At 37.6% G+C, this 133,065-nt stretch overlaps 11 protein-coding genes across 16 annotated transcripts in view; 5 read left to right on the top strand and 6 right to left on the bottom strand.

Annotated features, from left to right (window-relative positions):
• The window catches only part of htr2aa (5-hydroxytryptamine (serotonin) receptor 2A, genome duplicate a), a 9,940-nt gene extending 4,830 nt beyond the window's left edge, over positions 1-5,110 (top strand). The window contains exons 2-3 of the mRNA XM_087804119.1: positions 2,856-3,056; positions 4,029-5,110. Coding sequence (XP_087660245.1) covers positions 2,856-3,056; positions 4,029-4,825 — 998 coding nt within the window. The 3' untranslated portion in view covers positions 4,826-5,110. The remainder of the gene's footprint in view (positions 1-2,855; positions 3,057-4,028) is intronic.
• A 6,839-nt stretch (positions 5,111-11,949) lies between these two features.
• On the bottom strand, positions 11,950-21,858 carry sucla2 (succinate-CoA ligase ADP-forming subunit beta). The gene is made up of 11 exons (XM_087804419.1): positions 21,773-21,858; positions 19,451-19,646; positions 18,196-18,295; positions 17,896-18,058; positions 17,537-17,665; positions 15,793-15,931; positions 15,536-15,697; positions 14,792-14,934; positions 14,511-14,631; positions 13,498-13,586; positions 11,950-12,658 (listed from the first exon to the last, which is right to left on the bottom strand). The coding sequence occupies exons 1-11, from the start codon at positions 21,854-21,856 to the stop codon at positions 12,584-12,586; spliced, it is 1,401 nt and encodes a 466-aa protein (XP_087660545.1). The 5' UTR covers positions 21,857-21,858; the 3' UTR covers positions 11,950-12,583.
• A 1,120-nt stretch (positions 21,859-22,978) lies between these two features.
• On the bottom strand, positions 22,979-26,260 carry med4 (mediator complex subunit 4). 2 transcript variants are annotated; one of them, XR_015713175.1, is made up of 8 exons: positions 26,136-26,260; positions 26,000-26,066; positions 25,766-25,936; positions 25,077-25,134; positions 24,913-24,999; positions 24,710-24,841; positions 23,699-23,928; positions 22,979-23,419 (listed from the first exon to the last, which is right to left on the bottom strand). XR_015713175.1 is itself a non-coding variant. In XM_087803951.1 (7 exons), exons 1-7 carry the CDS (start codon positions 26,198-26,200, stop codon positions 23,756-23,758), a joined length of 753 nt encoding a protein of 250 aa, XP_087660077.1. In that variant the 5' UTR covers positions 26,201-26,260; the 3' UTR covers positions 22,979-23,755. The 2 variants fall into 2 exon arrangements, 1 of the variants encoding a protein (XP_087660077.1); XM_087803951.1 differs by having other exon boundaries at positions 22,979-23,928.
• Positions 26,261-27,137: 877 nt separating this feature from the next.
• Positions 27,138-36,674, top strand: LOC148068571 (integral membrane protein 2B-like). The gene is made up of 7 exons (XM_087803917.1): positions 27,138-27,332; positions 33,215-33,352; positions 34,125-34,193; positions 34,888-35,025; positions 35,096-35,206; positions 35,281-35,431; positions 36,225-36,674. Exons 1-7 carry the CDS (start codon positions 27,255-27,257, stop codon positions 36,311-36,313), a joined length of 774 nt encoding a protein of 257 aa, XP_087660043.1. The 5' UTR covers positions 27,138-27,254; the 3' UTR covers positions 36,314-36,674.
• Positions 36,675-37,651: 977 nt separating this feature from the next.
• On the top strand, positions 37,652-50,321 carry nek5 (NIMA related kinase 5). The gene is made up of 24 exons (XM_087804642.1): positions 37,652-37,669; positions 38,871-38,990; positions 39,065-39,161; positions 39,441-39,535; positions 39,597-39,680; positions 40,194-40,264; positions 40,730-40,816; positions 41,617-41,671; positions 41,739-41,852; positions 42,695-42,781; positions 42,862-42,916; positions 43,838-43,917; positions 44,162-44,232; positions 44,557-44,664; positions 45,322-45,400; positions 45,999-46,109; positions 46,219-46,339; positions 46,883-46,998; positions 48,184-48,267; positions 48,337-48,378; positions 48,436-48,556; positions 48,631-48,732; positions 49,703-49,802; positions 49,868-50,321. The coding sequence occupies exons 2-24, from the start codon at positions 38,874-38,876 to the stop codon at positions 50,001-50,003; spliced, it is 2,133 nt and encodes a 710-aa protein (XP_087660768.1). The 5' UTR covers positions 37,652-37,669; positions 38,871-38,873; the 3' UTR covers positions 50,004-50,321.
• Positions 50,322-51,056: 735 nt separating this feature from the next.
• lcp1 (lymphocyte cytosolic protein 1 (L-plastin)) lies at positions 51,057-63,688 on the top strand. 4 transcript variants are annotated; one of them, XM_087803871.1, is made up of 16 exons: positions 51,057-51,197; positions 53,651-53,725; positions 56,399-56,547; positions 56,618-56,741; positions 56,800-56,932; positions 57,006-57,087; positions 57,154-57,319; positions 59,352-59,494; positions 59,570-59,665; positions 60,156-60,351; positions 61,162-61,240; positions 61,324-61,438; positions 61,875-62,008; positions 62,908-63,028; positions 63,095-63,219; positions 63,292-63,688. In XM_087803871.1, the coding sequence occupies exons 2-16, from the start codon at positions 53,659-53,661 to the stop codon at positions 63,422-63,424; spliced, it is 1,863 nt and encodes a 620-aa protein (XP_087659997.1). In that variant the 5' UTR covers positions 51,057-51,197; positions 53,651-53,658; the 3' UTR covers positions 63,425-63,688. The 4 variants fall into 4 exon arrangements, with proteins under 4 accessions (XP_087659997.1, XP_087659994.1, XP_087659998.1 ...); XM_087803872.1 differs by having other exon boundaries at positions 51,131-51,197; positions 53,608-53,725; XM_087803868.1 differs by having other exon boundaries at positions 59,352-59,665.
• A 793-nt stretch (positions 63,689-64,481) lies between these two features.
• cnot11 (CCR4-NOT transcription complex, subunit 11) lies at positions 64,482-70,749 on the bottom strand. The gene is made up of 7 exons (XM_087804593.1): positions 70,141-70,749; positions 67,399-67,563; positions 67,104-67,256; positions 65,774-65,976; positions 65,503-65,705; positions 65,320-65,416; positions 64,482-64,888 (listed from the first exon to the last, which is right to left on the bottom strand). The coding sequence occupies exons 1-7, from the start codon at positions 70,457-70,459 to the stop codon at positions 64,691-64,693; spliced, it is 1,338 nt and encodes a 445-aa protein (XP_087660719.1). The 5' UTR covers positions 70,460-70,749; the 3' UTR covers positions 64,482-64,690.
• Positions 70,750-71,620: 871 nt separating this feature from the next.
• On the bottom strand, positions 71,621-82,728 carry LOC148068567 (abl interactor 1-like). The gene is made up of 10 exons (XM_087804848.1): positions 82,511-82,728; positions 76,760-76,927; positions 76,368-76,544; positions 75,574-75,591; positions 74,880-74,965; positions 74,659-74,762; positions 73,561-73,740; positions 73,072-73,149; positions 72,443-72,613; positions 71,621-72,340 (listed from the first exon to the last, which is right to left on the bottom strand). Exons 1-10 carry the CDS (start codon positions 82,625-82,627, stop codon positions 72,165-72,167), a joined length of 1,275 nt encoding a protein of 424 aa, XP_087660974.1. The 5' UTR covers positions 82,628-82,728; the 3' UTR covers positions 71,621-72,164.
• Positions 82,729-83,679: 951 nt separating this feature from the next.
• LOC148068566 (transmembrane protein 237A-like) lies at positions 83,680-89,248 on the bottom strand. Its single transcript, XM_087804640.1, has 10 exons — positions 88,764-89,248; positions 88,264-88,392; positions 87,478-87,599; positions 86,391-86,526; positions 86,194-86,314; positions 85,418-85,609; positions 85,251-85,324; positions 84,126-84,213; positions 83,942-84,063; positions 83,680-83,747 (listed from the first exon to the last, which is right to left on the bottom strand). The coding sequence occupies exons 1-10, from the start codon at positions 88,867-88,869 to the stop codon at positions 83,680-83,682; spliced, it is 1,158 nt and encodes a 385-aa protein (XP_087660766.1). The 5' UTR covers positions 88,870-89,248.
• Positions 89,249-91,466: 2,218 nt separating this feature from the next.
• On the top strand, positions 91,467-95,673 carry esd (esterase D/formylglutathione hydrolase). The gene is made up of 9 exons (XM_087803900.1): positions 91,467-91,574; positions 92,004-92,078; positions 92,239-92,327; positions 92,439-92,537; positions 93,874-93,998; positions 94,065-94,184; positions 94,245-94,343; positions 95,272-95,439; positions 95,506-95,673. Exons 2-9 carry the CDS (start codon positions 92,011-92,013, stop codon positions 95,584-95,586), a joined length of 849 nt encoding a protein of 282 aa, XP_087660026.1. The 5' UTR covers positions 91,467-91,574; positions 92,004-92,010; the 3' UTR covers positions 95,587-95,673.
• Positions 95,674-97,376: 1,703 nt separating this feature from the next.
• lrch1 (leucine-rich repeats and calponin homology (CH) domain containing 1) lies at positions 97,377-130,934 on the bottom strand. 2 transcript variants are annotated; one of them, XM_087803517.1, is made up of 19 exons: positions 130,504-130,934; positions 118,881-119,025; positions 117,777-117,903; positions 117,027-117,132; positions 115,593-115,729; positions 114,514-114,644; positions 112,922-113,009; positions 112,337-112,442; positions 111,843-111,958; positions 111,654-111,724; positions 110,802-110,879; positions 110,409-110,492; positions 110,049-110,127; positions 108,877-108,949; positions 108,095-108,211; positions 105,442-105,551; positions 104,728-104,865; positions 104,582-104,659; positions 99,880-101,311 (listed from the first exon to the last, which is right to left on the bottom strand). In XM_087803517.1, exons 1-19 carry the CDS (start codon positions 130,736-130,738, stop codon positions 101,051-101,053), a joined length of 2,280 nt encoding a protein of 759 aa, XP_087659643.1. In that variant the 5' UTR covers positions 130,739-130,934; the 3' UTR covers positions 99,880-101,050. The 2 variants fall into 2 exon arrangements, with proteins under 2 accessions (XP_087659642.1, XP_087659643.1); XM_087803516.1 differs by lacking the exons at positions 99,880-101,311; positions 108,095-108,211 and adding an exon at positions 97,377-98,176 and having other exon boundaries at positions 130,504-130,928.
• Positions 130,935-133,065: the final 2,131 nt, after the last annotated feature.

Here is a 133,065-nt window from a genome sequence, read left to right as displayed (position 1 = left end):
TTTTTGATTTGTCTAAGTTCTTCTAAATTACCGGCCAGTGAGAACTGTTTATTTGTCATGTTCTTGTGGCCTAAACCATTCGAGCTCCATCTTACCTTTTGCGTCCCTGGATCTATGGATTATTTCAGTTTCGTTTTTGATCTTTCTAGCGCCTCAGCAGTTTTTGGGATCACTGATTTTAACATTGACTAAGACGTCCGGAATGAGTTTAAGAGAAAATGCTTGTTTAGTGAAATATGCAAAAGTCTCTCAGTCACGTGAGATCCCGATGATGACTGAGGATGAGAGGATACAGTTGACTACAGCAGTTTTCTAAGATGATGTTTGAACATATTTTGAGTTACGACTTCGTCAAGAGTCATGTGGTCTGTAAATTTTGCAACACCAGAGTCGAGTACTCGACAATACTACACATATATCCTTGTTCCTACAATATTGCAATGTATCATATCAAGGCTTCAGTACCATATTACAGATTGCATCGACAGATTCTTGCCGACACACACTCCTACTGTACAGTACAGTAATGCATTCCTGCATTGACTTCACTTTCTAAAGATTCTCATAGTCTTACATTGTCTCGGAAGTTAAAGCCCCCTCAAGCTAAAGCAATGCTGAGGTGTAAGTCATTTCTGATTGAAGACGATTTTAAATGTGTCCAGCATTCCCTCACTGCCTATCAGATATCACTCACCACCAGGTGATGGATGATCAGTTGACAGCTCAACTCCTCTCTACACTGAGTGTCCAGGATTTAATGAAATAACAACGTCATCCATCAAACTGCTGTCGAGGGTTTTCATCATCCCCCACTGAGCATCATGTATCATTTTCTATTCCGCTTGTAGTTTTATTTTATTTTATATTCCGTCCATGTTTCATCAATTCTGTCTCTGTGAGCTTCATCCTCCACCTACTTATAAGCTCGTTGGATCCAGGTTCGAACCATGAGTTCCTAGATTTAACTGCCACATGCCCTTCTTTTCTTCAATTTCTTTGAATGTGTTCTGACCACCAGGGGTTTTCTGTTCGTGTATTGACCGCTATGTTTTTCTGTAGCAGCCTCTGTGACGCTGTTTGTTTAGTGAATAAACTGTTGAACTTTAACCTTAACCAACTCTCTGAGTTCCACCACATGCACTTGGGTTTTTGTCATTTACAATTTCTCACATAGTCCCCTTATCTGTGTCGTTTCGTCTCACGACATTCCTTTACCGGTTTGTAAAATAGAGTAAAACAAGTAGTGTTATGTAATAATTGAGTTATGTGTCACACTGTTTTATTCATTCACAGCTAGAAACGGGTAAAGAAAGGATGATCTTGTGTTTCTTGAAAATGTTAGGATGAACACTATCCTGGGTGAGTAGTTATTTATTTTTTCAGTTGACACAATGAGGCCACTTCTAAATGTGGACAAGGCTTTTGAGCCTCTGAAATTGATGTGGCAGAGCATGCAATATATGTGGGAGAGATGCCAGGTGTCACTCCATCACTCAGTGTGAGCATAAGTTAGTGGACTCTCTTTTTGTTCCGGAAGAGAAAATAAAGCAGGATGAGCACCGTGTTATCAGAAAGCAGTCTCAACAGAAGAGGAAAAGGGTTTAGGTCAGTAGAAGCCTTCTCTTGCGCTACAATCCCAAGCCACGTTTTTGTGAGCCCCCGTGTCAAGCAAGGGAAAGACCCTTTGCAATATTATCAAAACACTCAGTTGTCCTGAGACGATGTCAACTGTGGCTGTTTTTTTTTTTGACAAGAAAAACTCACCAAAGGTGGACTGAAGTAACTAAATGTGAAACAATGTAATACCTCTGATGTGTAACAAATGCATTCACAGACTGAACTGCAATGTTTTATGCATTTTATCATTAGATTAAATGATACAAATAAGTATAAAATAATGGTGTTATGCAGCTGGAAAATAGTTCATCCAATGATCTGATATATGGAAACACTGTTTTGTTTGGCACTTATTCTATTATTCATTTACTTTCGTTAGAGACTAGACATGTGAGTTAACACAGATTTCACAAAGTTCTTCTGATATGTAATGTATAATTCCAACTTTCTTTATTTCCTCTGAATATACAATTATATGTACATTTTTTCCAAGGTATCAATATCCATCCATCCATCCATCCATCCATCCATCCATCCATCCATCCATCCATCCATCCATCCATCCATCCAGCCATCCATCCATCCATCCATCCATCCAGCCATCCACATATCCATGCATCCATTTATCCATCCAACCATCTACATATCCATCCATCCATTCATCCATCCAACCATCTACATATTCATCCATCCATCCTACCCTCTACATATCCATTCATCCATTCATCCATTCATCCATTCATCCATTCATCCATTCATCCATTCATCCATTCATCCATTCATCCATTCATCCGTCCATCCATCCATCCAACTATCTACATATCCATCTATCCATCCATCTATCCATCAATCCATCTATCCATCTACCCATCTACCTAATAATCCATCCATCCATCCATCCATCCATCCATCCATCCATCCATCCATCCATCCATCCATCCATCATCCATCCATCCATCCATCCATCCATCCATCCATCCATCCATCCATACATACATACATACATACATCCATCCATCCATCCATCCATCCATCTACATATCCATCTATCCATCCATCCAACCATAACCCAATAGTTAATCCAATTATCTGATATATGGAAACACTGTTTTGTTTCTAGAATATATTATAAGCCGATGAATATCCCTTGACAATGTCTTTGTTTTTACCCCATTTCTCCCAGTTTATTGTTCTCCTCTGCTCTCTGTTTTCTGTATCCATGCTGTGTCCTGCTGGAGATTACGAATGGCCGCTGCCCTCGAACTTTTGTCCCGTCTGGATCTACCTGGACGTTCTGTTCTCCACCGCGTCCATCATGCACCTCTGTGCCATCTCGCTGGACCGATACGTCGGCATCAGGAACCCGATGCACCACAGCCGCTTCAACTCTCTGAATCGGACCCGCATCAAGATCCTCGCGGTCTGGACCATTTCGGTTGGTGAGTGTAAGAACGACTTGATGAAGCGACATGTTCTGTAGGGTCAGGATCAAGGACAACTAGTTCATTTAAGGTATAATCCATAATGAATCCAAAAGAGTCAAGTTCTGATGAAGCTTCATGAAGCAGTGTCATTATTTTCAGAGTCCACTAGATGGCGGTCCCTGCACTATTGTCCTTTGTTTTGAACAACTGTTCTAATTAAACATTACATAATTTTTAAACTGATGGCCGCCACCTACTGACCTCTAAACAACATGACAATGCTTCATGAAGCTCCATCAGCCCATCACTACTATAAGGCAATAACCAGTTGTTAACAATATATACATTTTTTCATTTGTACTCAAACTGGTGCCATTCATCCATCAATTAGGTCAAGATGTGTTTTGTCTTTATTCTCTCCACATTGGGTAGTATTAAAGTAGAATGGTTATTTGTATAGCGCCTTTCTAGACCAGGGTCACAAAGCGCTTTAACGGTCACACATTCCCCCATTTACACACACACAAGTGTCTTGCTCAGGGACACAACGCCACAGACGCGTCCGGAGCTGGGATTGAACCCACAACCTCTCAGACCGCGAGCAACCTCGCTCTGCCATGTGAGCTATGACGCCCCAGAGTAGTCACAGCTGTTTACAAAACAAGCATGCAGTACACATATTAAAAATAATAATAATTAAATAACAATGGTAATATGAAGAAAATATAATACAGAAGGTATGTGGTGGTTATTTGATGTCAAGTTTGATAATGAAACAAGAGAAAATGTGTTAAATTAAGGGAGATTTTATACAGATTTTTTAGCTGAATTACTTTTATTGTGAATGAATGCAGCGTCTCTGTGTTATTCCACTTTATTTTTCTAGATTTCTAAATGACAGTCGCATCCGTGGTTGTGTTTTCTTTTCCACATGCTCCTTGTCTTTACATTCTTATTGGCTATCATTTATGGTTTCTTTCCTTGCAGGAATTTCAATGCCGATCCCGGTTCTGGGTCTTCAGGACTACTCAAAGGTCTTCAGAGGTGGCTGCTGCCTCCTGACGGACAACAATTTCGTCCTGGTCGGCTCCTTCGTGGCCTTCTTCGTCCCTCTGACCATCATGGTGGTCAGCTACTTGCTGAGCATCAAAGCCCTCCACAACGATACCAGCTTCTGCGTGGACCAGCTGGTCCCCTTCACTCTCCTGCAGCAGCAGAGCTCCATCTCCTCGAGGAAAGCCCACCTGAACTCGGTCCGCCAAGAAGCCGGCGGAGCCACGGTGTGTGGCTCGCTGTTCGGCAGGCGAACGACTTCCTCCATCAGCAACGAGCAGAAGGCATCCAAGGTCCTTGGAGTGGTCTTCTTCCTGTTCGTGGTCATGTGGTGCCCGTTTTTCGTCACCAACGTGCTGTCGGTGGTGTGCGACCCGGCGGTGTGCGACGCCGCCGTCATGACGGCGATGCTGAACGTTTTCGTCTGGGTGGGCTACCTGTCTTCGGCCGTCAACCCACTGGTTTACACGCTGTTCAACCAGACGTACCGCGCCGCCTTCCTGCGGTACATCTGCTGCCGGCATCGGTCGGAGAAGCGGCGTCTCCAGCTGATCCTGGTCAGCACGATCCCTCCGCTGGCCTACAGCGCCGCAGAGCAGCCACTGGCCAATTCGGGGAGGAAAGATGGGTCGGCGTTTTCAAGCGAGATTCGTATGTTTTCGTTGCTCGGGGGAAAATCGAGGTGTCATAGTAAAGACGGAAGCAGAGAAAAAGACGAAAGTTATGTGTGAGTTAATGCATGTTAAGGATGGAGGTCTGGACCAGGAATGGAGATGTGAATCGTTATTTAATAAAGTGATAGCAGGGTAATGAACTGTCGACACAGGAGACGTTACTTCACCCAAAGTTAAAATTCCACTCATTTTCTATTCACCCTCATGTCGACTGAGAGTTGGGAATATTTTCAGAGTAATCTCCTCGTTTTTAGAATTATAGAAAAAAAGATTTTTTGTTTATTTTAATGAAGCGACTGGAGCTCAGTTGTCTTGTCTTCATCTTCGTCCAAAAAGACACTTAAAAACATCCAAATACCTCCATACTGCTCGTCTTGTATTGAAGCCTCGACATGAGGTCTGAATTTTAAGCCTATGTTTAGTAGAAGTTCCCAATTTTGCACATGTAGACTGACAGTTGCAATGCGTTTCATTGAGAATACACTGTTGCTCTAGCTGAGGAAGTGGGATCTTCCACTTCAAACAGACTTAAATTAAAGACTTATTTAAGTTTTTTCTAAAAACAGTTTAGGTTTTGATTCAAGAGGGACATTAAGGACGAGACGTTTGAAGGTATTGTGTGACTTATTGGATGAAGACGAAGACAACTGAGCTCGAGTTGCTACATTAAAATGAACAAACATTTTTGTCTAACTGTAAAAAGGAACAGATCACTCTGAAAATAATCCCAACCCTTAGTCAAAATAAGGGTGAGTCGAAAATGGGTGAAATTGGAATTTTTGGCTGAACTATCACTTTAACGTCTTGAGTCCTCAGCTCTCGTCTGTATATTTTTTTATTTCTCTGTGGATAACAATACCAATCAAGATATATTGAAAAGATCGTTGTCTTTGTACAAAATGTTTTTTGTAATAGTTACAACAATTACTATATTTATTACTGCTTCTACTGTGTCAAATGTTGATGGAGACTTTATTAAACCCACATAGACCGTGCTGCCAATGTTGATTGAATGTTCGGAGATTTTCATTTGGTAGCTGCTACAGAGGACTTTTGCTGACATTCTTGCAATTGTGTTTTCACTGATATGTTATGATATCATTACACTGTGGTGCAGCTACTTGTCTGTAATGTGGCTTAAAGGTCAAAGTGAAAAATAGTTAAAATAGTATCTCGTTCTCTAGGACATAAGTTGATCACAGGGGTCTACAACTGGTGTCTAGTGATGATCTGATGAAGCTTCATGAAGCAGTGTCATTATTTTCAGAGTCCACTAGATGGCGGTCTCTGCAATATTTTCCTTTGTTTTGAACCACTGTTCTAATGAAACATCATATCATTTTGAAACTAATGGCGCCACCTACTTACCTCTTAACAACATGACACTGTTTCATTAAGCTTCATTAGAAGCTTAATGACACTGTTTCATTAAGCTTCATCAGACCAACACTACTGGTGTCAAATTGAGTTTTATTTAATTTATAGGCTAATTTTTGGAGTCCCCGGCCCGGTGGCTGCAGACCATTGATCTACAGGACAGTATGAAGAAGAAAAAGTCCTACAATAACATAGTTGTCATGATAAGGATTAGAAGGAGTCCATGGGACAGACACAGGGTTAGTTGAGTCCAGCACTGTTTTATACCAAAACGACATTACAAAAACGATAAGGCGGAAATTGAAGAAAAACCCTTTGTATTTTAGACATTGCTTGTTATTGTATATGTGCATGGATGTTGCATTCAACTGAAAGTGTTCTTTTAGTTTGAATTTGTTTTATGACACTTCTTTAGTGCTGTTGGAAAGGAAAATAAGTTTTTGATGTATGATTTGTTACAACACTCTTGGTTTATTCACATTTTTTGTCTTATCAGTACGTGTGCCTCATTTATGATAAATAAATAAATGAAACAATGCGTATATATATTTTTAGGCAACATTCAGGATGTAGTACAAGAAGTATACAAAATACTGTGAAATAGGAATTTATGATGACAGCAGCGGAGAATTAAATTGAAAAAAAGTATTATATGTGGGTGAAATAATATGTGATTAACCGTGATTTTTTTTACTTTGAGTCATAATTTGTTATGTTATACTAAAAATAAAATTTACTGTAAGTTTTTTTAGCGTCTTCTCGTGCTTGAGCTGTTGGGCTGAATAAAATGGTCAGTCATTCGAGTGGTCATTGATGGTCTTTTTTGTCGTGTCACTATTTTGGTGTGCCACAAAAATGATTGATTGATCATAACTAATTCATCTTTCTTACAGTGTTCCCTAAATTCAATTTTCAATCAATTCAATTTTATTCAAAGTGTCTTATTATAACAAAGTTATCCCACTTTACAGTTGAAGTAAGACTATAGTGGAGAAAGGAAAAACAGATCCCAGCAATTCAACAATGCATCAATAAATGCATTTTAAATACATAGAAATTGCAGTTAAGATGGATTGTAAAGCAAAACATATTGTCAATCCAGAAACAACCCTCTTCTTTTGGTCTTTGGAAAAAAAGAATGACTCATTGATGTCTGACTACTAAACTATTTTGTTGATGCAAAACTCCTTGACCACCTCTTTAAAGAAACTGATTGTGTTGATAAAATGTATACAAAACTACACAAACATTTATTTCATAAATGAGGTCTTCTCTGACTAACCTTCAACACGTCTTCAGTCTTTCCTCTCCCTCTCTTGTCTTCTCTTGCTAGTTATTGTCTCGTTCTTCTTGTTTTGATCCTTGACTTGACCTCTCTTCTGGATCTCCGCTGGTATATTGATCTTCTGTGTAGCGACCTGGAATGATTAAGGGTGTAGCGTTCACTGACTCTCTGCCTGAATTTAAGTCACCCATAGCATTATGAGTTTTCAGTGAGCATTACACTCCGCCATGGCTGCCCTTTATCATCGATACTGTTTACAGAAAATAATTTTCGGACCCAGCCAAGGCGTTGAAGTGATGGGTTTTAGGATTGGGTCACTATGGGTGACGAGGCACTTCATCTGACTATGACCTACATCTCTGGCTGGAGTGGTTTATGACTTCCAAAAACACTTGAATCCATGGATCTACGTATGTCGTGGTTAAGGATGAGTGAAGCGGTTCAAGTAGCTCTTGTTCATGGGTGAGGGAAGATTGGAATATGTGATAGATGGGTGTTTAAGTCAAGTAAGCTCTCTGTATACCAGATAATCTGCTTTACTACCCTCATCCAAGGTCAAAAAACTGTGGGTAGAGACCAAAAGAACAAGATTCAGGGTACAACAAAATAAAATTTTCCCGGCGGGTGACTGGACTGAGAAGCATGGTAGTTCAGCAGAAGCTTGGAGTAGAGCCACAGTCATTTGAGGTGGAGTTCACCGGTTTACAGTTCACATTAATATAGTGGACGTATTGGCCAGTGCCTTGTTTGTTTAGCGGTTGTTTACGCCGGTATCTGACATAGCTTCCGTTTATCGTCATCTATGTCACTAAAAGGGCGGCCATTAAGGGTGGAAAGTGTCCATCGATCCACACAATATTTTCTGCTACTCATCGGGACGCACTTGTGCCCCCCCCCATACACGTGTACTCAAAATATTAAGAGTAAGTGCAGAAGTGCGCGAATTGGGACACAGCATATGTCTCTCAGCTGGCCTGGGAATGCCTCGGGGTCCAACAGAGGACGAGCCGGATGATGTGACGACAATGTTTGATTAAAATTATTATACACTATACGTATACGCCATTCTTAAATTAATGCTAAAAGATAATCAAAATTAAAAGTATAAATAACTCGCTTCATGTAAAAGCTTAAACGTTTGACTACACATTCACAATCAACATTCCACTCAGACTGATTCACACTGTTTTCGAGGCAAGCTCGGATCAGAATTAGAGCTACGACACTGGTTATTTAAAACATTTGTTTATCTGCAAATCACACCTTAAATCGTAGATCAAAGAACGAGGCAAGACACACCCGGGAAAGGGGGGCTAAAAGACGGAAACCGTTTGAATGATTAGATTACAAGAAAACAAATTAGGAAGTTCTCTCAATGGGGGATCGGGACACAGGGAACTTGAAAGGACCATTTGGCCGGAAAGGACGACCCCCTAGGCGGGAAATTGGCCTTAAATATAGCGATGTTTCTACAGGATCGGGACCTTTTCTCCCGAGGCTATTGACCTGTACAGTCACCGGGCGAAGTGTGTCCGGTCGCGATCGTAAAGCTTGTGATTTGTTTGACTCGGAGCGGTAAATAAACAACCCGTGACACACTCTGGATTGTCCATATTTCTCCACAAAGTGAAGCATAAGAACCGGACTCTGTGTTTTGTCCGTTTTAACAACGATGCGATGCAGAACTAGTAAGAGAAGATGAGTCTGGGACCTTTCAAGCACTTAAATGGCAACAAATATGTTGATTTAAGTGTCTCTTACATAGATCTTGGACCTCTATTGTACTGATCAGTATATGTCTGTTTGTACAAAACTCTGCTGTGATTGGTTAAACAACGAGGTTTGTCACGAATACCCGGAAGTCTCCACCTCCAAGTGACTCGTTTTATAAACAAAGCAGGGTGTGATTACAGCAGGCTGGAGGAGGAGTTAAGCTATTATTATGTCATAATTTACTACGCTCTCATAACCTCTTGTTCACCGAGATTTCAGGCCAAAGATTTATTTCTAGTAAGTAACTATAAAACAGATAATCAGCTCACCTTCAGCTCATTAACATCACTTAATTCTGACAATATACGATCAATAATATTTCCTTTAACATCCCATCAAGCTTTTTTTTTTTCGGTCCTGATGCTGACAGTATTTGAAGTGTGTCCTCTCGACAAATTATTTTTACGAGTCATCTTCTGTCCAACAGCTGATTAAGTCCGACACTTAATTTAACACTTAATTAACACCACTGATGTTGCTTTTTAATGAGCTGACCCAATTCAATCAGAACCCCAGACGAGGATAAGACACAACCAACAGTTGAGAAGAAGATGTAGGGATGGACATGCACCCCCAAAAATTCGGTGGCCCTACTCCTTGGGCACAGACCTGAAAAGTCTTATAGGTTCTACTTAGTCACTTTCAATGCCTCACAGGGTGCAAATTGCAGAGGGCAGAGTAACATATTAACTGTTCCAGACTTTGTGTCACTATAGATGTATAGAGGCTGATGAAAGATTGATGGTGTCAGGGTAGGTCCCGGAAATAGTCGTGGCATTTGAAGGCATATTTAATAGAGCCAATTTCAGACCTGTGCCACCTGATGACATTTCACTCCGGACTGATTGTTATTGTAGCGCCCGAGGCAGCCAGAAAGTCATTACCATGCAGCGTGTCCACGACAGAGGAGAAATGAGGACATGTCATGGCTGGAACTTCAGTTCCCTATGGCCCGAAAATATCCAAGGAGGAGGCGCACAAAAAAAAAAATAGAGAGGATAGGATGGAGCCGGTTATGCAATAGGATCAACCCTGCAGTTGTGACAAAAACACTTCACAGTGTGTGTGTGTGTGTGTGTGTGTAAGAGAGAAGAATAGCTGTCTGAGGACAAGAAGATGAGACTTTGAATAGAAAAGCTCTGAGCCCATTTTCATCTTCATAATCAGTGTATTATTATTTTATTATCAGCTACTTTAGTGAGCAATGAGTCACTGAAATAGCTGAAAACGAAATAAATAATTATAATAAAGAAGTAGCAACAGAATTAAAAGGCAAGTTGAAATAAATATATTAATATCTGATGCATATTGCTCCGAACATCCTCATGCAACATAAAAAAAAGAACACTTAAATATCATTAAAGAGCCTATCTGTATGATTTAAATTAGCGTTAATGGCACCCCCTAGTGTCAGAAAAGTGAAACAGTGCAAATGGCATAAATTCTCTGTTTTGCCATTACCAATTTTCCGCCTGCATTTTCTTCATTAAACAGTAAAGGCTCTTTCTGGTTTTATCTTCCTGGTTTACGTCCAAAACTCTCTCGGTGCTTAGAAATACTGTACCTCGCCCACAGCTGTAAAACAGTTTGGTGGGTCACGTGATACAGACTCTATGGGCGTAATATAAAAACTAGAAATTACAGTCTTGATTGTTCAAAATAAAGCAATATTTACAGAAAAGTGTGAGAATAATTTAAATGTACAAAGCAAATATAATCAAATGTTTATTCTGTTGATGATTTTTTATACTTTGCTTGATGGTTAGTAAGCATCAAAAGAAAGTAAGACTTCTATAAGTTATAGTTTTATTCTGAGCTCATGAGGGCCACAAAAATACAGTCAAAGGGCCGCATGTGGTCCCCGGGTCGCACTTTGCTTGGGTCCGGGCCAAGGCTAAACTACTGTAATAGGAGCGCCACATGCAAGACAAGCATTCATTTGGGTAAATAACAATACTGAAGCGAAACGGTATTATCAGTGATGGATGGGTTAATAAAGCCTCATGAATCAGTTTGAGAGCTCAGTAGGGGGCGCCATTAGTTTAAAATGATGCAAGAATAGCTGTTTGAAGCCGAAATATTATAGAGACCACTTGTGAGCTAAAAGTTTTGGCACTGGTATAATGAAGCTTCATCACTTACAGTATGAGGGGTTAATACAGTGTTGGATGGAGTTATTTAGTACACTACAACTATTGATGGGTCAATGAAACCTCATAATACAGTGTATTCATTTTGAAAGGCCACTAGATAGCACTTTCTACTTCAGAATTCTTGGCTCTGATCTACTAATTCAATGAAACCTGGCATCATTTTCACTTAAGAGTGCCATCTAGTGGGCTTTCAAACTGTATCATGATACAGCATCAGCTGTTATCAGTAGTGATGGGTTGATGAGGCGTCATGAAACAAAGTGTAATGAATGAAAACACTGTAATAATGCAGTCTTCATTTAGAATATTTTCAAACTCACAGTCGCCCTCTAGTGGCCTTCAGAATGAAGAGATAGTATCTTCACTATTAAGCCGTTTCATGAAGCCCCATCAACCCATCACTACTGATATACCCCCCAAAAAGAACAGTTTATTCTCTCCCATGAGCATAAATACCCACAAAGCTATTTACAAGCTTCAATCCATTACTCACCAGAGAAGGAGAAACTAAAGTGTGCTAAAAGAGCAGGACTCTATGTTTGGCAGGGTCACCGAGCGAAGATTAAAGACTCCACCGTGTCTGAAGCAGGAAATTATTCATGACCCTGCTTTATTATTATCCAAGATGAATCATTTGTGGAAGAGCGGATACAGAACGTGCACATTAATCAGCACACTTTCACTCACGAAAAAAAAAAAGGAAATGAATGAAACAGCGGTCCGAGAGCTGAGAGACGAGGAGTTCAAGTCGGCTCTTCTCCAGGAGCATCATCTATCCCAAATGTGATTCTGTCTCCTGCGGCTTTGGATTGGACCCCCAAGAGAGGAGTTTGAGAACATTCATTGAGGAGGTTTTATTCAGAGGGAACAGGTCATGTGATGAGGGTCAACATCAGCAGCACTTACCCATGAGCAACCAATAAATAAAATCAAACATCACAGGGAGTATTTTTAGGTATTGGTTGTGCGCATTTAAACAAGGGCAACAGACAAACAAAGGGGGTTTGGAGGGGGGTCCCAGTGTAGCTAAAGTGGTGATGAAGTGATTCCAGTCCTGGCTTCGTGCCCGCAGGAGGAGGAGAACGGGGCACGGGTGGTGCTTCAAAAGTAGGACCGGGAGACTCATCGCTGAATTCTTGATGTAAATGAGTAGAAAGTGGAGTGACGAGCTGACGGAGGAAGTGTTTTTTCTTTTGGTGAGGAGGTTTGAAGCAGGAGTAACATTTCTTAGATGGGCAGCTGGAAGGTGATGTCCACTTGAGCCTCTTTGGCCAGAGACACGATTTCAGAAAGCCTGACGACCTATAGGGAAGACCATGGAAAACGTGATGGAAAAATGTTAAATCAAAGTATGTGTATCAAATTTACTTAACCTCATATAACAGTATTGTAATTGTATTAATAGAACTGGACTCTAAACGCCATTTTTATTTACATTACATCTACATTAACATGCAAATATACTTCCTCCTAAAGGAACAATGAAATCCTGCAAGATCCCGGCGTTGACTGAGGACTAGAGGATACAGTCCAGCAGCTCTTAAAGCTGATGTTTTGATCCAAAAACAAATAAAATCAGTTACGACTTCGTCAAGAGTCATGTGGTCTGTAAATCCTGCAACACCCGAGTCAGGTACTCGACAATACTATAAATATATCCTTGTTACTACAGTATCAAGATACATCATATCCTTGCCCCTGTATCATGATTCCTATCATATCGTCAGCTTCTTACCAATACAAACCACTACAACAAACACGGCAGCAGTGAGACGTTAAAACTGACCAAATTAAATTAAACTAAACTACCGACATTAAACGTAAGATCTTCAGAGTCCTAAGGGGGGAATCATGTGCATTACCATGGCCTGGTTAATTTAACAAAACCATCCAAACAATTTTCTTTCACGCATCATGCGAAAGTTTTCATGAGTCAGTGTAGCAAGGTTCACTTCAGTTGATCCGCCCCGAGGTCTTTTTTTCATTTCACGCTGCCACTTCCTGTTTACTTGCCATTTCCACTTATTTAACCAAAATGAGAAACGTGTCAGTGAACCCTGAGGGGGTGTTTTCTATGCATGACTCTGTTGAGATGTCACACAGTGTAACAGCCGTGTGTGTGTACAAGTGTGTGTTCGTACCATTTTGGCAGCTTCGTCCAGGTCGTCACAGGCCAGGATCTTCAGCGGACTGGCAGCGATCAGCGCTTTGGCGTCGTCCACTCTGGTTCCTGCGAAGAACAATGGATGTGGACATAAGAACATGTGCGTATCACAGTCAAGGATCTGTGAGGATCTGTGAGGATTTTTTCTTTTGTTCTCATGGTAACAAAAGAGTGCATTATAGTAACCACCATAATGCAGTACACCCTTTGCAGTTCTGCTTTTTTACACACGGTACAGCATGATTCTATACATCGTTGCAAGTTGCAGTCAGGAACAGCAAAGTTTCTTGTCATTGTTCAAATTGGTTAACAATTAAATCAGCAGATAAACTTCAACACAACCAGTGGGAGGAACCAATCACCGCACACACCTTACTTATGGTGACAACAAAACAGTGATCTCCCATGATGCTATATTTAGTAAGTAAGTAAGTAAGTAATTTATATTTATTTTTTTAGACCAGGGTCACAAAGCGCTTGAACAATCAAAACAATACTCAATAAAATATATACCTTAAAGGTCAAGATAACACCGAGAACAACACAGGAGTTCCAGAAAATCAAGGAAAAGCCTGCAAAAATAAAATGTCTTAAGATGTTTCTTGAAGGTGTCAGTAGATCCATCAAGCGCAGAGAGAGAAGAAGATCAGTGATATTTAGCTGGGCGGCTAAGCACTATGGGAACTCTTCAGGTCACCATTACTGAGAGGGTTGTTGAGTGGAATGGCAACTCGTATACAATGGTGAGTTTGAATAAATGTTCTTAAATAAATGTTGTTCATTTAAAAGAGTGACCGATATTTGGCATTAAACAAAATTCGGCGAAGTAGTAACCATTTTATTTTTCATTCCGGGATATAAATGAGGAAAGATTGCACACCACACATTCGATTGATAAATAATTGAGTCAAATAGAAGACAAAGTTTTTTTAAATTCCGCCCTTGGGTCTTTGATGTTAAGCTCCTGGATTTGAAGGTGTTACTACGTACCCTGTAACCGCACCACGATGGGAATCTTAAGGTCCAACATCCCCACAGCCATGATGATGCCCTGGGCGATGACATCACACCGCATGATGCCCCCGAAGATGTTGACCAAGATGGCTTGAACCTTAACAAGACCAAGCAGTTATTGACATGAAAAATATGGTACTAGTGATAATAAAAGTAGATTTTAATAAGATACTGTACTTAAAACACATTTATTCATAGTTGCCTCCAAATATTTGTTTTTCCATTCAGAATCAAAAAATCATGCCGAGAATCCTTACCTTTCTGTCAGATGTGATGAGCTTGAAGGCCTCGGTCACCTGGTGGGCCGTGGCTCCGCCTCCAACATCCAGGAAGTTGGCGGGTGTTCCTCCATGTAGCTTAATGATGTCCATCGTAGCCATTGCCAGACCAGCTCCGTTCACTTAACATAATAATAAAAAAGTCAGTCCAGCTTACTTTGCATCTCCATTTATAACTAGTCAGTCATAACTAGTTTAGGTAATGAAACAACAAAAGTACATGAAAAATACAGCTCTAGATAACGCAGAGTCAGCAGGGGGAACTGGGATTGTTTCTATTAAAAATCATGTAATTAAGTAATTTTTATTTGTATAGCGCTTTTCTAGACCAGGGTCACAAAGCGCTTAAACAATCAAAAAAATATTCAATAAAGTATATACTTTAAAGGGCAAGATAAAACTGATAACACAACAGGAGTTCCAGAAAATCAAGGAATATATAGTTTATTCACTAGTTTGCAGGCTTATATTTTTTATAAAGTTGACCGAAACAGTGTCTGAATGCATTAAGAGTTACAGGCCCATATTACTTTTATCAAAGACAGTAATAATAAATACAAAAGAACATACATATATACATATACAGTATATATACACATATAATATTTTTTCTGTGCAGCCCAGTAACAATTCTAACAATATAAGTGTTCCTTTACTTATTGAACACAATATAAAAAGGTTTTTATTAAGTGTATATTCTCATGATTCCGTGTAAGCACTGACCGAGGCAGCCAATTGTTCCGTCCAAGCCGATGTAGTTAAGATCGGCCTTGGCTGCCTGTCGGTCTCTCGGGTCCTCCTGAGTCCAGTCTTGCATAGCAAACACCTCCTTTTGGCGGTAAACAGCATTCGAGTCAAAGTTGATTTTGGCGTCCATGCACATGACTGCAGAAGAGGAAGAAAATGGTTTTTAATTTTTTCAGAATATAACGTTTTTTCCAACCATGAAACTCTGATGATGATATTAATGAGCGTCTCACCGACGCCGGAAGCGTCCTCCACCATAGGGTTGATTTCAAGCATGGAAGCGTCGTATTTCATGAAGAGATTGTACAGTTTGATCATGTTCTCTGCCGCCTCGTCCACAAGTGCAGAAGGAAAGCCCATCTTCTCGGCCAACTGAAACAACAGCACTCGTGTTAGAAGAATTTTATATGCATTCATACTTTCTTCATTATTTATTCATCAACTTTATATTGCTAACTCCCTTATGGGTTGTACTGGGCTGTAGAGTTTTCTCTTTGGTAGGATTATAACCTTATTCTGAAGCGTGTTAATAAGATTATAGTTATACAGTTGCTGTTCAGTAAATTATCTTGATGTCATGAAAGAAGGACATGAAGACAAAATAATTTTGAACCACATATCAAACAATACATCTTACAAGAAAAAGTTATGAACTTATTCTTAATTACCCAATTCTGCCTACATTTTTCTATTACGTTATTCGTCAATATGGCAGACATGGCTTTAGAAGTAGGTGATTGATACATTAAATGTGTGGTTAAAAACAAACCCTGAATCCATTTGTTTGACAGAACACAAGAGGTATGTATGACAGCGATGACATCAGTGGTAATGATTGATGAAAAGTGGATTAGCTGTCACAACAAAAGGTGGAACCGGCCTATGACCAGGAGGGTCATTTGATATTCATCTAGATTGTTAGACATTTAACAAGAAGGCAAGATAGGCTACGATGCTTTTTATGCAGGGTGTGTGTGTGATTACATTTTTGAAAGGTAATTTGTACATTCAAAGAGCCAACTACAATTTAGTATTCATGCAGACAAAGATGAAAACATTGAAATGTACTGGGATACACAGAGGAATCAATACCAATTTTCCAGCAATAAAGAGTGGGAGTATCTTCTAAACCCTTGTGTGATGTAAACCACTGTAATAATGCTGACTGAGTATTGCAACATACCACATGCAGGTGAAGCATCGTACAAGCATGGTCATCTATTGAGTCTTAAAAAAGGCAGATAGGCAGCCAGTGTTATTTCACATATTTGAGTCAAACCATTTATCCAGCAATTTCTGCTCCAGTCTAGGAACTGCTTCAACTAAACGCTAGACATTGTACTCTGTGCATCTCATCAGACTCTATTACACTGCCTACCTTTTTTGTGACTCTTTCTCACATTTTTATTGTTCGGGACTATGGGGATTCTTTATCGTTTGGGAGAACTTTTCGAATTCGGGTTATATTGTTTGTTGTTTTATCGCGTCTCAGTGGAGAACGATATAATTTCGGTGTGCGGGTGTGTGTGTGTGTGTGTGTGTGTGTGTGTGTGTGTGTGTGTGTGTGTGTATGCGTGAATGAATGGCGCGCGTCGGCGCAGTCGTAACGTGCTCGAGTTTATTAGTTTAGTATTTTCCAATACTTGTGATCACTTTTTAACTGTTTTTGACTTCATGACCGTCATTTGTGTGCGTTTCACCAATGTGTCTGGGGGGAATTTATCCAAAAAGGAGGTTAATATATCCAGGTTCCGTTTCATTCAAACAGACCAATCAGGTAGCTCTTTAATCATCTCCTCCTATATCAGAGCATTTGTAGCATTAAAAAGTAGGTCAAGCTTTGTTACAAGAGAAACATGTGTTAACGTGAATAATCAAGTGATTTTGTTGTGTTTTCTACATCTAATTTATCGTTTTCATGTAAAAAACATTTATTTCATATTAATAGAATAGTGAGCTAGAAAACATTGATTTTACCCTGACAGCCTGCTCCTTCTTAATGCCCTCCACGATGTCGATGGGCTCTTTCACGATGGCATCAGGGTTCTCTGCTGCAACATCTTCAATATTCACCCCCCCTTGTGAGCTGCCGATCAGCACAGGGCCCTGGATCAATAGAAAAAGAGACACTACCTTGAGTATTCTCAGACCAGGACACAGAAGCAAATCAACATCTTCACGTCAAATAAATTATTATTATTGATTTATATTTAATATTTAATCTTGTATCGTTTCATAGCATGCACAGCTGTCACGTTATCATACTTTAAATTCACACATATCATGCGGAAAAAATGGGCAAATATGGAATGACATGTAATGACTGGTAATCTCACCTGGAATGACCTCTCCATGGTGATGGCGAAGTAGTACTCTCTGCGTGGATACCTGCGCTCACAGATGAACACCTGGTTGCAGATACGACCCGCCTCCCCAGTTTGCTTAGTGTACAGCTTACGACCAATCATCTGGGAGGAAATATCCCGGGCTTCCTCTGGCCTGAGGAATTAGAAGAATATACACGTGATCAAGATAAGACATTTTATATAACACTATTAGAAACTGTACCAGCAATATTATCAAAAGCCTAAACAAATCAACATTTAAAACAATGTAAATAGTGTGCATATACTTACGAATACACAATCCTCACACCTCCCTTCAGCCCACCTTCAAATGTCCCCTTCCCTCTGCCCCCGGCTAGCACCTGAGCTTTTACCACTAGATCCTTAGAACCTGAAACACAAACATTCAAATGAGAAAAACTATTTAATTTTAGCCAATTTATTTATAAAACACTTGACTTAGATTTACTGTCTCATTTAATTTACTAGTATTTATTCAACTTTGTTGAAATATTGTGATTTAAATTAACGAGTATGAGTTTTTACCTTTATATTTTAACATCTTCTTTGATTTTTTTGATAATTTAAAATTAAATGCAATGTTTAATTAACCAAATCACAAACCATAGCCCTAACCCTCAACCATAAGAAATACCTACATTTAAAAAAAAAACATGTATACAGTATTTAAGTAGCTTTTCTTTTTTTAATTTACATTTTATTTTGTTTAATTTAATGTTCAATTAATCTTTGTTACTCATAACTCCGACCTAAACTCTAACCTCAAACCAAAAAAAAAAACGTTTTATTGCCTAAAACCTTTTTTAAAAATGTAGATTTTTTTTTTGTTCTCTTTATACATTTCTAAATTAATTTAGCATTTCATTTAATTTCCTTTAATAGACAAGAAAAAGGCCAAAACAATTGTGACCTCATGAATTTGAGTGCATTAGTCGAGTCAAGAATCAAAGCTCATAACTTTCTCAAATAACTCTCCAGTTGTGTGATTGTTTAACATGAGTTTCATCCTTAAATGTTTGTTTTTTTGAGAATTTAATATATCTTGAACAAGCTGACACAGCAAACGTTTTCTATTTTTGTTTTATTTCATCAACAAGATGTTTGCATATTATTTAAACCCAATTTGGTCTTCTTTAGCTTAATTAACAATAGCAGCTTCTACCCACTCTACACATGCAAGAAACGAAGAAAATAATAAGTGAAAGTAAGTCATACTACAGTGAACCTCGTCACCATGGTTTGAGAAACGTGACACCTGCCAGTCTGCTCTGTTAACATGACACTACTGAAGCAGGGGGGTTTAGCCACAGCTGTTGAGATCCCCATTTGCTGCTGACCCCACTTCACGACTTCTAAAATCTAATTTTAACTTCTTTGTCATTTCAAATGTTTTAGGGTTGCACTGATCTAGTTTACAATACAATGTTTTTGAGATTAAATGTTGGCCATTAATACAATTATGCGTGTTCCTCATTTAGTGATCAGGACAAATGGATCTATTCCACTAATAAAAAACAAATCTTACCTATCTGCTTAGCTACGGAGTAGGCCTCGTCGGAGGAGCTGGCTACCAGGCCAGCAGGAACCGCGATGCCCGCATCCTTCAGCAGACCGATACTCATGTACTCGTGTAGGGACAGGTTCCTCTGCTGCTGCTGCAGATATTGGGGCTGAAGCTGCGATACATGACTTCCAAACACACCTGAGGATCCACTTAGAACCTGGAGAAACAAAGAATCATAGGAAGCAATTATGATTGACATCAAACTATTTTATTATAGCTAGCAATGTTAAATCATCATCAATATCACTTGTAAAACATTTGTTAAGTTTTGACCCAAAGTCCAAACAAATCATTATTCCCAGCCCTTCCACAGCATAGAAAAGTAAATCAGTGTTTGTCATTTGTAAGGTAGGATTTTGATTGTTCTTTACAATTACAAAAAGTCAGAGGTGATTCTTTTTATTCATTCATTTTCATGTTTTTTTTTAATATATTATTAAAAAAAGATGGGAAATGTTCACATGTTTCAATAAAGTTTTACATGGTTACATTCCAAATAAGGCTGTATTTATTTTTAATTTTGTGTCCGTATTTTTTCAAACCAAAATTGCATGTGGATTTGGGATATGGTCAACATTGGAAAGTAAAGTTATAAATGCATTTTTGTTCTGTTGCAAGTTGCAACCCCCACTAAATCTTGCCTGGAGAGAAAGACGACAGATACATAAATTAAAAAGAGGGAGACTAAGTTGAGAAATCACAGTAAGTTAAGTTGTAGGAGACATAATTTAAACATTACCACCACTGATAGATGCTCAATTATACATACATCATCTCTCATATCATCATTATTTTTGCAATACAGTTCTTTATACCTTTGCACTATAAATAAAGGAAAACCTGGACTTGTCGTTCCTTGAATAAAAATGACTTACTTACTTACGCAAATATAGTAATGACTTTCAGTTTATTTTGGACCAAAGTTAGTTTGACAGACCTGCTTTATAAAATGGCAAGGCATATAATCATTTAATAGTGAAGATACTGTCGCAACCTCAGATGAGTAATGCCAAAGGACGAAGAAGAAAAAGGAAGTAAATAAACATACTGAATTACAAGTGATCTAAAGCGCCTGACTTGACACACCCAAAATCTTGCATGTAGCCTTAATATTTTCTTTTTCCTCACAATGTTAGCTATTTTAATTCCAAATACCACAACCATAGAGGTCAGAAAATTAAAGGTAAAAACAATGTGAGTAAATGACCCCCTTTTAATGAATTATTCACTAAATCTGATGTCATCAAGACAGGATTCCTACATCTTAAGGCAAGTTAAAACCATTTGAATTAAAAGCTAAGACCAGCAACTGCACAATCAACAGCAACAAAACAAAAAAGAACATTAATTACATAGATTTAGGATGTTTATTGTTTACTTTAAGATTAAATAAACTTGACCTTTTATTAAACTGAAAAATGCTCATCGTGATTATTTTGTTATTTTTTAAATATTACTTGTGCAAATCATTTTAAAACAATAAATGAATGTTGCCACATCATTTGGGATTCAACACCAGCTTAAACATCTTACTTTTACATGTCCAATTTTTAAGACTTTTTGATTGAAGACATTTCAATGCAAAGTATTTTTTAGAATCACGACTTGAGTGCCTTTTAATACTTTTTAATGATGGGTGGGAAACCTGCAAGAACAAATAACAGATCATCTTATCAGAAAAACTTCCATATTCTTTAGTACTTGCACAAACTACATACATTAAATTATTGTTTTCTTTAGGTTTTGTTTCAAAAGTGTACATTTTCTCGGATTGACACGTTAGAACATAAACTGTCCGTGATTGTATTCTTTTGCAAAGGACTATGGGTATTAAGACACTGCACTATTGGTAATGATAGCAGAGATTGACAGAGAGGTTGATATTTGTGTGTTGGATTGTTTAAAGTGTGTCCAGTCGACTGACACTGACCCTCACTGTTGCTGCTACTATTACTAACTCCTGTCACAACTGGAGGTCACTGGACGTCCGCTAGCACTGGTTCGTTTGCCTCATTTGTCACGAATAAACACGACAACATTAAACCAAAAGGACACGACCACGTTTATATCAATATCTTCTAAGAAACAACATATATTTGAAAGACTTAAGTGTGAGAAAAAGGTTAGCTAACAATATGACTGGAGCTCAATGGTGTGCTAATGTCACAACACGACCCTGTTGTTTTTAGGAAGGACTGTAGTGGTTAAAGACGGGTAACTACTCGGGTTATTGGTTTTACTTATAGACGGGGATCTGCAGAATGCAATGTGCAACACACTGACCTTGGAAGCCGAGCTGAGAGTATTTCTGGCTCCAGAGTTTCTTAAGCTAGCCGTCAAGCGGCCGCAGAACAGGGAGGTCGCCATAGCTGTTCTCTACTGGTACTGACGCGCATGCGTAGTCAACTAGAAGTGAATCGTCAACGCTGTCTGACAGAAGCGACAGAAGATTTTTGATTATATGTATTATACAATTTATTTTTTTAAACAAACACTGGTGAATTGATAGGATTATTTATGATATTAAAAGATCCGTCCGAAATATCATCTTTGTCATCTTTACCTGAAATGTTTTTTTTTAAAGTATTTATTAATCCTTAAACATTTTTTACGCATCCAAACTATTTCGTGTGCACACTATTATTTAAACATATTTATAGGCTCCTCATGCATACTTCTACCAAATCCAAGTCTTAAATATATATTTTTAAGGGCCCCATGGGGCCACGGAAATTTAATAAGGCAAAACGAAATTATTGTTTTCCTGTTTTATCGAGTTTACCTTTACAGCTAACTTTTTTTTTTAACTCAGGTTTTATTGAATTTTTACAGAAAATAAGAAGAAAAAATGGTGTAACTAGAATAAGGGATTGCTCGTACATTTTATACACGTCTTAAAAAAGTACAGAATACACATAAATACATTCAAATAATATCTTCATGCATGTCGTTGGCAACAAAGTGCATTTTCGCTATTTGTTTATGCATTTCTCTTCTTGTGTCCTTATGTTGAGTCAACAGTTCCATTTTAATCACTTTACTTATAACGCATACAACTTCCTTTTTTAATGTAGACTTGCACTTGATCTTTTTTCTAATTTCTCATCTTGTTGCCTAGGTTTTGTTTTTTCATCCCTTCTTTCTTTTGGCTTGGCGGCACCTCACAACAGTCGCAATGCATAACGTGGCCCCTGAGGAACTGTAAATGCCCATCGCTCATCTAGCAGAACACTAAAAAAATAAATACTGCTTCAGCCTCGATGGTTCAAAACCAGCCAGAGACATGTTTTTAGTTCATGTTGGTCCCTTCTGTGTGGCATTCATATGTTTTAAGATACATTGTTATGTTTTCCATGCATTTATTGCACAGACAAAATGTGGATAGAAATGATTAAGTCAAATGACTTGTTCGGTTTGATTCTCTCTTTTCATCCCTCTCATGCACTACGAGGAAAATCGTTGCGTCCACTCCTTCAAATAAACACACAGTTACTCAAACTCCATTTATTTACATGGTAAAAATGTGGAAGACGAACAACGTTTAAATCTGTTGCACAACAAATGATCAGGCTGCTACGGAGCAGATCTCACCTGTTGTGTGGAGTCAGTCTAAGAAAACCCTCCATGAAGCACCTTTGTTTAGGAAATGTGTCAAGAACTAACATTCCTCACACACTGATGTACAGGTTCATCTTTAACATGTGTTTTTCATACTGTTTATACAAACTGTCTGCAGGGGTGATTACTTTTATGTAGCATAAGATGTAGATTCCGGAAGCAAACCGTTTCTCCTCGACAAAAAAAACATTTTGATAGAGAATAATTCTAGAAGAGCTGGCTGTACAATCAACTAACTCATCATAGTATTCCTTATTTCTTACACTTTGGTGGCAAATCCTCGGTTTATCCATGGCTTTATTCTTTCTCCGTCTACAGCAAGGAAGTGACATTTTACTGGTAATAAACAAAGACATCATACATTTGAATTATATACACAATCTTAAACTTATTTTACAGAGAACGTAGACATACAAACAAATCTTTAATGTAATGCCTCTTATCTGCTTTCATCTTATATGAAACTATACAAATGGACCATTACGGATATGTCAGCAATACGAAAATAAAAATTTGTATAAATATCAACTGTGTGTAACCATATAGCCTCCACCACTCACACAAGTTTGTTTCTCGTGGATGCTGGATCACCTTGAAGTTCACGCCTCAGTCTCTCGCAGAATATTTTGACATACAAACGCTCTGCTCTCAGTCAGAGTCGCTGCTGCTGCTCGAGGAATCCGTCGACATGGCCTCCACATCGTCTTCATTCTCCTTGTTGTGGCCGGGAGGATCCAGGTTGAAGTCGTTGCCGTGGTGGGGAGGCAGCATTCCAATAGAGACGTCCGTTGACTGCCACGTGTAATGTGGCGTTAGGACATCTGATGGAACACAGGGGAAAAAAAAATTGTCTTTAGAACCTGAACCACAGTGCAAGGAAAATTGTCTGGCATGAGATTTCACAACTGCCGTTTTTGCTAAACCCTTGTTATAGTGTGAACACATACATGGACACAAGGGCCGTATGGAAAAAGAGCAACAAACTTGAATATTGCTATTCTTTTCCACGGTGCAGTATCAATATTGAACAGCATTTTACCGATATTAAAAAAAGAGCTTTTATTTTTATCATAGTTATTTTATGGTTTACATGTTTAATGGTTTATTCTAATCTGTATTAAATATTTTTTTTATTTACAATTAACATGCAAATATTCACAACATTTGTGAACTTTTGTTCTACAATTTTACTTCCAGCAGTCATTAAAACATCCGCAGCTAAAGGAACAATGACACCCTGTGATCACCGGTAGTGACTGAGGATGAGAGGATACAGTCGACTCCAGCAGCTTTTAAAGCTTATGTTTGGACTTATTTTGGTTTTCAAATCAATTTAAATCAGTAACAACTCTGTCAGGAGCCATGTGATCTGTAAATTCTGCAACACCAGAGTCAAGTACTCGGACAATACTAAAGTATTACAATGTATCGTATTGCCAGATTCTTGCAAATATACACCACTAATCGACACTACTGATGCTAAAACAGGACCCACTAATTCAGATGTGATGTACTAAGACTGTGACTTTCTGATAGCCATTACTTGACTTCGGAACATAATACAAATATGGGCCCGGATTGCATCCAGACAAGGTAACGTACCTGGTAACCTTCCCGCTGCCAGTGCGTCTCCAGGCAAATGTCCGTTCACACCATTGGATGGGAGGTTGGCCATTTGACCCAGCAGTCCACTACGCATTTCAAGATCGGTAGGGTATGGCCTCCGTGGATCCCCTGAGACAGACAGAAATATTGTAGTGTCCAAAATGTATGCCAGCAAATGTACACGCAAGACTGCTTCTTACCTGGGACCCAGTTGAGTGGTGCACACACTGCATTGCTAGCACTGATTCTGTGAGCGTACTTGATGATTTCTTCTGAAGAGATGCTTCCTGTTGAGTGGTGATATGAGCTTCAGTTTAAGGGAAAGCAAGTGGTGAGGCAGAGAGGCGTGTGTGTGGTGACTGACCTTTCCGTGCTTTATCTATGGATTTAAGCTTCTCTTTAGCCTGGTAGACAGCAGTGGCCTGGAACAAAGATGTACATTTTTTTTTTCATCCATAGATTTAAAGAGGAAAATCATCTACAACAACACTTTATACTGTAATCACTTTCTAATAAAAATGGTCATTTTAGTGATTTTTGGGTTAAAATTCATTAAACTTCAGGCCAACTACACCCTCCACAGTTAAAGGTACAATGAAATTCCCTAAGGTTGACTGTGGGCGAGAGGATACAGTCGAGTCCAGCAGCTCTTAAAGCTGATGCTTGTGAATTCTGCAAAGCCAAAATCACACAGGCAATACTTTATATGCTAAATATATTGTTGTTCCTACAGTATCGCAAAATATATCGTTGCCTTCATGTTGTGATACATATCATGTTGTCAGATACTTGCAGACACGCCTAATATGAACCTTAATTGCAGAACTATGGCCTTGTTGAACAAAGAAAAATAACGCAAAAAGTTATCGTTCTTCAAGTGTTACGGGATGATTCAGAGAAGACTGTTGCTTAAAAATGTATAATCCTAGTGAAATACAATTTATTTTCTCAAAATCAATTTTTGCTCCTTTAGAAACTGTGTTTTCCTTAACAAGTAACAACAGTTTTATTCATCTTTGTGTTTTGCAGCAGCTTCTGTGAAGTCAAACTGACCAGGATGTGTTCAGCCTCCTTCAGCTGCTTCTGGAGCTGTTGGATGTCGCTGTCTCTCTTCTCCACCTCCTTCTCCAGCTCCTGCATCTCCCGGTGCACGTTCCCTTGCTTCTGGGCCGTTTCCATCAGCTCCTGGAACTCCTGGTCCCGCTGCACCAGCAGCTCTAGGATCTTGAATCAAACGCATGTTCAACTATTGATCTATAAAACACAAGACTAGCAAATGTGTGTCACCTGGGTGTCATCTCCCTGCGGGGCCAGTTTCTGGCTCTTGGACAGCGCCAACATCTCAATAAGCTCCCTGGAATAAAAATAATGGTGAGAAACTACGTAACGTGAAGCAAACCTAAATAATAAAATACATGCTTACCTGGACAAAACTTCCAAATCGTCTAAAACAGACATGAGCTGCTCTTTTGTCGATTTTTCCGCCATTGTTGTTTTCGGGATATGTGCGCAGGAGCGGACGTGATGTCACGATACATAGAATGACGCGCAGAATCCTGCGCATGCGCCCGCTGTGCATCTGTTTGGTAAATCGCTACGAATACAATTGACATTATTTTCTCAATGGTGCCTAATAATATTGATATTGGCATCTTATATATTCTTTATTATTTTACTAATGATAATTAAAATATTTTTTTATTTTTATTTTGTGATATATTATTTTATTTTGACATAATTATAGATATGGATTTCTAAAATTGCACACTATGCATTGCCCAATATAATACTTTTCTAGTTTCTAGTATTTTCCATTGGACGATATTGTATTTTAGAATTTCGTATTTTTGAATTTCTTTTTTTTTTTTAGACAATGTTGTTGTTTTTTTTGTCTTTGCAAAAACTTGTTTTTTGTTAGTTTTTTTCGTTGCAAAATATTGTGTATTTGGATATTTCTTTGCACAAATGTGTAGTTTTTATTTTAATTAAATTACTATTGAATTGTTGTACTTTTTATTTTTCTTTGCAACAATATTGTACACTACACTACTGTATATGTGTATTTTCCCTTGCTGTCTGTTTACAACAATGCCTTCTACATCTACTGTAAATCGCTCTATGTGAGATTAATAAAGTATATATTTATCAATATTGTCTAATAGTCCAAGTCACATAAACATGGTGGTTGCAGCAATATTTTCTTCATTTTAACCATAAGCCACGAACATTTTTGAGCAAAAAAAATGAATTGTATGGACTACCATATGTTCATTGTCCTGACCTCAACAATTCCTGAAATGTTAATTTAAATACGTTAATCATTATTTAGTTTGACTTGTCTAAAAAGAGACCTACGTCATAAGTCGACGACAGACTCTCCTCCTCCTGTCGCCGCTGCTCTGCTGCCAATAGCAGGCGCTGCTTATCGCTCCCGTATCACAAGCGACATTCCAACGAAGGCGGTCGTTCCTACGCATTTGTCCGCTGATTTATAATAGAAATAAAATAACCTAATATATAGAGAGGGGGGATCATTCCAAAAATGGTGAAGGTTTCTTTCAACTCGGCTTTGACGCAGAAGGATGTCAAGAAGGACGTGGAGACGCTTCTTCCTGAAGAAGTGAGTCGAGGATGCTAACGAAGCTAAGCTCACTTCCGCCTAACTTCATAACAATAACAACACAACGTCATTTTTTGCTTCGTTTAACCTCCGCGTTCTGCATTTCCTACGAAAACCTTGACGTTACATTTAAGATCGCATGTATATTTAACATGTTTCTGCCAGTGTTGAATTCGCGATCGTGCACTTCCGTTGTCTTTAAACGGCAGTTTAGTCAAGTCAAATATATTGGGTTATACTGCGATATTTACTTTTGTTATTACCGTTGAACGTTACTGTACGTGCTTTCGGTTTTATATCTCGCTGCTGGTTTCACGTGAAACTTAAAGATAAAGGTTTTTTCTACGCAGTTGATCCACACTGAGCGCAAGGTTCCTGTAAATGGCATTGTTTTGTTTTTTTCCAACAAGGCTTTTCACTAGCTTTTATTTTGACATTTGAATTATGGTCAATTAAATATTAAAAGATATGACCTACCTTGAATAAAGGGTGGAAAATAGATGGTGGTATAAAGTGAGATTTGCGATTGATATATTCCTACTGGTTTATTTGTTTATAAAAACTCTTACCAGATATAAGAACTGAACAAAAATCAGCAAAAAACTACAGTACAATCACTCCCAAAACCTCTTTGATTTATATACCTCCAGAGGATCAATGAAGTTTATCTATCTATGTATATTCAGAATCAGTATCTGAATACTGGTGGCAGTGAAGAAATATATATAAAAAAAGAAAAATATCACGGTTCCCTCAGATGCTTGAAAAATACCTTAAATGCATTAAATTAATTAATCTAAACAATAAGCCCGAAATTGGCATTAAATTTGACTTTAATCATTAATGTTTCGTAAGATTTTATGTTGGTCTCACTTCAGGGTTCTACTTCATCGTGGTTCATGTAGCAACTTAAAAAATTCCCTTTCTTTAGGCAACATTGAAAGTTTTCATTTTAATGAAAATTAATAGTGAAACCGACATTTTTCAAAATTGCTAAATGCGGAGACATCAGTGGATTAAAAATACCTTTTTTTATGTTAAAATAAACATTTGGGTAAAGTTGTACCTAAACCTAGATGGTTTAGATTTTTTAGTTTTGATAAATTGTCAAGTTGGTCTTGCATTTTTATTTCAAATGGTATTAAAACAAAAAAAAGTCTTGGGATGGGGCTCACACACACTCTAAATTGTGTATAATATTTGTGTGATTCTTATACGTGAAACCAAAATGTACTGGTAGGCAGCTACAGTTCACTTCAAGATCGAAATAACTGCTCAGACTTTGGGTGGATCTAGTTTGAACAGGTCTGGGCAAGCCATTCGTTTGGGTTTAGAACTTAACTCACCGAGACTATGTCTGCATGTTGCCAATAAAAATCAGAAATTAAGTCACTTTAATGGCATTGATGTTTAAACCTGCTAAAACATGTGCATGGATTTCAAAATTGTGTTAAAATAAATATGACTCACACATGGGAAGTTCATGATAGGAAGACTTAAAAATGTCAGTTCAACCGAAGCATTATTTACTCTGTTGATTTGATTATAGGTTAACACTTTGTTTGGATTAATAACTGAATATTTACTTTCCTGTTATACAAACATAGTTTAGCACAAAGAGAGATTATTTTTACCATTTAAATACAGTTTGTAGATTAACTGGTTTCAGCAACGCTTCATTTATAAAGCAAACATTAAAGTTCACAGCACATGCAAAAGCCCACATTTCTGTAACGTATCCTGTCGAAGAATTGTGGTTGGAACGATGCTGACATGAGCTTAATACGTGAAGTTTGGCTTGTCATATGTAGGCTTTTCAACCAATCCTGTCTGGTAGGTTATTTGCTGACACACCTTTTTTTGTTTAGTTTATGCACAAATATAAACATTGTTAACCGCCCATTGGCTGTTTATCCTTAAATAAAGGTTGTTTTTACCAAAAACACAAGAGGGAATTGTTCTTTGCACGTGGCCATGGCAAGAACATATTAAAGATATTATTGAACTCACAACTAGATTATATTTTTAAATTTCAGTTAACTAACTAACAGATACTCTTAAGCTTTCAAATTTGTATCTTGAAATTGTTTGTATGTTGAAATTTGCAATGGATAATGGTCAATTAGAAATGATCCATATGTACAGTAAGTTTTATGCAACTAATTTTTATTTTCATGGAAGATTATGTCTTCAGTCTTTGCAGAATTAGTTTTCTTTTTCAACAGAACTGCTTTAAACAAATGGTTTGAACCATAATTATAATGTATAATAATACATAATTACAACAATAAGTGTTGTAGCTTGTAATTAAAGAAATAATATTTAGAAGCATTTTAATTGACTGATTTGTATTATAGTCTTTTATTGAGGGTCTGGTGGAATCATTGTTTCAGGGCTGGATTATTTAGTCAAATTAAGTCTTTTAAGTCATTTTAGAAACTATAACATCGGCCAAAAATATCGTATTTGTGCCTCACTGCTTTTGAGAAGTATATAGAAAATTGAACACGATTCACAGCTAAAGGAGAGTTATTTAATAAACAAACCATCAGTATAATATCATGATCTTTCTTTATGTTTTTTAAATGAATTAGTCACATGGTTTATGTTCATAGAGTTGATGAAAGTGACATCTTTAGGAACTTAATATTTATGTTTATCTACATTTATGTTTGTCGTTTGCAAAGGGTGCAGTAAATGTAATAGTTAAACATTTTGCTATAAAGCTTGATATCTTTTTTTTCTTGTGACCAGAAGAGTTGTCCGTTCTATTTCACCGGACTTCCCAGAATCTCATCTGTGCTGCACGAGGACTTCCTCTGAAGAGGATTATGTTCTAATCGGTCAGATAGTGACTTAGCTTAGGCCCTTTAGCTGCGTCCAACTGTGTTCTGTCTTAGACCAAAGAACAACCCCCTACCCTTGAGGTACGACGACCTCTGTACACAGAAAAAGACAGAGCAGGAGCTGATGATTTCTCAAGTCGGTTACTCATTTCTTAAAGGGAAGGAAGGACATGGTTTCCTGGTGCCAGTTTTTCCACAACAAAAACATTTTATGATTAGTTACGTTTGAAATACGTTTGAATCTCAGTTCATGTACAATATGTCATGAACAGTCAGGTGTGAAAATCTTCACAGGACTTATGAATTTGGGAACTATTTCTCATCACGGAAAATCTCAATAATAATAATATTATTTGTTACTTTTATTAGCGCAAGACATGTAGCTCTTTTGAATCTACAGGCGTCAAAATAAACTAATTTAAACTTGCATATTTAAAATTACTAAAACTAAAATGAACCACCGACTCTACTATATATTAAAGTCACCTTGACCATAAAATACACCTTGATTTTCAGGAGTTAATGATTAATAATATGAGTCCGGTGAATATAGAACAACAACCAACATGTCCACAATTTCTGAAATAAGACTTTCCTTACATGTATATCTCTTTAAAGATATCCTACATATATACAGTACATTTTTCCTTTTACTACTTTCAATATCTGGCAGTTAAAATAAAGAAGAAAAAACAGCAAACCAATTAAATAACCAAACCAACATGATCCATTTGAACATTTGCACGTTTGTTTTAATTATTAAAAAACAGGATGCAACCAGAATGCTGTTCTGTTTTCCTGGAAGTTCATAAGTCAAACGCTGAAACCATCCCTCTTCCAAAACTGAAAGCAATATTGCTTTTGGCATTCACAGGACTTATAAAACAAAACTGCCTAGCTAGCCTTTTAACTAAGATAAACATTCCTGACTTGAATTTTTAACTCTATAAACGTACAAGAGTTACGTTGAGCTGTTTGAATCTTCCACTTCATTTGTTTTAAAACCAAAATATATCAATTTATCAACAATTTTTTTGAAGCTGCTTTAGTCGACTGTATCCTCTCATCCTCAGTTATTGCCAAGATCATGTGGAATTTCATTTTTCCTTTAGTTGCAGAGGACGTAATGACTGCTGCATTATTGCGACTCGGTAAAGTTTAATTGCTACACAAAAATGAACAAATGCTGTGAATATTTTTTCAGTTTAATTGTTATATAAAAAATTGTATTGTTTTACTTTACCCGTACTTTATAAAAATATAAAACATAAAAATAAAATATGATTTGAAAGCCAATTTAAAAAACGGAGCGGTTGAATATCCATACAGTATCGTGGAAATAAATACTGCGATATCTAAGTGTATCGATGTTTTCTTGAAAACCTAACGCAGATCGTAATGTTTTTCTTAGTTGCATGTTTTTCTCAAAGTGGATCCAGTTCAGATCTGCTGAAAATGTCCTCGACACACACCCATTGGCAGCTATTTTGAATTTACTTCGACAACATTTCCATTTCCAACAATGTTTTCTTTGACTGTATTATTCCCAAACTCTGGACTTGTGAATTTGGTTGAAGTTCTTTGTCTATTCTAAAGAGTTTCTATTCTATTCTATTCTATTCTAGCGAGTCTTAAATCATTTCTTTTTGTCCGTTTGTTTGATTTGCGACCCAGGTGTACGCCGTGTTCTTGGCGAGCCGAGCGTCTGTAGTGTACATGTGGTGAGAGCGAGTGTTGTGAAACCTTGGGTGGAAGGCGTGTTCGGGCCTGTAGGTAAGGCTGTTGTGTAAGATGTGAAACGTCATAGTATTAGAGCGTTACTTAACTGGATGAGTAACGATGTGATCGAATGAACACAACATCGTTGACGCAAATTTCTTTGGAGTAATGTTTTGAGTATTTTCTTCCTCGACCATGAGTCAAAAGTGCAGACACCGAGTGCTGCTTGTTGATAAGCTTAATCTTGATCCTATTTAGCTCATCCCTTAATTGGCCTCTTATCTTGTTTGATATGTGGAACCTGTTTTCTGTTGACTATAATAATTGTGGAAAGAAAGTACCTGGTTAGTATGGCTGTGTTTTGGCAAGAATCTGGCGAATACATGCGTATCACGATACATGTGTGGCGATACGATATATTTTGATTTGTTTTGATAGGGATCCCTTTGAAGAAACAACACTTTTTTTTGGCTTTTATAGTAAAGAAATAAAAAAGTACTTTCTCTAATCAAATGCGAAATTGCTTGTAGAAAAGTGCATTCTCAAAAATATTAACATAAAATGTAAACTTATATTAACAATGCACAATGAAGTTAACAAACAACCTGGAGCAACATGCAATATCCAGTATCTCTCAGAGTTACATTTTATAACTTTAAACTGTTTAAAATGAGTCCAAACATCAGCTTTAGCTGCTGGACTCTGGTGTATCCTTTCCTTTTTTCGCTCATCGCTGCCATTTCGTCTTTTTTGTTGTAACTTTAGCACGGAGTAAATGAAGAATGTTGCCAACTAGTGGTCAGAGGTTTAATTGCACCACATAAATGAATAAACGCTGTGAATATTTGGGTGGTATTGTAAATTAAAACATCAAACTATTGTCTTTTATACACAAACTATTGAAATATAATCCATAAAATGACTGAATAAAAAAAAGGTTATTTCAAAGGTAAAAAAAAAAAAAAAAGTAAGTAAGGCTTGAAGACCTGAACTCAAAGCTTCATATAGAAGCTCATTATTGATTTAAATTTTTTTCTGAGTGAGTCAAAAATGTCAAAGTCTGATGTGTGTATGACAGATTTTTTATTTTAACAAGTGAAAGCTTGACTGCAGATTCTATCAAAACAGGATGCACTTGCTCTGTAGTACTTCCTACTTTTATCGTTATATAACATTATTTTTCTTTACTCGCGCGTGCGAGTGTGTCTATTACCGTGCGAGCTTTATTATCTGCCATCTTTGGTGCGGGTGATGGCTGCAAATCAAACCGTGACAAAGATCATAAACTGATTTTATTTTTTATTTTTTTGTCTTCAGCAGGATGCAGAAGCCGCCGCCGTCCTCGTGCGACACCAGTCCCGGGCCTGGTGCTGGTGCATGTGTCTGGGCCTGGCCCTGATGCTGTCCGGGCTGGTTGTCGGAGGAGGGTATCTGTTCCACTTCTACTCCCCGCAGGTGTGTTTAAAAACACAACCATTTCACAGTTTATTACGCTCGAATAATTAAATGACAGACAAATGTCGAAACACAAAGATTGATGTCTATTTTTAATGAAGCCGATGAAATTTAGGTTTCTTTATATTAAAATTAGCTTATAAAAATCCACTCGTCAAATAGAAAAAAATATTCTATTAAACCAATACTGCGATTGCAATTTAGTATCTAATTTATTTTCTGTCATACTGCATTAGTCTTGCTATTATTAGTATTACCAACTCAACATTTGAACAAAATCAACAAATAAGCACTGCACAAAACGCCTAGAGTTTAACAAATAATTATAAATATCACACAAATTAGTCGCAAATAAATAACTACTGAAATACATGTGGATTTCGGGTCATTAAGTCACAGAAAATGGTTCAAACGACTATAAAATTTTAGCAACACCAATTCAATATGTAAAAACATTTTGTAAATGGTAATAATAAACGAAAGAAAAGCACTTTTAGTTGCTTTGTCTCCGTCCACTTTTGTTTATGCTGCCACCTATTGGAGAGTCAGCGCATGTGCTTCTATTTCTTCTTTCCAAATTACAGCCTTTGCTATTTGGAATTTGCATTCTCTTAAATTGAGATGTTGATTTAAATCCCCCAACAAATATTCAGCCAACTATTTGAAAATATTAAACATAAAAAAAAACCTGCTAAGATGAATAATAAATGATTGTGTGCAGATAAGTATACTCAACATTTGAACCATCTTGTTGACTTTCTGGTCGTCACAGGAGGGGGAGGTGTACGTGTGTGGCAGGAAGTACCGGGAGGAAAACTTCATGATCCATGAGGAGACCGAGGTATGTCGCTTTTACAAGTTTCCTTTTCTGCCCTTATCATCTGCTGCCAGCAGCAGTCTGGTCCATGTTTGCGCAAAAACATTTGGTTCGGCATTACAGTGGTCCCTCGTTTGTTGGGGGGGTTACTTTCTGGAAAAAAAAAGTCATTCAATGAAAAATGGTAACTCTTTAGTTTTGCTCTTTTCAAATACTCCCTCCTTGCACTCTTTATAAACCTTTCCTAATCTGTCATTTACATTTTCCACAATCTCACACTCGGTCACCTTGACCCCAGAGACAATGCAAGGGTTAAATAAAAGAAATATAATGAGAAGAATATAAGAAAACTACAGCAGAAGTAGTAGTAGAAATAGAAGAAGTAGTAGAAGTAAAATCAGTAAAAGCAGTAGTAGAGTGAGTAGTACAAGCAGAAAAAGTAGTAGTAGTAGTAGTAGTAGTAAGTAGACAAAAGTTTGTCTAGTTTAAAGTTAAATTAAGTTTCTAGGTGTGAGTAGATAAATGTACCGGAAGGTCAAGGTGGAAGTAGTTGAAACATGAGCTTAAGATTTTTCCTATTCACTTGAATGGGGGCGAAAAAAGGGTAGAAAAAGAGGAATAGAAGAAGGAGTTGAAGAGATAAAAGAAAGCTAGAATGTAGCCTTTTAGAAGTCACACAATTACAAGAGAAAGACTTTTTTGCTTGCTGCACATTCAGGTGGACATGCCAAACCACTTCCGCCTGCTTGAGGAGAGGATCCAGGTCATCGAGAGGGAGCAGGTGGAGCTGATCCACATTCCAGTTCCTGAGTTCGAAGAAGGAGACCCGGCAGACATCGTCCACGACTTCCAGAGGGTGAGCAACACAAGTTTATGAAAAAAAACTCATTATGAAATGCAACCAACACTTTGTCTTGTCTTGTTAGAGGTTAACCGCATACCTGGATCTGAGTCTGAACAAGTGCTACGTCATGCCTCTGAACACGTCCATCATCATGCCCCCCAAAGACCTGCTGGAGCTGCTGGTCAATGTCAAGGTACCAGTCTAGCGTTCTGGTCATCACATCATGACAACCCGAGGGCTCCGGTTTAACTTCCTCTCCCATGTCAGGCCGGGACTTACCTGCCTCAGGTGTACCTGGTCCATGAGGAGATGGTGGTGACGGAGCGTCTGGAGCACGTGAGCCAGCTCGGCTACTATATCTACAATCTGTGCCGCAACAAAGACACGTTCAAGCTGCAGCGTAGAGACCACATCCTCGGTAAGGGTCTCCGGTGTGCGAGCTTGTCCTGCACGACCTTCATCGGCTTCATCAGTTTCTTTTCATGTCGTTCACACCAAACAATACAATACATGTTTCTCTTAGTTATTGGTGTAACAAATGCTTGCTCTACTAAATAGTAGTGGAAGAAGTTTACGGCAATCTGGCCACATTTCCAAAGCGTTTTCCAGTAGTGTTTATAGTAGAGTTAAATATCACGATACCGGGGCAACAATACTATATATTGCGATACTGTGAGAACAAGATTATATTTGTGGTATTGTCCGCACGATACATGGCTCTTTGTGAAGTCGCAACTGCTTTAATTGTGTTGTTTTGAAACCGAAATATGTCTTGCCATACTTGCTGAAGTCGACTGTATCCTCTCGTGCCGAGTCATTGCAGGAAATTCTTGTTCCTTTAGCTATGAAGGACGTAATGACTGCTGCCACCTAGTTGCGAGATGTTTAATTTCAGCACAAAAATAAACTAATGTCGTGAATATTTATATTTATTACATTAAATCAAATTGTTTTATTAGTATACACACTTTGTTGAAATATAAACCATAAAACCTTTGATAAAGTATTATTTTCTCCCCAAATGAAAGTAACAATATATACTTTTTTATCTGTACTGTGCTGTTGAATATCAATATGGTATCAAGAATATGATATTTTCTTACAACACTAGTAGATGGTGTCACAAAGGCCACTTTTAAAGTGAACCTACCTTCTCTCCGCATCTCTCCATCCCTCTCCAAAAGATTATGAATGTGACCTCTGTTTTCCAGGAATGCAGAAACGCGAGGCGTCCAACTGCCACAAGATCCGTCACTTCGCGAAGGATTTCGTCTTGGAAACGAAGATCTGCGAGCAGTAGTCGTGCGTCCTCGGCGAGTCTGTGTCAAGATGTAGCAACGACACAACGGCAAACTCTGTCTATAGCGAGAGTCTTTCTTTACATACCAGGGATTGCGCCAGGGGGGGAAACTAGAGGGATATCCTGCTGTTGCCATGGATACACCGCCCCTAAAAAAATTAAAAAAAAGGGAAGGGGTGGGTACATGTGCGATTTTTAAATGTTAAGCTTTCTTAATGTGGATGAATGAATGTTGGCGGAAACATGAGCCACGCTTCATTTTATCGGTATGTTTTAGATATTTCACTAATTTTCTTTATAACAATCATTTTCTTACCCATGTTAAGATGACCTGCTCAATAAAAACAAGTTCCCACTTACATTTTCTTTTCTTTCTTGTAGCTGCTTTTTTTGGTTGTTGTTGCTTGTTTTAAATGAACCTCAATGCATATTATAATCATATATAAAGGGTTCACATAAACTGAGATATGTGTGTTTTTATCCAATGATCCAAACCACGGATTACAGGTGATTTACTGAGTGCACAGCTGAAAATACCAGGGGGTTTTGTAGACATGTTCAGTTATGAATGGTATAGAAACCAAAAGCTAGTGAGCGGCTAATATCAAGACTGTGGCCTTGTGGTGTGTAAAAGACTTTAGTCATATAAAGTCTTCCAGGTGTTTTTATGCATGAAAGTAGATCATCAAGTACAAATGTTACTTACCTTGTAACTGTTTTGAGGCGCCGACCAGTCAATAAAACGATGCAAATATGTCAAGAGAACTCCATTATTTAACATAATTTTTTACAAACAACAAGTACAAAGATTCTCAATATCAATGCAAATTCTCTTCATAACAAAACACTTGTTTTGAGGTAGAAGAAGAAAAATTTAATACCCAAGAGTCAAGATAAAAAGCTATTGCTTGCTTAAAGAATACAAGTTAACTATTAAATAATAGAGAAACAAATAAATGCATTCTATATTAAAAAGAAAACATACTAAGAAAATTGATTACATTTAATATGATTCTGTCCGGTTTGTTTTGTTTATATTTACATTAAATTATACTACAAACATGAAGGACGATAAATGGCAGAGTAGTGGAAAAACGAAAATGAATTAAATACCAAATGTAATAATAAATAAAATAACAATAACTATTGAAACTACAGAAATACAAATAATTGATTTCGGAATTTTTATGATTATTCACACATTTTTAATAATATATTTCGTTTTGTTTGGATTTTTTTTTATCATGGTGGCATTTAACGTCCGAGAAGATCGCGATCAACTCCCAGAATACCTTGCGTTGCCTCGTTCAACACCGACACCGTCGAACATCACAAGGTTGTCACCTCGTCCATCAGGTGAGAGAACTAACTAGACTGACATAGTAAGTTTTAAACCTAGAAGTTAGCAGGTAAAAATGTCAAGTTAGGCTTTTGTTGCTGCGTCTCCATAGCAACGCAGTACACTCCCGGTCAAGTGTGTTCAGTGATATATGAAACCTATACATCTTCACTTTGTTTTCTTTAAAATAAGGCAAAACTGGTCCATCTCAAAATGAAATACACGTTCACCTGTAAAGTAAGGAGTTAGATCTATCTTTATTACTAGATAACATTGAAAAAAGTGAACCAGTTCAAGAAATGTTTTGTTTTTTTCCTCGATTGAAACCGTTTTCTCTGATGTTTTGTGTCTGTCATTTTATGCGTAGCACATTTGTGCGTTATTAATTTAAGCTCAAAAAAGTTTTTAAATGACTGAAAACAAGTTTTAATTAATTAAGAAACTTTTATTTTGATTGCAAATCTACTTTTTTTTTTTAATTGAATGATTGATGCAAATTATTTTTATTGAATATGAATGAAAAAACAATAGTACATAGTTTAAAGCGGTAGAAAATAAATCAAAGAAATAATGTTAAAACTTAAATGACCAATCAATGATACAGATTAATAATAATGATTCAGATTTATAAGTATAAATGTTTTGGGCATCAACTTTATTTATAGCATAGAAAAGTGGTTTGTGTTCATTTAAATAAAATAATTTAAAGGACAACTAAGGTGAACACTGATCTTTCCCGACTCACTAAATTGTTCATCATAACCATGTTTTGAAGTCATTTATTTAGTTTATAAAGTTCTCCCCCGTCTGAAACCTGGGCGAACGAGAGGTTACGAGAGCGGAGTCCATCATGATATAAAAATTAACTTAACTCCTCCTCCAGCCAGCTGTAATCACGCCCGCTTTGTTTATACAACGTGTCCCTTGGAGACTTCCGGGATTGGTTTAGAGCGGTGACAAAATCACAGCAGAGTGGGAGTGGTTATGGTGAACAAGAATTAATCTTCAGAAAAGTGTTTTCAGTGGGCGGGGCTTAAGATCATTTTCCAATTGAAATATTTAAATGAAAATAGAGTTTTGTACAAACAGACACATACTGATGAGGACAATAGAGTCCAACATCTATTTAAGACACACTTAAATCAACACATTAGTTGAACTTTAACTGGGCGACAGAAAAAATTGAAACTGAACCAAACATTTCTCCCGGACCTCCAGGATATGAACAACTATGAAGCCGTGTGCCCCATCGGAGAAGGTGCCTTCGGAAAAGCCTTCCTGGTCAGAGACCGAGACGGAAACAGGCTGTGTGTGGTCAAGCAGGTCAACCTTCGACAGGTAATCAGGGATCATGATGTCAGATCCTTGTGACCAGGAGGTTTTAAACTGTTGGTTTTCCTCTCACTGTCCAGATGTCAGACAAGGAGAAGGAAAGTGCGAAGCAGGAGGTTACGGTGCTCTCCACGATGAAGCACCCGAACATTGTGTCCTTCATCACGACTTTCACAGGTGTGCGTTCGACAGGTGTCAAACTGGTCCAGAAGAGGGCCGAGCCAGTGCAGGTTTTGGATCCAACCCGTCAAGCACATTATAGTTGAACCAATCAGGCGTCTGAAGACATTAATCAATCGATTAACAGTCAGGTGTTAGTTGTTTAAGCCGACGCCTGATTTGTTTGTGTGCTTGACTGGTTGGAACAAAAACCTGCACCGTCTCGGCCCTTTTCTGGACCAGTTTGACACCCTGCCATACAGCAGTTACAGTCTTTTGTCTTTTTAACCTTTTTAGAGAAGCAGATTCTCAACATCGTGATGGAGTATTGTGACGGAGGGGACCTGATGAAGAGGATCAACGCACAGAAGGGACTCTTCTCGGAGGAGCAGGTCACGTGCACTCGAGCCTGTGCACGTCTCCTCCGAGTCTAACTGAGCTTTACCTCTTCAGATCTTGGACTGGTTCGTTCAGATCTGTTTGGGTCTCAAACACATCCATGACAGGAAGGTTCTTCACAGAGACGTGAAATCACAGGTATGTAATATTTACATTAGAAAATGTGCTTAAGCCCTGCCCACTGAAAACACTTCCTTTATCTGGAGTTGAAATCTTGTTTACCATAACCACGCCCACTGTGCTGTGATTAGTCAAACGTCAAGGTTTGTCACCGTGCATCATCCATCCTGGAAGTCTCCACCTTCAAAGGACTCGTTGTATTAAACAAAGCTGGTCGATTACAGATGGCTAGAGGAGAAGTGGAGCCGTTATTAAATCATAATGGGCTTTGCTCTCGTAACCGCTTGTTCGCCCATATTTCAGACGGGGGAGAACTTTATAAAGTAATGTGTTCAAAAGATGGTCATGATGAGAGACTGAGGAAGACTTCAACATTTGAAACATGTGTTTGAGGCAAGAGAGTTGGGTTTTCTCATCAGTTGCCCTAACAAAATGTGTTTTGTTTTTTTTAATATTAAAAAGCGATTTGTTTTTAGTTCAAATAACATATGCACACTAATGCTCAGTTATTTCCACTTTCCATGTGTCCAGAATATCTTTCTTACCAACAATGGAATGAAGGCTAAACTAGGGGACCTTGGAATCGCAAGAATATTAAACAAGTAAGTAAACACACCCATGCAACAGAGTTAGAAATGGCAGTAATAGTGCACATGAGGGTTAAAATATATTATCTGTGACTTTATGTTGAGCCTCTTTTAAAAGCATGCATTTGTAAGTGTAAAACAAACTAAAAATACTACTAGACATTGGAACAGTCACAAAAAAACAAAATAAAATAAAATAGAAATCAATTAAACACTCTAACCCAGTATCTGCACCAAAACATTAAAAGAAAGTATAATATTTATAGAAACTGTGGCAGCACAGTTGAATATGTATTGTATCTTGAATTAAGTTAGAGGAAATTCTGGGTTTGAAGTGAATTCTTTCCCCTTAAAAATTGTGAAAAATACAACATTTTTGAAGTGGTTTAGTTTGTAGTCAACCTCACTATAAAAAAATATATATTATATACAGTATATATATGAAAGTACACGTGACCATAAATCCTTTGTGTCCTGCAGCACCATGGAGTTGGCCCGGACGTGTGTCGGGACGCCGTACTATCTGTCGCCTGAGATCTGTGAGAGTCGACCCTACAACAACAAGACGTACGTGTGTGAAACAACCAGATTACGAGTCTTGACTGTAACTTTCAAGATAAGGAGGAAGTCATCGGGCAGATTGAAACATTCTGTAGCAACTCTGTGATTTGAAAAGTAACACAATTTTGTTAGATTTTTGTATTTCGAACGTTTTATTTTAAGTTCACAGTGAATGTCTTGTTTCAGCTTCAAGTGAGGGGAAGATTTAACTCAATCCCAGTTAATATTTCCGTCTCCAACCAACGACACTTGTCGCCTTATATTATATATTTAATCGTTGTGAAAACATGAAATTAATACATTTATATGATGCCACAGATTTAACTCGTGCACACACACACACACACACACACACACTTGTCCTTATTTTTTTGCTGATGGAGACCAACAGGAATTATTATCTTGATGTTGGATAATGCAGTGGAGATAAATCAGCTTCTTGCGCAACATCCTGTTTCCTGTCAACATCTATCACTTCTGATAATTGCTGACAAATTCTAATTACTGTAAGATAAAGAAACAAAAAAAACATCAATATAATTTCTAAGTTAACAAAATTGTTTTAGACTAACAGTAAAACTAGTTTTACAAATACTAATGAGAAATGTATGTTAAAACAAAACAAATGTATATTATAATAAAAAGAAAATAAGTCATACAGCGTTCTTTAAATCCTTACGGTTTATCACTAAACAGACTCTTGAGTTACTACTTTTTTTGTTTTAAATAAAAGCTTATCTTAGAATATTTAAGATGTTTTCAGGGTTTGTATATTTCCCTGTTCTATAAACACCAAAAACTTTCAGGGATGTCTGGTCTCTGGGTTGTGTCCTCTATGAACTCTGCACCCTGAAGCATCCGGTGAGTCTTAAGCTTCCTCCAGGAACACAAGGGATGCATCGAAGTCACGTGTTTGTTTTCACACCAGTTCGAGGGACGGAGTTTGCCGCAGTTGATCAGCAAGATCTGCAGGGGGCGCTACAGCCCAGTGTCCAGCCGCTACTCCCCTGATCTTCGTCTGCTTGTTTCCCACCTTTTTAGGGTACGGTTTAGAGTTTGAGCTGAGCTTAAAAAATTGTTGCCCAAATATTTAAAATGTTGTTATTTGAAGGCTCGAAAAAAGGTATAATTCGACCGATTTTAATCACTCAAACTTGTAAAAAGGCCAAAAAATGACACGTCCGAAAATGGAAAAAAATGTCAGAATACTTAAGTATGATATCAGACGCACCATGTGAGCGCAGAAAATTGTTGCCCAAATATGTAAAATGTTGTTTTTTGAAGGCTCAAAAAAATTTAGACATTGACCCATTTTAACCACTCAAACTTGTAAAAAGGCCAATAAAATCGAAGTCTACGAAAATGGTAAATAATGTCGGCCGGACCATGTTAACGCAAAAAATTTTGCCCAAATGTTTAAAATATCTTAACCGCTAAATAACTTTACAGCTAAAAACGTCAGTGTTTAAGATAAGAAAATGAGATTGAAATCATCCATGTCAACCATTATACTGGGAATTCCAATAAGACAGAAACTGAGAGTATTACATTCCCACCCTTACTTCCCTTTAGAGACGGTAAATACACATTTTGACAGGTTAGGTAGAACTTTATCGATACCTCAGGGGGTCTCCTTTTGGAAATTTGTTTAAATTTCAATATACAAGTTTAAATATTGTTGACTGCGAAAAGATTTTCGCCAATTGTGTGCTTGAGTTTGACACTCCTGCTAAATACACCTAAATATACTTCACCAAACTAACACACTCTTGACGTCTTATATATTTATATTGTCTTAAAAAATGTGGGTCTCTCATGCAGGAGTTGTGTTTTTGACTTGAACCCCACTTGAGATCATCCTTTTGAAAAGCGTTCTGTCTGCAGGTCAACCCTCATGATCGACCGTCTGTCTCTTCAGTCCTGAAGTGTGACTTCCTACAGCAGCACATCATGAAGCACCAGGACCAGCAGGTATCCGAGGAATAAAGAGTGATTTCTGTGCGGCTGCTCACAGCTCATGTCCGTCTCTCTCTCTCTCGTCTTCCCAAAAGTGTCCGGGAGATGTTATGAATGTGGTGGTCGACCCAGGAGACTGTGATCGAGCAGGTAAACACTGTTGGTTTCTCCATTGAAGTCCTTGGTCAGAAAACAAATGGTAGATTAAGACATTTAAATAGAATAAAACTCAGCCTTTTTGTAGTGCGAGAGGAAGTTGAGAAATGTCACTGATTTTATTTTACCATATCAGGAGTATGAACAAGTGTAAGAAAATGTCGATGTAATGATATATCTTGATCACTTCATTTCCGATACTGTATCAATATTCAATAGGACTGTATTGATATTATAGTTTGTTTTTTTATTGATATAACATTTTATTTTAATTCAAAATTATTTTTTGGTTTATATTTCTAATAGTGACAATCATTCGATGTTTTATTTTACAGTTAACACTCAAATATTCACGGCGTTTATTCCCATGTGTGGTGCAATTAATCCTCCGGCCACTAGCTGGCAACATTCGTCATTTCCTCCGTGCGAAAACCGACGAAATGGCAGCCATGAGTGAAAAAGGAAGGATAAACCAGAGTCCAGCAGCTTTTAAAAGCTGATGTTTGGACTCATTTTGGCTTTAAAACAAAGTTTAAAGTTAAGAAATTAACACTGACAGATATTGGATGTTGCTCCAGGTTATTTGAGACTGTTAATGCACTTCATTGTTTAATGTTAATATAAGTTTACATTTTATTTTAATATTTTTTTGGAGCTCTTTCTAACAAGCACTTTCATCGTAAAATTCCAAACTATATTTATATAAATGGGTCAAGATATGACAAGAAAACATGTTTTTAAAAAGGAAAAAAACTAGACAAATTACCAACAATTAAATTGTCTAATGATCTTTATTTTTTTTTGCCCTTTGATGATTTGCACTATGAGTTGGTGATGTTTACCGCTTTAACAGACAATGTTGTGTTTTAAAAAAAATAAATCTGTTGACTTTGATAACTGTTTCACTTTCTCCAGCTAAAAAGCAAAAGTCCAGACCAGCTGTGAAGAAACATCCTGCTGCCCCAAGATGGCGGACGCCTCTTAGAGTCTACAAGGTAAAACAAGAGTTTCAGTTTAGATATCCATCCATCTATCTTTCCATCCATTTAAATATCTGTCCATCCGTCCATCATTCCTTCTCTATCTGTCTGTCTATCTCACTATCTCTTCATCCAGCCATCTCTCAATCTATCTGTTCATTTGTCTCTCCATCCATCCGTCCATCTAAATCCAGCCATTCGTTTGTCCATCCATCCATATCCACAAATCCTCCTTGAGTCGTATCCGACTTGTTTTCAGGCGTCTTCGGAGCGAACTGGACGTTTGTCTTGTACTGCTGCTGGAGCCTACAGTCCACAGCGCAACCAAAGGTTGACCATTATTTGGAAAAGTTTGTTTTTTTCTCATTTTGACGAAATAGCAAAAAGTTAAGTACGTTAATCTTCATGTAATAAATAAATAACACATTTTGAACTTGCAAAAATAAAATGTGTTTGAATGTTTTTGTCCAGAAATGCCTCTCGATAAATGTGTTAAAGATGAATTAAAATCATGTAAAAAATGTACAAAAGAAACTCACCTGGAGATGAACTTGAGCTCCAACTGTAACATAAACTTCTGTCCTTCATTTCAAGATGTGATCCTAATGAAAGATTATTTCCAGTGTCCAGATTCATTTATACTTTCTTCTAAAGGTCTGCACAGCAACCAGCTGCAAACTGCCCATACTACCACTTGCGGGGGAAGAACCCAGACCAGGAAGTGCAGCCCCTCAATGCTCCCCCTGTCGAACCTTACCTATGGTGAGCATCTACAGACACTTGTGCTGTGTCTCAAATCGCATACTACTCTTAGTATGCTAGAAGTTAGTATGCATCAGTTTAGTGTACGTACTAACTAGTACGCAAATTCTCCACAGATAGTATGTCTCAAATCAAACTCTGCTGCTACACACTAACAGGAAATGACTCGACAGCTTCTTCTTCTACTTAACGATGTTTCAACCAGCCGTTTGAACGCTATCGCCGACACCTGCTGGCAGCACGTATTGCAAGTTTGGAAAAAGAAATAAAGAAAAAATATGAGAATCTAAATATTCGCAAGATATTTAAGCTGGTATCAGCATCCTTCTACTGCTGCTGAAAATGCACCTGTAAGTATATGCATATATATGCATTTATATATGACGTAACTTCCGTTTAAAACGTCACTAAGATGGCGGCTGTTTAGTGTGTTTAGTGTCCATCGAACCATACTCAGTTTTGTGGGCGTGTTAGTACGCCAATTTAGTGTGCATGGCGCACTAAATTTCGCATACTAAGAATTGAGACGCACTAACGCACTAAAAATACTAACTTTTAGTACGCTAGTATGCGATTTGAGACACAGCATTGATCAATTTAAGGATAATCTAGGATGACACCAGGTCCACTATCCTCCTCTGGGTTCTTGACCTTCAGTGTGGCTGCAGCTCGAGAGGAATATCTGCAGAGAAGACAAGAAGCCAACCAGTATAAATTAAGAGCTGAGAAGCAGCTGGTGAGTTCTTAACTTAATTGTATTAAAAAACAAACCAGTTGGATTAACTTAATGTTGATTTAAATGTGCCATGTTTCCTGAACTTCCATCTCTCTGACCTTTTAGCATAAACAATTGGAAACCATTTATTTTCTACGTTGTGTTTATGTGGAGTTCTTATGCTTTTAATCTATGGATTATTTTTTATCATCTTGTGAATCACCAGATCATTTTTTGAGACATTTTTATAAATGTGTTTGTGGTACCCCTTGTGTTGTCTCTGGGTCAAGGTGAACAACCTCCCTGGCTTCCATAAATACATATGCAGTGGTGGAGGGATATCTTAAAACATTTTTATTTGTTCAGGCTTTTCCTTGATTTTCTGGAACTCTTGTGTTGTTCTCAGAATTATCTTGACCTTTAAAGTATATATTTTATTGAGTATTGTTTTGATATTTTAAGCGCTTTGTGACCCTGGTCTGGAAAAGCGCTATATAAATACAAATTACTTACTTACTCATTTTTTCTTGGGCCTTGGGCTCACCTTGACCCCGAGATAACAAGGGTTAAACAATCTTCAGTAAAACTAAACTTGAGAATTCTCACCGACCACCTTCAGGGATTGCGTCCATGTACAGCAGAGTTGAAGAAAGAACCACCAGGAGCAGAAGAAGAAGAAGAAGTGTGTGATGATGAACCGGCCGGGAACAGGAAGTGGGAGGACCAGCAGGTACTGTTGTGTTCACAGGAGGTTTGATTTCCAATCTGAAGCGGCACAGGTCGATGTCCAACTCGGAGTCGTCATATATTTCAATTGTATTTCGTGTCCACGTCAGAAGCATCAGTACCTTCAGCAGCTGCATCTGATCCGACAGCAGTATCACCAGGAGAAGCAGAAGATCAGACACAGAGCCGAAGAAAAGGCAAGTGTTCATGACATGTGTACGATTGGAAACTTTTGTAACTATTATCTATGAATGAGGGACTTTTTTTTTTTTTTTACTTCTCACCAGATTTGTTATTTAAAAATGTAGCACATTAGCAATTTAACAATTTTAACATTTAATAAGTAAGTAATTTATATTTGTAGAGTCCTTTTAACTGAATTCCTACATACTCGAAAGTCAAATGAAAAACTCATAACAACAAAATCTGTTGGGCGGAAGTTTTAGGTACATTGTAAACTGAATTTCTGAGTTTGGGGGCAGGAGTGGAGTAAGTATCAGGATGTTCTGTTCTATGTTAATCTTTGTATCCTTTTTCTTTATTTGTCTTTGATCTATGTTCTTTATCTTTAGACTTGGACTGTATCATCTTGTTCTTTCTCTTTATTTCTCTCTGTTCTTGTTCTTTAATTTTTATGAATAATTGCTGTATTGCTGTGTCTAATTGGGGAAAAAAAAAACAATTTCCCGAAGGAGACCTTCTGAGGGATCAATAAAGTTTTTACCTAACCTAACCTAAACGGCTTCCTCTCTATGTCTAACTTACATCTGTCTTTCATGTACTTCGACTCAACTGTCCGTCAGGATAAAGCTGCGGATGAACACCGAACGTTCAGGGTGGAGAGGTCCAGCGATACAGAACCTTCTTCAGACGGTTCCGTCACGACTGTACAGGTAGACTCAGACCATATACTGTACTGTAGTGGTGTTCAGATGAAGCTTCATGAAGCACTGTCAATATATCAGAGTCCACTAGATGGCAGTCTCTGCACTGATTTCCTTTGTTTTGAACAAGTGTTCCAATTAAACATCATTTTTAAACTGATGGCGCCACCTACTGACCTCTAAACAACATGACACTATTCGTGAAGCTTCATCAGACCATCACTAATATACTGTGTCTTCCAAATACAGCACTTTCTTCTATCAGACACATGCATGACACCTTGTTAGTTGACAAAAATTATCATGAAATATTTAGGGTGACCATATGCTGAATCCCCCCCCCAAAAAAGGTCAACATTATGTCGAGGGAAATTGAAAACGTACCAGGGTCAAAACCAGGAAGGCAAAACAATCTCGAATTGGGAGTCTGAAACGTGAAACACAAACTAGACCAACACGGGACAACAAGTGTGACGAACCGACTGAGGGAGAGTGAGCAGAATATGAAGGCTGCCAGCAATCACTGGCAGCTGCAGAACGGGAGAACACAAGACAGGTGGAGACAATAACAATCAGCAGAGGGAGGGACCGGAAAGGAAACTCACAGACACAGAAGGGAGCAGGTTTCAAAATAAAAACAGGAAACACCAAGAAAGACACACGAGACATAACAAGTATAGTTAGTTCTTAAGTTGACATTTAATTAAAACGATTTCTTCAAGATTCAAACAGGCCTATTCTAAATTTAGCCTAAATGTTCTTGTTAATATGGTGATTTGATTTAATAGTGTAATATATTTGATTTATGTTTCAAATGGATTTGGAGTTTAAAGATGGCGGGTCTTATGTGGCTTTTGTTTTATGAAAAAAGTTTTTAGACATTGTTTACAAAATAAATAACTATGTTAATATCATTTACATTGAATGAAATGAGGCAGGAAATTGTTAAATAGTCTTGTTTAATAACACTAAAAAATACATTTTCGCTGCATGAGTTTGACATTTTTACATGCGTTAAATGACATATTCAATAGCGTGGGACAAATAACATTCACAGAAAAACGCAGAGCATTTACTAATAAATGAAAATCAACTTAATAAAAAATAAAGCATAAAAAAAAAACTGTGTAAATGCACTTTTAGCAGGGGTGAGGACATAATGATCTTGAGCTTCATGATCTGCATAATATGAAGCAGGATCTTGAGTCAGCATTGGAGGAGAACCAGGACCATCCACAGGAGCAAAAGAAGGTTCCAGGACGAAAACAAAAACACAAGGTTGAAAGCCTGAGTGATGAAAACAGCATTTTAATAGTAAATCTGCCTCACATCTAAATTACTCCGCAGAGAGGCGTGATGTTTGTCATCCCTCTGGACGATGAGGAGAAGGTAAAAGTCTTTGTTAGCTTCTCCTAAAACTCTCTGAACAAGACTCTCATCCACCAGGCGGCGGAGGAGGTGAAGGTCAGCGACCCTTCAGAGGAGAGGAGGAGATGGAGCCTGATGACTCAGCAGCACCCTCTGCTGGACGCCGACAGATACATGTGCGACTCTTTGGAAGTGGCAGGTTTGTAAGGAACTTGACTCTCTCCTGTTAAGTTTCACAGGCGTAGAATCCTGACCGTAGGATTGTTCTTTCAGAGGAGGAACATGAAGGTCGGCGACAGTGGGGCGGTGGCCCCCAAGACACTCTACTGGAGGCTCTGGCTGAAGCTGAGCTCATAACAACCCTGGAGCCTGCAGGTCAGAAGATTTTGATGATGTCATAGATGCAGAGAGTCCAGAGTGATCAGCAGTACAGTTGTGAGAAAATATCAATAAACTTAAAAAGAAAAATTCCACAATACTGTATCTATTTTAAACAGAACTGTATTTTAAAAAAGTAAAATAAAAAATAGCATAACATAATCTAATCTTGATTTTTATCATATTTCTTTGGTGGTTTATATTTTTAATAAAGTGCAAGAATGCTCCTTCACAGGTGCAAAACAAATAGACTCAAGGACTCATTCATTCCAGGGGCTATTAAATTGTACAATTCTGGGGCAGGAGTGGAGTAAAAGTATCATGATGTTCTGTTCTATGTTAATCTTTCTATCCTTTGTCTTTGTTATTGTTCTTTGATCTATGTTCTTTATCTTAAGACTTAGATTGTATCATCTTGTTCTTTCTCTTTATTTCTCTTTGTTCTTGTTCTTATTTTATTTTGATTATTTTTAATGAAAAATTGCTCTATTTGCTGTGGATAATTTGGGAAAAAAACAATTTCCCAAAGGAGACCTCCTGAGGGATAGAATAAAGTTCTACCTAACCTAACCTAAAATTAAAAAAAAACATCGATTCTATTTTTATTATTTGCTATTTGGAATTGACTGCAAATACTTGAGTACATTTTTGTGTCGTCAATACATCATCCGTAGCTAGAGGAACAATGAAATCCTTCGAAATCCCAGCCATGACTGAGGACGAGAGGATACGGTCGACTCCGGCCGCTTTTAAAGCTGACGTTTGGACATATTTTGGTTTCAAAACAAATGAAAGTAGTTACAACTTCATCAAGAGCCATGTGGTCTGAAAATCCTGCAACACAATACTACATATATATCCTAGAGTATCACAATATATTGTATCGTTCACCCCTGTATCGTGTTATATATTGTCAACCAGATTCTTGTTAATAAAAACCCTAATCACCAGGTGTTATCGCCATCAGATTTCAAAGAGGCCTCGAACCCCGGAAGTGAGGAGGAGGACGAGTCTGACGCGGAGGAGGACGAGCTGCGTCTGCGGTCCAGGTCCGACGACGACGACACGTAAGTATGACATCAGAGGAGAAACTAAAAGTAGCAACGTATTAACCATGCATGTGACTGATAAGGACCTTCGAGGAGTCGGACGACGAGCAGAGACCAGCCCTGGTGGACTCCATGAACAACCTGCTCATCCTGGACCACGAAGAGGACGAAGACCAGCACGACACGTCTGGACATGAGACAGGATCATCGGACGTGTGACGGACTTTTATCAAATTATATCAGAGCCATCAGAGTCTTGAATGGTTTAATTTAACATTTTAAATGTTGATACTTTGATTATTTTTATTGAAATGTTGTCGACTTCTTCGCATTGAATAAGCATAAAAAGGTTGAATTTGTTTTTAATAAATGATCGAATTCAATTATTTATATATTGAAACATGAAATTAGTTTTTATTCAATATTTGAATTCAATTATAGATATATTTAAAAGTTACATTTGTTTTTATTACATAGTTAAATTAAATAATTGATATATTGGAAGGTTGAATTTGACTTAACTTCTAAGAAGTTTTTTGTTTCTAACTTAAAGAAAACCCTTTTTTTTCTAAATTAATGGAATATTCCAATCATTTTAAATCTTAATTAAATATTTATTTCCATTTATGTACTTTGTCATTGAATACTGCACTGGCAAATTAAAAAATAATGAATTTAGAAAAATGACTTCAATTATTGGAATTAGAATAATAAACTTTCTATATTAAAAAAAAACCTTTTGAAAAAAATCTATTTTGTTTAATTCAATGATTCACAAAGAAAAAAAAACAATATTCAAATGATTTAATTAAATAAATGATTGAATTTTTTTAAATATACTCTGCTGCTTGATAAACAACAAAAATGTTTCAACATTTGTAATGTTAATGAATCATCTGATGGCACTGGTTTCCTTCCATAAACATTTAAGCATGTTTTTTTGTGGTGTATATGAAAAAACAACATCAAATATCTTAAATAATTCATCATAAGGACTAATGAGGATCTTTTCTATCTGCCTGGATTAAAGTTAATGTACTAAAAATAAAATGATTCAAGGTTGAGTTCATGTTTTTACTGAAACTTTACTAGAACTAGATAGTTAGGTTGATTCGAGTCGACGGAAAAGGTGTAACCTGCTACAGTTATGATTTAGCAAATGCATGTCAAACGATCAATTTCCGCCATCATACGACCGCTTCCCGTCATGAAGTCACCTCTGTCGAATCACAGGAACACAGACACACCGACTCCTTCAATTGCCTTATAAAGGCAAACGACAAGAGTTGGTCACGAAATTGCGTGACTTCCTTCCCCTGTGATTTGACTACACAAACTTCTCATTTTTGGAAAGCATTGTGCCACTGCAACGACACGACCCAGCAGCTCCACCTGCCTCTCTGCACCTCCCAGGTGAGCGTCCAGCGCATGCGGCTCAAACCTGTGACCCCTGAAGGCATCACTGGTCTGTGAATATTTCTATTATTAAATGGATGGTTAGATCGATTCAAAAATGACTTCAAACCTTATGAGCACGTTTGACATCAGGCAGACTTGTTTTGGTTTTTACCTATTGTTGAAATCAGATTCGAATAATTCCAAATATCAATGTTGGGCCTCCAGCTCAATAAGAAGTAATACAGGCAGTTAAAGCAAGACATGGAGCTCATGCGGAAGTCTGTGGTTTCCCTGCAGGCTGCAGCTTAACATGTGTTGGGCAACAAAAAGATGCAGAAAAGTTCACACGGTTTAAATATTTCATTGCGATTCACTTGATTATTACTTTTATTAATTTGTGCAGGAGATTCAAACCCTTCTATGACTGCGTTCACAGAGTGTTCAGTGATATAAAGTATGTTATTTCACTTGTTTTTTTGAAGCAAGATAAGACGAGGCATATTACGAAATACATCTAAGATGCGGAAAATAACTGCGAGTCTGATCCGGCTGTTGTTGCCACAGTAACCCAAGACTGTTTGTTTTGCCAGAAATGTCGTCAAAATGTTGCAATCTAACCCAAAATAAATTGAAATGAATTCATATGTATCACGTGGAGTATGAAAAAATCCAATCCTGTTCCTGTTTTTTTCATAACTAGGTTTTATACATTTTTTAAGTTAGAACTATTAGAACACTTTTGTTGGTTTTGGCAACAATCGCATACGAAAATAACAAACATCAAATTTAATATATAAGTATAATTGAATTGATTGTATTTTACAAAGCATGCAACGAACAAGGCAGAATGTGGGACTTTCTGGGTGTTATATTTGCAAAAAGATGTACTGTACTTGAAGTACATTCCATAAAGTATACTTGAGTATATCAGTGATTGTTTTTGAAGTATAGTTAGTCAAAAGCAACTTTAAGTATAATACTACAAATTAAGTATAAAACAAGTATACTCATAAAAACTTGAATAAACCTATTTTGACAAGGATTATAGAAATTAAAGTTCAAATGTACTACTTCAATATGAGTATAAAGAATTTATACAAAAACACTTGAAGGGTCTTAGAAAGTAAACGTCATCTAAACTACTTCAAATTTTAGTTTAAAATAAATATACTCAAAGTACACTTGAATACACTTGTTTTTTGCTAAGTATACTCATACATTAAATTAAAATTGTTAGTTTTTAAAACCACAATATTATATCAGTGATAAAATGTTATTCTGATGAACATTTAAAACATTTCCATGTTAACTAAACATTTGCATCATTTCTCTTGTGCTACTTCAACAGGAAGTATTTTGATAGTTCCACATATGGTTCAGGTACCATCGATTTGGCCAAAAACATGTGTAGAAAAAGATTTAAATTTAGACGTAGAAATGATTAAAGGATTTGAAACTGAATTGATTTTTTATGTTGCACAAATTCTCTTATTTACAGAATATAGAGTGAATGAATACAAACGGCACCAAATAATAAAAATAATATTTACAATTTTAATACATTTAGGCCGCACCTGTCTATCAGCCGCCGGTGTCTAACATGAGATAAATATGTAACCAAGCACCTAAACATCGTCAATTTCAGTACAACTGCCTTTATTTCCCTCAGAAAACATTTGTCATCTTTATGGATTGAGTTTGTTTTTTGCGCTGCAGTCTCCCAAGGTCTCACCGAAGGATTCATAGATGCTTACGAGGAATATCTCCATTTCCTCCTTCAACAGTCTGATCAATTACCTTCTACTTGAAAAGCTTATGATACGTATGTGTAATCCACAAGTTAACTCGAAATCAAACTATTGTTTTTGTTCAACAGTGGTTGACATCAAGCTTTTGGGGCCTTAACTGCCAGCTATTGTTCCAGAAACTATAGTTTACTTTGGCTCTTTTAAGCACAAAACAACACTCATACCTTGTTATTGGAACCCCCCCACCTTCCTCGAAATAAAATTATTTATCCCATTTATTTAACAAGAACTATACAGTTGAAATGATGCATTAGCATGTTGCACTTTCTCCTCGCTTCATCTCATTTGTTACAAATATCTTAAACATATAATACAAACAATTTGGGTCCCAGTACAGAGCCTTAGGGAACTCCACACTCGATGTATTTCGTTCAAGTTTTGTCTACTTCTACTTACTGTTGTGTGCTTCAATAGGGATGTGTTCCAAATGATTACTTTCTGTCAGTAAAGATGGTGCTATAATAATAGATAATGTGCGACTCAAGACAAATCTGAGTCTGTTGAAAATGAAGAGGAAGTTCCGCTGAATGCGGATGTGGACCAAAAACGAGAAGTGAGGACATGAAGCTAAATTAGCGAAACCAGGATCTGAAGTTCCTTTTCTTCTTTCGCTGTAGTCGCAGAACTCTCTATTTATTAACGTCGTGTCGTCCTCTGAAGATCCAAATATGGCCACCTCTGCAGAGATCTCACCGGAGGAGCTGGAGGAACTTCGTGAAGCTTTCACTTTGATAGGTGAGTCGATTCCAAGAGGTGTTCCCTCCCTGAGCAGGAATGTCGAGGGCGGGAGAGACAAGGGGTTGAACTGAACTAAAAGGCCTCAGGGGCCACAACGTATACTACGTTCAGCCGAAAGAAGCATGATGGGAAAACCTAATCTCGGGGAGATACCGTGAATTCCAGCTCTTTTGTTAAGAGAAAGAGCCATGAAAATGTTAGTCCGATTTCAATGCAATTATTACCAAATTTAAGGTACGGTAAGGTAAGGTAGAACTTTATTGATCCCTTCGGGAAATAGTATTTTTTCAATTAGCCACAGCAAATACAGCAATTTTTTCATAAAAAATAAAACAAATTAATCAAAATAAAATAAGAACAAGAACAAAGAGAAATAAAGAGAAATAACAAGATGATACAATCTAAGTCTAAGGATAAAGATAAAGAACATAGATCAAAGAAAAATAACAAAGACAAAGGATACAAAGATTAACATAGAACAGAACAGCATGATACTTTTACTCCACTCCTGCCCCTGAACTCAGAATTGTACAATTTAATAGCTTGAGGAATGAATGAGTCCTTGAGTCTATTTGTTTTGCACCTGGGAAGGAACGTTCTTGCACTAAACATAATAAATAACTAAAGATAATTACACTATTTCAGCTCTTCTTCTTTTGGCAAATTAAGACCCATAATCTTCTTAAATTCACTTTCTTCTCTTGTTTTGGGCTTTATTTGATTTTCAAAATAGTTTTTTTACACTGAGGTAGCTGCAGCTATTTTAGCTTCTTCTGGGTTTCTTTTTTCAATTTAGAGGCAAGATATACTAAAAAAAAAAGCAACAAAACAAAGAGGAAAACATTCCTAAAAATCCCTAAGTTATATTAGGTAGAAGGTTAGGTAGAACTTTATTGATTTTTTTTTTCCAAATTATCCACAGCAAATACAGCAATTGTTCATAAAAATAAAATAAGAACAAGAACAAAGAGAATTAAAGAGAAAGAACAAGATGATACAATCTAAGTCTAAAGATAAAGATAAAGAACATAGATCAAAGAAAAATAACAAAGACAAAGGATACAAAGACTAACATAGAACAGAACATCATTATACTGTCACTCCACTCCTGCCCCAAAACTCAGAATTGTAAGTAAGTAAGTAAGTCATTTTTATTTGTATAGCGCTTTTCCAGACCAGGGTCACAAAGCACTTAAACAATCGAAACAATATTCAATAAAGTACATATTTTAAAGATGAAGATAAAACTGATAACACAACAGGAGTTCCAGAAAATCAAGGAAAAGCCTGAACAAATAGAAACGTCTTAAGATGTTTCTTAAAGGAGTCAGTAGATCCATCAAGCGCAAAGAGAGAAGAAGATCGTTCCAAAGCTTAATAGCCCGAGGAATGAATGAGTCCTTGAGTCTATTTGTTTTGCACCTGGGAAGGAGCATTCGTGCTTATTAGTCAGAGATCAGAGTTGAACAAATAAAAGATTAAATGCAAAAATAAATGGCTGGTTAGAAACGCACCTTTCATCATATATGAAAGTGTTTATTATATAATCTATTGTTCCTAAATTGTTCCCTAACTAATATTTGTCTGTTTTTCTGTGACACGACCAAACAACATAATGAGCAAAGGAATAGAAACACAAAAGTTAAGTAAGAAGCATAACGTAAAATATAAGGCTATGTTGTTTAAACATTTGCTATTTGAATAAAAATACTAACATCAAATGGGCCGCAATTATATTTTCTCAGGGGCCCAGAGAAACAGTGGCTGTTGTGAGAGCAAAAATAATTAAAAAGTAATAATATATAACCATATATATAACCATGTATATAAGAAAGTTCAGAGTAGACTGTACTTTCTGAGGCTCCGATCAGGAGTGGAGTAAAAGTATAATGATGTTCTGTTCTATGTTAGTCTTTGTATCCTTTTTCTTTGTTATTTTTCTTTGATCTATGTTCTTTATCTTTAGACTTAGATTGTAACATCTTGTTCGTTCTTTTTATTTCTCTTTGCTCTTGTTCTTATTTTATTTTGATTTATTTTAATATGAAAAATTGCTGTATTTGCTGTGGATAATTTGAAAAAAACTATTTCATCAATAAAGTTCTACCTACCTATAATCTTTCATTAAAGTTATTAATGTACTGTTGTTTAAAAAAAACTTAATTAATTTTTTAAATATCGTATAAATGTACTTTTTTTCCAATTTTGCCCAGGTCTGTAATATTGGTTTTGTACTGGGGTCCCAAAACTTTTTTTTGTCAAGGAGTCCGGTTCAATTTCAGCATTGTATTTACGGAACTACCTTCAGATAAAAATACAAGATAAAAAGCATGATCGCCAAAAACACACGAACATAAAGGCCGAAAACACATCTCCACATAATGCTGAATCAGCACGAGCTCTGTACTAGGTTTTCTTCGACAAAATGTTCCATATGGGGTTTATTTTACACATTTTTTTCTAGTTTCTAGTTTAATTTTTTAGGTAAACATGACCAAAACAAGCAACTTGAAGTGTCAAGAGTAAGTTATTTTTGGGAAATGTGGTCCTTTTTAAAATAAAACACCTTTCAGACAGTAATAATCGATAGAACAGAAATAATACAATTTTCTTTTTCTTTCTGTGGCCCCGTAATAAAAGCCTCACAGACTGATTTTTATTATTGTGCAGATGTGGACAAAAATGGCTTCGTGAGTAAAGCGGAGATCGACTCCCTCTTCAAGGCCGCCAACCTGCCTCTGCCCGGCTACAAGATCCGAGACATAGTCCAGGAGTTGACCCGGAAGAGTGACCAGCTTACCTTTGAGGAGTTCTCTCAGGTGAGCACGCAGTCGGTTGAAACTGACTCGGCAGACTTCAGACATTTCTCCTTTGATACGTGTCTCTTAGATCATCCATGAGCTCAAGAGCACTGAAGTGGCCAAGACCTTCAGGAAGGCCATCAACAAGAAGGAGGGCATCTGTAGTGTAGCCGGCACCTCGGAGCAGTCGGGCACTCAGCACTCCTACTCAGGTACGAATCTCCGCCTGCAGAAAGTTCCGGACTGTGACACTTGGTGATGTGTCTGTAGAGGAGGAGAAGGTGGCGTTCGTGAACTGGATCAACCAGTCTCTTCAGAAGGACCCGGACTGTCAGCATGTGGTGCCTGCAGACCCCAGCACCGACGCCCTGTTCAGAGCCGTGGGAGACGGAATTATTCTCTGGTAATCCAGGAGTTCTTTTTCAGCGAGTCATGAATCAATAAAACTTTAATCGATGACACGTTGTCGTTCACAGCAAGATGATCAACCTCTCCGTCCCGGACACCATCGACGAGAGGACCATCAACAAGAAGAAGCTGACCCCCTTCACCGTCCAGGTGAGACGGACTAATCCATCCATCAATCCAGTGCCCGCTGAGCATCTCCGGCCTCGTGTCTAACAGGAGAACTTGAACCTGGCGCTCAACTCTGCGTCCGCCATCGGCTGCCACGTCGTGAACATCGGAGCCGAGGACCTGAAGGAGGGCAGGCAGCACCTGGTCCTGGGTCTGCTTTGGCAGATCATCAAGATCGGACTGTTTGCAGATATCGAGCTCAGCAAGAATGAGGGTGAGAGAAGCTTTAAACACAGACCCTTCTGTCAAGGCTCAAGGCGACCAAAATTCCTGAAAACAAATGTGTTTGTGGTATCCCTTGTGTTGCCTCTGGGTCAAGGTGACCGACCTCCACCACTGCATATGTATTTATAGAAGCCAGGGAGGTCGTTCACCTTGATCAGAGAAAACACAAGGGATACCACAAACCCCTTTTTTTCAGGACTTTGGGACACCTTAGCCTGAGACAACACAAGGGATACTTCAAACACATTTGTTCTCGGGCCTTTGGGTCAACTTGCCCCAGAGACAACACAACGGGATACCTCAAACACATTTGTTTTCAGGAATTCGGGTCACCTTGACCCAGAGCTAGCACAAGCGTTATGTTTTTTTGTAAATTGTGTTTGACATAAGACAATTACGATAAATACACATAAACATTACAAATTGAAGCTATTAGGTGTTGAAGATATAGGACATATTTTTAAGGTCTGATGGAGAAGACTCTTGGAATGACGTTCACCTTTGACCCCAGCTTGTTTTCATTTCATCAAATGTAGTCCTCAAACAATTCAGAGACAAGTAATTAGTGTTGTCAAATTCTGCAAATCATTAAGTAGGTAAGTAATGGTTATTTGTAAAGCACCTTTCTAGACCAGGGTCACAAAGCACTTGAACAATCAAAAGCAATACATACTTAAAATTCTTACAAACTTAAAAACTCTAAAAGGCCAAGACATAAGACCGAAGCAATGAAAGAAACTGGCTGCCAATGAAAGGTTTTAAGGATCAGGGAGATGTGAGTTCTCCTACTAGAGCGAGTTAGAATTCTCGCTGAAGAGTTTGGTATTAACTGCAGGCGAGACAGCGCCTTCTTGTTTAAACAAATAAATAACAAAAGTAGTGCATGTTTGTTTTTTTTAATCGCTTATATCAAAATTTAAATCTATAACTTTACTGTCTCTGTTTTTGAGTTGAGATTGAGTTGTCAGAGTGAAAACAATGATCAGTCACACCCTAAAGTGGACATTTTATTGTTCCGGTGAATCCTATAATACATGTTTTTTGATGTGTTAACTTACAGCAATTTATAAAGACCTTTTTAATTGTGTTTTCTTATGATTAAGACGAAATAACGCAGCAATATTAACCCCTGCTGGTGAAACTAAAGGTTGCAGGAACACTGTTCATAACAATAAATAACTTTACAAAGAAACATTTGTCTTATACATCAAGCTTTCTCTCATCAAACGTTTGTGAAATGTTCCTGTCATCATGTGTGTGTTTGTGTAGCTCTCATCATGTGTGTGTTTGTGTAGCTCTCATCATGTGTGTGTTTGTGTAGCTCTCATCATGTGTGTGTTTGTGTAGCTCTCATCATGTGTTTGTTTGTGTAGCTCTCATCATGTGTGTGTTTCTGTAGCTCTCATCATGTGTGTGTTTGTGTAGCTCTCATCATGTGTGTGTTTGTGTAGCTCTCATCATGTGTGTGTTTGTGTAGCTCTCATCATGTGTGTTTGTGTAGCTCTCATCATGTGTGTGTTTGTGTAGCTCTCATCATGTGTGTGTTTGTGTAGCTCTCATCATGTGTATGTTTGTGTAACTCTCATCATGTGTGTGTTTGTGTAGCTCTCATCATGTGTGTGTTTGTGTAGCTCTCATCATGTGTGTGTTTGTGTAGCTCTCATCATGTGTGTGTTTGTGTAGCTCTCATCATGTGTGTGTTTGTGTAGCTCTCATCATGTGTATGTTTGTGTAACTCTCATCATGTGTGTGTTTGTGTAGCTCTCATCATGTGTGTGTTTGTGTAGCTCTCATCATGTGTGTGTTTGTGTAGCTCTCATCATGTGTGTGTTTCTGTAGCTCTCATCATGTGTGTGTTTGTGTAGCTCTCATCATGTGTGTGTTTGTGTAGCTCTCATCATGTGTGTGTTTCTGTAGCTCTCATCATGTGTGTGTTTGTGTAGCTCTCATCATGTGTGTGTTTGTGTAGCTCTCATCATGTGTGTGTTTGTGTAGCTCTCATCATGTGTGTGTTTGTGTAGCTCTCATCGCGCTGCTACGGGACGGTGAGAGTCTGGAGGACCTGATGAAACTTTCTCCAGAGGAGCTTCTGCTGCGCTGGGCTAACTATCACCTGGAGGAGGCCGGGTGCTCCAAGATCAACAACTTCAGCTCTGACATCAAGGTTTCAATCACACACACACACACACACACAACACACAATTACACAATGTTTAACGTTGTATCTCTGGCACTGCAGGACTCCAGAGCGTACTATAACCTGCTAAATCAAGTGGCTCCTAAAGGAGATGAAGATGGAATTCCAGCGATTGTCGTTGACATGTCGGGCATCAGGGTGAGAAGTCAAGTCGAAAACATTTCTTTTTTTAAAATAAAGAAGTCATGGAAGGCTTTAATTGTGAAATAACAATTTATATTTCATGTCACGAAATGCTAAAGGATAAATACCTTCACCTGCATTCATGTGGCCGTTGCAGCAAGTAAAACTAGAAAACCAATCTTGTAGAAATGTTTTTAACAACCAACTCATACTTTATTATCATTGTTTTAATTAAACTTTAAATACAACTTGTTATTTTTATTCTAGGACTTAATTTTCTCCTGTTATTCTTTATTTCTAATTGGCTTGTATGTATTGTTCCTCAAAATACAATTGAAAGGAAATTGTATTTTTTAAACGTGTGTTCATATTATATTAAGTTATTTTAGGATTTATATTTGAATGAAATAATAATAAATGATAAAACATCACTTTAAAAAACACCTTTTAACAACCTTACATGTAACATTAAGTGTCATATGAAGGATCTGGTGTGTCTCTGCAGGAGAAGCAGGACCTGCAGCGAGCGGAGTGCATGCTGGAGCAGGCCGACAAACTGGGCTGTAGACAGTTCGTCATGCCGTCGGATGTGGTCCGTGGAAACCCTAAACTTAACTTGGCGTTCGTGGCCAACCTCTTCAACAAGTACCCGGCTCTGAAGAAACCTGAGAACCAGGATATCGACTGGAGCTCCATCGAAGGTGAAGAAAACTTTGCTTCATCAGGAAGTCTACTCTTGTGTTGGGTTCTAAGGATAGAGGATAGAGGCAGGGTAAAGCTCAAGGCGAGGGGTAAAGGTTGGGGTTAAAATTAGGGTAGGGTTAGGATGTGGTCCAAGTTATTTTATGTTTGGTAAGGCTAGGTTATGTTAGGGTTTGGACTAATGGTTAGGGTAATAATTAGGCATATGGTTAGGGTCAAAGATAAGATTATAGTTAGGGTTTAGGCTAAGGCTAAGGTTTAGGGTTAGGGTTATGGATGGGTCAGGGTAAGTGTAAGGTTAAGGGTATGTGCTAAGGGTTATGGTTGGGGTAAGGGTAAGGTTAAGGGTATGTGCTAAGGGTTATGGATGGGGTAAGGGTAAGGTTAAGGGTATGTGCTAAGGGTTACGGTTGGGGTAAGGGTAAGGTTAAGGGTATGTGCTAAGGGTTACGGTTGGGGTAAGGGTAAGGTTAAGGGTATGTGCTAAGGGTTACGGTTGGGGTAAGGGTTAGTATTGGGGTACGGCCTATGGTTAGGGTTAAATTTAGTATAGGGGTTGTAGCTAAGGTTTAGGCTAATGATTATGGTTAGGGTAGTAATTAGGCATATAGTTAGGGTCAAAGATAGGATAATAATTAGGGTTTGGGTTAAGGATTAGGGTAGGGGTTAGGGTTAGGATTAGGGTTAGGGTTAGGGTTAGAGTTAGAGTTAGAGTTAGAGTTAGAGTTAGAGTTAGAGTTAGGATTAGGGTTAAGGTAAGGGTTGGTGTCAGAACTGTGTCCAAAATAAACATTCATTTTGTTCCGCAGGTGAAACCAGGGAGGAGCGAACCTTCAGGAACTGGATGAACTCATTGGGGGTGAACCCGCGAGTCAACCACCTCTATTCGTAATTACACTCTCTTATGTCACTTTTAAATGAGGAAATAATGGTTGACCTTATGAAGCCAAGTGTGTGTTTGTCTGTTCCAGAGACATCGATGACGCTCTGGTCATCTTCCAGCTCTATGAAAAAATCAAAGTTCCGGTGAACTGGCAGCGAGTCAACAAGCCTCCCTACGCAAAACTCAGCAGTAAAATGAGAAAGGTATTGTTGGACTAGCTCTTAGAAGTAGGATTTTGTGTTCTTTGGAACATGTTTCTTGGTTAATATAAGATGGATTAGGGTGAGGTTAAGGGTAAGGGGTTCATGCATTTATCCCAGATTCCTCACTTACTTCCCTTTTCAATGTTTTGCTCCCCAACTATTGAAAAAGCTTGTATCGAAGAATCCCAAGACCGAAAGTTTCTACTTTCTCATAACTATAACACTTTCTCAATATTCATGAAAAAGAAAACAGGGGACAAGGCATAAGTCCCATGATCCTTTGCGAAAAATGCGTGTATTTGCTTAGCTAGATTTCACTTTGACTTGACCAGAACTAAACCTTTAAATTGGTTTATTAAAAAATACAATTATTTTTACCTGAAGACGGTTTTTGATACATAAAAATGTTTTAACGATTTTTTTTGGTGTATTCCAGTTGGAAAACTGTAACTATGCCATAGAGTTGGGCAAAAAGGAAGCCAAATTCTCCCTGGTGGGCATTGCTGGTCAGGACCTGCACGCCGGGAATCGAACCCTTACCCTTGCCCTGCTTTGGCAACTCATGAGGAGGTAAACATTGATGTCAACAATAACACACACACATATGAGAGTAAAACATTTTCTGGGGTTAGTTATATATTGTTTCTTTTTTTTAAATATACAGTTAAAGTGGTAGTGATGTGTTGATGAGGCCTCATGAAACAGCTGATGCTGTATCATGATACAGTTTGAAAGGCCACTAGATGGCACTCTCTGTGAAAATGATGACGGGTTTCAATGAATAAGTAGATCAGGGCCAAAAATTAGAAATCAGAGAGTGACATCTAGTGGTCATTCAAAAATTAGACACTGTATTGTGATACAGATGATGTTTTATCATAAGGCCTCATCAACCCATCAGTAGTACACAGGATGGGAACCCAAGAATTTTCTTAGGACAGAAAATGTTTTAATCTGCAAATTTAAAATTAAAACTATTTGTGAAAGCAAACAATAAAATATTTTACAACAAAAAAAGATTGTTAAATAGAAATTATGACCATTTTTACAAAAGACGACTGAATGAGACTCTGTATCTCTATTGATGTGCTGATGAAGTTTCATGAAACAGTCTCCCATTTTTTGGAGCCCAGTAGGTGGCGCCCCTGGTTTAAAAAAAGATGTTCGGTTTCATTAGAAAAGCTGTTCAGAGAGTGCCATCTAATGGGCTCTAAAACACTTTGTGATAGTGATGGTCTGATGAAGCTTCATGAAGCAGTGTCATTATTTTCAGAGTCCACTAGATGTCGATCTTTGCACTATTTTCCTTTGTTTGGAATAACTGTCCTAATGAAACCTCACATCATTTTTAAACTGATGGCGCCACCTACTGACCTCTAAACAACATGACACTGTTTCATGAAGCTTCAAACAGACCATCCCTACTTGGTGATGCCTCATGAAGCCCCATCGCTCTATTTCCCCTCCAGGTACACCCTGAAAATTCTAGAGGACCTCGGAAACGGTGAGAAGGTGATTGACGACACCATCGTGTCCTGGGTGAACCAACATCTCTCAGAGGCTGGAAAAGCCACCATCTCCAGTTTTAAGGTATCGACCCGGGTTCACGTTTCCCAATCCCGGTACCAGGTACTAACAACACGTGGTGTCTATAAGGACGGGTCCATCAGCAGCAGCATGCCGGTGCTCGACTTGATAGACGTGATCCAGCCCGGATCCATCCGCTATGAGATGCTGAAGACGGAGGACCTCACTGAAGAGGAGAAGCTCAACAACGCCAAGTAAGTTGACTCATAGACGGCTCGTCTGTGGTCCAGATAAAGTCACCGTAACACAATATTTTTCCCTGTTAGATACGCCATCTCCATGGCACGGAAAATCGGTGCACGCGTCTACGCTCTCCCCGAAGACCTGGTGGAGGTCAAACCCAAGATGGTCATGACCGTGTTCGCCTGTCTGATGGCCCGGGGCATGATGGGAGCCTGAAACCGGCAGCGTCCAGATGTGATCTCACGCCAATGTTTTACTTTTTTCAACCTCGAACAGATGTTTACAGTGTCACACTTCTTGTGTTTCTTGATTTGTTTCAAGTTAACCGAGTGGTAAACAACCAATGACTTTGAAATAACGATAATAAAATGAAGTTTGTGGATTTTTATAGAGTTCTTAAATATGGTTGCACCTTCACATTCGTCAAATTAAAGCTTAATTCACGCTTTTTTCACGCGAATAAAGAATATTACACCTTGACTTGAATACACAGTTTCCTGATTACATTTGTTCGTCTTCTTCGCCTACTTCTTCTATTAATTTTCCCAAAATCAGTGGAATAACAAAACTTAACCTTGGGAGAACAGGAAATGCAATTGCCGTGAAGTTTTCTGTACAAATAACATGCTTTATTTATAAGTTGAGTGTTGGGGCCAGCAGCAGCCCTCATGAAGAAAACTAAATGTATTACTTTAGTTAAACTCTTTTTTTAACATATAAATTACCATTTTTTTTCCAAGTTCATTTGTTTTAAAGCTCGATCATGTTTCTCGTCAAAGATATCCGAGGAAAAAAATGGCCCATTGTTCCTTTACCAAGATACATCAATAAAAATAAATATATATTCATTATTTATTTAATTATTTTTTATATTGCCCTGACATATTTACACTCAATCTCTTTTCTTTTTTGTCTTTTCTATTTCAGTATTACAGTATTTCAATAGTTTCAAATCTTCCAATCATTTTAGAGTTTTATTTCCATTTATGCCGTTTGTCTTTTCCATCACAACGGGTTCAATCAAAACTTTAAATTAAAATTACTAATATTGTGAGTTCATAAAATCTCACTCATCTATTGATGCAAGCATAGAGTAAACAACTTTCTGCACCTAGTACTGTTAGCTTAGCATACTTAGCAGTGTTAGCTGACTGCAGCTATCTTGACGGTCCATCATAGAATATAATCTGGCCCTTGATGTCCACCCCTGGACAATAGAGGTACATTAATGTTTGTTTAACTTGTGCAGTGAATGATCGAGTGATAAGATGTGTTTGTTTTAATCATTTATTTTTCAAAAAATAAGAGTGTGAGTTACAGATTCACTCAGATAAAGTTATAATTCAAAAATCCATAGCAAGAGAAAATCCTTCGCAGGAAGTGTTCGTCCACAATGCTCCAGAATGGAAAAAGAATTGGTAAAAAAGAAGCCGGGTCTGTCCCTTCTTAGGTGGGTGTTGTGTGGCATATGTCAGGGAGAGGTTATTTGGCAGGTCTAGCCTCAGCAGGGTTCTCTCCGGTGTCCAGAGTCTTGAGGAGGCGGAAGAGTCCGGCTGCTTCGCGGATGCGACTGAACTCGATGCAGAAAGCCTGGACCTCGATGAACAGATCCTGCACGTTGATGATCTTGTTCCGGATGAGAGACTGAAGGAACACGCACACCAGACGCACCAGACGGTTCTGCGGAGAGAGTTCGACATGATCAAAGTCTTCCAAAACAATCTGTTGGAAAATGACTGAAATTGCTACGATGAACTCAGACAACATGTTGAACGCGACCAAACGCACCCATTTTTTAGGGTTACTATTAGATTCACTTAAAAATCGTAAGACATAGTCAGGAGCCTCCCAATGCTGCAACTCGGCCATCAGTCATGCGAGTCGTTTGTGGTTTATATTCAGAAAAATACAATATGCCCCCCCCCAAAAAATTATAATCATAATGAACTCCGCTCTCGTAACCTCTCATTCGCTGAGATTTCTGACCGACTTTATAAAGCAATACGTTCAAAACATGGTCATGATTAATGACTTACAGCATAAGTCAGGAGAGTTGGTTTTCACATAAGTTGCCCTTGAAACCTGTCTCCGCAACATAGAGCTGTGTTTACCTGCATGTACTTGTCTTTGATCTGCTCACAGGTGGAGATACAGTTGGTGATGTAGAGATGGATGAACTCTGCAGGAAGGTCGACCGCTGTGGTCAGTCTGGGGAAGAAAAGAGAGTAAATCGTGAGAAATATGTTTTGTCTTTTCGTCATGATGTCCGCGTTGAAGGTGTTGCTAGAACGCACCTGTTGACCACCTCCATGGAGTGCAGAGACATGTCCATGTTGACCAGCACGGAGAAGTACTCTGTGATCTGGTTGCTCTGCATCAGTTTCAGCAGCACTTCGATGGCCACCAGCGGGTTGTTCTCCACCAGGTCGGGGAGCTTGGCTGGAGTCAGTCCGATGTGGTACACTAACTTGGGGTCCTTCTCCAGCTCAGCCAGCAGCTACAAGAGAGTTGAAGACCATCAGGTCAGAGAGTGTTTGGGAACATGGCCATGAATCCACGACTGACCTGAGACAGCTGCTGGGACGACAGGACGCTCTTGAAGGCCTTGGACATGATGAGCTTGATCTCGGTGCCGGTGCTGTTCTTGACACACATGGAGCGGTCCCACTGGATGTGGTGGTCCGGCTCAGTGGGGTTGATCCACGCCAGCTCATCCTCGCACACGTGCAGAGGAGGAGGTGGTCGGATGAACTCCGGCCGGAAGTGACCTGTGAGCAAGGCAGCGTTATTATATACAGCAAACTCAACGCCTTATCGAGAATTAAAACACTCTCAAGAGATAAGTGTGCAAGTAAATCAGTGCTAAGTTAATCGATATTGAATATTTTGGTTAAATTAGAGAATTAAAAAGTTTTACCTTTAATAATATGTTTTTTAAAGCAAGATTTTGCTAAAAGATTATTTGAAAGAATTGAATTCAGAAATGTGTAGATTGAGAGGTTGATATACGTTTTACACATAGAAAATTATATAATGATTCAAAACTAACTCTTTTAATTAATTTGTAGCATTTAAAATTACATTTTAAAATGAAAATGTTGGTAAAATAGTTTCAGCCAATCAGGGGTGCACTATTGTATCAATATTTACTTATGTATTAAATGTAAAAGGCTACAAATTAAAATAAATTGACTTTAGAAAAACAGAGTTAAAAGAGAAATAGTTACAATAAACTAAAAATATTTTTTGAAAATATGATTCAACCTTCAAGCTTTCAATTTACCCATTATTGAATTCAATAATTAATTCAATTTAAGATAATATAAAAACAAAACTTCAATATAAAAAGATATTGTAAGTCTTAATATAAGAAATGTTGAATTCAACCATCCAATATTCTGATGGCACTGATATACTTTCATGGACGAGGTGATATTTTTGAATTTATCTACCTCATTTGTTCATTCATTTTATCCAACTTTCAACTAAATCAAAAGGATATTAAACTTGTTTCATGTATTTGAATCCGTGATCGTCATGTCATTGATAACCTTGACCAGATTTCAACAAAATCACAAGAGATGTTAAATATTTTTTACAAAGATTTGAAAAGTTGGAAATATAAAATGGTTATATTTCTTAAGTTACTAATACTGTATATAGCAGGGGCTAACTTGACAAGAGAGAATATGATTAATAGTAGTGATGGTCTGATGAAGCTTCATGAAGCAGTGTCATTATTTTCAGAGTCCACTAGATGGCGGTCTCTGAACTATTTATCTTTGTTTTGAACAACTGCTCTTATGAAACAAAATCATTTTTAAACTGATAGCGCCACCTACTGACCTCTAAACAACATGAAACTTCTTCAAGCCAAGATCAAGCGAAGACTTACTCTCCATAGGAGGACGCGGCCCTGTCACCAGAGACTCGATGATCTGATTGGCCACTGAACTGTCGAAACCCGAGTTGGAAGAGTCTGGATCTGGGTCGTTGAGGATGCTGGGGAAGCTGGCCTTGCTCTGAGTGGGCAGCTCCGACTGACGTTCTGAGGGCAAACGAACAAACAACAGAGACCGTCACACACAGACAAGAGACAAAAAAACGCATTGTTCGCGACTAATAAAGGATCTCGTTGTTCAAACATCTGAAGTATTGATCTGGCAATGAAACCACTGCCATGAACGGACCTGCAAGTGCGAGCTGCAGCCCGCTGATGTCGATGGACTGAGGCATGTTGCCCACATCCATGCAGGACACCTGTCTGGGAGTCTTCTTGAACAGGTCTCTGGGGGGAGCCAGCATGAGCTGGGAGAGGAAGAATTTCTCTGGCTGGGTAATTGGAGGCAGGAATCCTGCAAAAACATTCAGACAAACAGTCAATTAAGTTGTATCTATACATCTATCATGGATTGTTACATGACCGGCAACTGTTCTACAGCACATAACCAGAAAAGTACTGAGTGACTCTTGGAAGTGAACAAGAAGATAAAACCATTTGTTTAGAATGTTGGGAAATAAAAAAGGGTAAAACGAAGAATTAAAAAAATGACTGCAGTTACAGTATTTTGACAAAAGGGGGATCTAGATTCAAGATTTTCCATCCTACAGATAGGGGATTTAATTGAAGTTTATATGATATGCAGATTAACTTTGCATGTAATATGCACTTAAACAAAATCTGCATCACAGAAAATCTACATGATTAAACTAGATCGAATATGTTTTGCTCATTTTATTCTTGAACATGGTTTCAGAAATACAGTATAGAATATATAATATGTGAATATTTAATTGACGTTTACTTCCAAAACTACTACAAGAAGAAGAAGAAGACAACAATGTTATGTGTTATACACGTAAAATTGACATGTCCATGGATTTACTTTATCCAACAATATTTATAATTTCCCCCTTGACCATCTTTCAGAACCATTTATAGTAAGTATAAGTATATATCAATATGTCATTGATATTTTGTAATAACACCATAATTATACAACATTGATTAAAAAAAAAAAAAAAAATTAAAACCAGACATCATAACCAAAATCTCATGACAACAAACTTGTAAAAGGTACATTTCACATTTCTAATAACTCCTAAACATCCACATTGATCATGATACCTTGAATAAAACCCATTATTAAACATTTTCAAGAAACATTTACAAGCAGTTATTTTAATATTTTGTATTTCTGTGTTCACTCCAAACATTGAGGATATGTCAACGTTATTGTCTTTTATTCTAGAAGATCTTTAGTTAGAACATCTTGAGGAGGTCATTGCGGAGAATAGAGTCAATGGCTCTGGTTGCTGCCCTTGAAACGTGACCTGCTGGTGTCAGATGGATTGAATGAATCAATGTTATTGATGAGACAATGATGCTCCACGTCCAAACCTTTCGGATTATAGAAATTGCAGACAAGTCCTTTATATATGACACGAGTATAAACTCTATTAGAGTTTGCCCTGAAAATGGATGGCGCTGGAGCGTCGGACCCATACCCGGCCGTCGCCGGCAACACGAGCGTTGAGGACCAGTGACATTCGGCGGGGGAACGCTCTGGCTGAGGGGATGCCCCAAACTGTTGAAAATGTTCCCCGGTCCCCTGGTTCCCTTAGTAAGGAAGGAATTTAAACCTTTTTTTCCCCCTAAATGTAGACAAGTAGAATATCCTGGTTTAACAGACTCACGCTCACATCTCAATGGTCTACACCACAGTTTAGACTAAAGTTACTTTCAGAACTTTGTCAATCTTTAATTGTTCTTATTTTCTGTTTGATGTAAGGTAAGGTAGAACTTTATTGATCACTCGGGAAATATCCTTCAGGATATTGTTTTTTTCCCCAATAGCCACAGCAAATACAGCAATTTTTCACAAAAAATAAATCAAAATAAAATAAGAACAAGAACAAAGAGAAATAATGTGCCGTTGTATCACTGTCATTCTTTGACAATAATATTAAATGGAAATGCAATAAAAAAAACCATTAAAAATCCTAGACTGTATGTCTAAAGGGTGTGAGAGAATATCAATATAACGTCACATACGCTCAAGTAGAAGAACTCGCATCTCTCCGGTCCTTAAAACTCTTCACTGGCTTCCAGTTTCAACTTTAAAATTCTGGTTCTTACTTTCAGATCTATTCATGGTCAGACTCCTCCTTACATCAGTGATCTGATCCAGCCTTACACCCCAGCTCGGTCTCTGAGGTCTGTGGATCAGAATCTACTTATGGTTCCACGCACACGGCTCAGGACCAGAGGAGAGAAATCTTTTCAGGCTGTTGCTCCTAAGCTTTGGAACGATCTTCCTCTCTCTTTGCGCTTGATGGATCTACTGACTCCTTTAAGAAACATCTTAAGACGTTTCTATTTGTTCAGACTTTTCCTTGAATTTCTCGAACTCCTGTGTTGTTCTCAGTATTATCTTGATCTTTAAAGTATATACTTTTTTGAGTATTCTTTTGATTGTTTAAGCGCTTTGTGACCCTGGTCTCGAAAAGCGCTATATAAATAAATATTACTTACTTACTTACTTACATGGAAATGTTGTTTTTCAACAATTCTGTATCAATACACAGCAACAAATATAAAGCAAATAATGGCATTTTAAAAGTCGAGTTTAATAAAAAAGGTTAAAGTTAAAATATTGAACTATATTGACTTTATATTAAGAAGGTTGACCAGAAATACGTTCATTTTTACCGGTTTTAATAATCCATAACTTTCTTAATATTTATCACAGGAAAATAATACTTATATCACAGGGATCGACTTTACGAGACCTTTCTAAAAAAAAGTTCCATTGAAATTAATTATTATTAAACATTTTACACACATTCCTACTTTGTGTACCAGTGTATCGCGATACTTCTCGCCAATACAAACGTATCTCTAGCTCTATTTCTCGGAGGTCCAGACCTACCCAGCAGAACTTTCTCCTGGTCCTCCACGGCGGGGGAGGGGTTCAGCAGGTGGGCGAACACGGCGGCAAACGGGTTGGCGGCCAACGGCTCGGTTCGGTACATCTCCCACAGCAGGTAGAGGGCGGTGAGCCGCTGCGGGGAGCTGGGCAGCAGGTCCGGCTGCTGGAGCAGCATCACCAGCACCGAGCCCACCCTGAAGTGGTCCGCCTTGCCGAAGTAGTGATGGAAGTGCGTGGAGAGCGTCTCGAAGGTGCTCGTGCACGCTTCCTCCGAGATGATGCTCAGCAGGTGCGACAGTTCCTTCGGCGCCAGAGCCATGGCCTCCTCCTCCTCCCCGCCGGAGACGACGACCGACGTGACCGTGGCTGGTTCTTCACTGACGACGATGCGGCATCTGCGGCTCGAGCTAGCGCGGAACGAAAAAAAGTGTTCAACGAGTGAATCTTCGGCTTAAAACGCGGCTCGTCCTGTCGCGACTCACTGTGTCGCGACTCATCGTGAATCTATGTCGTGCGCGGGTGAAGCTGAGAAGCGGTTTTTAAGTTAAATATCACAGAATTCAAATCTGAGGAAGTGAGCTAACTAGCTTGACATCTTTCACCCACAAGCCATTGCGAATCTTCTTCTTCTTCTCTAGAATCGCAGAGCAGGCGAAGGTTTAGACCAGTGCTGCACCCTAGTGTGCAGGAGGATTCACTTTCACCACTGATAATAATAATACAAACGTTGAAAAGTATGAAGGACGATAAATGACATAATTATGAATTAACACATGTATTAATACAATAATTAATTTATGTATAAATGATAAAATGTAGAATTAGATAAAATAACAAGGAGTTTAAAAGGGAAAATAAATAAATAAAATAAGAAATATATATATATATAATAATATAAATAAATATTGTTGAAATAACGAAATACATCAATAATTAAATGTACTTTAATTTAAATTAATTTAACACGGTTCAGGACCAGATGAGAGAAATCCTTCTAGGCTTTTGCTCCTAAGCTTTGGAACGATCTTCCTCTCTCTTGCGCTTTATGGATCTACTGACTCCTTCAAGAAACATTTTAAGACGTTTTTATTTGTTCAACCTTTTCCTTGATTTTCTGGAACTCCTGTGTTGTTCTCAGTATTATCTTGCCCTTTAAAGTATATACTTTATTGAATATTGTTTTGATTGTTTAAGCGCTTTGTGACCCTGGTCTAGAAAAGCGCTATACAAATGAAAATTACTTACTTATTTACTAATAAATACAAGACAAAATGCATACATTATCAATTGTATGCATTTTCAGAAATAGCAAAATATAATAACTTATTCAATTTGACATTTATATTATTTTTTTATAGATGTAGTTATGTATTTATACATTCATTAATTTATAAATGTGTCGTTAATTGTCCCTTATACATAATTTAGTCAAATAGTTTGTCCATGTTTGCCAAGAATAAGAGAAAAAGCGTCATGATATCACACATAACACATCAAAGTACAGAGTCAGACTTTTAAAGGAAGATAAGTTTAAAATACATTTTATTTCTAAACACAGCAGCACAGTTTTAGGTCCATTTTCACTTTCTTACAAAAACAAACACTTAACATAAACTCCCCAGAAATGTAACACACAGAAACCTGATGTAAAATGTAAATTAAAAAAGTCAAGCATGCAAGAATGTTGTTACAGTAACAATATGTATGTTGTGTATATAACGATGGATCTGTGAGTCTGACCGTCATTACAGTGTAATAACCAGTTTCAGGACAGACTGAAGTCAAAACAGAAACAGGATAATTGCAATTTACTTCCTACGGTAAAGACGAGTGATATTTATTTATTGTTGATTTATGACTTCCTATTCCCGACAAACAAAAAACAAACACAGAGGTCCTCTCCTTGCAGTAAATAAACAAGCATGCATTTAATATGACATCATAAACACAAACGTTTGGTGTAAACCTTCAAAGCTTATCTGTTCAGTATTCAAATGAAAGGAAGATACAAAAGTTATAACAACTTAGTCAGCATAGTGCATGATGGTCTCGACATAATTCCCGGGGATGAGGCCAGTGGTGGCATTCATGACTCCTTCGAACCACCCGTCTTCATTTTTCTTGATGATGTAGATGATGGCACCTTCTTTGAAGGACAGTTCGTCCTCCTTATCTGCCGTGTAGTCGTACACAGCCATCGCTGCAGGGACCAGGAAAGTTAGTATTAGTGGAAGCCATTGTTATCGGTATAAACATCTGCTTGTTGACTTTCAATCATTTACATTTTTTTTTTGTTTGTTACCTTTTTCCAGGTAGTTCTTGGGAACCCAAGGAGGGTCTTCATCAGTGTACGGGTCGACAAATGACTCCTCTTCCTCCTTTTTTTCCTCCAGTGGTTGAGGTGTGCTGGGGGTTTCCGAGGGTGTCAGTTGGGTCTTTGGTAACAGGTGAGGTGGAGACTGGAGGTCTGATACTGGGCAGAGCGAGCACACAAGTGGATAAGAATCAGTTACATTGGACCCCCTCCCACTCGCCCATTTTTCTAAATACCTGGTTATGTAAATGCATTCAACAACTGTAAATCACAATTACAATTAAATAAAACAACTTGGCTGCAAAATGTGGCTCTTGATTCAAATGTTTTGTTCATTTACTATTGTTTTAGGGTTGCTTAACCCTTGTGTTATCTCACGGTCAAGGTGACCCGAAGGCCCGAAAACAAATGTGTTTTTAACCCAGAGATAACACAAGGATTAGAAAGTATTAGAGTGTTTTTGGTACACATTGGGAACAACCAGCCAATGAAGAAAGGCTACAAATCTCTGACAGCTAAAATAAAAATGTTGGTGTAGTTTTCATGAGTGTATTTCCTTCATTATTATTTGAATAAATAGATCAATAGAAATGGAAAAACATGACTTCAGTACTCACTGGTTTCTTGAACACGAGCGACGAAGCCCATCAAAGGGAGCTGAGGAGTGAACTGGAGGATGGGAGGTGTTGGAGAAGCTGTAAACACACACACACACACACACACACACACACACACACACACACACACACACACAAACACACATTATTAGCATTCCATCGTAACCTTAACAAAGATAATAAATGTTGGAATGTTGGAACCAACTCTAGACCAGAACAATATCAGTTCGAAACCCTTAATTGGTCCAATTTGTGAAGAAAATTGTCAAGGAAGGGAAAACTATTGTCGTTTATGTTTTCAAGGGTAACTTTAAGTTTATTGAATACCAGGAGTGAAATACTTTAGAAATAAATGAGGCCAAAATGAATGTAATTATTTCCGCAAAACACATGGTACTGGGATATTAAGGATATCTGAGCGTGATGATACACGTCCAGTGGTGAAATGTATGAATGAACAAATCAATTATGTTCTGAATTTCCCTGTACCTGGGCTTTGAACTTTGTAAGAGTAGGACGTTGTTGTGCCGTTGTGTTGGCTCTGTGTTGTTGGGATTGGCTGCCCCGTCACAGAAGATGGCCGTCGGTAAGGCAGAGACCCCCCCACCTGGGTGGTCTGCTGGCGAGGCAGAGGCCGGTTCATGCTGAAGAACTGAGGGACTATGGGACCTGAGAAACACACATCTGTCAGTGATCAACATCTGTAAATGCATCTCAAATATGAATAATACATTAAGAAAACTGTAAGGGTTACACTTTGCTTGAATAGTGAACACACAATTTGTCCAAAAAACAAAGTGCAACTAATGTGTTGATTTAAATTTCTCTTTTTTCTGGAGCGTTAACCATAACCACACCCAGTCAGCTGTGATTGGTCAAGCAGCAAGGTTTGTCACCGCGTGTCCTTAGAAAACTCCATCACCAAGGGACCCGTTGTATAAACAAAGCTGGGCGTCATTACAGCTGGCTGGAGGAGAAGTGAAGACCATTATTACGTCGTAATGGTGTCCGCTCTCGTAACCTCTCATTCGCCGAGATTTCCGACGGCGGAGAAGTTTATAAAGTAATTAGTTCAAAACATGGTCATGATTAGTTTCCCTTTAAATAAAAGCGATTTTTGACGAGGAAATATTTCTTTATATTACTTATTAATTTGTTTCAATATGTATATGCTTGGTTTTACAGTAAATGTTTTATCAGGGAAAAGGGCATCAAAATCACAACGAGGCCCAGAAATCGAAGTTGCTTTCAGGTACCATTTATGTCAAAACAAGTGCCGTTATTGTAACTAGTATCGATATCCATCTTCCAAGAATTCTAGTTAGCGGGGTGATGGCATCAAAACCATCCTTCACACAACATCATGCAACCTTTAAGACAGTTATACGTCTTTCTAAGTTCTGCTTCAGCTGGGATCGTTGTGTGAAATATCCTTCTCTATAACTAGTTCCAGAACAGTACGACTTTTCCTGGCCCTTGAGTTTGTGAACGTGAGTCAAAGAGGACTTTATAATAATCACATTTAAGTGATTGAATAGAACTTTCTTTGTTTGTTAAATGTAGCATGTGAGCGTGCAGGTGTCTCACCTGGGTATGTGGAGGGAGGTGAGGGTATCGGGACAGCAAGGGGGACCCCTGCACTGCCACAGTTCTCCCTGCTGCTGCTGCGACTGCTTCCTCCACTGCCACGACTTTACATTGATAAAGAAAATCACAGATAAAAACTGGATTTACCCACTTTTTTATGTGATATATAGTGCATCCTAGCCATTTAGATTATTTTGCACCAACGAGAAACATGAACTCACCCTTTCATGGTCCTCCCTGCTCTTGGTGGGCTCGTTTCTTTCGAGTTAGGATCACCAGACCAGGGCAGGTTCTGTTCGTTATTCACCTTAAAATAAAAATACTTCTTGTTAGATCCATCTTTTCTCAGGTCCTTAACCCAAGAAGTTGAACAACCTCAAGGTGGAGGTCGTTCATCCTGACTTACAGACAACACAAGGGATACCACAAACATATTTGTTTTTCGGGGCTTCGGGTCACCTTGACCGTGAGATAAGACAGGGGATACGACAAACACATTTGTTCTCAGGCCTTCGGGTCACCTTCACCCTGAGATAACACAAGGGTTAAAACAAAAAAGATACATGTGTGTTTAAAGGACATTGATTAACACATCAAAGAATCTTGAGAACAATACTTAACGTCTTCTTCAAGAAAAAGTTTTTTTCTTTTAGTACGACAACTAGACTATTCTGTCAGAAATTTTGCTTTAACACAAGTACTAAGAAACCTGATGAACTCACCTGAACTTCATCTTAGATGTACCATTATTTTTGAAAGTACTACTGATTTTAAGACCTACTTCCTGTTTGAATAGACGTTAGATGTTCAATAACAATAATTAAATCAGATCACAAACAAATAAACCAAAGTATCTTTTATAAGACAACGGTAAAACAGAAGTTGTGTCGTATGTGTGTGAACGCTCAAGCTTACCTTCAGTTTCAGCAGCCACTGCATGATGACAAGATTGTGAAGAATAAAGCAAATGGTCAGAAACCACACAACAATGTTTAAGAAAGTCTATCCTATGATGATGATGATGATGGTTTTGATCATGAAAGACAGAATAAAACATACGTCATTAGCTGGACTTATTTACTGAAAATAAACTTAAAACCAACTAAACGACATGTTAAGATCTAAAATGAGGTTTAAATAAGGCAACGCTGGTTACCTTATTTAAACCTTGAGGATGCGTGATGACCCGAATCACTGGGATCTCACACGAGAACAGAGCTTCAACGATTCAAGTGCACATCCTGCACTCAGGTGTTGTGTACATGTCGACCGACGGCCATTTTATTAACACATGAAAACCAACAGACTTATGCACATTTAATACAAATAAATCTTTTGTTAATATTGCATTTACAGGTTATGGTGGCGGATGGATAAATTAACATCTAAATTAATATTTTTGTTAATGTAAAATAGTTTTTTCTCTCTCTTTATATGTCTGATTGATGCAATTTCTCTTTCGCTCTATAGTAACTGAAGCCATACATGCACAATTACGCATATACACTGTTTGCACTGATTTTCAAGAAATGATAAACACATGTTTATAAGATAAATTCATCTTTTTTTTTTTCGGTACTCACATGTAAACAACCTAAACTGCATCATTATTGGAACACATAGTGAGTCATATCCAAATTATTCTATTATTTTGTTGTTTTGTTGTTTGTTTTGCGATCGACACATAAGCTCATGCTAATCTTCCTCACCTTGACTCCATGTCCGATATCGTCCAGCACACTGTAGTCGATGGGCTTCCTGATGTAGCGAACCGGTCTCTCGGAGCTGGACGGGGCCACGATTTTGTGCGCTCGTGTTGTGTTCTTATTGGTGGTCAGAATACCGATCTCCCTCCGGGCCACCTTTTCCATGTGAATGCCGACCGTCTAAAAAGAGTGGAACAACATTATTTATTAAAGATCTGCCTCTTCTTTGACTTAGTGGTTATTTTATTTATATATTTTAGGAGTATATTGATAAAAAATGACTTCCGGAACTGAATAAGAACTCAATATGTCACCAAAAAATAATTTATATTGCTATATTTTCACTTAATATTCAGTCAAATTATGACAAATTAGAAAAATGTCATTAAAGAAACCTGTGATATGTAGTTGACGGAGCTCTCCATCCGGCAGAGCTGCGAGGCCTGCATGTCCAACATCTGCAGCATGTTGTTGGCCAGTGTGTTGATGATGTAGGCGACGCTGGCCAGAGACTGGGTCGTGTAGTTCTTCGTCTCCTCCAGGGCTTGTTGCTTGTTTCCAGCCTGCCGAGAGAAAATACATCGACAACTTCGAGTCAAGAGATGGAACCCTTTTGGTGATCACTTTCTCCATCAGCTGTGGATAAAAAACATTTTCACTTATGTGGTATCCCAGAATGCCTTGCGCATCAAGACTGAAATCAATGGCGGCTAAAACCAGGTAAACGCTGAGATACAGATGCTACAAAACGATGGTAATGTAAGTAAGTAATTTTTATTTATATAGCGCTTTTCCAGACCAGTATCAAAAAGCACTTAAACAATCAAAACAATTTTCAATAAAGTATATACTTAAAAGATCAAGATAAAACTGATAACACAACAGGAGTTCCAGAAAATCAAGGAAAAGCCTGAACAAAAAAAAGGTCTTAAGATGTTTCTTAAAGGAGTCAGTAGATCCATCAAGCGCAAAGAGAGAGGAAGATCGTTCCAAAGCTTAGGAGCAACAGCCTGGAAGGATTTCTCTCCTCTGGTCCTGAAGCGTGTTCAGGAACCATCAGTAGATTCTGATCCACAGACCTCAGAGCCCGAGCTGGGGTGTAAGGCTGGATCAGATCACTGATGTAAGGAGGAGTCTGACCATGAATAGATCTGAAAGTAAGAACCAGAATTTTAAAGTTGATCCTGAAAGAAACTGGAACCCAGTGAAGAGTTTTAAAGATCGGAGAAATGTGAGTTCTTCTACCAGAGCGGGTCAGAATTCTCCCTGCGGAGTTCTGAGAGTTATGATGACAAACTCATCTCATTTCTTCGTTTTGAGTGAGGATAGAGTTACTAGATAACTGGAATTGGTCCTTCGACTTCAGGCTCATCTCCTTTTATTTTTAAAGTTTGCAGAAAACTTATGTTCAACTATTAATATCACCAAGAAAAAAAGAAATTCAATAAATAATTGACACAAAATGTAAAAAAACAAAGAGGTCAAACCAAAGCAAGATAGAAAGTTAAGATTCTTTTTCCATGTATTATTTACACAAGCAACTCAAGTAACTTTTACGTGTTGACTCTGGGGAGTGTGTGTGCTTCTGTGTGCTTCTGTGTGTGTGTGGCTACATCATCGTGTTAGAAGCGCGAAGATGTAGGTCAGTCTAAATTCATTCATGAATAACGTTGATCGCAGACATGCCCGTTTGTCTGTTTGCGTTTCGTCACACGAGTGCACGTGACGCACATGAACCCCAGCGTCCTCCGGCTTATTCTGTCGGCTCGTAGATTTTTTCACATTTCATCATCATGCGAGGACGACGTTATGTGATGTCTTTAGATTAGTCTTGTAGAGGAATACGAGAGAGCCAAGGGACTTGAATGCTTAACAGTAGAATCAGGATCTCAAGATCTGCATCTACAATTCAGTAAATTGTAGTCTTGAGTATTATTCAAAAGGTTTATGTTTAAAAAAAACAGTAAATAATCACTTGAGTCTGCTATTTTAGACAACAGAAGTGGTCCCTAACCACCGGCCCAGTACCCAGCACCGGTCTGTGATCCATTTGATACTGTGTCAGACAAAGAAAAATAATATATTTATCTTTTATTAAATATTACGGTATGAAGGAAGTCTGGATTTTCTGTTTAAGATCCTTGTTTAGGTCAAGTTTTACTTTAATAACTTTATATAATACTTAATAACTACTGATAACTACTGATAACTATTGAAATTAGATGCAGTTTTTTTACTCATCATTTATAGCATCTATACAGAAAGACTTTCTTATAAATACAATGGAAATTATACAATATTACTTCTGTACAGTCTCAAATCAACTCTTCATCCAATCCTTTCCTTCAGTACTTTCATTGTTGTGTTGTGTCCTCCAACAGTCCAAGTATCTATCTCACACAGAGACAATAATTAAACGTCTTAAGTTTGCACCAAATGTTGAAATCAGCTCCGTGTTAGTCTCTATTTTAACGATTTAATACAAGCCTTTCAAACTTAACGGACTGGGCAGTTCTTATGTTTCTTTCTGCATGTCTTTGTTATTGTTCAAGGTTTTGTGTATTTTAATTTAAATTTTATTTTATGTCTTTTGTAACACTTAAGAAAGGAGGACACATATTCACTCGTGATGAAGCTTCATGAAGCAGTGTCATTATGTTAAGAGTCCACTAGATGGCAGTCTGTGCACTATTTCCCTTTGTTTTGAACAACTATTCTAATTAAACATCACTTTTAAACAGATGGCGCCACCTACTGACCTCTAAACAACATGACACTGTATACAGTATACAGAAAAGTATTCTAGTCTTAACCATCATAAAGTACTTTCATTTTTATTTTATTCAGATAATTAGGAGCTCACTTTGAATAACAACTTCATTTCTGGCTATTAAAAGGAAATGAAGAAGTAATTCAAGATGAACTTTGGTAAAAAAAAAAAAACTTCTCTCTATTTACTCCTAATTAAGTTCAAGTACTACTTCACTCAGATACAAGTATCTGGATGTTCTGTTCCATGTTAGTCTTTGTATCCTTTGTCTTTGTTGTTTTTCTTTGATCTATGTTCTTTGTCTTTATCTTTAGACTTAGATTGTGTCATCTTGTTCTTCCTCTTATGTTCTTTTCTTATTTTATTTTTTATGTATTATTTTTTATTGTTTATGAAAAATTGCTGGCTACTGGAAAAAACAATTTCCCGAAGGAGACCTCCTGAGGGATCAATAAAGTTTTACCTTACCTTACCTTACTGTCAATAATAATGTCTCTTTAAAGGAAAAAACACAACTATAAAAGCATTAATAGCGTCCTTATTAATAAAAATAATAATAAAGTAATTGTGACTATGTTTCCTGCATATTCATACTTAATTCAAGTACTTCACAGTTATAACGTCAAAAATGTTTAACGCTATTAATACTAGAATAGTTTTGCTTTTTTCCTTTAATAGAGAAAGTATTACTAATAGCGAATTTCTTCCCTTATGGGACATACACCTAATAATGGGTAAATAATTTAATTACTTCTTTATTTCCTATGAATAATGAGTAATTGAATGGTTAACAAGTGGATAATTTGCTGTTAATACACATGAGCATAAGTAGCTTATAAATAGTTAATAGTGTATGTTTCCTCATACTAATTTGTTTATTTTATGTTCAATTGTAACTATAACATCAAAACTAACTGCAATGATATTTTTTCTTTCACAAACGGACACTGAACAAATGGAGTCAATTCATTAACATGCACTTATAACAGAAAATGGAGGGTTGGATGATATCATTCCAAGAGGAATGGATGTCACAACCTCACTTTGACCGAACAAATAGATTGAGTATCCGATGCTAACACCTGAGCCAATTTGGTTTTGAGTCGTTTAAAGAGGCACAGCGGAGAAAAATGTTCATTCGCAATGTTAATGTGTCATTTAGCATCAAAACAGGGTCAAAGGAATCAGAGCATAACCAGATTTTTCTGCGTACAGCTGCTGTGAGAGAGCGTTGTTAGTATTGGGGAGAGCAACAGTAGCAGAGTGGGTGTTGGGTTAAATGTATTTGTCTTGAGGCTCGGAGGCGGTTCCCCCATAAACTAGGTCAACACTAACAGGACATGATGGCGAGGAAATTCAACTGAATATTAAGAGATGATATCATAAACCACATCTGGAAAGATTCTATATTTCCTTCTTTATTTTATTCAAGCTTTGGTCCGGAATACACAAGTGATTTTTTTTTTCCCTCAAGATTCTACACACAATAATCCAACACGTCTTTTTGAAAAAATAATTATTGAAAAATTAATAAATTGCAGATGCTTCATGTTTCCACTGATCATTCTTGGGATGTTTCTACAGATTTATCAGATTTAATTCACTCACTCTCTTGTCTTCAATTACAAATAAGGAGGTTAAAAAACAAAGATATAAAACACTGATATTGACATAAAAAAAAAAAATTACAGTGTCTCTGGATCCAACCGAGCAGATCCAAGACCTCTTAAACCAATTAAAAAATACATATATACTCATGGTAATGCATGGTTTTTACTTTAATTTTTATTAATTTACTTGAATTTAATTATCATTATTACTAAATAAATACATTTTATTTTTACAATTCATTTTTTCTATTCTAACTGTCAGAGAAGGGGGTTGCTGTTATTTATAAAAATCATTTTAATTGAATTCTGAAGATCACATTTACTTTATTTTAGCCTTTCATTTGTGAATTGACAAAAACCACCCAAAAACTAGTTTATTTTCATTTATCATGATCTATGCATGTGACACATGTCATTACAGTAGATCAAAATAAAACTGACCGCTGTGATTTCCTGGTGCATTTTTACTATATTGCTTAAAACACAGCACAAATTAAACTGCAAACTAACCCCTCTGGAACTCTGGGGTGATGGTGGAACCTAGGAAAATAAATGACCTTTGACACTGACCAGAGGATAGAAGTCAGATTAGACAAGATGGCCACCACGTAGGCACTTTTTACAGCACAAGTTGTGTCTTCAATAAGTTGGAAAATGAGTGGGATATTATTACATTTCAGTACCATGGCTCGTTGGGCAGTGTTGGAGCGTCAAACCATGCATACACCAGTATTCATTTGAGTTCATAAAATGTTCATGAAGTCCTACAACACCAGATAGAAACATATTTTTTTAACGCAGAAACGATTTATTAAAGGGATGGGGATTTTTTTGTTTTGTATCTGTTTTAATGTTTGTAAATTGAAGAAAGAAGGTATTTGGGTTCGTCCATTTTAAGAAAAAGTGCATCCTACATTTCTATATTTATTAAATCATGCTTACCAAAATATGTGACTTTTTAAAATAAATAACATTAGCATCAAGCAACCATTTCAGTTGAGGACTATCTTTCTTTATGATAAGAAAGAAAGTATTTGGGTTCGTCAATTTTAAGAAAAAGTGAATTCTACATTTCTATATTCCTTAAATCATGATTAACAAAATTAGTGACTTTTTAAAATAAATAACATTAGTATCAAGCAACCGTTTCAGTTGAGGACTATCTTTATATTATGATAAGAAAGAAGGTATTTGGGTTCGTCCATTTTAAGAAAAAGTGCATCCTACATTTCTATATTTATTATATCATGCTTACCAAAATATGTGTGTTTTTAAAATAAATAACATTAGTATCAAGCAACCGTTTCAGTTGAGGACTATCTTTATATTATGATAAGAAAGAAAGTATTTGGGTTTGTCCATTTTAAGAAAAAGTGTATCCTACATTTCTATATTTCTTAAATCATGCTAACCAAAATATGTGTCTTTTTAAAATAAATAACATTAGCGTCAAGCAACCATTTTTAAGTTGAGGACCATCTTTATATTATTATTTTAATTTCTCCTTCTATCCTTTAAGTGTCATCTTGGGTCCTGAAAAATGCTTTTAAATCAAATTAATTATTATTATTTAAACCTTCTGTAAGCAAAGACATGTGTCTCAATAAAATAAAATATGTTTAGAAAAAAAAAACGTGCACCTTTGACAGATACTTGACAGGTGTGTCACGGGATCAGGGGGGTGTGGGGGGTTTGGGGGGGTCACATGAGGGTGGAACAGAGGAGCAAGACTCAAACAAAAAAAGGGGGTCACAGAGGATCTGTACCTGAACATAGTTACTCTCACAGTATTGCGACACTCGCTCCAAGTTGGGGGAACTATCGATGAGAGAGCTCTGTCCCGCTGGAAGGAGGTCCTCCATCAGCATCCTCAGCTCCTCCATCCTTGCTTCCCTCCACGCGCATCCGTGGACGGTGGGAAACAGCAGCTTCTGCGTCCTTTACTACTGGATGAAGCCGCGTTCATGGATAGTCGGGAAAAAATTCACAGTCTGTCCTCTTAGCTCCGCGTCTTCATCTGAACAGGCCAGTGACGTGCTGCCTTCAAGGACAGTGCGATTTTTTTTTTTGTTCAGCTATAGCTTTCGTAACTGTGCTGCCTTCAGGGATAGCAGGAACTTCTTCTCCTAAATCATCCGCGTCCCCTTCCTATGTGAAGATAGAGTTAGTCCTTTATTATTGAATTAAGATATAAAAAATAAACGATTTTTTTTCATTTCAATCAAAAATAAAAAGGGAAAAACGACTATTGATTCTTATATTATAAAAAAATGACTTAAACATAATATGTCCCAAAGACAATTATATTATTTATAGTATGAAAGAGCAACTTTTTATTTTTTTAATGAAGCAACTTTCTTTTTTTTAATTGAACATACTTTTTTTTCATTGTATAATAAAGAAAAAATCGACCAAATTCCTCACTTTCCTACGTAAAATCCTCCTGAGATTTTTCAGGTTGTCTTGATTTTCTGGAACTCCTGTTGTGTTATCAGTTTTATCTTGATCTTTAAAATATATAATTTATTGAATATTGTTTTGATTGTTTAAGCGCTTTGTGACCCTGGTCTGGAAAAGCGCTCTATAAATACAATACAATAGAACAATTAGTATTCACGTGTAAAAAAAAAACCCCATATATATGCTCGTTATTTGTTGGTATATCACTTCTAATTCATGTCCTGAACTTTATATTGCCAGTCACATGAAGCTAGTTAAATCTTTCCCGAATAAGAAATTGTTGCAATTACACCGTTCCAACAGCAGGGTGAGCCACAAGCTTGTGTCGCATTAGTGAGTTTTTTTTTTTTTTACAAGATAAAAAATAACAAAAAAAAATGTATTTCTTTATTTATAAATAACTGGGAGAGGAAATAAGAAAAGTGACGACTGCTTGTGTATCAGTCCAGGATTGTGCTCTTATAGACGGAGGATGTCAGACGGGGACGTCCAGGTTCTCCTCAGCTCTGGGGTAACCATCTACTTCCATGGTCATCAGAAAGTCTGAAGAAAAAAAAAGGAGTCAAACACTAATGACAATAAATAAAAATAGCAAAGCTTAAGCAATAGCAGGCACATGATAATGATATTTATTTCAGCCTTTTTTAAAATAGAATATTGAGAAACATAATCCATGTAAAGTTTATTTAATCTGTGAATACTATAGAGCTAAACTGTGAACTGTTTTAAGGTACAACCTTCTGTGTAGTCAATGTCCGGCTTGGTGGAGACAACAGCCCAGGCCAAACCCACCAAAAGTGCCACCACCAGGTTCACGACAATCCAGGGTCGCAGGATCTGCTGCTCAGAACCTTTGGGCCTTGAAGAGCAGAAGAAAGTTAGCAGTGTTGTTGACGGAGGAAGAATAGAGTCGTGTGTTACCAGAGTGTTTCGTTGGCAGTAGGGTAGAGGTTGATACGATCACTGGTCATCTGCTGACTCAGCGACAGGATCAGAGCAATGAAATACACTGAAGAAAAACAGAGAATAACTTTATTTTTCATCAGCATCTCTATAACTGTTGATCTTTTATTAGATAGATGGAACTTTATTGAGAAATGTATCATATTTTTTAATTATATTATAATTATTAATAATATTAATATTATTAATGACCTCTCCCTCAACTTCAACATCTATGATGTCAACATGTCATCGCCATCATCCTCGTCATTGTGATCATTTTTCGTGGCTTCTGCACCATTATGACATCATCATCCCATTCTTTATCATTATAAGCAATCATTATAATAATCTGGAATTATGTGTCTTAGATTCTTATGAAGATATAATGAAAAAATGTGATCTTAATTGAAAATACATGAATTTCAATATGAATATTGACTGTAACACAAAACTTGGGATCAATAAAACCTGGGAAAAGTGTGGCCCTTCGACTGTAATCATGTTTTTTTTATAATCTTCATGAATATTCGCTTAATATGACTGTAGGGTTTTGTTTTAGGACTCAGATAGATTGATATATAACTTTATTGATCCCTTAGGAAAATGTATTTGTCATTTTTGTGAGTATTTATTGGCCAGCAAATATATATTAAAAGTAAATATTGAAAAACTGTTCTTAAAAAACGATCAAAGTAAGTAAGTAGGTAAGTAGTTATTTTTAAAGCGCTTTTCTAGACCAGGGTCACAAAGTGCTTTAACAATCAAAAAGAATAAACAGTTAAATTACATGCTTAAAAGGTCAAGATAACATAGAAACAAACACACATTAGTAAAAAAGCCTGCACAAATATGGAAGGATTAGTAGTAGATTCTGATCCACAGACCTCAGAGCCCGAATTTTAAAATTGATCCTGAAAGAAACTGGCCAGTCCAGAGTTTTATGGATCCGGGAAATGTGAGTTCTTCTACTAGAGCAGGTGAGAATACCTCTCTGTGGAGTTTTGTATTAACTGCAGGTGAGTCAACTCCTTTGTTTAAAGTATTGAATCACCATCATCAAGCACTATGTTTAGGGAAATTCGCAAATGGATTCAAACTTACAGAAAGAAGCCAGAGCTGCAGGGTCCAGGGTAATGAAGCCCCTCAGGGCCATGGATGCCTTGGCCAGGTTCATCCTACGAAAACACTCTCAAGATTAATAGTCTATACATGAAAAAAGAACTTGCAAAAATGAAAATAATAACATAACGTGTTAGTTCTGCGCTGACCTGTCGAAGGCAGACACAGTGCTGGTGGCCAGCAGCAGGTACAGCAGGGACTGGGCGGGATATGCTAGCGGGTGGTACTGTTGCAAAAGGTTGGTCAGTGTGGTCATCTGCTCTCCAGCCAACACGTACACCACGATGATGTTCCAGACCGCGTATCCGGCCAGGAATCCGTGAGAGAAGAGACCAACCACGCTGAACACAGAGACATAAACCTTATTAAATAACACCAAAAATCCGTCTTGGATTTTAAGTACTGATTCTTACTTTAAAAACCACATGACAGATCATTATCAGCTAGTTTTTATCTTCATAAACACATAGATGTGTTGCGAAACTGATAAGAAAAGATCAATCTAGTATCTAATATCAACTTTTGTTGTTTTATATCTACCAAGATTATCCAGTTTAGAAGCTACACAGTAATATATGTACAGATTTTATTGGATTTCCATTCATAAGGTCGTAAATTGATTCGTTTCAATTTGATTAAGTTTCTCTCGAATAACGAAACTGTTTTACAATTTACTTTATTTATCCTATTCTCCTCAATAACAGTTCCACTTAACGCATGGGTACATTCTTAGTACCATGGTTATAACTGTAGCTGTGGTGTTTCATGTGCAACCAAATGTTATAATAACACATTATAATAATACAACCGTTCTATGACCAGGCATTTTAAAGTTAACCCTACCAGAATTTAGACGTTCTTAAATTATTAACCTTTTTTTATAAGGGTAAATCACTACATACAGTATGTTCACGGACAAGCATACCGGAAGGTACTATGGACCTTCATCGCAATATCTCTGGTTGTCCATGTTTGCCGAGAATCCATGTAATCGTCGTTCAATTCCTGATTTCTTAAATGGTCGCCACGCTCTGCCTGGAAACCTCCTATAAACACACAACATATTTGCTGATGCTGGTGATAAACACAAACTACATCCACACGTGTAAGGTTTGTACTGACTGTCTCTCTCGACGAAAACTTTTCCGACCGGTCGGCCGTTTCCATGGGGGGCGGAGAACATGGAACGCTGGGCTATAGGTGACTGTGTTTCCGTGACGATGTCGTGATCGTCAGCGTCCAACTCGTTTTTGCAGTGCTCAGTCGTTTTGGGTTTTCTGTGACAAAATGAAATGACAGTGAGAGGTGGCAAAAAAAGGAAAATCGTAGATCATTTAGCAGAACATTTTATCAACTTAATGTTGTTTCTAATGTGTGGAAAGAAGAATCAAGACAAAATTCAGTATTTTATATATACAGTGATTTGTCACCTCACAGTTCACTTGCACACAGTACCGCATGGTACTTCAATGGGGTAGTAGCGTCCTTAGTCATGAGGTCTTTGTATCGGTATGGTGGACAAAGAGCTGAGCCAAAAGGGAAAGCTCCCCAATTAACTGGTCCAGCTATGTTCCTACTTTCATCTAAGGAAACCAACTATCCGTAGCAACAAGATCAAAGCTGAAATAAGGGTGTCTGGACTCTCCATTGGAGATAAAGTTAGGAGATCAATCCTTCAGGATAGACTCAAGGTAGAGGCTCTACATGGAAAGAAGCCAGTTGAGGAGGCTTGGGCACCGTATAGCTCCTTCTTCACCTTCCATAAAAGGTGTTGTATCAACTGGCAAGAGACCAGGAATCAATGCCAAGACTGTCTCTGGCTTGGCCTGGGAACACCTCAGTATTCTACAAGGATCGCTGGAAGAGGTTTATCCATAGAGGAAAGTCTCTCGGCTTCAGACACTTTCTGAACACCACCTTGAGACAGGCCTCATGAAATTGGTTGTGAAGTGAAGACACACTGTCTTCACTTCCTCACTAGTCAGTGATCAAACCTCAGGTTGTAGAAGATGGATATACGTTGGTGTCAAGGGTGTTTGTGCTCTGAAGCCTCAATTCCCTTTAACTTTTAACGTTAAATATTAATACATTTCCTGTTTTATTTAAGGATATGGCCCTATAAGGTCGTCTCTCCAAGCGACCCAGACCACAATGCTATTGTTTTACAATTGAATGTCACATGACGGCTGGTAGCCAAGCATAGTCAAACTTGCAGTGATGGTTTCTTTTTTCTTTTGGTTCGCCTTGTAACTGCAACGGTCATCTCCTCTTCGTCCATCACTGGATCAGTGATGCTTCCATTCTGAACATCAGCTTTCTCCGCATCGTGATCTGAATGGACACCACAGTCAGACTCAGTCTTCTATTTTAGAATAATATCAGAAGCAAGAATTACACGGTTCTTTCAATGCCACCAAACTAAATGAATATATTGTAATGCTATACTGCTTATTGACAACCCAGCTCTTTTCTTTTTAGAATGAGGAAGGGGATTTTAGTTTTTCCTGTTTTCTAAATCTTAAATTCATCTCAGGCTGTTGACATTTTAGAGGAGATTCTTAGAGTATTTTGACTAGAAAATATGAGTAAGATGATTAAAGAGATCATGATTTTTGTTTTCTGTGATGTAAGATTTACGGTAATTACGGTACAGTAATACGAGAGTCACTTTTCAACATCAGCCTTAAATAAAATTAACTGCAACAAGAAATTTCTCACTGAGTAAAAGTGAGGCGGCTCACCAGTTTTCTATAAGGGGAAACATCGGTTTATAAAAGCGGAGCCAATGCAGGTATAAAAAAGACTGCAATTCCTCGAGTGTCCACATGAGGCTGGTTGCTTACAGAAGTCAAATACACACCCAGTATGTTGTACCAATGTAGTATATGAAAGTGCATTATAGCTAAAACTAGATCCTACTATGAAGGAACAACATCTTTTACTTTCTTTGAGGAATGAAAAATGAAGCCGATAAAGCGTGAAGTAGTTTAGGTACCAATACTGAGCATCTTCTTCTTTTTCTTCTTTTTGTGCGGCGCTTTATCATGTGTATCCGGAATGACTGTGTCGCTGGCGTCAGAATGATGTCTGTTGGTCACATCTTCAAACTCCATCTCTACAGCCACTGTAGAAAAATGGATTTCAAGAAACATGTGACAATATTTAACAAGTGTCTTATTACAATACATTTAGCAACAGACCACGAGGGTTGAAAATCCATAAATTGAGTAAGTTTTTTGTTATCCAAATATGACAAATGTCAGACAATACATTTCATCTCTTAATGTTTGCAACTAATGTCATTAGATAGTGATGTTCTGATGAAGCTTCATGAAGCAGTGCCATTATTTTCAGAGTCCACTAGATGGCGGTCTCTGCACTATTTTCCTTTGTTTTGAACAACTGTTCTAATGAAACATCACATAATATTTAAACTGATAACGCCACCTACTGGAGATAGTCATCCTCATCTGTCATCTCTTTGTGACTTCTTACCTTCGACCTGCTCTTCATTGTTATTCTCATTTCTCAGCTTCTTCTTTTTGCTCTTACCCATCGGTAGCTGGTATCTAAAAAAAGTAAATAAAAAAAAGGTTTTCATCTGTATCGGACTTAAGGATTTTTACATTTACTGTTTGTTATGTTGCTAACTAGGTCAGAATTATTGCACGGAATCTGGTTCAGATTAAAAAAAGCATGAAAATATGGAACTCTTGATCAAATGAAATGTTAAACCAATGTGAAGGTTTTCAAGAAAATATTGTTGGGAAAATAAATAAACAAGTCAATATTTAAGCTTGTTTCAGGCAGAAGAGAGAGCTGGATGTGATGAAAACGAGTGAAATAAACTAAAACAAAAAACAATAACATCAACACCCAAGACAAAAAATCAACTACAACGATTAAAAAATGTATAAAAATAAAAATTACACAAACAACACAGTTAGAACAGCTATAAGAATATAACAGGTTCGTTAATAATGAAACAATAGTAGAAAAATGTACGTTTTGTAAACTACATACAATTGGCGAAGGCTTTATAAACACTTTCTAGACTAAAACTATTATAAATCTAGACAGAAAGTCTATTAACGTTAATTGTGTTTCCACGTGTTTGTGTTGGTGAATTGGGACAGGGCTTTGACAACTGTGTCACTACTTCCCAAATGTCAAGATGAACTGAAAAAAATGTCAACTCTTTACACGTTTGTGGTTTAAGGAAAAGTTGAAGTAAGAAAGCAGCTACAACCTGAAGACTAAAAAGAAGATCAAAGATCGTCCGATCGTGGGAGTGTCAGACGGTCGGAGGTACAGGTCATTGATCTCATGATGTGATTATGTCAAATCCATCTGTTCACATCCTGACCTTCTCTAAACTCAAAATCTCTTTCTTACATTGTTTTATTCTCAACGGCGTGAATTTGATCATGTTGTATCTAAAGGCTACTTTAACTACGACCCCAACACAACACATACATGACGGCCAACTGTAAGTTCCTCTTGGACCTTTTTTTCCGATGAAGCCATATAGCAAAAACGTTCCAACTCTGACTGAGAATGAACTGTACAAACTATTTTAATATCTCTTCTGATGTAATGTTGCCGAACCACTTGGTGTAAGATTGACCTACATAGACGACTGTCCTGTTGCTCCCTTGAGTCCAACAAAATCTTTGGTTATTGATTAGTCCAAGACGATTGTCCAGGAAGATTCTGATCATAATCCTGTATTTGCTTGAGATATTGCTGTAACAAACAAACCCAACATGAATCATTCTGGACAAAATACCTGAGCAGCGATCAGAGGTAGCGGTGGAGAGGCGACGCCTGCTGAATCTTCATAGCAGATTGTGGACCTGCCCTGGATTTCAGAGGAACAGGTGGCTTGGTGTGCTGAGCCGAAGGAAGCTTAGCGGTTGGTCGAGCAGCGATGATGTCACCAGCTGGCGGAGGTTTAAAGTCATCATCAATACTAATAATCCATTGGCCTACTTCCTTGCCAATCAATTGACCAGATCCCATTGAGATCCAGGAAGTCTCTAGTGGATCCTGGTCTAGAATTCAACCATTCATACCGCTTTTTGGCCGCAGATTTGTTGTTCCATACTCCCATGATTCAAATCTCCAGTTTCACCATATCTCAATGGGTTTCCATTGGGTTGATATCTAAGTCTAGAGGCCATGTTGAGCAGACTCATTGTTAAAAATCTAAAGATGACGTAGGCTGAGGTGAAGAGAAACGTCCAATTGCTTTGTTGCCAGATACTGCATTTGTTCTTACGACAAGAAGAAATAGCTTGCGCTTCGTCAGTTTCTTGTTTCATCATCTTGGTAACTTAAAACAAACACTTTGGACTCTTCAGTCGGGACACTCACCGAAAATTGGATATTTTAAAGAAATATATTTAATAGTTCTGACACAATAATTACAGGAAAATAAAATAATAATATTAATAATAACAACAATAATGTTATGTAGTTTTGCTTTGTGATCACAGTACGGACTGTTGTGTTTCTAGTGCTAGCTTCTGGTAAAAAAAAGAAAAGTACAGTCCCATCATTTATAATCATCAGGACATTTAAGAAACGTTACATATTGTCCATGTCAGGGATCTTCCACTAATGGTTGTATGCCACATGTGTAGACCAAAAATACAATTTTAATTTAGAGTATAAAGATTTTATTTATTTTTGAATAAATAGTTGATCAATTATCAGTTTAGTTAGTTCCTGCACTTCCTTTAAAATTAAACCTAATTTAAAAATAATAATATTTATATCAGTTCTGAAAGTAAGTCCTTCCCTAGGACAGACCTATATTATATTTTAGCTTAATATACATTTTAAATTTCCATTATCATTATTTTCTCTTCAACGTGGTGTTTTGAATTCTTTCCCTGTTTTTGTATTATAGATTTTTTTAATGGCTTTTTACCTGAAAAAGTGTTGCTAAACTATTGTTTCATATCAATGATTTATAAAGTTTGAAACCGAAAAGTTTGTAGCCACGCCCCCATCACCACATTTGTTTCTTTTATTATTATTTTTCGTAATAATCCTAACACGAACGAATACGCGGTTAAATGTCACCAATATTATACTAAAGAAAAAAAAATCATACACACGTTAAGAAAAATGATATTATTAAAATAACCATAATGCATTGCGCACCGACGGAGAGCAGCGTCGTGTTACGTAATGACGTAACGTTTCTCACGCGCATCCACGCACGTCCGATCCTTCTTTTGGTCTGACAGTCTAGTGTCCTGAACCTCCTGCAGCAGATCCAGATCCACAAGTCTAAAGGTCTGGTAAAACTTCCGTGCATGTTGTTATTTAACCTGCACTTCTTTGTCATTGTAGCAGAAACAGACAGAAGTAATCGATCGCAGAGCAGCGACCAAAGTTCTCTTTGGAGAAGTTTGTGATCAACTATAATAATGATTTAATAAAATATGGACGTGCTATTTATTCTGAAATAAATCTTTATTAGTTGATTATAAAAGTCTACTTCTGTCACACAGATCATGTGGAGCTTTTAGCTTCGCTTTATCTGAAAACAAATATTTAAACACTTATACACAACGACCCGTTTAGTGGTTAAAATGGTCATTTTATTCATAGGTTTTTGACGATCAAATGTTATTTATAGCAGCTCACAGACGTGGGTCGATAATGTTGTGATTTACATTTGAATAAACTGTTAGAATGTGATAATAAAATACTATTTTCCAGATCAGACATGGCTCTTAAACTCGTGTCCACCAACAAGTGTGCTGGAGGATTCCAGAAAGTCTTTGAACATGACAGGTACACACTCTTGTTACACACTCTTGTTACACACTCTTGTTACACACTCTTGTTACACACTCTTGTCACACACTCTTGTCACACACTCTTGTCACACACGGTTGTTACACACTGTCGTTACACATTTACCAGGTTATCTAAAGTGAGTTTGTTTCAACAGCTCTGAGCTGAAGTGCAAGATGAAGTTCGCGGTTTATGTTCCTCCGAAGGCGGAGACGGACAAGTGTCCCGTCTTCTACTGGCTCTCAGGTGTGTGTGTTAGTGTGTGTGTGTGTGTGTGTGTGTGTGTGTGTGTGTGTCGTTGACCAGAGTGACGATGGAATCATCATTTCATGCTCGACTTCTTTCCCCCGGCGTCAGGTCTGACGTGTACGGAGCAGAATTTCATCACCAAAGCTGGGAGTCAACTGGCTGCTGCAGAGGCCGGAATTATTGTGGTGGCACCAGACACTAGTCCACGTATGAGCGCGCGCACACACACACATGCACACATACATGCACACACACACATGCATAACACACACACACATGCATGCACGTGCACACACACACATGAACTTGCACACAACCTGTCTGTCTGAACATCTTTTTGCATCTCTCTTTCTCTGTGTCTCTGTCTGTCTCTGTTTTTTCCTCTCTTCTGTCCATCTTTCTCTCTATCCTTGTTTTTTTCTTTCTATCCTTGTTTCTTTCTCATTTCTGTCCACCCTTCTCTCTATCCTTGTTTCTTTCTCTCTTCTGTCCATCTTTCTCTCTGTCCTTGTTTCTTTCTCTCTTCTGTCCATCTTTGTCTCTGTCCTTGTTTCTTTCTCTCTTTTCTGTCCATCTTTCTCTCTGTCCTTGTTTCTTTCTCTCTTCTGTCCATCTTTCTCTCTGTCCTTGTTTCTTTCTCTCTTCTGTCCATCTTTCTCTCTGTCCTTGTTTCTTTCTCTCTTCTGTCCATCTTTCTCTCTGTCCTTGTTTCTTTCTCTCTTCTGCCCATCCTTCTCTCTGTCCTTGTTTCTTTCTTTTTTCTGTCCACCCTTCTCTCTATCCTTGTTTCCTTCTCTCTTCTGTCCATCTTTCTCTCTATCTTTGTTTCTTTCTCTCTTCTGTCCATCTTTCTCTCTGTCCTTGTTTCTTTCTCTTTTCTGTCCATCTTACTCTCTGTCTCCATTTCTTTCTCTCTACCGTCCGTTTCTCTCTCCATCTCGATTTCAATATCTCTTCTGTCTGTCTCTTTTGCGTTCTCTCTTCTGTCCATCTCTATTGGTTTCTCTCTACCGTTTCTCTCTCTCTGTCCCTTTTCTTTCTCACTTCTGTCCATCTCTCTGTCTCCGTTTATTTCTCTTTTTTGTACATCTCTGTTTCTTTCTTTCTACTGTCCGCTTCACTCTCTCTGTCTCGATTTCTTTCTTTCTTCTATCCGTCTCTGTTTCTTTCTCTATACAATCTGTGTCTCCATCTTCTCTCTCCCTTTCTTTCTCCCTCTCTCTCTTTTGCTTCTTGTCTCCCTCTTTTCCGTCCATCTGTCTTCCCCCTCTTTGTCTCTATCTTTCTTTTCCTCTCCGTGATTCTTCATCTCTGTCTCTCTCTGTCTGTCTTTCTCTCTTTCAACTTGGTCCGGCCACAACTGTAAAAGTCTTGAGAAAAGTCTTCCAACTTCACGTTTCTTTAAATTAACTCTCATCTTTGCGCCCGATTCTGACCACGTGTATTAAAGAGGGACCATCAACTGTAGGAGTATCAAGAACATTTTCTTGAGGTGACTGAAGTTTCAGGGATCGGTCTTTATGTCCGTCTCCGTCCCTGTCAGGCGGCTGCAACATCAGTGGCGAGGACGACGGCTGGGACTTTGGAACAGGAGCAGGTTTCTACGTCAACGCGACCCAGGATCCATGGAAGACCAACTACCGCATGTATGCCTACGTCACAGAGGAGGTGCGTTGATTTGATCTGCTCGTCTTCTGTGCACACAACTCATGGAGTCCTTTTCTTTTTCCACAGCTGCCCAAGTTGATCAACGAGAACTTCCCCACCGACCCCAAGAGGATGTCCATCTCTGGTCACTCTATGGGTGGCCACGGCGCCCTCATCTGTGCCCTGAAGAACCCTGGGAAGTACAAGGTAACGGACCTTTCGTGTCGTTGACGTTGATGATATTTCATAACCCTGGCGTCTCCTCAGGCTGTGTCTGCGTTCGCCCCGATCTGCAACCCCACACAGTGTCCGTGGGGACAGAAGGCCTTTTCTGGATACCTGGGAGACGAGCGCTCCATGTGGGAGGTGAGAGTCCAGCTCCTTTCAATCCAACTTTATTTAAAGTGCTGGATCACAGCATGGTTTCATCAAGACACTTGGTAGTCTAAACTTTATGAAAGAAAAACAAGTCCCAGTTAATCACAATGACCGATAGAGGCGAGGAAAACTTCCTTCTAACATGCAGAAGCCTCAAGCAGAACCAGACTTGGTGATCTAAACCTATAGCATCGTGAGTATAGGGGAAAGTTTAAGGACTGCTCTTGAACACTGAGAGGGTTTCTGCCCTCGAGACTAAAGCCTGCAATTGGATTCACAGCAAAAGAGCTTGATAACTGAAGGCCCTGGCTCCAAAGCTACATTTTGGCCATACACGCCCCTCTGACTCTATCCACGTGGCCCTCATGAGGACAAAATAATACCATAAAACTGACCAATTTTATTACTAGTTCAACTCTACATATGTTGTTCTCAGTATTATCTTGACCTTTAAAAGTATATACTTTATTTAATATTTTTTTAATGTTTAAGCGCTTTGTGACCCTGGTCTGGAAAAGTGCTATATAAATAAAAATTACTTACTTACTTACATATAACTTGTCAAATATTCTATTTTGTTTAAAGATATTATTTCTTCTCTTTTCTACCTTTTGATTGATTTATAATTTATAATAAATAATTGTACAGTATATCCAATTTTAAAGGGGATTTTTATTAAGTAATGAGTTTTTTGCACTTTTACTCTAGTATTATTATCATTTTTTTTTATTAAACTAGGCTTTTTTTCCTCTATAAAAAGGAAATAATATTTAATCCTTTATTTATTCATCTTAAAAAAATATGTCAGTATAAAATGTGGCCCCTAAGAGATATTCAACTGCCCACCCCTGCAATAGACCATGTAATAATGGTTAAGAGGAGGATCTTAAATTGTCACCGGATGTCTCCCTCACAGGCGTACGACGCCACAGTGCTGGCAGCGAGTTACTCCGGCCCTCAGCTGGACATCCTCATCGACCAGGGTCAGGACGATCAGTTCCTGCAGGCCAGTCAGCTGCTGCCCGATAACTTCATCGCCGTGTGCTCCGAGAAGAAGATCCCGGTGGTCTTCAGACTGCAACCGGTCAGTCGCCTCGTGCTGTTTGTCATCTGGTGTTTGTCATCTGACGCAAGTGTTTTCTTCTCACAGGGCTACGACCACAGCTACTTCTTCATCTACTCCTTCATCAACGACCACATCAAGCACCACGCCAAGTTCCTCAACGCCTGAGCCGCGCTGAGTCATTGACCACCAGATGCACTTGTTCAGCATTTTGTTTTTCTGTTTCCATCACAATAAAATGCAACATTGAATAAACCTGTTTGAGTTGCTTTGACTCTGTATGATATATGTATGATTTAAACATAATTACATCAAGGTTAATGAGTGCCTCTTACTTTGCCGTTTTGGTTTTCAACTTGCATTTTACAAAGTACGTTTTGTGTTGTACTCCTTGTGTTTGAGTTGTCGGTTTGAAAACAATGGTCAGTCACATCCTGAAGTGGACACTGATTGGTCTTGTTGATAATATACTTTTGTATTTGTTGATGTGGTAACTTGGATCACTTTATAATCTGATGTTTTATGTTAATTTTCAAAAATTACTTTCTAATGATTAAGACACAAGAACACAGCAATATTCAGCCAAAATAACAACAAATACAGCAATTTGTAAATGACTAGAACTGCATCTTTCTAAAACAACAAATTACTTGAGGAAGACACTTTTTTCTTTTTATTTAAATTGTATCTGCTACAATCATGAATCAAAATTTTAAAAATACCATTTATTTAATCATAACTCAAAGGAGATCCCCAGAGAGATCAATAAAGTTTATCAATGACTGAGAAAATGCTCAATACTACAATTAATAATACTACATTATCATATATATCTTAAGGAGTAAGTGCTAACGACCTTGAGCGATATTAACTCATTGAAGTTTGTGTTGTGGTGGAACGCTTTGGTCTGTAAAACTACTTCAAAAATAATTAACACAAGACATGTAAACTCTGTTCTTCTCTCTCTTCTACAAGTAAAATGTGCGATTTTAAACAAGATATGATTTCTATTCTTTTTTTTTAAGTAAAACTACTGTTAAGTCAGATATTAAACAAGAACTAATTAATCTCTCAATTAAAAAAAAGATTTAAAAGTCACCGTTGAAGTTATTTTATTAACTTTAATGGCTTTATTGTTCCGAGTTGCGGATCCAGTCCCTGAACTGCGACGAGACAAAATCAATTTGACCGTTGAAACCCGTTCTATGCGTCCGGGTGCTGACATCATAATCCTTCATTGACATTTCCCATTTGAACACTCAGTTGAACTATTGGAAGAAAGATGTTATTACCTATATCTGTTACATCATGACTGTGTTGATGGTGGAGGAAGTGAATCCAGGCAAGATTTAAAAGACAAGTTTTAATGTGGAGGAAGTGAAGGACTGTACAATATTCACAGCAGTCGAGGCCATGTTAAAAATCCACTCCACACATGCAAACACAAAACCACTCCCCTCTGTTTGTTACAACACAGCTCATGAAAAAAACCCTGAAAAAATACATCTGCTTTCCAGTTTTGTGCACACAAATGTGAATTCTCTGGACATTATACTGGAACTGGAACTCTCCCGTTGTCGATACGCCACCTAGTGGCGCCATTATTCATCAAATTGTAATAACAAAAAGCACAGTCACGAGATAAATTCCTCTGGTTTGGCTCAACAAAGTAGATAAAAAAAAAAAAAGTGCTTGTTTTTTTAACGTCACCGTCTCCAGTTAACTATTGTTTTGATGACTCGTCGTATCTCGTTTTTTTTTGGTCTAAAAGAAAAACTTCTCAAACGCGAATAAACTCAAGATTTAGAAAATAAATATCATTTCAAGTAGACATTAATTGTGATCTATTAAAAACAGCAGTTTAAAAAAAAAAAAAGAAATCCCAGGTGCTAGCAGTGCCTTTGATCTTTGTGCTGAAAGGTTGTGACGTTCAGAGAAAACATTATTTAAACATTAAAAAAAAAGTTGACCACACCTGCAGCTGTGGGTTGCGTCACACATTTATAAACAGTTTACAAAGTTGACTCATACTGAAAATATATCCGCTTTTTTTTTCTGAATATGAAATCTCTGATTACGAAAACAACTGTAGGGGCCGTTTTTTTTTTTGTTCTCCCGATTCTCTAAAACAGAAATATGGCATTAAAAGTTGAAAAAATAAAAATCTAGTTTAGGCAGCGTTAAAACGATATAAATAAAAAATAAACCGGTCTCCATTTAGAGATTGCTACTACATGATGTGCACCCACTTGTTAGCACCATGTTTACCTGTTTTTGGGGGAGTGTAAAGTATATAAAAACTACATAAACAAGTAGATATCAGCTTTAATTTTGTAAATATTTAGCGTGGAAATTAAATTAAGTTAAAAGTAATGTTTGCAGATTAAAGTTTGGACAAATCTGAACTTATTTAAACGTGATCTACGCCGTTTGTATCGAGTGATTTGGCTTGTACATTTGTAAAGTGGAGTCACATGACCGTCTCACCTCTAAGACAGGTAAGACGAAGGGAGGACAGCTTTACACAACCCTGTAAGTGCCTCAACCTCAGTCCTTGCGGTTCCTCCGGTGGACCCGGCACGGATCCAGTTAACCACCCCTCTCCCCTCCCCGTCCGTTTAAAAGCGTGTCCACACGGGGGCGCCGTCCCTCACGTCGTGGGTTTGGAGGTGGCCATCTCCACCAGGGCCTGCACCGTCATGCTGACCTTCACCAGACCCTTCTCCTCCAGGATGTGGTGCGGGAGACACAGTTTGTCCTGCACAGGGATGGACGGAGAGAAAGAAAGAAAGAAAGGGCGGAATGACGGAATAAAAAAGGCAAGTGGAGAGAAACATTGGAGACACAGAGGGAGGAGAGAAGTGGAAGATAGAGGAGGTCAGCATGAGTTCACAACATACATATGCAGGTACACATACTTACTACTTTGATCTCAACCTCTCAGAATATAATTATTATTGGTTGAGGATCTACATGTGAGGCTGTATTTAATAAAGTTATATTGATTTATTGACCTATAGATCGAACTTCGCAGACAGCAAAACAGAACAAAAGGCTTTTCAAAGCAGCATCTACAACCAGAAGTGACAGTAACGTAGAAGTGCAGTTCACCGAGTGGCCACTTGAGGCAGGAAGATCGGAGGTCATGTACACACCCAGCAACAACTGAGTTTTACAGCATCAAAAAAAAAAGGAAATTCTATAGCGTTTTAATGCTTTAAAATGCAGTATATTTAAAACAGCACCATCTAGAGTTCAACCCTTATTTTCTGTCATTGTTAAGGTAAGGTAAGGTACTCAAAACATAACATGGTTTTTCATGATTCAATTCGATTTGATTTTTGGCGGTCGTCAATAGTTTTAAAATTGGTTCCAACACAAAAACAAAAAAGATACAATGCATGGTAAGGCAGATTATGGCAGTGAAACTCTCTTTTAACTTATTTATATCCATTTTATTTCATTCATAGTATATTATTATTTTTTATTCTGTAAAACCACCACAAAAATGATCCTGTGTCGGTTTCTAAAATAAATAAATAACTATTCATTTTCAACGTAAATAAAAGTGACATTTTACATTTAACAATAAAACAACTGGATTGTGACCCTGGTCTAGAAAGGCGCTATATAAATAGAGATTATTATTATTATTATTCACTTTACCCGAGTTATGCTCTGTCAGTATTATTTTGGGGTTAACCTGTGTGCCATGTGTTCAAGACTGTATTTTCTTAATGTATCTTGATATGTTTGTATTTTACACAAACTACTATCATCAGGGAAAAGGACACCCGTGTTGTGCTGCACCTTTTAACTTTATGAATCGATACAGAATAGTAGACGGAGTTTATGTGCCGAGTCATCATCTGCAGGAAATCCATCGAGTCAGAGACACATTATACTGCAGTTGCTTGTTCGCGGTCACTTTTGAAGTTCAGCTCTGTAGCACCTTTGATATGAAGCCGGGCTCTAAAGTGAGCGAAATTACAAGAACTTCTTCAAAAGGTAACTACAGAGGACGTTCAACAAAAAGACGAATCCTGTCAGTAGGGAAGCGTCGACTTGTGTGTCATGAGTCGCTGACATCTTGCACGAGCTCAGTTAGTGTAAGAAGTGACCACAACTACTGGGTTTGTGCCGGAGTCGGAATGAAAATAGAACCTCCCTCCAGCCATCCGTGAACGTGTCTGTGCCTCGAGCTGTCGATGGTTACGAAAACTCTTAATGTGCACTTACACTTGAAATAGAAACGCCGATGTCAGGCAGTGAAGTGAAGTACTTCTTCACACAGATCAAATTAGAAATACAGAGAGATGTTATTGTGTCTCTTGACTTTGCCAACACTTATTTTATTTTCAGGGTAAAAATGTATTTATAGTGCATCGCTGCTCCACTTATGTAACCCCTGCATAGTTCAACCTTCTCCATCTGACATCCGTCGAATGAACAACTTTGCCATCAGAGTGGAAGTTGATTTATTAGACTCAACCTTTTTACAAAACCATGTTTTCCATTTATGTTCAAGAAGTTCATGAACGAGCGTGAGCAGCAGTCGTTTGAAGTCATACGTGTGATGGGACGAGATCTTTTTAAGTCTGAATCCAGACAGAATTACAGATCCATGTCATTGTCAACGCTCCCCGATTTCCTTTAAACACATTCATCACTTTTTCGAGTCATTTACTGGAGGAAGATCAGCAACTTCACAATATTGAATGGTTTCATTTAATATTTAAAATGTTGAAACTTCAATATTTTATTTCCTTTGAAGCATTTAACTATTTTTTGGATCATTTAATTCAATGATTTCTATAAAAAAAAAGGTTGAATTTTGGTTTAGAAATTAAATGCATTTCTTTTTTTCACATAGAAATTTACATTTCAATTCAAATAATATAATATGTAATAATATTTTTTTAATTTCAATATTTTCTAGCTCTTTTAAATTCAATCTAAAATAGTTTGTATAAAAGTGCCAACAACAAAACAAATTGTTTATTATCTGTAACCTTTTCAATATAAAACAAATGTTTCTATTGAATTAAAAAGGTTACAAATGAAAAGGTATAATATTTATAAAATGTATTTTGGTGTTAGAATATCAAACTGTATGGGTAATTATTTTTAATTATTTTGTAAAATAATTGTAGCCCTTTTTAAACTTAAAACATAAAAAACTTTACGCGTATATTTATATAATTGGAATAAGAATATCACCATGTGTTTAAAACAAAATTCATTCATTATGAGAAAACATTTGACTTGACTTATCCAATTACTAAATTAGTAAAAGACAATTCAACATTTCAATAAACAAATGATTGAATACAAGTATTAAAAAGAATGTAATGCTTGAAAAAAAATTAAATTAAAAGAAAATTCAACATTTTAAACGTTAAATTCATTTAAACAATATTCTACTGGCACCGACTTCCATACATTCTGCCCCTAAAAAAAAAAGTAGTACAAATATTTAAGCTAGTTGTGCCTCAGACTGTAGCGTTATGTTGCTTTTTTACTTGATAACTGCGACTCTTTATTCCAGAGCCGACGTCTTCTCATGAGCCCAGACAGTTCTGACACTGATGATGTCACACTGGATGATTGACAGGTGCCGTCGTCTGCACGGCTACCTCCTCTCGCTCCAACTATACGCCACAAAGAGCAGGACTAGACACAGGATGTGCAGCAGGCTGGAGCCCACCAGCTCCCAGGCGTGCCAGGCCGGGGTGGGCGGCGTCTGAGTGGACACGGACGACACCGAGGGCGTCTCCGAAGAAGAGTCTGGGTCCTCTTTCTTGGTCGCGTCAAAGCTAACCAGTAGACGCACTGTCGCGTTAATCGGCCGCAAGCGCCGCTTGAAGATGTCATAGGGGGAGCAGAGGGTCAACTGAGGTCAGATAAGAAGAAGAGGAAGAAGAGGAGGAGGAATAAGATGTTGAAAAAAAAAAGAGATGGTCCGGCCGCAGTCAAGGGAGAGACAAAAGTGTTTGGTTAACTGATAAAGGACACAGAAGCTACTGTAAGGCAGGAAGCAAACACTCGCACGGAGAAGCAACAAAGCTAAGCAGGTACAGCCTGTTCAGCGTGAGCCGCCATCTTAGCGAGCAAAGCCGGAGAGAAAGCACGTTCGCTCGCAGATGCATTCGGAGCCAAGCAGCCAATAAATAGATGCTCGTCTTCAGCATCTATGCTAGTGCTTATCATGGGTTTCCATAGAGGAGCCTTTAAACACCAACGGACAACCAAAAATAATAATGTTGTCAATGTAAAAGTCCTTTATCTTCAACCAATGTGTTGATTTGAGTGCGTCTTAAATAGATGTTGGACTCTATTGTACTCATCAGTATGTAAACTCTCTTTTCATTGAAATATTTACATCAGAAAATGATCTTAAGCCCCGCCCACTGAAAACGCTTTTTTCTTTTTCTGGAGATTAAATCTTGTTTACCATAACCACACCCACTCTGCTGTGATTGGTCAAGTAACAGGGTTTGCCACTGTACTTCATCAATCCCGGAAGTCTCCACCACCAAGGGACTCGTTGTATAAACGAAGCGGGTGTGATTACAGCTGGCTGGAGGAGGAGTGAAGGAGGCGTTGCGTCACAATGGACTCCAATCTCGTAACCTCTCGTTCGCTAGGATTACAGACGGGGGAGAACTTTATAAAGTAATACCGTTAAAAAAAATTTATGATGAGGGACTTACTGCATCTTGGAGAGGAAGACTTCAACATATAAAACATGCAAGTTAGTCAAGAGAGTTGTGTTTTTCAACTAGTTGCCCTTAAAGGACTGACATCAGGGAGATGGAGCATCAAAATCAAGAGTTTTTTGTTCCAATATGCAATCATAAAGTCACTTGCATGAGTGAGGGAGCCCCCTAGTGGAAACCCAAAGCAACTCAAATGCACAGCTGTTCAGAGACGGATGTTGACGCCAACGTCAGAGCTGCTGTTGAGGAAGACTTGAAGCAAAGCGAACAGCCATCAGTTATTTAGAATGGATGATAGTGGAGAAAAATGGCCATGTTGCTAGAAATACACAAACATAAACACACGATAAAGGTGATTTTCCATCCATCCACAAGTGAAAGATTCAAGTCTTTAAATTTAAAGATACATACATACACATATATATATATATATATATATTTGTGTGTGTATTTATATATACAAAGAAACAAATTTAACCCCATCAATATAGAAATAATTAAATTCAATCATCTTATAGATTACATATAGAAATTAATAAATGCAAAACATAAAGAAAATTTCAGTTTTAACATTTTAAATGTTAAATTTAACCATTCATTATTCTGATATACTTATATACAGTATATGCCAAGCCAAGCATACATTGACAGGTCAATAATTAATTGATGCTTTAAAACATCAGCAAAAGATCTACAAGTGTCGCACAAACACACAGATATAAGTTGAGAGTAGTTATGGGTTGTAAAGGACTATAATGAAAACTAGATACATTACACACACACACACACACACACACACATTATGGCAACTAAAAAATGATGGGTATGTCCACGGATTCATGAACTCAACTGGAAAGCCGAGCATTTTGTTTTCAACTCGAGGAGTTAATCCACCTTTATGGATTCTCTCCAGTAGTGCTATGAGTCACTGGCTCTCAAATGATATTCTTTAAGCCACTGACCGAGTCTTGAAAAACAAAAACCAGTAGGCGTTCATCTAAACCAGGGGTCTCAAACCTGTGGCCTGTGAGAGGATATTCTGTGGACCTTCATTCAACATCTTGGATATTTTTAAAATATATATTCATTCAAAAGGAAACAGTGACATGACACAAAAATTCAAATCAAAGAAAAACCAAACTTCCCCACAGTTAACTTTGAGACCCCTGATCTAAACTGATGAGAAACCTTCAGCTTTCCAGGATCGCACCGACAACCTTAATACTCTAATGAAGTGCAGAAGCCACTATGATTAGAGGGAGGCTTTTTATGAACTGCAGTGTGTTCAGGTCCAAAGACAAGAGGCTATAAAAAGACACAGTTAATTCAGAATTGAATTAAAAAAATGCTGTTGTTAAGAATCATTACATCACCACTTTAGGATTATAGATTTGAAATGAGATTTCAACATTTCTTTGTCGTCATGTCTATAAATGAATTAATGCTTTGGCCACAATGATGTCAGTGTAATCCTGTCCTGTGATTGGCTGATCTTCTCGATTTCTACCTAGATGCAACACTAATAGACTCAGGGACTCATTCATTCCTCGTGCTATTAGACTTTATAATTCTGAGGTTGGGGGCAGGAGTGGAGTAAAAAGATGATTCTATGTTAATCTTTGTATCCTGTACTTTGTGTTATTTCTTTGATATATGTTATTTATACTTAGATATAGATCTATCCATCTATCTATCTATCTATCTTTGGGGAACCTTGTTGATCCTGCCAGTGCAGGTGCTTGTTCAAAGATTAAGGCACGGAAAGCAAAATTATTCCTCTTTGAAACGATGAATGGCTCTTTTTAAGATGCTCACTCCTTAGCAGCTTCCACTAAATCTTATTTCTATTTACACCTGCCCACGTTTCATAGAGAAAACTTTAATTAAATCGTAATAAAGAAACCTCAGAAACGTGTGGAATATTCCACTGAAGAATATCAGTGGGACATTAAGATCCAATTTAATAGCATCTGCTTGACTTAGGCTGAATTTTGTATTAATTGTAATGAATAAAGTAAAATTTTACAGCTTAATGTTATCAAAACGGTCACCCTCAACATGAATAACTTCTATAAATACAAGTCGAGATTGTTGTTTACATGCAGCCTCTTCCTCTGATGTGTTCTCTTGTGTCTACTCAGCTGTAAATAAGAATAATTTTGTCCTTAAGGAAAAAAGATTTTCCCAAAATTGGCAAAATGATCATTTTCTGTTCTTAATGCTTATAATTTACTTCTAAAATGACAATTGTAAGTTGCTCACTGATGGTCCAGAGGGTCAACTTTGCATTTAATGTATTTCCAATCTGTGTTGTTGCTGGCTAATCTAATCTAACAAAAGTCTTCGCGAGGTCGACTGGTGCCGATACCATCAGACATGAACCTGTAGTTCAGAAATGCCTCCTCCTGCAGGAGTTACAGCTCAACGCATCTCGTGTCTCTTACCTCGTCCACTCCGATCTTTCTGCAGGCGTCCAGGAAGTTCTCCACGTTCCTCCGACACTTGGCCATGCTAAGTTTGGGCTGCAAGCAGCAACAGAGGAGTTACCTTCCAACACACAATCCAACACCACATCAACACGTATACCCACTACTGCAGGCGAGGGCACGTGGATGCTGCCGATGGATCTGGGCCGGATGTGGTTGGCGAGGTGGCAGAGTACGACTCCGTCCATGAGAGAGGACCCCAGATCCTCAGGAAGCGCCACCTTCAGTCTGCTCTCTATGCTCTGTCGACACACACATATGTGAAGGTTTAGCTGCTTCTGTTCCACCGAAAATGAGAAATCGATTCAAAATTGAGTATAATTAATGAATGCATTTTTAAATACGACCTTAACAAAGCAAAAAAAAGTTGTTTTAATTCAATTTTAAATATTGATATAGAATAAGAGTTCATAAAGTCATAAACAGATGGAGTTGTAGTCATTTCCAGGTTTAAACTGTAACATCTATTTTCTCTTGTAGCAGTTCAATATGAATTGTTTTTTGTTAAGAATCTGACTTAAACAAATAAAACAATAGAACTTAATCAAAGCATAGAAATCAGAAATGGCTTAAAGTCACACGTTTTACTTGTAGAAGAGAGAGTAGAACATAGTTTACATGTCCGTCCGAAATTAGCTTTGCAGCACAAAGCTGTTAAGTTATATTTCCGTCACAGTTTTACAAACCGCTTATTATCTCACACCAAAGCATTCTGGGAGTGACTGACCATCGTTTTCATCTCAAACGAAAACACAAGAACAACAGAGGATCACCACGTAAACTATTGGCATCATTTAAAAGCCTTTATACACACTGACATCTCTCAGCTGCTCCATCAGCTCCAGCTCCTCCCGCAGTTGTTCCATCTTCCTCCTGATGGTGAACTGAGGGTCCACTGACTCCAGGCTCTTGTGGCTCCTCAGAAAGACTTCAGAAAAAAGAGGTGCAAACGCAGAGACACAGAAAAGTTAAACAGCAAAAAAAACCTCCAATTTAACCCACAATCTTGATAGTGAAGATGATCTAGACTTCTAACATTTTCTCATTTTAAAGCTAAACTTGGATTGGAGATTATAAACCGACTTCCAGCAAATCCTCTAATGCTCTCCAGTAACAGCTGGAATGTTTACCGTTTTTAGCTGTAGACACAGTGCAGCCTCTCACACAACATGCACACTTTTGACACTTTTTAGTCTCACTACGATTATTTCACTTCCTCACGCCTGCTTCAAATGGAAGGGAAATCTGATCTGAGGTATAACTACTTTTTAAAGATTGAATCATTATTTTAGCAGAAGTTAAAATGTCTTTGTGTCATTTCCTTTGAGCTATGCTCTATACATTTGCACTTTGTTATCTATTTGCACTTTGCTTTTTATTTGCACTTTGTTCTTGGTCTCGCTTTGATGAAACTTGCTGTACCTTCTATGGTCTGCTGTGTGCTGGAAATCTAATTTCTATGAGATCTCTAGAGGTATTTATGAAGTCAATCTAATCTAAAAGAAACGTATCACTGCAACTGTTTTCTCGGCTGCTTCTACTTCCTTCAATCAAGGAGAGAAACACTTGTTTTATTTTTATGTAAAATTAAAGAACAAAAATGCAAACACCATGTTTAAATAATGACTCTAAACTAAGGGATTATGAAGACCTCTGGGAGAAAAAGCTTGCAGGTTTGGTCATGTTACAACATGACTTTTAAAGTGGTGAAGCGAAGACACTCGTGTGTGTGCGACTTATGCACACGTAATCAGGCAGACACACACACGTTTAATTCCAGCCCGTGAGCACTGCTGAACACACACATGATGACACAAGATGATTGGCTGTTAATGAGGTCAGAGATGAAGTGAATGTCCTCGTCTAGTGAAGTCAGTCTCCCTGAGGCCTGAACGATCATAGACCACACACACAACACACACACACGCACACGCGTGCACACACACTAGTGAACACATTCAAAGATCCTTCAGAGCAGATTGGGGTCATTGTTAATTCATTTGTGTTGAATTTGGGTTAGTGCGAATGCTTGTCCACTGCAACACTCAGGCGAGTGTTGTGTGGGAGGAAAGACTAGCTGGCCGACTAGAGATCCGTCACACACCCCATGTGACATTTATAAAAATAGCCTGGAAATAAATGCTTAACGCACAAGAATAAACAGAGCAGCATACAACTTCGTAAAAACACAGCATCCAGAAGCAAGTGCCCTTAATTTTACATAGCCAAAAGGTTACACACACTTTTTGCATTAAAATGATATCGTTATAAAACCTCCTAGCATTTTTAAACTGAAGGCGCCGCCTACTGGGCTCTAAAAGTATGACACTGTGTTATTAAGCTTCATCAGTAAGTCACTACAAAAAGTAGTTATCTGAGCAGAATGCGTTCCAGAGAGAAATATTTAAGCCTAAGAATAGGGGTTTGCAATCTTTAATGCGTTAACCCTTGTTTTTTCTCTAGGTCAAGGTGACCCAGAGGCCTGAAAACAAATGTGTTTGATGTATCCCTTGTGTTGCCTTTGAGTCAAAGAAAACTCATGAAGTCATGACATTTGACTGATAAACTGAGCTTAAAACAGTTAGTCGTCTATATATCAGAGGCACATTATATTCTCAGTAAATCTATTATTAATAAATAGAAAAAGTATTTTATTTAGACAAATCAAAACAACCTTAAAGAGGAAGAAATGTGATTTTGTTTCATTTTTCGTTAATAAGAAACATTTCAGGTTAAAAAAAAAAACCAAACAAACCGAAGAAATAAAACAAACATAAATATCTGATTTTATATAAATGCCAGAAGATCTAACTGTACTCAGGAACCATCAACTACTTTTTAAAAATCTGAATCAATCTAAATTCATATACATATTCTTTATCCAAATTAGTTTTCTCTAAAGTGCCTGAGCCACGTTACATTGGTTGCAGGCCCCTGAATGATCTAGAAAGTAACTGGAAATAAATGAAAAACAAGTTCCTAAATGTCACTAAAACGTCTGTGTGACAAGAACACTTGGAAAATAAAGATGAAAATCTATTTCTGTGTTAACTACCTTTTCAAAATATCTGACAAGGATAACCTCAGAAAAAGATAAAAAATACCAGTGTATATTAATGGTTATTTAAGTCTCAAACTAATAGCTTCTTCACAGACCATTGACGCTAACAAGAGCTTCTTTGTTATATTTGTCAACAACAACAGACCGTTTGCTGTGGAGATGCTCTCACCAACAGCAGGTCCATTCAGGGCACCTCTGTAAACAGCTCACAGGCTCATGTCAGCAAACACGTGAGGAGCAGCAGAACTTGACTGCTAGCATACTTGCATTATTGAGTGGCTGACATCCCTTTACCTAGCAGCTGCTTCCAGTGGGCGAGGAACCATAGGAGGAGGAGGACCTGCTCGAAAGGCACCGGTCTCTCCCTAGTAATCATGTGGTGAAAGTGATAAAAAAAAAGCAGGACCTACCCGCACTGCCTCCATCTCCACGGCTAAAATGTTTATCTCTATTGCAGAGCGACGCCTGTGGAAGGAGGGAGTGGTCCAGACAGCGAGTAGGTGGGGAGCACGGCAGTGAGGGTGGGGCTGCGACCAGGATGTGATCGGGCGGGGGAATGGAGTGTGCAGTACAGGAAAAGCATCCCAACCACGATATTAACAGTATAATCACGCAGGAGAAGGGGGTACGGGGGTGATGTGACCAGCAGGGGGCAGAGTGGGGGTATCAACAACAAATCATTATCAAGGGAGTTGCGTGCACAAGCATGCAGTTGATGAGTGTCGTAGGGTTTTTTGTAAAGTCATGCCAATTTTTAAGCAAAAGAGACAAGAGACGACACAAGAAAGCAAAACAACAGAAATAAAAGTTAGCGGCAGTAGACGTGGTTAGCATCAGTAGCAGCAGGTCAAACACGTCAGTAGCAGCGGAGGTGGTTAGTTTGAAATAAACGGGAACTTTTCGGCTGTAACTCATGAGCCGTACACTCCAGTAGAAAAATACTTGTCATTTTTTTTTTCTGAATTAGATACAAACAATATAATTTTTTTGCTTACATGTCATTTTCTATTAGCTTATATGACCTGTCTGACTCAGAAAATATGTATTTTGGGTTCATGTTTTAGAAAAATTAATTCCTAAACATTTGACTTCACTTATTCACATTCCTCCCTTGAGCGACTAGACCTCCAGCAAACATGAAGATACACCTGACAGTGATATTCTACATGGTAATAACGTAGGATCGACTCACCTGATCGTGGTTTCAGCTCAAAAGGAGGAGTGGAGAAGAGAGAATGTCCACTGGTGGGAAACTTGCGTTGCTGCTGTGAGGCAGAAAGAAAGTGAGACGTTTTATTCAATGAAGTTTGCATGATTTACAGTTTAAAAAACTGTACTAACAAAAGTGTTACAGAAAATATTCATATTCATTCATTCATTTTCTGTGCCATTAGCCCCCACGCAATGTGGGGTCTAATGGCAGCTAATGCCTATTCCAGTTTCTGCGGGAGAGAGGCGGGGGACACACTGGACAGGACGCCAGTAGGGCACACAAAAGACACACAACCAATTATATTCATAACAACCGACAATTTCCCCAAGATGCCAATCAACCTCTGTATGTATTTGGACTGTGGGAGGAAACCCGGAGTGCCCGGAGTAAACCCACTTAACACAAAGAGAACATACAAACTCCACACAGAAAGGTCACAAGTTGCCTCCCTCCAGACCGGGATCGAACCGGCAACCTTCCTGCTTTGAGGCGATCGTTGCTAACCACTGTGTAACCCCGTTATAGAATATAAGTAAATAAGTAATTTGTATTTATATAGCGCTTTTCCAGACCAGGGTCACAAAGCGCTTAAACAATCAAATATATACTCAATCAAATATATACTTTAAAGGTCAAGATAATACCGAGAACAACACTGGAGTTCCAGAAAATCGAGGAAAAGCCTGAACAAATAAAAATGTCTTAAGATGTTCCTTGAAGGAAATAGTAACGTTTATTTAATTAATTTGCCCCTTTGATGTCATTCATTACTGGAACGAGCCAAAACACTTAATCATTTGAACGGCACAAGATGTGACTCTTTGTCACAGCCTCAATATGATTAGATGGGGCTTTGTGCAATCTGATTCAAATTGTATTAAAATAGTTCACTCTGAATGTATTTTGTATTTTGACTCACTCTGACTCAAAAGCACAAGTTTCTGTTCATGATCGCTTTATATGTTTCATAAGACAGAACTACTGTGGTTTCTGTCAATGTCAGTGACCATTTGCGACAGAGTAGATGTGGTCGGGGACACATCTACTATCAGGCCTACAAGAGCTTATTTAGAAACTAGTGAATCAGTGTGATAATGATTGTTCTATACAAGTCAAAACAACACAGGAAGAATTATAATAGAATAAAGTACCTGCTGTCTGGCACTGGACGAGTACAGTTGTCCATTCTGTGACCTGGATTTGCTTCGGCCATCATCGCTTTCTTGTCCACTGTGGAAAAATATAATATTTACATGATGACAGATGTAGAAAAACTGTTTTTTCAATGTTATTTTTGCACTTGTACATGTTTCATATCAATTTTGTCTGGTGTCACTATTACTTCAAAATGTTAATATGAATAAAAATAAACTATTCTAAAATAGGCTTTAAAATATATAGGGGATTATTAAGTAAAAATCTTGAACAAGAGGACCAGAGACAACACATGGGGTTTAGGAAACCACATAACAATTTACCACATTCTGAAAAAGACTGATCTGAAGTCTTACTTGACTGACTTCTCTCCCATCACCATCTCCAGTGGATAAAGCTGTACTCCAGACAGAAACTGCTGCTGGTGCTCAGAGTTCACTCTGGAACAAAAGAGCACAAAATATAATCATCATCATCATCACTTTTATAATTATTTTATTCAACATACAAATATTAATATCCTATATCATATAAAGTCAAGATTTCTAGTACATTTCTGAAATCAGAACCTTCAGAAATCGAGTAGGACAAGAACTACTCTACACTACACTACACTACCCTTTTAACAAAAGTCTAATACATACTCATATTTTAAGCTTCAAAGTCGGTAGACCCGTCTGAAAAAAGTGAAAAGACGGGTAAAAAGAACAGATCTACTGCACTTTAAGGGCTGAAGGATGTCCTCCTACCTGCTGGGGTCCTGCAGCAGCTCCACCGCCTCCTTCAGCTGATTGATCATGTCGATCGGAAGATCAGAGCCTGCCAACCTACAAGCTTTATAAATTACTTCCGGAAGGTGTGACAAAGACTTTATTTAAACAGCTTACATGGATCGGATAATATTTGTGAAACCAGGTAAAAAAGAAAAATAAATTATTGCCTGGAAATAATTGTTTAAAAGTAATTTATACAACCTTTTGTGTTGTTAATAGTACAAAGCCTTAACGAAAGAGAAACATAAGGATAGCTCGGATATATATGACAAAACAACCGTTATTGACATGATTATTCTGGGAACATTATGTTTAAATATCACAGTTTTATGAATAGGACACCGTTATAAGCAACTATATTACAAGTAAAATACAATAACGAAATGATTGTGAGATGGAACCTTGGAGAATACAGCTCTCCCTTTGTCTATATGAAGTTGACATCTGGTCCGAGTGTCTCTCTCTGTTGCTAGGTGCTAAACGTCTTGACCAACAGACCACAAACTGCCAGGATTCTCAACCTTTCATCAAGCTCAGGACTTGGCCTCCTCTGGGCTGTGCGCTGAGCCCCCTCCTGTTCACCCTGCTGATGTATGACTGCTCGATTATGAATGTATTATTAATAGTTCATTGTATTGTTGTGATGCTTCCATCTCACTGTCATCACAATCTCATAGAATGTCATTTTAATTTTAATAAAAATAATAATAATGATGAACATTTTGTTCTTATTTTACACATTTATATATTAATATAGTAATATTGTGCTTAGGAAAAAAACACTGGTTTGACTTGTAAAGTAAAAATCAAAATAATAAATCGTGTTACCTTTGTTCTGCTGACCAATAGGCGTCTTCATCTATTCTGAGGGGCTCGTCATAGTCTGCTGCCGTCCTGCCCTGCACACACAAACGCACACTTTACTTGTTATTGCCACATCTGTGCGATGGACACACTTTCGTAGTGTTTGAGTGACAAGGAAACTCAGATCTGGGTTTCCCCGGTTCTCATCCCTACCTTGATGTAGCTCAGCAACCGGGCACTTACAGGGGAGTCTCTGTAGGCGAGGTGTTCCATCAGGGCTTCTGTGGGACTCTCCTCGATCAGACGCACCGAGCTGGTGTTGGAATCCACTGAGAAGAGTAAGGAAGAAGGTGGAGAAACTCAAAACGTACTCAAGTTTTTGTGATGAACTCTGTAGCATTCAAGTAATTAAAGTTTTTTAAATAATTAATTCATCAAAACGGACACAAGAGAACAGTCAGTCGTTGATGCTACAATGAACTTTTCTGACATTTTTCCATGTTGAAGGCAGCAGCACCTGTACCTGACTTAACCTTTAGATACGCAGCCATATTCAAAATGAAAAACATTCTAAGGTGTTAAAAACAATATTTACTACACTATCTTATGTTAACCAATAGATACTTATCCTAATATTTGTGCCGTGTACTTATATGAGATTGTTTTATTTGTGTGTTTTCACATTTGAAAGTTGCTTATTCACGTACCCGTGAGTGAGCTGATGTGCTCACTGGAGTCGTCTTTACTCAGGCCTTCCTCCTCCATGATGTGCTGCAGTGGAACGTTTAAACTGAGGCTGTCTTCGTCGGACGGCTGACGTTCGTGAAACAAAACAGGAAGTTAGACCGCTGCTGTAAAAGTGTTGCACTGCTGATGGTTTATCATTACGACCCGTGGATTCACTAGTATCAAAGTTCTTTGGCAGACTTGTAAACAAACAAGATAATTACTACTAGACAAGCAAAAAAACATGTCATATATATATATATTTTTTTTAATGATTGATGTACTTTCATAAAACAGCTGTTCCACATATTGTGAGACATATTTCGTGTTTCAGTTTTTTGACACGTTGCATTAGTGCGGTTTAAGTTCCGACAATCAGGAACAGGATGTAAATAATGTGAATTGATTGCTAAGTTATGAGAAAATTGCTAGTAAATTCCAGATTTTTCTTCCTATATCCTCTGTGTCAAGATTTGAGTCTTGGATTAGTGACTATTAAGCTACTAAGAATATACTATTTGGCAGCTAATTTGCCTCTTAATTTAATTAAAAAACGTAGAAACTACCTCAGTGGTAGAAAGCCTCTTGTCTCCAATATCACTGCCGACTCCTGAGTCACTGTCCTGTTTCCTCTGCAGTTCCATATCCTCCACACTGGCCACACGTAAACAAACACACACATTCACACACACTTTAATATACAGAGTGTGTGTTACTCAATCGAAATGCTAAATAAATGTGGGTAAGAGGGAAAATAACACATGTGCGTCAGTGGGTATGTTGTCACCACTGTTATAATGTACTAACATGGTAATAAAGATAGTATTATAGTTTATAGAGAGATGTATTTAATTAGCTAGTCTTTGGATTATTATTATTGTTTAATACACTCGGGAAAGATTAAAACCTGGACCCTGCTCTACACTCCTATGTTTCTTTCCTCCCTCCCAGCCAATCTCAGGAAAAGGCTGGTTCTGCTCAAGCCACTGTCACGTTTCTTTTCTCTTATATAGTCATGTTTAAATTAAAACGTTACCCAAGATAACTTTCGTATGATTTGAAACTTTAAACAAAATATAATACAGAATATGTCCATCCTTTAGAAACATCTGCACCAAGATTTAACATCTAGGAACCAGTTTTAATAATAATAAAATGAATAATAATACATTTGATTTAAAAGGCACTATTCTTGACACTAAAGGTCACTGTATATATACACATTTTAAAACAGCAAAGCACAATGAAATATACATTCAAATATAAAAAGCAGTGGGCAGTGGGAAAAGAACAACGATATTTAGATCATAAAGTTGAAGTAAAAACGGGTGGGATGTCGCAGGGGGACTGGGCTGGTGTTCAAGAGGAAGAGCGTAGGATTCCTTCATTTTGTTAAGCAGGAAGTTTCGTCCCCGTTTATTAACACTAATTCCACCTCACGCCCCAAAGAGCAATCCAAATTCCATATTCTGCAATTACTGTTAAAGCACATTTGTCACAGCCAGACTGCTGTTTCTCTGGAAGTATGAACCTGTTTTTAGGGAAGCAGTTTCCTGCCAACAAGTGGGGATTGTTTCATGTGGGTGGACTTCCTCTGAGAGCAGTCAGGATGCACAGCTCTTTCTCCTCGTCTATATATGGACACTGCCACTGAAGAGGGAAAACAGCTGCATGTTGGTATGTTAATGTTAGAGTAATTGTCTTTTATTTGGGTCTTATCTTTTGTTTTTCACAGAAAAAATGTGTTGTGATGAGATGATGAAGCTTCAAGATGCAGTGCCTTCTTTCCAGAGGCCACTAGATGGCACTCTGTGCTGTATAATATTTTTCTTTAAAACACTATTAGATAATGAAACCTTCCAGGCTTTAAAACCAAGGGATAATCCTAGGGAGCTCTAAAAAAAACAAGATGATACTTCATGAGGCTTCATTAGTCGATCACTTGAGGTGATCAATTTCCAAATCTAACCTATCTGACTTGACTGTGATCTAGACCTCTATTGTAAGTGGTTTTTGCTATAGAATATCTATGGGTTTTGACTGCATCTACACGCGTACCTTCACATGGTTTCAGATATGCAATATGCTTTGAAAGTAAAACATTGATGTGAACATGAGTGAAAGGTAGAACATGTAAAAAAACAGGGCAGTGACTGACCTTCCGGTGGAAGGCTGAGAAAGGCCGAGCCGCTCGATGACAGGCAGGTAGACCGAGTCAGGGATCTTGTCACTGCGACATGCTACCATGCTCAGATACTTGAAGATATGAACTTTGCCCTTGATACAGATCTGAGGGTAGAAAGACGGTGTTTAAGATTTATAGCACATGCAAGCCACAATGGGTAACAAGTAATGTTTACCCGTAGTTGCTCTTTAAACGAAGTACAAATGTTAAATAATTGATAAACTCCAACTCTCTTGACTCACTCGCACGTTTTAAATGTTGACGTCTTCCTCTTTAAGATAAAGTCCTCATCTTGACCATGTTTTGAAGTTATTACTTTATAAAAATCTACGTCTGCTCTCGTAACCTCTCGTTCGCTGAGATTTCAGAGTCCATTATGACGTAATAATGGTCTTCACTCCTCCTCCAGCCAGCTGTAATCACGCCCCGCTTTGTTTATACAACGAGTCCCTTGGAGGGGGAGACTTGAAAGAGGGGGAGACTGTTAAAGCTTTTCTATCTATCTTCTGGGATGGATGACACGTAGTGACTAACCTCCGTGCTTGATTAATCACAGCAGAGTGGGCGTGGTTATGGTAAAATAAGAATTATTCTCCAGAAAAACTAAGCGTTTTCAATGGGCGGGGCTTAAGCATATTTTGTAATGTAAATATTTTAATGAAAAGAGAGCTTTGTACAAACAGACACATACTGATGATTACTAAAGAGGCGCAAAACCAAACTAAGACACTTAAATCAACACACTAGTTTCCCTTTAAGCTAAGAATAGAATGCTATGATGTTAAACTATACTTATAAAATGTAGTAAAACTCAACAACAATTACTTCTTGATGGTTAAATCATGTTTCTATCATTTCTTAATGAGAGAAGACCACAGAGCGCATGTGTTCTTATACAAAGCGTTCTTCAAGGATGTGATGGATATTTAGGTCACATATATTTCACATATTTAGGTCACTCCAAGAAGCACCAGGGGCTGTAGAAAATAGCAGGTCAAGAGTGAGTCGCCTCACGACCAGAAGGTTGCGAAACCAAAGAGAGTAAGACTTACTTGTGCAGGTGGACACTGGAGAGGGTTGTTTTCCAAGCGTAAAACTTGTAGAAGCTTCATCTTCCTGTAACACACTGGGACGGCTGACACTTTGTTGCAAGAGATGTCCAACTTTACGAGTGGAAGCTCAGCCAGGTCTGCATAAAGAGAGAGAAAGAGAAGGTAAATCATGAACTGATTGAATCTGGCATATTCTGTTGAGATGGACGACAAAAACCGAGCATCTCACAGTTCTACATAAAACCTGATTACGAATTACTGAAGCAAGAAATTATATAAGTCTATGTTTAAGTGTGGCCTGAGAAAGGGTCTCCATCTTTGTACAATGGTAGATTGTTAATAAATAAAAGATAAACACAAAGTAATCGTTTGTATAGTATTTATTATATATACAAAAAGTTATTTAAGTAAGGATTGTTGCTTTTAAGTTAGGAGTTGAGATTTCCACAAAACAATCTTCTCCCGCCATTACAATGTTTCAGGTACGTCTCTGGTTTTGTAGCCTGGGATGTTGGGAAATCAATTGTGTATCAAAATCATAACCTTCCTAAACTGCTTCCTGCCATTTACCCGCACAGTATTCAATTCAACACCAACGATGAGGTCAGTTGGTGGGAGGAGAATTGGGTTCCAACGTATTGAATTCATCACAGAGCAGGGTTTGTTTAACGCTTTGGACCTCCGGGTCACCTTGACCCAGAGATAACGCAAGGGTTAAAATATTCTAAAAGATAATTTGACTGAAAGGATTTGGGACTGTGAAGTTTGTCACAGGTTCCTCAAGGGACTCCTTTTGTTTTGTGCTAAAGTTTGAAGCATGAGATAATTGTTTAAATAAATGGTTTCTTAAAAAAACTGCCTTGTTTTAAAGCATCTAAAAAAACGTTGTTAATCCTTGTGGCTGGGTAGGGAGCAGCCACATGTTACTGCCCCCAGACCCTCTAGACTTTTCGGGATGTAACAAGCGGGAACTTCTAAGAACCTTTCCTCAGATTTTAGTCTCGAGGCAATCAGGCCTTGACTTCATGCCCTGACATGCACTGTCAACTTTGGCAACTGGTGTAGACAAGTGCGGGTCTTTCCGAACAATCTCAAATAATTCTAAATCAACAAGTGGAGTCCAGTGAGACTTTAGAAACATCCCATGGATGATCAGTGGAAACAGGATGCCTCGGAACTCAATATGGAGCTTCATAGGAAATAATGTAACATACCAATTATTAATTCCTTTTAAATCATTGATATTACATAAATTTACATTTTTACCTAGTTATGATAAGGGTATTGACTATTAAACTAGTTCCGCTGTAGGGAGAATGTACAACGCAATAGTAGTCTTAAAAAAAACAACAAGAGTTTCTGGGAAGCACTTAGTGAATGTGCTTTCGAGCTAATAGCGTCTCAACATTTGGATTGAATGCACTTCTAACTTACCTTCAGGAAGGACACACAACAAATTTCTGCGTACGTTCAGCTCTCTCAGAGCTCGAAGTCGCCCGATGTGTCGAGGCAGAGCAGTGATCTCGTTACAGCTGACATCCTGGAGAAACGTCAATGAAACCATATGAGACCTTTGATAAGTTCACCATATTAATTTATTACTACGGTATTAATTAAACACATCACCATTGTCATCTACATCATCTTCCCATTCGAAAAAATATCATTACATTCCTGTTAGAAATAGTTTTAGTGGATTCTACCTGCTAGACTTATGAACAAATTAATAAAAAAGGTTTATGTAAAAACATTTATTCAGCAAAACATAAATTAAAATAATAATATTTTGTTGTTTTGCTATAAAAAGCTTAACTTAAAAGGAAATGCACTTTTATGTTAATATTTGGGTAAAAAAGGGACAAATTTCACTATTTAGTTTTGTGATCACTAAATAATGGCCGAAGATTCATAAAATTAGAACAAAAAGATTTGCATACTAACACTTCAAAACATAAACAACATAATCTGAAACACCGTTGGTACTGGGGTGTGTCTTTGGCACTAGACCATGAATATTCAAGCAAAAACAAGTAAATAATGAATGATATGTGGAAGGGAAACATTCCCATTTCATGTATTTTGTTCCTATTTTAATCCGAATCTTAATGGTTTGAAAACATGAATCTAAAACCAATGAAATAAATGGTAATATCTTGACAATGGTTGATAAAAAAATGTTCTTACCAACTCCATGAGGCCTCGGAGCTTCGAAATAGTCTCCGGCAGGCTGACCAGTTTGTTGTTGCTGGCGTTCAAGACCCTCAGAGGTAACTCGCACAGACAGGCCGGCAGCAAGCTCAGCTGGTTCCGACTGAGGGAAACGAAAATGAGCAACAGCAGGAATGGTTGTTGTGACACTGAAATATATTTTTGAGCTAATAATAACTGGTATAGAACTAAAATCATGTTTAAAATGAATACATTAATTAATCAAGGGAGCAACATTGAACAGCTTCAAAAGAAGTTAATGGTTCTGGCTTTTTCCCCTGGTTTGCTTCCTCGTTTATTCACAACGCTTTTTAAAACTGCCTATTGAACCTGGTTTTAAATCTCTCCACCTTTTTGTCGTTTGTCCACTTTTCATTGCTGTTCAATATTTTAAAGTAGTTTGAGGTTTTAAACTAAAATATTTACGATGACCTCAAGTGTCCAGAAAGACGCATTCAAATCAAATGTGATATTTTCTATTATTATTCTTATTTCATTTGCAAAAAGCGACAGTAATAAAGTGTTTTGCTGCAAAACAGCCATGAAACAATCGATCTAATAAGCTAAATAACTAGTTAACATTAGTTTTCTGTAGCTTCCTATATTACAGGGACACCAAAAACAGTTCTTTGGTCAGGAAATCACTTAGAATTTTATCCCTTAAATGTAATTCAAACACAACTTTATTGATACTGTTTGAATTTCCATATTTGATAAGACCATCACTTTCTAGTTAAAAACCACAGTCGGAGCACTAAAAAAATGTTATTGGATCATCCAGCTGTCAATAAGTTTCGAGGACAACTGGATTAAATAAATGACATTTTCTTTCCCTAACTTTGGGAGATGAATAAAATATATGTAGCAAGTGGCCAATTACAGATTTATTGGATTCTAGATAGAAATGATCGCCATCATCAAAGTGATGGGTTTAAACAAGTCTTGATAGATGACCCAAATAAAAGCCACAGTTAGTTTTGATAGAGGAGGGCTATTTATGACCCACATAAATATGTTTAAGGCTAATTTAAAGAAAGATGCAGGATAAATTAGAGGGGAAAAAAAAGGAATTCCTAATACCTGATATTTAAGGCCGTGAGTGACTGGAGGCCGACGACGCTGTTTGGGATGGTCCTGATGCAGTTGTGATACAGATTTAATGTTTCCAAGGCAACAAGATAAAGGATCTCAGATGGCATGTCGACAAGACGATTCTTAGACAAATCTGCAAAGAAAAACAAACAAAGATGAGTAGTGCGTCACACAATCGCACACAAAATATGCACACATGACGACTGCAGTTTAACAAACACTCACTGAAAAAAACTAAAATGCAAATTGGGCCATCATTGTTATATCCAATAACCTAAAATAAAATTAAAAACCTGTGCATCAATCTCACAAAGATCAATCTATTTCAGCCTGACAATAACCTTACTAAGAAAATGGAGTGATGTTCGAAAGAGTTGTATAAAGATGGTTCATTCGGCCTCACACGCTTGAGATTAACTTCCTATCTGTGCTGTTATTTCCACTTAGTTCACACAAGCTTCAGTCTCTTTTTTACTATATTGTTATGCAATCGATTTCTTTGGGTACTTGTGAAAATGTTTTACTAGTTACGAGTGTATGAAGTGAAAGTGATATACTTCAGTGTTTTATATAACACATGTGTAACCGAGTAAAACAAATAAATAACAAACGAAAAAATACTTTAAACTATAAAAATAAATAGCTACGATGAATGGAAGGAGATAAACTCACATACACTTTGCTTGCAAGTGTTGACAAGTTTTAGTTATCTATTTATGGCAACTAAAAACAAGTAGATTTAGATTTATTATCCGTCAACAAAAAGGTATCCAAGTAACTCTTTTATTTTTGTAAAACATGAACGTCACACAAATGGAGCCGTGACTCAGCTCCATTTTGTTTTTCTGAAAAACCGCCAAACTGTAGTTTTTGGCAGCCCTTCCATTTTTAATGCGCATGAGAAACCGAAATCCGGCAGCAAAGATAATTAGCTCATATTTCACACGGAGTGTGCGACAGAAACCATCATCAACACCAAATTGTTTTTTTACAATCAGGGCTTCAGTATCACCAAAATATTTAACTAAGTGAATTTTAAAAAGTGACGAACAAGCAGCACCTTGAGTAGAGTTTTGAGTCAGTGAATTTGTATCATAGATGTGTCTAATAACACGTAGCAACAGTAGTAGGAATGTAGTTTGTTTTTCATGCAAGTCATGATTTTTTTGTCTCCTGTATGATTGTATACTTTTCTGAACCTAATAACATCTAGCACACACATAGATATCTAAAAGTATTCGAGATTTTTTTCCCCTTTTCTCAAGGTAAATAAACCCATCACACTGTTGCTATAAACAACACCCTGCCGATGACGACTACATGGGACTTCCTGTCTTAATAAGAAGTCTCTTAAGAAACAGGAAGTGACCTTATCAGGTTAACAGGGTGGGTGGGGCCACAGCATTGTTCAAGAGTGACCTTTGGCTTCTAAAACAGGAGGAACAGTCTGATGTTCAACATCTTTTCTTTTCCAGATCCTCTACAAAATGTAGCTAAAAAGGGAAATCCATGACATTTAGGAATAAGGAAGACTGGATATCTCTCAGCAGAAGAAGTCAAACTTCAATTAAACACATCAGTATATAAATAATATACCGAAAAGGAAAATTATAAAACACGTCTTCAGACATCAATTCAACTGAACTTCAGCTACATCTGAAAAGATCATAGAATGTCAACAAAAGACACTTCCTTGAGGGCAAGAATGAACTAGCTGTCTTGTACACCGTACGTGTAGCAACTTGTCCTCAGTAACCGACATTAAAAGACAAAACCAAAACAATCCCACACCACAAGGGCTGGTAATCTGGCACATTCACACTGTCTACGTGACTCATTTTGGCCGATGCAATCTGGCCAATTCATTAGTAAAATCCAGCAGGATTTCTCACACACTTATAATACTAGTTTATACAATGATGCCGGTAATCTGGGGATTCCACAGGTGAGCGTTAACCTGGAGTCGCTCCAGAAGGAAGAGAAGAGCAAGACAGACTAATGGAAAAAATAAGGCACAGAGAAAGACGATTGTTTTTCAGGAACTATTTGTGGCAAAAAAAAGGTTGAGGGGAAACACCTGGACTGTTGAAGAAAGAAACAGATACGCTGCACGAAAGCTTGGCATCAATGAATCGTTGAGAATTTTTGGGCGGTATCATAAAGACAACAAATGTTTGCTAAAAGCAAAACTAAAAGCAGGTGTCCCGATATTGACCGTTTTGGTAGGCTTGTTTTATCTTGCCGTTTTACTGCCGTGTTACACTGGTTAGAAATAGTAAATTTTTTTTATTCTTAAAAAAAAAATAGGTGTGGCCTGTATATGTAGAATATTATTTCTCTAAATGTAGTTAATGTGGTTGTTGTCCTTTTTATTAAAACACAAATGTACCAAGACTGGTGTAGCTGAAGTAGAAAAGGTCATAACACAAACTTGGTCACTGAAAGAAAGTACATTTTGTTCATGAAAAGTCTCGTAAAGCAGGGAGGCTGCACAAGCGTATATAGGAAGCTTCTATAAACCACATAAGCCGTCGTCCTCCTCCTGACGAGACTTCATAACATCGCCTTGAAGCAGGCCATTGTGCGATCCTGCCTGACAGCAGTCACAATCCTCCACGTCCCAAAAAAGAAAGAGTCATAATCTTCCTTCAGTACGACTTCATCTCCAGGGAGCGGAAAAAAACTTTCTGACCTCCCTCACCCTGGTTAGATTCTATTTAACCCGCTGCCCTCTGGCAGGAACCGCTGGGACATCAAGACTCAGACATCTTTTTTTTTAATCCCTCCTTCTAGCTGGATGATCAATATTCATTAATATCATTGTCATTCACTTTTCCCCTTTTTACATATATGGATTTTTTAATGCCTTTCTGCAGACCTGAGTGGTTTGGATATAGGCTGGATATACACGGGTGTGTGCATGAAGCACTGCAGCTGCATCCTCTGCTAGCTCAGGAAGCAACAGGACTTCTCTCTGTAGAACTCTAATGACAGGCTTCTTCCTTGACGGTCCAAAACTCAGGCACCATACCAGACTCACAACCACTATTTTCTTTGTCTGTATATGGTTCCGTCTTTCTATTGTCCATTTTGAGTGTCATCTTATTTCCTTTTTAATTTCATTTTTTATTCTCTACTCCTACCACAATAAAATCCTATGTTGAGTGAAAAAAATAGCAATACAAGTTTCTGATTCTTAGATTATATATAGAAACATACTGTATCTATATATATATATATACATATAGTTGGTAGTTTGTTGGTAGTAGTAGTCAGAATATGTATTATTTCAAGCGTAAAAATTAGGAATGTGTATTGGCAAGAATCTGGTAATACTATACATATAACGATATAGGGGCAACGATACAATATATTGCGATACTGTTGGAACAAGGATATATTTGTAGTATTGTTCTCCTTTGGGAAATAAATAGATCAATGTTTTATCGATCCATCTATTTCCCGAAGGTGATCTCCAGAGGAATTAATAAAGTCTATCCAATCCAATCTAAGACCCAGGCCATGACTGAGGACAAGAGGATACAGTCGACTCCAGCAGCATTAACAGTAAAGCAGATCTTTGGACATAATCCGATTTTTCCTTCTTTTTTTTTGTTTAAAAGAAGAAGAAAGCAGTTACGACTTCGTCAAAAATCATGTGGTCTGTAAATCCTGCAACGCCAAAGTCAAGTACTCGGACAATACTAAAAATATATCCTTGTTCCTAAAGTATCGCAGTATATTGTATAGGATCTTGCAGGATGTCACAGTTCCTATAGCTGAGGAGTACGAAATGACCGCTGCCATTTAGTGGTGGAAGTGAAATTGCAACACACGAAAAAAAATGCTGTGAATATTTGTATGTTAATTGTGAATAAAACAACAACAATTCAAATCAAAAATAAATATTTGAAAGTAAAAATATATGTATATGGCAATAAAATGTGACAAAGAAAATCGATTCATTGCTATTTAATATTATTAAAGTATTGTAGAAAAAAATGAGTCGATATTTTTGCTAATACATATGTATAGATAAATATACATATATATGTTGAAGTAGTCAGAGAGAGAGATATTTATTGGTTTAGTATTGAAAATGTGTTTCGCTTACTCGCTTTTAAAGTACCATATTAGCTAAATCACCGGGAATATCCGAGTTACTATGGGAACTGGTTTTGTGGTGTTGTGCTTTGTTGACCTGATGATATGCATCAAAGATGTAAACATGATAAACACACGAGCCTGCATAGCTCTAGTCTGTGTGGGCACGCAGGCAGAGCAGAAATGCGTTTTCTCAGTGATGCATCATTATGCATTCTAAAAAAAAACTCCCTCAAGACACAGTGGAAACTCTCGTTCTGCTAGTCTTTCGGCTCGATCTGACAGTTTACCTCGACCCAGACAACAGTAGAGCAACGGTTTATAGCAAATTGAGATTATTTTTCAATGATTCTTCATATTTTTTAACATATAAGCAACACTTTTGCTTATTTTCCCATTTTCCATGACAGTTTAATTTCATTTGTGGAATGTGCCAGTGCAGTGTGCAGCCCGTGTACGGCAGTGGTCAGCACACACCCATGTTGAACCCTGTCAGCCAGAAACTGACTTGGAAAGACATCCAGACATCCGCTTCTCTTGCAAGGTCCGTTGCCATCAGATGTAGTTTAAACAGAATTAGATTGAATTTTCTAAATTGTCTGTATGAGTGTTTGCATGAAAGATGTCCCCTGCTTCTTGCCCTAAGCAGCTGGGATAAGCTACAGTCTCCAACAATCCCGATGAATTAATATTGACACCTATAATGTTGAAAACTGAGGAACGGCTGTTGTTGAGCCGAACCTAAATAATGGGAACCAAGCAAAATCATGCTTAAAAAACGATTTCACGTTTCTGAAAAATACAGTTCCCATCTACTCAATGTTTTACATTATTCAGGAAGCAACGCTGCACTCATGTCTTGATTTTTTTTTTAAAGGCTACACTGTTTTCTGTTGTTATAGATATTTATTTTTCTAATCTGAGGTTTATTCATTATGTTTTTCAGTGAATATTAGGGGTCTTAGATAATACAGACATGGTGATATATCACAATATTATTTTCCACGATGCTGTATAGTCGACAACACTGTATCAATTCCCCCTCCTTCCCAAAAAATAATATTGCAAATAATCATTGTATGCTTTACCATAGTTCCTTTTATGTGTTATAGTCCAATTAAGTGTGTGTAAAATAAACATAAAAAACAATATATTTTTCACTTACAATTAGCATATTTTCATTTTTGGGTTTCAATTAAACTTCCAGCCGCTTAATAATCAGCAGTCATTGCGTCCTGCGCAGCTAAAGGAAATTTTAAATCTCGCAAGAGGCGGGTGATGACTGAGGACGAGAGGATACAGTCGATTCAAGCAGCTTTTTTAAAGCGGTTGTTTGGACATATTTTAGTTTCAAAACAATTAAAAGCTGTTTCGACTTCCTCAGGAGTCTTGTGGTCTTTAAATTCTGCAAATATATATATATATATATATATATATATATATTGTGTCGTTGCCCCTGTGCCGTGATACGCATCGCTAAATTCATTAAATTCAAGGGTTATTCAAAATACCACACTCAGAGGTGGTATTACGATTATTGCATCGTCTCACTTTGGTAAACGTCAATGTAGGGACCTTCTTTAATGTTTATAATTCTGTAAATTAGCAATAGCTACTCGGTCCTCCTCTCACCTGTGTACAGGATGTAGCACTTATCACAGAATGTTAAAAGGGAAGCGTAGATCAAGACCGACGAATAAGCACAGCCCTTATTTCAAGTCAAACTTAAATAGAAATTAACAAAAACAAGAGAAAATGCCCTCGTAGCTGGTTGTAACCAACGGATTGCAGTAGAAACCGCAACATAGAACCCTGTCTGGAGTCTGAGAAGTTGGAAATGTAGAACAAGGGACCTGTGGGAGACAACACACAGACACAGCTCTAATACAACATTCCTCTTCTGCTGGAAACACCACAAGCCACAAAGAGAGCAAACATCTGAAGTCTGAAGAAACCAGGACAGAGACCCCTGAAGGAGACTGTTGGGGGAACATCCCACATCCTCGCCGTCTCCCTGTTCCAGACAGAACTGTTGCATAAGAGGCAGGAGGTCGCCGAGCGAACCTCCAACACAAGCCAAGCAGCAGGCCGCGCTGAAAACAACTCCAAATTTGGGCCGCGCTGCCAAACGAAAAAAAAAAAAAAGAGTTTATTTTGGTGTCTAATATTCACTAGTGGTTACGAGAAGTGGAACCATCGTGTCCCGCTAAAAGTAGTCTGGAACACCCACTGAAGTGAAGAGAATGTTGCTCAGAGGCTGTGATGAAAAGGTCACATCATTCCCATTGATGGAGTCTGGATGCAGAAATGTACAATTCCTCCCACAGTAGCTTGTTGCAACTTACTTTGGTGAGTAGAAATACATAAGTTAGCAAACTAAAAAGGTTCACTATGAGGAATGTTACTATGAATGCTACTTATTTTCTACATTATAGTGATTTTTGTTTCTGTACATAGCATAACATTTTCCTATTTTTTCGCAGCACATGTTCGAGCATCAGCTGAGGAGGTTTATTGAAACTTAGTTGAAGGAGCCGAGAAAGAAACAGGATTAAAATGAGTGTGTGTGTGTGTGTTTCCTAAAACTCACCAGTTCACTGTCAAAACACAAACGCACCGACTGTCAAAGCCCCTCACCACTGACCCACATAGTTCTCTGCTGTCAGCACTAACCTGTGTTTACCACAAGAGCTTAGCACGTGCACACACATAAACACACACAAAAATAATACCTTAACTTAGTATTATCTCTAGACCAGACCAGAGGTCACTAGCAGTCCTTTGATGCATATTTATGGACCTCATGGGATCAAAGAAAGACTTAAACAATAGATTATGTACAAATGTTTCTAACAGCTAACGGAGTTAGGTAGGTTAGGTTAGGTAGACCTTTATTGATCCCTCAGGAGGTCTCCTTCGGTAAATAGTTTTTTTCCAATTAGACACAGCAATACAGCAATTATTCATAACATAAAAATAGAATAGAAGAACAAAGAGAAATAAAGAGAAAGAACAAGATGATACAATCTAAGTCTAAAGATAAAGAACATAGATCAAATAAAAATAACAAAGACAAAGGATACAAAGATTAACATAGAATAGAACATCATGATACTTTTACTCCACTCCTGCCACCAAACTCAGAATTGTACAATCTAATAGCCCGAGGAATGAATGAGTCCCTGAGTCTATAAGTTTTGCATCTGGGAAGGAGCATTCGTGCACTCCACTTCAGTTCAAGTTCAAGTTCTTTTTATTGTCAAATATACATGTATCAAGATATACAGCATAAATTAGTTTGTCTATTAATATAACATGTTAAAGGTTTTTTGTTTTAGGACTTTTATTTAATTTTAATTTGTGTTTTATTGTGAGTATTGTTGCTACTCACACCAAATTAGAAAAAAAATAAGTAAAGGGAAAAAATATTATGCATAAATGGATTTTACATCTACAAATTATTATTATTAGTTAAACAACTCCCGAGGACAACAATCACTCAACTACATATGACATGTTTATTAAAAAAATAATGTTTTTTCATCTTTAACAACACAACATGGACCACAAATCCTACTTTGAATGTAAAAAAAAAATGGGGAATCTTTACAAAGCTCCATTTGCTTTAAATTAAGTTAAAAAAAAGCTTATTTTTTTTACTTTTACAGCTACATTGCAGTCAACCTGTCAACAAGTATATGTGGCAGGAATCTCTTTTCAGAATAAAAGCATACAAACAGTGGATCCGTGTTCACAGTCTAAGTCACTTAACATTACATTTTTGCATCTTATACCACATTCCTCAGCCTTTTTCTAACAAATATTATTTTACTCATTATGAAGAAAAATAGCAGAAGAAAAGGTCAGCCACGATATTGGAGTAAAACCCTGAAGTAAAAACTTCAAATGACCCCTGAGAATCTTTTAAAACTGCTACTTAGAAAAGGTCAGTAGAACTCAAAATTACTAGAGCTAAAATAAGTTGAGCTACAATAAAAAATATGACTAGCCAGGTGAGTTTCTACAGCTATTTATTTCTTGTTGAGGTATGTGAGTGGGTACTCCGAGTACAGAGACCCACAGATAAAAGGATGTACCACACAAAAGGAGGGAACAAAGTGATCTGTTCCTGCAGTGTTTTTTAAGAAATCTAAAATGTACAGCTCAAATGTGACGGGCACTAAATCTCTTTAAATAAATTAAGAGGAACCATCACACACACACACACACACGCACACCCTGCCCCCCACTTCCCAAATGTAGGCCAACCCTAACCCCAACACAGCCGGCAGATAGACAAACAGAAATTCACCAAACCACACAGTTTCCACATCCCACTCCTTCAGGCTAATCCCATTACACCGTGGCACACATACCAGCATGCTAAAGATGAGTATCCTACACACTCGTAACACATTCCTAGACAATAATGATATAATATGGCAGCTGTTTTTGTGGGACCATTGGTTGTCATGTTTTAAAGACCATCATGGTGGTAAGATAGTGATGCTCAGGCATAAACACAACACATTTTTAAAACTTGGAATGCTAACCAATGTGACACAATTAGAAGGTAAATAATGTTTCAATCCGTTTCTTCCTCTTGTCCGGGCAACATAACAGACAAAAAAAAATGCCTCAAGAAAAGGGACCAGGATTTTAAAAGATATGGATCCAGTTCCCAGGCTACGTCGGCTCCGTTTGGACCAGCTAGGACTAGTTAGGACTCCAAAGAATCAAAACTCAAAAAAGTATCAATACCCAAATGTTGTATACATTGTATATCATCTAATAGTTATAGTTCATTATTTCATTTTCTGCAACTATGCAAGTAGATCAGTGCCATCAGAATAGTGAATGGTTGATTTAAAATTTGACTTATTTTAATTTTGTATTTTTTTCAAGTATTTACATTTTTTTTATATATATATATAAATTGAATTTAATAATCTCTACATTGAAAGGTTTAATTTGGTTTTATTGACACATATACATTGAATTCAAAAAAAATATTGATTAATTACAACATCAAACTAAGTGTAAATAAAAAAATTCTGAAGAAAAAACAATTTAACTGATTCAAAAAACAAATTCACTGTTACAGCATTTTTAAGTTTATTTCAACCAATCAATATTCGGAGGGCACTAATACACTTAAACATATCTCGGACCTGAAACTTGTCATCATAGTTGCATTTTGCTTTTGCATTGCAGCCATTTTTTATAATAAACATTTCACAAGTGATTTTATTAATTGTTAACAGAGATATTTTCCCATTTTACTTGTCATTAAAAAAAGAAATTGGGTCCTTTTTTTTTTTATACTTATAGTATCAAAAATGGTACAGAGTATCGAATATTTTCCTGTGTATCGTATTTTAAATGTTTGTATCGTGACAATCGTGATACAGAACTTATGATAGATAACTTAAGATATGATATATACATGTGTGGATTTACTTTTTTTTACTTTTTACTGTCCGGGTATAAAAATTGAGAAAACACCAATAAAGTCTTTCACCACTGACTCAACAGCATGGTATAACTGGTACTGTAATAAGCAAACATTATAGTTGGTCTAATTTCTACTTTAGAGTAAAAGCATAATTCCATTGTTGTTGATAGCTCTTAAGGGCCCCATAAAATGACTTCCCCGGCTGAATTTGGCCCCCGGGCCGGAGTAAACAGTGTGGAAAAAATGTACATGATGTAGAGATTTTCAACACCAAATGCAGCGGTGAATGAGTGCTTCCAGAATAAAACTGTTCCTGTGTTTTCATGTGCTTGTCAAGTGGCTGTCAAATAAAAAGTAGGTCAGCTTTCGGAGCATCGCCAAGTGTTTTTTTTTTTTAACAAGCCAATCGGAAGCATGAAGAGGAGGAACAGAAGAGAGACGAACCGATTCATCCACATATTATTATGGGAACATTCCACTGAATTGGTTCCAGCTTTATACTGATCTAAGAATGTCAACTGCAGATGTGTCCTTAAGCAAGACACCAACAATGGCAGTCGCACAAACACTGAAGATGCACAAAGAATAGCGTCTTTACGAAGCAAGATCCGACAGCGGCCAGCGGTCTTGATTTGCAAGCATCGAGATCCGATTGTACGTACACAGGTTATAATACACAAACTATAAATTATTACAGCTGCCGCTGTGATAGTGCTTATCTGGAGTAAAGTCCAGCACAGGTTTATGTTGGGGAGTGGTAACCTTGAGGGCATTTCTAAAATAAACTATTGTGTATTGTATACATTCGTTAGAATATGTTATCATGTACGGTGGAATCAAATTGTTTTATTGAAATATTTTCATAATTGATGTATACTAGTCTTATATTCTTTTTATATGTAAAGATTAAGTAAGTAAGTAATTGTTTTTTTAAAGCTGCTTTCTCACCATAAATGGCTCTGGAACTAAGAACCAGAATTTTAAAATTGATCCTGAAAGAAACTGGCAGCCAGTGAAGAGTTTTAAGGATCGGGGAAATGCGAGTTCTTCTACTAGAGCTGCAGAGTTCTGTATTAACTGCAGGGCTGGACAGCTCCTTCTTGTTTAGACACGAAAATAACTGTTGCAATAGTCTAAACAGGAAGACACAAACACATGGATTACAAGCTCCAGATTGTGTTGTGACACCTTTTTACCTGAGTTTAGAGATTTTCCTCAGTTGAAGGAAACAATTTCTGGTCATTTTTTTAAGCAGTTTTGTACTAGAGACATGTCTTTGTCCAAGTAAATTGTAAGGGATACATTAAAGAATTGTCCAGGGCTCTGTAAAAAATATATGGAATGATGCGTCTTCTGTGTATAATAAATCCCTTGTATCCTTTGTCGTTGTTATTTTTCTGTGATCTATGTTCTTTATCTTTAGACTTAGATTGTATCATTTTGTTCTTTCTCTTTATTTCTCTTTGTTCTTGTAATTATTTTCATTTTTTATTTTTATGAATAATTGCTGTATTGCTGTGTCTAATTGGAATAAAAAACAATTTCAATAAACGTCTACCTTACCTTACCTTAAAGATTGTGACATAATGATCTTAATTTTTGTTAAAAATCGTGATTTGTTTTTAGCGTTTTTAATATGTAGCCCATGATTATGGTGTTGTTAGAATCCTAATTCAAGTCCTAACAGATAAATAATTAATATCCTGGCTATGACAAACATCCCTAAAATAATATAACATCAAAAACACGAATATAAAAGACTAATGTGGCATGAAATAAAAGGTATTTCTAGTTTAAAAACAATAACAAAATCATATATTCTTTACACCAAAGAGTTCCATTAACGCATCACAAACACATCAAAGTCAACATCTTATAAAAACCCACTATAATTATTTTGACATTAAATATTAAATGTGTATTTAACGGAAAACAACATCTGGCCTGCGACGTCAAAAAAAACACAATTTCCCAGCATGACACACTTTCTGTTTCGCGGGGGGAGAGTTCAGGGGTCAACATAGACACCTAGTGAAGTCACCGCTGACTCACCTGCTTCCACCGTGTCCGCCAGGTCGTGGTGGCTCGACGTGCGGGGGAACTCCTTCAGTTTGCGGGCGCTGAGGTTGAGGACCCCGCTGGCCGCCGCCGCCTCCAGCGCCCGCTCCAGCCCCCGGTTGGGCGGCAGGTTTCCGTTGTGGTTCTGGTTCATGATGGCAGACGACGAGTCGAGCTGCGCGGTCTGGAGAGTCAGCGAGCGAACGCACTCCGGGCCCAAGGTCGTCATTGTTCCTTCGGGCAGCAGCGAGTGCGAGAGAGAGAGAGAACCCGGAGAAGCTGCTCCTCTTCCAGGGAAACAGTCACTCCCACCTCGCGCTTCAACGGCGCCTTGTGTGGCTCCTTGCGGACCGTCAAGCGACACATGACGGGTGGACGAGTCACTTCCGCTTTTCACATGCAAAGCTGAAAAAAAAACTGTTTTTAATTGGGTCTTAAAAATCAGCCGTTTGGATCTGACATGAACATTTTAACAATAACATTTATAAACCCATTGTCTTTTCATGAAATTAAATTCTGAATAAAACATACTTTTTTTTTTATTTGTTTCCGGGGTCAAACGTCATCGACTTCGACGACTGCGGTTGCGTGGGTGATTGTTGTTGCTTGATGGCTAGCGACATCAAGTGGAATGAACAGGTATTGCTAGGTTAGGTAGAACTTTATTGATCCCTCAGGAATTATCCACAGCAAATACAGCAATTTTTCATAAAAAATTTAATTTAATTTAATTTCAAAATAAAATAAGAACAAGAACAAAGAGAAATAAAGAGAAATAACTAGATGATAAAATCTAAGTGTAAAGATAAAGAACAAAGATCAAAGAAAAATACCAAAGACAAAAGGATACAAAGACTAACATAGAATAGAACATCATGATACTTTCGCTCCACTCCTGTCCCCGAACTCAAAATTGTACTATTTAATAAGGTAAGGTAAGGTAAGGTAAAACTTTATTGATCCCTCAGGAGGTCTCCTTCATTAATAGCCCAAGGAATTAATGAGTCCTTGAATTTACTAACTTACTTTCCTAGTTGGTGCAACTATTCATTGACAGTGGTAATAAAAATAATTCTGATTCCCTTTCTGATTCTGAAAATGTATAAACACAGGCATTGGAGATTTATGACAAAAAAATTATAAAATAAAAATAAAAACATAAAGATATACTTAACATACAGTTATAACGAAAGGGGTTTCAGTGCAACATTTATATTTCAATTAAAGTAAACATTTAGCTACAAATTTGCTCTTAATGTTTTTTAGGGCTTTAGAAAATTAAAGAAGCTCAATGTGAAATGCATTAAAACTAGGATTGCACATTTGAGTGCTATATAACGTGAGAATGAGAATCTTATTAACAATGAAACTATATGATCATACTCCTTGTTCTCTTAAACAAAACCACAAGTATTTCCGCACAAAGGGGTTTCAGTCTCACACTAGTGTGAAGAGAAGATAAATTACATTGAATAAATAAATCAGCTTTATTTTTATCCTCTCCGGAAAAACACGTATTTATCACATTCATCCCGAAACGTTGAAATAAATTCAAATTTAAAATGAATTCATTTCGCCTTTAGGGTGATAGTTTACTTTAAAATAATGGTTCTTAAGGAGAATATGAATTACCTGGAAAAATATTGACTTGTCAAGTTACGGAATGTTTGTTCTGCAAAACGTTTGTGTAAAAGGAACCTATTTAAAAGTAAAATAGCGTAATTAGGATGCGATTCAGAGGAAGAGAGAAAACATTGCAATTTCAAAAGAAAGACACACGGGGGCAGCAAATACGTCCAATTGAAAGGGATACTTCACAGTTGTGCTACTTTACATTTTGTTATATACATATTCATCCATGTATTCATCATTAATGGCGTCACTACTGTTACAACATTATCATCAAAGATGATTTTTGGCCCCTCGAGATGCTTTAAGTAAATATTTAATAAAATGTATATATAAAAAAGTGCTTTTATATCAAGTAAACTTTTAATAAAAAAAACAATAGTATGATATCTTAAGCATATTAATCTTGATTTTTATTACTCGATTTTACTCTTTTTGCTTCTTTATTTTTGCTTAAGGGCCTCAGAACGCAGATGTTGAGGATTACATTTAGTCCGCTATGTTAGTTACTCAGGGGTGATTGAACCCCCACATCGTCCCCTGACCCCACAGCTCAAACAACTAGTGAGTCAGACCTTTGCCCAGGGTCCACATGTGGCCCCGTGACTGCTTTCATACAGACCTCAACAGGTCAGAGTAAAACTATACAACAGATCATGTAGAAATAACAGCTAACAAACACCTTATTTTACTAGTTAAACTTTTAAAATACCTTGATTACGTCTAGTTGTTTTTATACTTTTCTTATTTCCTACTGTAATATATATTTATGTATTTATGAAAAATGATAAAAAAAATATTATTTATATTGAGAATTTACCAAATAATTTAACAATATACCATTTTATGGCTTTGGCTTAACCTCATGTTATTGCACCTCTTTTTTAAATGTTCCCTTTAAAATCTTTAAAGTTTTCTTGGTTTGTA

This window comes from Callionymus lyra, chromosome 12, assembly GCF_982586985.1.
Source record: "Callionymus lyra chromosome 12, fCalLyr1.hap1.1, whole genome shotgun sequence".
Taxonomy (NCBI): domain Eukaryota; kingdom Metazoa; phylum Chordata; class Actinopteri; order Syngnathiformes; family Callionymidae; genus Callionymus; species Callionymus lyra.
Note: the sequence above shows the minus strand (reverse complement) of the source record. Positions and strands in the feature narration are given on the sequence as shown.

Bases quoted from the DNA above. Each gene is read 5' to 3' on its own strand.
- sucla2 (XM_087804419.1), bottom strand. From the start codon at position 21,856: ATGGCGACCTCCCTGTTCTGCGGCCGCTTGACGGCTAGCTTAAGAAAC. The intron at 18,059-18,195 runs GTAAGTATATGC...CTAATTCCTCAG, and splicing joins GGTGTGAGGATTGTGTATTC to GCCAGAGGAAGCCCGGGATA. The intron at 12,659-13,497 runs GTACGAACACAC...TCTTCCCTATAG, and splicing joins TGGACGAAGCTGCCAAAATG to GTCGTCAGGCTTTCTGAAAT.
- LOC148068567 (XM_087804848.1), bottom strand. From the start codon at position 82,627: ATGGAGGAGCTGAGGATGCTGATGGAGGACCTCCTTCCAGCGGGACAG. The intron at 76,545-76,759 runs GTTTCTTTAATG...CACTCTTTTTAG, and splicing joins CCGTCAACTACATATCACAG to ACGGTCGGCATTCACATGGA. The intron at 72,341-72,442 runs GTAACAAACAAA...TGGTCCCTGCAG, and splicing joins CAAGAACTACCTGGAAAAAG to CGATGGCTGTGTACGACTAC.
- lrch1 (XM_087803517.1), bottom strand. From the start codon at position 130,738: ATGACGACCTTGGGCCCGGAGTGCGTTCGCTCGCTGACTCTCCAGACC. The intron at 113,010-114,513 runs GTCAGTCACTGC...ACGTGTGGCCAG, and splicing joins TCTCAGCCTTCCACCGGAAG to TGTGGAGGATATGGAACTGC. The intron at 108,950-110,048 runs GTACTTTATTCT...TCTGCCTCACAG, and splicing joins CGTCCAGTGCCAGACAGCAG to CAGCAACGCAAGTTTCCCAC.
- esd (XM_087803900.1), top strand. From the start codon at position 92,011: ATGGCTCTTAAACTCGTGTCCACCAACAAGTGTGCTGGAGGATTCCAG. The intron at 92,079-92,238 runs GTACACACTCTT...TTGTTTCAACAG, and splicing joins AAAGTCTTTGAACATGACAG to CTCTGAGCTGAAGTGCAAGA. The intron at 93,999-94,064 runs GTGCGTTGATTT...CTTTTTCCACAG, and splicing joins ATGCCTACGTCACAGAGGAG to CTGCCCAAGTTGATCAACGA.
- med4 (XM_087803951.1), bottom strand. From the start codon at position 26,200: ATGGCGGAAAAATCGACAAAAGAGCAGCTCATGTCTGTTTTAGACGAT. The intron at 25,000-25,076 runs GTCAGTCACCAC...ACCACTCAACAG, and splicing joins CATAGATAAAGCACGGAAAG to GAAGCATCTCTTCAGAAGAA. The intron at 23,929-24,709 runs GTACGTTACCTT...GTGTTCCATCAG, and splicing joins GGCAGCGGGAAGGTTACCAG to ATGTCCTAACGCCACATTAC.
- nek5 (XM_087804642.1), top strand. From the start codon at position 38,874: ATGAACAACTATGAAGCCGTGTGCCCCATCGGAGAAGGTGCCTTCGGA. The intron at 40,265-40,729 runs GTAAGTAAACAC...TGTGTCCTGCAG, and splicing joins ATCGCAAGAATATTAAACAA to CACCATGGAGTTGGCCCGGA. The intron at 43,918-44,161 runs GTAAAACAAGAG...ACTTGTTTTCAG, and splicing joins CGCCTCTTAGAGTCTACAAG to GCGTCTTCGGAGCGAACTGG.
- LOC148068571 (XM_087803917.1), top strand. From the start codon at position 27,255: ATGGTGAAGGTTTCTTTCAACTCGGCTTTGACGCAGAAGGATGTCAAG. The intron at 35,207-35,280 runs GTACCAGTCTAG...CTCCCATGTCAG, and splicing joins AGCTGCTGGTCAATGTCAAG to GCCGGGACTTACCTGCCTCA. The intron at 35,432-36,224 runs GTAAGGGTCTCC...TCTGTTTTCCAG, and splicing joins GCGTAGAGACCACATCCTCG to GAATGCAGAAACGCGAGGCG.
- cnot11 (XM_087804593.1), bottom strand. From the start codon at position 70,459: ATGGCTCTGGCGCCGAAGGAACTGTCGCACCTGCTGAGCATCATCTCG. The intron at 67,564-70,140 runs GTAGGTCTGGAC...ATGTTTTTGCAG, and splicing joins CCAGGAGAAAGTTCTGCTGG to GATTCCTGCCTCCAATTACC. The intron at 64,889-65,319 runs GTAAACACAGCT...CTCTCTCCGCAG, and splicing joins TCAAAGACAAGTACATGCAG to AACCGTCTGGTGCGTCTGGT.
- LOC148068566 (XM_087804640.1), bottom strand. From the start codon at position 88,869: ATGAAAACCTTTTTTTTATTTACTTTTTTTAGATACCAGCTACCGATG. The intron at 86,527-87,477 runs GTTTGACTATGC...AAAACGACTGAG, and splicing joins AAAAGAAACCATCACTGCAA to CACTGCAAAAACGAGTTGGA. The intron at 85,610-86,193 runs GTATGCTTGTCC...CTCTGTGTTCAG, and splicing joins AAGGTCCATAGTACCTTCCG to CGTGGTTGGTCTCTTCTCTC.
- lcp1 (XM_087803868.1), top strand. From the start codon at position 53,659: ATGGCCACCTCTGCAGAGATCTCACCGGAGGAGCTGGAGGAACTTCGT. The intron at 57,320-59,351 runs GTGAGAGAAGCT...GTGTTTGTGTAG, and splicing joins CGAGCTCAGCAAGAATGAGG to CTCTCATCGCGCTGCTACGG. The intron at 60,352-61,161 runs GTGAAGAAAACT...TTTGTTCCGCAG, and splicing joins CGACTGGAGCTCCATCGAAG to GTGAAACCAGGGAGGAGCGA.